Raw genomic sequence first — 144,179 nt, 5'->3', positions numbered from 1 at the left:
AATTTGCTGATACGGAGTCGAATAAATCAATATTATAAACACCTGTTGATTCTAATTGCTATCACTTTGATTAACGATGCAATAAATATGATTAAAATTATGTGTAGCACTTTCACTTTCGTTTATCAGAAGCCCATGTTTTAATAATAAAATAAAAATAATAAAGCCTTATATTTCTTACAAAATTAAATAATTTGTACATATTCCTTAAATATTAAAATATTATATACAAAATAAACTTATTTCTATAACTTTTAAATTAAAAAAAAATTATAGTAAGAACCCCTCGTTCATAAAGGTGAAGGCCTCCTCTAGAGATTTCCAACTAACCTTGTTCCTTGCAGTCTCCATCCATTGTTCACCGGCCACTTGTATGATATCATCAGACCACCGGGTTGATGGTCGACCTCTGCTTCTAGTGCCTTGTGGCCCTTTCCAACGTGATATCTTGTGACTCCATTTATTGCCTGCAGGTCTAGCTACGTGACCAGCCCATCGCCACTTAAGTTTTCTACAGTGAGACAGAGTATCAATAACGTTTGTCTTATTTCTTATAATTTTGTGAGATATTTTATGGATTCTTTTAATTTTCAAGATGCTTCCCTCCATCCTTCTTTGACATAACCAGATTTATCAGTAGCCCATCTTTTACCATATTATAATGAAGCCAAAATGATTTCGAGAAAAGTCTACTCTTAGAAAATGTAAAAGTGCAAGAAAAATATATTTTTGCATTTTTTTAGAAAACTAGGTAACTAAGCTGGTCCTTGGGGTGCTTCGCTTTACCTAAATTATCTAGCAATTTGTTTAAATGCTACCACGTGCATATATGATAATAATATTAATAAGCTATAGATTACAGATTTTAATATGTTAGTAACTTAAGAATTTATACCTTAAACTAATGTTATTCCTTAAATTATAATCTTGATCCCATCCGAGTATTTGCCTCCTCCATCTTCTTCCACAACTCCCTATTTTTTTGCTTTCTCCAGCCAGTTTTTACCTGTCACTATAAGAAGGTCATCACTCAACCTCATTTTGGGTTCACATCGGCATCTGTTACCTGAGGGAACACTCCGTCTTGTTGCTTTTAAAGTCCATCTTTGGTCTCGGATCTTAGCCGCATGTCCTACGCATTGCCATTTCATTTTTAATGCATGTACAAGGACTGATGAATACTTCTCTCCACGGAATGGTAAGTGAGTTTTTGATCCTTCTTTCTACTTCTTCTTCTTTACTGTTAGAGTAAAAAGATATTAGCTTCCAAATGTCTACAATGCAAACTTTCGTTTAAGGAGGGAGTATGCTATATACTTATTCGGGAAAACTGCAGGTGGTAATTGGTAAAGGAACTGTGTGGGGCGTGATTTCCTGTTAAGCTGAGCTGACTCAGTATCAGGCAGTTGCTGTAGTCTCAGTTACATTTATCACCAATTCGAAACCTAGAATGAAGACGGTTGAGCGTCTTGTATATTAAATACTGTGATTTAAAATTATTTATGACAATAAGGGCGAGACGAGCAGGACGTTCAGATGGTAATTGATATGCTTTGCCTATTACAATGCAGTGCCACCAGGATTCTTGAAAAACTCAAAAAATCTGGTCGGCACTGCAATTGCGCTCGTCACCTTGAGACATAAGATGTTAAGTCTCATTTGCCCAGTAATTTCACTAGCTACGGTGCACTTCAGACCTTATCACAGTATTATTACACATCACTGTAACCTCACCCATAATCTAGCCGACATCCTGTGCAAAGGAACCTCCCACTGGTAATATACCACTAATATACCGATTCGGATAATACTTATGGCGTACAATAACCGATGCAGTGGCGGACACTTTCAATGGCGGTAATATTCCCATTTATAATCTGTTGAAAACTTAAATTTCATGAAATGCTCGCACGTAACACATAATTTCCTGAGTTAGAAAATATAGCGAAGGATGTTGCTAGTAATTTTTCATGTCGCCTACGTGGTCGATTCTTGGATTGTAGACATTTTATCAAGCGACTTAAGTCTCTCCCCTTTTTGATGTTCTCACACAATTAACAACTAACACAATGCCATCAAAAACGTTACTTAATATAATAATAAATTGTTAGATCAATTAAATACCAAGTCGGTCAATTTATTCAGACCCTACTTAAGGTTCATTCTGTTATAAGTAATTACGTAATTAGCTAACTTAACAAGTGACCATATGAATTTTAGAAATCTTCTATATTTTTAAATAAATATATTAACTTGGATATTGGTTACTGAAACTTCAGGCTTTTAGCTCTACCCACAGCGTGGTTATAGCGGGTCAAAATAGTCTGAACTGCTTCGAGGAAAGGATGGTACGGCTGTGCTGCTTGTATTTACTCATTAACATAACAAACTCATAAAAGGAAGCTGAATACTATTTAATTAATAATTTAATGTTTAAGAGTCAGCTTCTTAATAATATTTTAATGTATGAGGTAATTACAAATTAAGGCCTAAACAAGCAGTTTATACGTTTCATCATTTACTAATAAATCAAACATTCCTACTGCCGGAAATATGCTTAAAGAGCAACATGCGATGAGTAGATGTACTACTAGTGCTGACTTCGCATGTTACTAAATACCCACGTAATAGCAAAACATAAATAACTACAAAACTTTTATACAAAGAGAAATAGCACTTCCTAAATCCAGAAATAGAATGAGGTGTATGGATTTCGTCATTAAGTCGGACGTCTTACTAGAAATTTCGTGCCGTATGTCTAAATTAAGTTGATCGACTTACTCGGTATGTAAGGGGTCTGATCGGGTTGTAGCATAGCTTTATTTATTTATACCACTGGAATTGAATTATTCGTTTATTTGCATCATGATGGATGGGAACTGCGTTCCGTTTCTTCATCCTGTCAAGTGTGTTTCGTCTGTTTTTTGGGCAGTAATATTTAATTTCGACGTTACTTAAGCATAGTGACAGTTATAGTTCATCTTTGATCATTTATACGTCTAGAATTTTGATAGACTGTGACAGCTGCGAAAACGTCGAAACAAATTGAGGTTGACAGCTAACCTCTATTTAAAGCCATGCACGCACACTAACACAAAGTGACATACAAATCGCAAGTGTAAGAAGTAGCTTGTCATGCACTCTAAAGCAATAAACATGGCCTGTTTTTATCAGTAGCAGCAAGAGGCTATTTCTAGACGTGTAAATTATATCAGTGCCGAAATGATAAAGACTATATTTGTATAACAGATTACATCTGGACAACCGAGTCTTGCTCGGATTTTTAAGAAGGTACAAATTCTTAAACAAAAAAAAAACTTATAGGACATCTGGATTCGAACCGGGGTCTTCTGCTCTCCGGATAACCCAATTTCCCATCTGAACTATTATAGTCTTGTATATAGTGGCGAAATTTACCTTTGTATTCTGATATTATTATAGCTGTTTCTCATTAAAACATTGATAAACTACATTTTTTAAAATTGAAACCTACCTAGTTCGATTTCTCGCCCCCGAAACTACCAGTATATAAGAATTGCTCGTTTAAAGATATAAGATAAATGTCTATGACGTGCGTATTCGGACGCTGGTCTGGTGCAGCTCAAATAAACTCTTTGTGTATTTGCCGTAGATGATATATTGTGCAACATCAATAAGTAATCTCTACCTCTAATATAAGACTTTCATTGGTATATTATAAGTGGAATACATAGTTTTAGTATTATTAAGATATGTTGAGGGGTAATTACGCCAGTGCTGACCCGGCAAACGGTGTTTTGCCATATAAATTCCGTATCCCACGCCCGCTCATTGTATCAATTGTCATAGTATGTAATGAAATGTCATTGATTGAATTATTTGTATTGTGAATGTATAGGTATTTCTATGTAAAAGAAATATGGGTTCCGCATCAGTATTCAAAAAGCATATTCATAATATACTAAAATCATCTTCGAAGCACGCAGTTTTTTTATGGAAGAGGGGGACAAACGAGCGTACCTGATGTTTATTGATTACCGCTGCATACATTGCTGCGATACCTGAATAAAGGTAAACATACTTTTTTTTAAAGTACACGTGTCGTATCGCCTCGGAAACATCGTACAAGGAAGCTCATACCATTGCTTTGTTGTACGTGGAAGTTCCTTGAAAACCGCACTGTGGAGGACCGTCACACATTCAGATGGTGTGGACGATATCCTAACTTGTTGCTTGTCGTGCGAAGGTGGAATCTGGCAGGAATCAGGTGAAAAGCTTTTCGGAACACTCCCCGTGATAAACGCGGTAGAAGACACATAATGAAGCGACGATTCTACGCAACGCCAAGGTATTCAGCCGTTCACAGAGCGCTAGGTCCACACTAGCTCCCTAATAATTTTAATTGCTCTGCGTTGCACGCGGTTAAATGGTTCGAGCTGATACTGTAGTGCGCCAGACCTGAGATGAGAGCAATACTCCATGGCCAGACCTGCGCTTTGTAGAGCGCTAGAATGTGAGCCGGCTTGAAGTATTGCCGTGCTCAATTTATGACGCCCAGTTTCTTCGTAGTCAATTTATGGTATAAATATTATTCCGATCCGTTCAGTAGTTTTTGCAGTTTAAGCGAAAGACAAGCTGGCTCATCATTCATTCATTCATTCATTATATTCTCATTGTATAGATTTTAAGTCTAGCTTACTAGTGTTCTTTTTAATGACAGTAAGGGACGAGATGAGCAGGACGTTCAGCTGATGTGATACGCCCTGCATATTACAATGCAGTACCGCTAAGGATTCTTGTGAAACCCAAAAAATACTGAGCAGCACTACAATTGCGCTCGTCACCTGGAAACATACGATGTTAAGTCTAATTTGCCCAGTAATTTCACTAGCTACGGCGCCCTTCAAGCCAAACACATAACTGCTTCACGGCAGAAATAGGTGCCGTTGTGGTACCCATAATCTAGCTGGCATCCGTGCAAAGGATCCTCCCTCTAGTGTAGAATAGCATAGTATTAATATTATTATAAACTTATTTGTTAAAAAAAAGCGGCCAACTTAGCATGGTACCCTTTATAATTACGTTTAATTTGTTTTGTCTAATCATGAATCAGAATTTTGTAAATAACAAGTAAGGTAAGTCATTGTTTTCGTCAATTTGATTTAATTAATTAGAAATAATGTCAAGATTCAAGTTGGTAGGTGGGTAGGGTCCAGCTTGTTAAAATAAATTAAACATAATATAATTTGAAAATTGAATATCTACATTATTTATAATATTTGTTAGATTAATTTCAGCCATTGTAATTTATTACAGAAAATATGTAAAGTCTGAATTAAATTTAATACGATTTTTAATTTTGAGTTTTAATGTTTGTTTTATCAACAATTTTTTTTATTATTTTATCCAAAAAAAAATTAAAACACAATTTCAACTGTAAATTAGATCCTGGAGATGAAGCCACAACCTGAGAGTTGTACAAAGCATACGAGATTTTATGACGATACATCACTCGAACGGTTAGCTCAGTTTGAAGAGCACGGAATGCGAGAGGTCGTGGGTTCGAGTCCCGCATCGTTCATAAAATTTTGTTTATAAAAAATTTTTTTGTGTAATTCTAGCAGTGAGGGTTATCACTTTAAACGAATAACAAATAATTAAACACGTTTAATTATTTTCTCTTTACTTAATACTAGCTGACCCGACAGACGGTGTTCTGTTCACAACAAAAAAAAACTCTGGTGGAATTTCGTAAAATCTGTTCTTAGTTAAACTCTACTCGGCAAAAGGAATATTCCTACCAAATTTTAAATCTCTACGCCTTTGATGAGTCAATATCTCAAACATGACGCATGGATCAGCCATCGCTTCCCACGACCGATTCTAAGGGAAATGAATGAGGTACTTCACGCTCCGCGAAGAAAAATACAAACATATTACTGTAATTATTATTGTAATATGCAAATTTTTCCAATGGGAGGTTTCGATATTAAAATTCGTAACAAAAATATGACAAGCCACTTTATAATAAAACTAATTGATACCGCGACTTTGTCCACGTTAACAAATTACTTATAAAAGTATTTCATAAAACTTTAATAACTTTATATTAAATAAAGATATCGCAATATTTTTATTATATAAGGGCCAAGTGCTTAAGACATAAAACTTAGAAGACTGAATTGAAATCTATCCAGAAGTTGTTCCGTGAAACAAAATAGCAAATGAAAATCCCTATCATTTAATTTATATAGATAAACTAGCCGTTCCCGCCCGCTTCACTGGGCAAATTATAAAAGGAAAAAGCGTTGGAATTCAAAAAATAGCCACAAACCATCTAGGATAAATTTCGCATCGAGTGGTGGTAGTTTCATGTCGATAGGATAAGTGGTTAAGGTGTGATTGAGCCTGAAACAAAGACCAATTTTCATTCTATATATTGATAAAAATACTTTTTTTGCAAATACAAATTTTAGTTATTAGAAACTTACATCTCAGTTTTGCATTTAATATTCAATTATGAACAGGAGCAGTTTATTAGTTTGTAACGTTGCGTTGAGATTAAATTTGACAATAGTGTATTGCGAAACTTTAAACTTACACCCTATCTCAGCCCAATAATTAACAGCCTGTATAAAGATATTTAATTATCGCACAAGCTCCACAAACCGCCATAAGTAGGGCCACGCTGTCCGGTATATTACAGCTCATAACTCTATATAAATCTTGATAATTAATCTACACAGAGATGCGATGACGGCTGCAGTTGGACGGGATCCAGGCTCAAATCTCCGCAATTAGGATTACCTGCATGTATACAATGTTATACAGGGTGTTCAAAGTATAAGTAAAGGTTTTTGGATAATTATTAGTATCTTAAACAATTTGTTACTGTAAAGAGATATTTCTCAATTTTGGGATTAATTATACAAATTAAATTTGTAACCAAAATTTATAAACGATGCGGGACTCCATTGAACAGTTGGCTCAGTAGGTAAGAGCGCTCGGACGGAAACTGAGAGATCGCGGGTTTGTTCCCGCATTGTTCATAAATTTTGTTAACATATTAATTTTGCAATATCATTTTGTTTAAACATTATTATTGAAATCGTTTTAATCGTCGACAAAGCTTGTCACAAAGAAAGGGTTATTAAAATTAGATTAAACATATAACATTTGAAAACAAAATTTATGACCGATACGCTACTCGAACCAGCGACCTCTCGGGTTCCGTGCGAGCACTCTTCCAACTGAGCCAACCGTTGATGTGAAATATTGTATGTCTTGTTCAAATCTCAGATTGTGGCTTCATCTACAGGATCTAATTTACAGTTGATAGCCTGCTCAACCCCAATATTTGCAATAGGAAATTGACTTGATATGTCGCTCTTTCAAATCTAAACAACATGTTATTTTTTTAAAGTGATAACTATAAATTAATCCCAGAAGTGAGGGTTATCACTTTAAAAATATAACAAATTGTTTAAAATTAGATTGATAGGACAAATTTAAAACTTTAACACTGAAAACTAATGCATGGAATTTTAAAAACACAAAATAACTTTTGTGTAAGTTACATCAGACCGCATAGAAAGAGTGAGGGCCACCCTTGTTAGAGACCTCCCATTTTTACATAATACATTAAAACCAAATGAAATATATAATTTATTCTTTAATAAGTTCTATAATTTAATAAATTCTATTTTCACTCCTAAATCGGTCCTCAAAACTGATGCAATAGTTTTTAGCGAGTGGGCAACAGTTGAATTACACAAAAACAGGCAAAAATTGTACGATTTATATGCGGAGCGACAATATAACTGTAGTGATGACTTCAAAAGATATGTTCAACAGTTCTCTAAAAATTTTAAAAAAGATTGTACTATTGCCAAGTCAAGGTATATACGAGATAAAATAATCAATAGTTCTAACGTGATAAAAACGACTTGAAAAATAATAAATGAAGAAGCCGGAAGGGTGGGGTGACCCATAAAATATCCGAGTTCAATTTAAACTTTGATAACAGGTCCGTAAAGTCGAATTGCAAAGTTGCAACAATTTTCGAAACATTCTTTACAGATATTCCTGTTACCACTACAAATTCGCTGAACTCATCACCAGATTCCGCTCTTTCACTATTGAAACACAATATTTTTGAATGTGATAAAATCTTTAATTTGATCATGTTTCTGGCTTTGATGTCATAAAAGATTTTAAATCTATTAAAAATAAGGCGACAAATGATCTTTGGGGCATATCAATTAAACTTGTCCAGTCTTTGATTGATATTATTGCGCCAGATTTAGCTATAATATTTAACAATTGTATAGAATATGGTGAATTTCCTGACCTAATGAAACATAGTAAAGTAGAACCCCTGTTTAAATCAGGTTGTACCAGTGACCCTCCTAATTATAGACCAATATCTGTACTACCCACATTTAGTAAAATTTTTTAAAAGTTAATTTTAAATCAATTGCTTCGTCTTTTTTTCATAATAATTTATTGCACTCCAAACAGTTTGGTTTCACCCAGGGTCGTTCAACTACCGACGCTGGTATTGACTTGATACATAATATATTTGAAGCCTGGGAGGAGTCTCGTGATGCACTTGGCGTCTTTTGTGACTTCTAGGATAAGTCACAAAAGACGGGAGTTCGATTGTGTTGAACACAAAACATTGGTTAGAAAACTTCACCATTACGGTATTAAAAATAAAGCATTGGACTTAATGACATCCTATTTAAATTTTTTAATGCAAAAGCTGGATATCAATGGAAAGAGGTCCTTTGGATCAACAGTTAAAATGGGGGTTCCCCAGGGCTCGATTTTAGGACCTTTTCTATTCCTTATTTATATAAACGATCTCCCTTATATTGCAAAGGATAAATTTCAAATTGTGTTGTTTGCTGATGATACATCACTCATGTTTAAAATACACCGTTGCATACCTAATTTTGATGTTATTAGCAATGATTTAACTAAAGTTGTGCATTGGTTTGAAGCTACTAACTGTTACTTAATGGTAATAAAACGAAATGCATTTAATTTACTTTACCTAATGTTAAGTAAGTGTCAATCGATATACAGCTTAAAAACGAGAAATTATATATAGTTGATACCGCTGTTTTTCTTGGAATAACGCTAGATGCCAAATTCCAATGGGCCCCTCATATAGAAAATTTATCAAGTAGACTAAGTTCTGCTGCATACGCAATAAAAAAGATTCGGTCCTTAACAGACTTTGAAACTGCAAAATTGGTTTATTTTAGTTACTTTCACAGCATTATGTCATATGTTATATTATTATGGGGTAATGTTGCTGATATTGATTCTATTTTCGTGCTGCAGAAAAGAGCTGTTTGGGCAATTTTGTGTCGCTTAGATCTAAATTTAACGATTTTAAAATTGTGACTGTTTCTAACCAATATATCTATGAAAATTTTAGTGTATGTTCGTAAAATAGGCAATACATTTCAAAAGGTATATGAAAAACATAATATTAATTCTAGAAACAAAAATAAACTGTTAATGCCCACTTCTAGGCTTAGTAAACTCGACAAGTCATTCATCGGTAATTGTGTTAGATTTTATAATAAGCTTCCTGAGAACATAATGGAAATGTCCCTCAACAAGTTCAAATCCTATATTAAACATAAACTTATGGAAAAATCATATTACAATTTACAGGATTATTTAGATGATAATGAGGCATGGGTATGAATCGCTCTAAAAGATTTGAGCTTTCGTTACCCTTAATTAAATATAATAGTATTTATAATTAAGAATAATTTTTGAAAAATTGATAATTTATACTAAAAGCAAAATGGTCAAATTATGGCTTAGTGAGTGTTGTGGAATATATTTTAGATGAACATTTTTGTTTTTTGTTATTTGGTTGAGTTCCTGTGACAGTTTTCATCATGCTCGCTTAAATGTCACTGCTTGTGGCGGCGACTTGGGACGGGTCGTTCCCTTCCCTAAAATATGGTCGAGGGAGGCGATGGCTGGCCCATGCGTCATGCTCGTGAACGGGCGCTACTTGCAGTGCCAAGATGATCCTGTAGCCGGAAACCCTACCTCATGGTTTTAAAATTAAAAAATATATATTTTTTTATAATTGCTAATAAAATGGTCGCTAAATATCTTTATTTATTTACGGTGTGTGTGAATTGATGCATCTACTGTTCCATGGGCTGATATCATTGTTGATACAGTAGTAGTCGGCCGTGAATGTACTCAATAGCTCTTGTGTGTACGTATAAATTTACATTTCTTTTTTTTGAGTATTTGTAGTTTGAGTATTATTGCTGCATCACTTTACATATATTGTAACTGAAATGATTTGTGAGTGATTGCCACAAAGAGTTTCTTGCCACTTCTTATTAAAGCTCAACCCTCAAAGGAGGTGGATATAAAAAGAAAAGTCATTTCCTTGACCTGCCTGAATAAGGTGATTTTATTGTTACCCTAAAGGATTGAGCTTTTGATTAGTGTTAGTAAAAATATAATATTAATTACAAGTTTAAGCAGAATTGTCAAATTGTAAGTAGAGGTATTTGCTGAGTATTGCATGATATGTAAGATTATATGGATGTATTAGGATTATTTTATTGTTGTTTGCTGATTTCTTGTAACCGGTTTCATCATGCTCGCTAAATGTCACTGCTTGTGGCGGCGACATGGGACGGGTCGTCCCCTTCGCTAAAATATGGTTGAGGGAGGCGATGGCTGGCTCATGCGTCATGCTCGTGGCGCTGCTTGTGGTGGCGGGATGATCCTGTTGCCGGAGACTCGGTTTCAGATTCTTAAAAGTTATTGTGTATATATATATATATGTATGGATATATACATGTTTATTTATAATCGCTTATATTTTATAAGCTCACAGAATACTTTTATTGATTTATGGTGTATGTGGATGATGCAGCTGTACTCTATAACTTTTGTATTAATTTACATTTACTTTTTTGACTTACTCGTGTAAGACATTGACTATTTGACGTTTGAGTGTGTTTGTTGCATCATTTTACATCTTACATATTATATTGTAATTGAAATGATCTGTAAATCTTGATATAAAAGAGTGGCAATAAGATTATTGCTACTTCTTCTCATCAGCTCAACCCTTTACGAAGTAGCGGTAGATTCAATAAGAAAAAAAATATTTTTTTTGACATTCATAAGTGTCATTTCCGTGACCGACTTGAATAAACTGATTTTGATTTGATTTGATACTTTTCAACCATAAAATTAAAGAGTTCCCGTGGGACAGTTAAAAACCTCTACTTATATTGCATAGTACACAACAACTTATGCACCTAATTTAGTAAAGTTTATGCTCGTACAGAGCCGGTGTTACAAAAATTACACTGAGCGTGTGCAATGCTTCATCCGTAAAGATCCTAAGCTTCTATTCTCTTATACGAAATCCCTAACAAACAAACAGTGCACAAGATTACCCCACTAAGCTTACACTAGGTAATAGTACTTACACAGATGAAACTTCAGTTTGTCTTCAGTCCATACTTAGAGAGCGTCTTTGTAAAACCAGCAAACTCGTACGATAAAACAAGTTCTCTTTACTTGAATTATAATGAAACCATTTGCAAAATTACTTTAAGTGAAGATGAGGTTCGTAAATTGCTGAAAGCTTTAGAAACTAATAAGGGAGCTGGCAGTGATGGCATCTCACCGATTTTTTTAAATAAGTGTGCTAACAGTTTATCCGTATCACTATCCATAATATTTAATCTCTCCATTAACGTTTTCAGTAGTTTCCCTGATGTATGGAAAGAAGCACTTATAGTACCGATACATAAAAGTGGATCAAGAGCCCAAATAGAGAATTTTCGACCCATATAGATTCTGAACGCAATAAATAAATTATTCGAAACAGTTGTTTATAGATACATATGCCTCATTATAACTAGATCTATTCCCTACGAGCAGCACAGATTTATGAAGAACTATTCTACCGTTACAAATTTAGCTGTTTTTACGGATTACGTATTACAGAGTATGGACGAGAAATATCAAGTGGATGTGATCTACACAGAATTCGAAAAAGCATTTGACGGGATGGGAGCTTGCTTCGGTGGTTTACTTTATACATTAAGAACCGTATTCAAGCAGTTTGACGGGAAGAGCTAGAAGTGAAGTTAAAATAATTCCCTCAAGAGTACCACAGGGATCCAACCTAGGTCCGCTTTTATATAACGCTTTCCTATTTGATATTGGAAGTTGCTTCCACCTTGCACAATATTTAATGATCGCTGACGACAAAAATATATATTTGTCAAAATAAGTTCACTTGACGATTGTCATAAACTATAACATGACCTTAATGCCTTGACAGAATACTACGCAAGGAACAGAATCATAGTTAATGTTAAAAAGTGCCATCATATTACTCTGAATACTAAAAAAAAACCAATTGAATTTAACTACAAAATTAATGGCACATGTATACCCAGAGTGAATGCGTTAGAGACCTGGGTATCCAAATCGATGCTAAGTTTTCAATGTATGAGCACATTGATAATGTAGCAAATAGAGCCTTCAGACAACTGGGTTTCATAAAACGAGTGACCTGTTCCTTCAGTAATATGGAATGTATAAAAGCACTTTACTATGCGTATGTCCGGAGTATTCTTGAATACGCATGTAATGTCTGGACACATATCGAAAGGCTTGAAACCATACAAAGACAGTTAATTAAATACTTAACTTTTAAAGGTTTTAAAGAATTCAACAGTTATGAGGAAGCGTGTTCTCACTGTGGTATTGACAGACTCATGATCAAACCTCAAAAGTCAAAAATATTTTTAAAGATATAGAAAAATATGTAGGTGCATTGGTACTGTATATTATTTACTACATCAAATCGAAACTCTCTCTCTCTCTGGATACGCAAATAAAGGTCACATACAAGATGTACGAGAAAATGGCTAATGTGCTTTAATAAATTGTTTAAAGCCACAACCTGAGAGTTGAACAAAGCATGCAAGATTTTTGACGAAACGTCACTCAAACGGTTAGCTCAGTTGGTAGATCACTTGCACGGAACGCGAGAGGTCGTGGGTTCAAGTCCAGCATCGTTCATAGCATTTTGTTTTCAATATTTGTGTATTTATCCAAGAAGTGACAGTTATCACATTAAAAACATAACAAATTGCTTAAATTTTTAAAAAATTATTTCAGTATAATATTAAGATGCCAAAACACAGCAGCCTGTATATTGGCGAGTAATATTGTCTAATCCTAGGGTCACGCTGGCCAGGTTACGTAATACATGGCGAGAGAGACCATGTGTCCAGCTTTACTGGTTGTACACACTAGTCGACCAAAGTTCGTCACCAAATTTATTGGAAATGCTAACACTGAGATACAGTTCTGTTTCTATAGTTTCTATGTCCATTTTGTACATTTATACAAAATGCAATCTTAGTTTTTGTCATGTATTACGATGTTGACAGATTTTCAATTCTATAATTTCTATAAAAAAAACAATAAAAAAATGGTTATCTGTAAAATTTTAATTGATAACGTCGTAACAAAACATCTTTGTATACGACCGCTTTTATGAGTTATAATAATTTAATAACTTTTTTCTTTATTTTAATGGTAAAAAGTCGAAAAAAATTTGTTTTTTTCAAATTTTCCTTTTCGTTATCTTGTAGGAAACTAAGTTTTCTACAAAAAAGGTCTCTTTAATTTTTTCGCTGAAACGCATAGAAAAATTTTTATTTTCTCAAAATTGATTCCTTTACAATTATTTTTGGTGTCATTTCTAATATCTAGTATATTAGAAACACTACTACGGCTTCAGAAACAAATGGCGCTCTTAGAGAGAAGAAGCGGCGCAAGAAACTTTCCCAACATTTTTTTTTGCGTTCTTTTTAATGAAATATGCAATAAAAGCTGTTGCTATAAAATAATCATTATATAGTCCCATTCTGTCTGATCACTTAGATATTCAGCTGTGGAGTAGTAGAATTTACGACACAGCCATTTTTTAATGCCTACTACTCGGCTAAATTTAGATAGTAAGTCTTTTATGGGGCGATGTTTAAGCTGTTACAATAAGATCCCAAAAAATTTCCAAAACAAATCTATTACGAAATTCAAAAGAATTAAAAAAAAAGTTTACTTTAACATAAATTACTTTCTTAATGATAACCGCCCTCAGGCTATTAAATAATAAGTTTTCTTGTACGATTATATATTATGTATTGCATTGTAACCATATTTAATGATAAAAAAAAGCCGCTGAGTTTTTTGCACCCATTCTCCACAGGTCTGAGGCATACTTTTCGAATTGATGGTAGTTTTTGACTTTCAATAAGTGATGTCACAACTTATTTTGAATAAGTTGGAAATACTCGCCGTACTGCCACCACGCCTATTTCTACCACAAAACCAAGAACAACAATCCAACCGTTAGACAAGTATAGTGGCACTTCTACTGTTGTATTGTGGTTTAAGGTGTGGTTTCCATTGTTATTATGGGAATATATTGAACCAGGGAGGCTTTGCACAGGATGCCGGCTAGAAAATGGGTACCGCAACGGCGCCTATTTCTGCCATGAAGCAGTAATGTGTAAGCATTATTGTGTTTCGATCTGAAGCCGTAGCCATTGAAATTACTGGGCAAACGAGACTTAACATCTTAAGTCCCAAGGAGTCTTGTGCAATTGTAGTGCCACTCAGAATTTTAGGATTTTTCAAGAATCCTGAGTGACACTGTATTGTAATAGGCGGGGCGTAACAAATACCAGCTGAACTTCCTGCCCAACTCTTTTTTATGACAATAAGGACCGATATGAGCAAAACATTCATCTGTTGGTTATTGATACGCCCTACCCATTACAATGAAGAAACGCTCCCAAAATTCCCGCTTGAAAATCCCAAGAATTCTGATCGACACTATAAGTGCGCTCGTATACTTGAGACATAAGATGTTAAGTCTCATTTGCCCAGTAATTTCACTAGCTACGGTGCCCTACAGAACGAAACACAATAATGCTAACACAATAGTGCTAACACAATAGTGCTTCATGGCAGAAATAGGCGCCGTTGTGTTACCCAAAATCTAGCCCGCATCTTGTGCAATGGATCCTCCGACTGGTCCTACCTGCACTCCCTCTGTCCTTATTATCATAAAAAATACTTTAATTCATTAAACTACTACAAATGTGTATATTACGTTCCCATAATACCCTATTTATTAACAATGTGTGTGAATCGATAAATTCACTATACTCAATAACATTACACAATATTAAAATCTCAAATATGATCAAACAAATTGAGTCTATATATTACCACTTGTATTATATACTTTGATACTAATAATGAAATGAGTACATCATTGTTTATGTACAGACAAAGTAAGTAATATTGAAATGCCAAAGTATTAGTTCAATAAATTCATTTACCATATCAAAGACCCAAAAAAAACATGGAATCTTATTGATTGCCTTTCCAACAACAAACTAAAATCAAGTTGTGCTCCCTCAAAACTAGTAATTAATTCAAGGGAAATCTCTGACGTCCATGAAATATGCAATACGTTTAACAATTATTTTGCTACTATAGGGTCAATATTAGCTAACCAAATTCCGGCCCAGTTCCATAATAATCATACCACTGCCCACCCAAACGATACCTCAAATAACTCAAAAAAACTCTCAGATATAAGCCCCTCCACTGTAGATGAAATTACAAGGATAATTGACAATTTGGACCCAAATTCCAGCACTGGTATTGATGGTATCAGTACTAAGGCCCTAAAATGTATAAAAAACCTTATAGCTCCAGTTCTTACCGAATGCATCAACAAAGTTTTCGAGGAAGGACGATTCCCAGACTCACTTAAGGTAGCCAAAGTCAGTCCCATTCACAAATCTGGCTCCAAAACTGATCCCGGCAACTATTTACCAATCTCTGTGCTCCCAGTACTATCTAAAGTAGTAGAAAAAATATTGCACAACCGTCTTGAATCTTATATGGAATCAATACAATACATTACAGAGCGCCAATTCGGTTTCAGACCAAAAAGTAATACTGTAGCTGCGACCGTTGACTTAGTGACAAAAGTGAGACAAAATATTGACAGTAAAAACATTGTGTTGGGCATATTTGTTGATTTAAAGAAGGCGTTTGACACAGTAAGTCATTCAATCCTTGAAACTAAACTTCAGAACATAGGAATAACCGGCAATGCATTTAAAGTTTTCCAATCGTACCTCAGTCATCGACAACAGATTGTAAAAATTGGCGACTACAAAAGTGAACCCCTTCCAGTTAGTTTTGGTGTACCACAGGGATCAATCCTGGGGCCCCTACTCTTCTCAATTTATATAAATGATATCGTTAATTTAGGTTTACATGGTCATATAACCTTGTATGCAGATGACACCTGTCTTTTCTATTTTGGGGCTTCCATCAATGACATTACCCAACATGCGCAAAAGGATCTTAATGTTCTTTCCAATTGGTTACAATCAAATCTACTTACAATTAATGGTACAAAGACTTCTTATATTATCTTTAGTGCGAAGAACAAACCAATACCTCCCTATAAACCCTTAAAAGTAAATGATGTACCCTTAACAGAAAAGCACGTTGAGAAATATTTGGGATTACTATTGGACAGTAAACTGACATGGGGCGCCCATATTGAATATGTTAAAAAGAAACTCTCTTCTCTGCTGGGTTCACTTCGTGGCATAGTTCGTTCGATACCCCGCAAAGTTAGAATACTTATCTATAATTCATTAGTTAAATCACACCTTACATATCTAATTGAAATATGGGGCAGTGCTCAAAAAACCAAGTTAGCTGAATTGCAAACAATACAAAATAGACTCATAAAAATGTTATTCCATTTCGCTTATTTAACACCTACTTCTAAAATATACAAACAAACTAAAATCATGAACATAAAACAACTTTACACATACCATACATGTATACTGATACAAAAAATTCTACATAATTCCATCCATACATCAATCTTACTCACCCAAACTAAACATGCGTCTAAACGCAGCACGAGACGAGCCAGCTACTTGATACTACCTAAGACAAGAACAAATTACGGCAAGCGTATGTTTATTTACGAGGGCGCACAACTTTTTAATAGTCTACCTTCATCTCTCAAAAAGATTAGGTCACTAAAAACATTTAAACGTGAGCTATCAGACTATATTGTTTCAAAGTTTTTATAAAACACATGTCTGAAATTGTTTGTTATGTGACAGTGCCCTGTAAAAGTGTGTAATCTTAAATTTTGTGAAGAAGAATAAGTACTATAATGTGTAACATGTGTGTACTGAACATCTAAAGAACGGCGGATAAATTATTACATCATATTTTTATGTTCTCATGTAAGTGACAATATTATGTTTTTAATGAGAAATAAATATCTTTAAACGTAACGTATTAAGACATGCTGGTGGTTGGTCAGAGCTCGAAATTAGACCACAATTCATTTGATTATTACGTTTAGACTTTATGACGGTTTGTTTGTCATAGACCTCTGTAATGTTTGTGTATACATATCGTGTGTCACTTAAGCAGTGATGAGTGTAATATTTATTTTAATTAATTTAATGTATTCAAAAGTCATTTTATATAAAAACTAGCTGACCCGACAGACGTTGTTACTATTTATTTTACTGAAAGAAGACTTTATCAAGTTAGTAATTCGGCATTTAAAGATTTTCTAAAAATAAGGTACTCGCCTCGTCTGGGACTCGAACCGACTAAAATGTAAAAAAAAAAACACCCCTAATTTTACGATGCCAATCGAAAGAATAGCCAAAAATTAATAACTCTTTTTAAGTAACATAGTATTTCAAAAGAAAGGAGCAACGTAAAATGTTTGAGTCAAGTTTCAAGAAAGTTATTAATTGCCGACGACGACGTCCGAAAAGTAGAGATATTATCATTCCATAAATAGCATTGATAATTCACAAATAAGTACCCACTTCATAATAAAAATACTTTATAGCATAGTTATTTTTTACTTTAAATGCGATACGAGAACGTGGGCGAGTTACAAACAGAATTGTGCCATATCATATCGAGTATTCACCATAAAATTATAGGAAAATCAAAAGGCAGCTCATTAAAAGATTGGCGATTTGTGTAAGACAGGAGGGATCACATTTTGAGCATTTAATTAATTAATTTACAAAAAAATAACCACTTCATTGACTACTTTCTCATATTTACATATCATAAAAGTAGGGGTGTTTTTTTTTACATTTCGTCGGTTCGATTCCCGGACGAGGCAAGTAATTTTTAGAAAATCTTTGTATGGAGAATTACTAACTTTTAAAAATAAGATAAAGTCTTCTTTCAGTAAAATACCCTATCTACGATATTTAAGGTACTTTCCCTTCATGTCCCATGGCTTTGGGACATCCTGTATATATAAAACACCCTGTATATATAAAACAATTGCTGTTCGTTAGTCTCGCTAAAACTCGATAACAGCTGGACCGATTTGGCTAATTTTGGTCTTGAATTATTTGTGGAAGTACAGGGAAGGTTTAAAATGTAAATCTATATATATGAAAATGAATTGCTGTTCGTTAGTCTCGCTAAAACTCGAGAACGGCGGAATTATTTGTGGAAGTACAGGGAAGGTTTAAAAGGTAAATAAATAGGAAAATGCTCGGAATTAAATAAAAACAAGAAATTTGTTTTTCCTTTGATGCGTACCCCGTCGAATTTATTGACGCAACGGTTTGACAGTTATGCTGTGAAACAATTTCATTACAACAACAGGTTGCATTTTTACGAAGCAATTCTTGATGTTATGAAATATTATTGGCAAATTCATAAAAAATACATTATTTTATATATTATATACAGAGTCTGTCGGGTCAGCTAGTATTAAATAAAATACTGTTTTTTATTAATATGTCAATATTTTCATAACATCAAGAATTATTTCGCAAAATATGCTCCCTGTTATTATAATGAAATTGTTTCACAGCAAAACTGTCAAACTGTGCGTCATTTCTCTCATAGAAAATATGTCCATCCAAACAAGTATTGAAAATAAATATTATTATAGGTTGTAAATCCAAATAAGCACCTATTTCTCAAGTTAGACTAAACTGCACTCCATGAAGTAATCCCCTTAAAAATCCGTTCATTAGTTTAGTTCACTGGAAACTTACATCAGGACACTGGATTTATATTTATTAAGTTTAAAGAAAATATGGGATGACACGAGCAGGACGTTCAGCTGATGATAATTGATACACCCTACCCATTACAATGCAGTGCCGCTCAGGATTCTTGAAAAACCCTAAAATTCTGAGCGGTACTACAACTGCACTCGTCACCTTGAGACATAAGATGTTAAGTCTCATTTGCCCAGTAATTTCACTAGTTATGGCGCCCTTCAGACCGAAATACAGTAATGATTACACATTACTGATTCACGGCAGCAATAGGCGCCGTTGATTTAAAACATCGGTCAAAGAAGTTGTAAAAAATAATATGAATAAAAACAATATATTAATTTCTGTAAGGCTTTGTCCACATAAAACTAATAATGGCAAACGAAAGATATCTCTTCTCTTTCTTTTTCCTCACTACGCACTCTTTCTATTTTGTTTTTAATGTTCTATTTCTTTATACATGTGGACCCAGCCTTACATGATGTAATCCACTCACAGGAAGAGTAAAAATGTATATTCTATGACGTAAAATTGAAAGTTATTTAGCCTAGATCAGCGTGCGAAGGAAAATTTAAAATAATATCGCATATCTTTCCAGTCCTCGAGAGAAAAATTTAAACTTTGTATGCATATAAGTTTATTAAGAATATCCTTGCTCAAATAAAAATAGATATTAGAATCACGAATAATAGCAGCTTTTGATGTGAAATATCTATTAGCCCACTTCAAAAAAAAGCGCGAACACCTTCCTTAGGCCGACAACGCTCTTGTCATTTCTCTGGTGTTGCAAGAAAATGGGGACGGCGGTGATCAATGTACATCAGGTGGCCCGGACGCTAGTTTGTCCTCTCTTTTCTTAAAAAAAACTATGGTAAGAAGATCAACCAGGCTACCGTCACGGTGAACATAATGCTCTCATGACGTAACGCATGTATGTTTTACAGCGCTCTACGTCCGATCCAAATCCGATCCCCATCCGTGGAATCATGGTCCGAAGAAGTCGTAGAACTATTTCTGTGGTAGATTAGGCACTAGATCCGTCTTTCATCATCCGATTTCTTTCCATCAACCGTTAGAAATAGTTCTACGACTACACTGGACCACTTTTCACGGGTACGGGTCTGATTCGGATCGGACGTAGAGCGAAAGCGCTCTAAGTCGATATTTTTTTGCAAGATTTTTGGGATTTATTAGATTTTTGAATATTTAAACATATATATACGACGCCGCCAATAATGTGAACTTATCAAAGATTGAATTTATATAGAAAAAAGCAATGCTTTGCGTTGATTGGAATAACATTTGTGGTTTTTAAATTTTTCCCAAGTAAAATCTAATCTTGATGAACATACTTCCGCTTCACAATTAAAATTGCAATACATTCAGGCCAATATAATATTATTACCCTTACCGAAACGCTTGAAAGGCTCATGTGATTGCTCAGGTTGCAAATGTAACTACGAGGAATAACCATCAGTAAGATTTCCTCAAAATCTTACTAATTCAGTTTCATGATTCGAGAAACAAAAGCTGTGGTGTAATACAAGATCATATTGCGGAACCCAAAAAAGAAAGTATCATAACACCCGTGTACCATGTATTTACATCAATTAAAAAGTGGGTGCAGTTATGCAAGAGATACACGGAATCGTATTCCGTTTGATGTTAGAATTTCAAAATAATTATTTTTTGGGTGTGTTATAAGAGATAAGTATTACTATTGCAGATAATGAAATAAAAAATACAATATTATATAAGATATACATCCTTATGCACAATGTATATGTGATATAAAATATTATGTTGATGTAATTACTATAATCGTGTGTGATTGATATTAAAAAAACAGGCAGTCATAGGGAGTGCCGAAAGAAACGAAATCTTAAAAGTATTGATTAATAATAATTATTAATATTGTCTCTTTTAGCCGACTCGAACAGATTTGTGCAAAGGAATGTTTCATAGCCGAGCGTTACAGCTCAGTCGGATTCAATACCCACAAAATATAATAACTGTTATAAAATTTATTTTGTTTATTAATAACATTTATTTGTGTATCATATGTTAATAATTGGAGTATTTAGTTTTGTTTGTCAAGCAAAATGAGTAAAACTATACTTTTTTCAAATAAAATGACGTATCGGTCGGCTCATAGTATTCACACTGTTGCATAACGCGTTCCATCTCAATTAGTAGTACGGTAGTGACAAATTAGTATGGACATTGTTTAGCGAAGGAGCGTCGTTGCGTCATCATCAAACATGTTACTACGGTACTATATACAGACAGGACAGGTTTGCTTACGAATATAACCACCTGGGAAATTATTAGATAGATTCGTTACCTACCATAATTCATAATTTCAACGATAGCTGGCTACTGCGTAATATGGAACGACAATGTTGTTTTCATAGATATTCAAGGAAGTCTTTTACCACGTACAACTAAACTATGGAATTCCATTGAATACCTACAAGAAGCGCGTATTTTATTCTGTATATTTTACAGGCGTTGGTATTCATGGGCTATTTTCTCCAATTCGATATCTACTGTTCCTATAATTCGTGGGGCCTCCTCAAGGTAATTTATCGTACCTCTAATATAACCAGTCACCTCGGGGAGAGTCCTCTGTGACTACAGTTATCTGGCCAAACCCCTGCATATCATAACGATGTATGCAACTTTCTCTTCTGCCTCCCTGCTGTACTAAGGACTTCTTTATAGGAAAATTATCTTTTAAATAATTTTTTTTATTATAACTACAAAACATTCTAAGTTTTTTTTTAATTAAAGTAAGGGACGAGACGAGCAGGACGTTCAGCTGATGGTTTTGATACGCCCTGCCGCATATTCTGAGCAGAATTACAACTGCGCTCGTCACCTTGAGACATAAATTGTAAAGTCTCATTTGTCCAGTAATTTCACTAGCTACGGAAGACTTCCACACAGTAATACTTTGTTGCATCACTTTGCATATTAATATATTGTTACTGAAATGATTTGTAAAAGGATGAAGCTGTAAATAATAATTTAAAAGAGTGGCAACGGGTTTCTCATTGAGGCTCAACCTTTTCTGAAGTGGCGGTAAATATAATAAGAATAGAAATATTTTGACATTCATAAGTGGTATTTCCTTGCCCTCATTAGTTTATGATTTTGTTTTAATTCGCAGCAATGATTTTAAATAATAGTCGTAAAATCACATTACTTCTTCACACAATTAAAATATAAATAGGAGTGGATCATAAAAACATATTTATTCAAAGTATAATTACATTAAACGTACCATGTTTTACAGCACTGTAGGCAAAGCTAAACATTAAACATAATAAAAAAAGCCATCTCAATCCACCATAACTTTTACGGTGCATCAATTATTTTATTGCGCGTAGCGTGTACTTTGTGTACTCAAACGCATTAATGTGTAGGCCAAAACGAGGCCATTAACCCAACGGTATATGGTGGTGGTGACTGTCTATCAAGAAAAAGTTGTGAGCTTAGTCCACCTAGGAATCCTTACATACTTTCTACGTATCGACGAACAATAACCAACTAGACTCAAAATCACTTTGTTATGGAACACATAATGGAACCTAACCAAACTCTCACCAAACTACATTTGAATTATATCCTTTCCAATAAAATAGAATCAGTTTGCGCGATATTGATTCGTTCATTTGTCGCACATTTTATTTATTTATTATATACAGACACTTTATTACATAATATTACATTATATTTGGTCCCTACACTAGGCGTAGCCTGTCCTGTAGGCAACCAATTTACATCCTGAGGTTAACAATATGAACCGAAAGGTCAAAACATTTGCTAATAGTAAAGTTAAGCATTTTATGGTTTTCTCGTGGATTCCATTGTCAGATCTGGATCTGAAGATGTGGACTGGATCACACGGGAAGAACCAGCTTTCAAATAAAAAAATCAACTAAATCGGTTAACCCAGTCGAAAGTTCTGAGGTAACAAACTTAAAAGAATACCGACAAATTGAGAGCCTCCTCCTTTTTTGAAGTCGGTTAAAAGCGACGAGATGAACAAGGTGTTCACTGGACGATACGCCCTGCCTAATGTGCAGTGCCGCTTAGGATTCTTGAAAAACTCCACTTTTACACTACACTCCAAAACTTTTCTCCAAATTCTTTTTCTTCTTTTTTCTTCCTTCCAGTCCTTTTCTACAAAAAAATGTGTACATATACTTCTTAAAGCTTACGTTATGTGTCAATTTCAGCCTGCAATCCGTTAATGTCTTCCTATTGAGCATTTCTCCCCGAAGGTTGTCGCAAGAATAATTGTCTTTTCACCAGGAACCTTCTCGCGACGTGAAGCCCATTGTTCCTTTAGGCTTATTTGACGGCACCTGCTTTGATTTTCTCTCTTTAGCATTTCTTTCATGGATTGTAAGGCACTAATTTTCTCATCGGAGACGAGAAAGCTACTAAAATTAAATTATTTTGTCTGTCAAGAAACATACAAAAGATATAGATCCCGTCTGAATCAAAACTATCTACTATCTCTGCTTAATATTGTCTATACGACCTAACTACATATTTTACTAGCTCGCAAGTATCAGCTATTAGCATAAAGTCATTGTAAAGTTAACTCAAGGCTGCTGTCATATTTAAATAAATATTGATTATATTCCAATATGAATTATATTACCCTTGAGTTATTTACAATGTCTAGACATGTTACGTATGAGTACATAGTACTTATACAAGGTTGACTAAATTACTTAAAGAAACATGTATTGAGGTTTCTCTCAAGAAGGTCGCAAAAAGGAGTATTCATATAACCTTGTTCAGTATTCACTGAGCTGTTCTCATATTACTTTTATGAAACCAAATGGTTGTTGAAATTTCTTACGGGATGTTTTCAAGTTTTTTTTATGGCGAAAAGAGACGAGACGTTCAGGACGGTAATTGATACGCCCTGACAATTACAATGCAGTACCGCTTGGGATTCTCTCATCACCGTGCGACATAAGATTTTAGGTCTCGTTTGCCCAGTAAATTCACTAGCTACGGCGTCCTTCAGACTGAAACACAGTAATGCTTACACATTAATGTGCCGCGACAGAAAAAGGCACCGTTGTGGTACCTACCTATAATCTAGCCGGCATCCTGTGCTTATTGGTACTATTGGTACACTGGTAAAGCTTCATTCAAGCTCACTTCAAGCATTCGATATTCTACCTTCTGTATCTTTGCTTAATAGCCATTGCTTATTGCGTGGGGGGGTATCTCTCCTAAAATATGGCCAGGGTAGCCATGCTTAAACGGTCAAACTCAGTAACAAGTCCATCTTAAGTATATTAAAACGTTCGTGTAATTATGTTACATATTTTTATTAAAACTTACATCTATATTATTGTATGCCAATACGTAACGGGATGAGCTGGACTTTCAACTGATGGTAATAGGTACGCCCTGCCCATTACAATGCAGTGCCGCTCACGATTCTTGAAAAACCCAAAATCTCTGAGCGGCACTACGATTATTGTGCTCGTCACCCTGAGACATAACATGTTAAGTCTCAATGCCTAGTAATTTCACTAGCTACAGCGCCCTTCAGAATGAAACACAGTAATGCTTACCCATTATTGCTTTACGGCAGAAATAGGTGCCGTTGTGGTACCCATAATCTAGCCGGCATTCTGTGCAAAGGAGCCTCCCAGTGGTTGGTTGTTTTTCCAATACTTAATATGATAACATGACGTAAAAACCCTCATGACAGCATCTTCATCGCGTTGGATAGCTAGGCTGATCCGTTGGCTGATATAGCTGTCAGAGTTTGTGTGGATTCTTCGCACTCCGGGGTCCCACGCGGCATGTGTCTCAAGACTAATTTGTTTCATTGCTTTTTATGGTTCCGTAGCCATATGGGAAAAAACGGAACCTTTATGGATTCGTCATGTCTGTCTGACTGTCCGTGTTGACATACACGGACAGTTGACAAGCTTGAAAACAGCCACTTTATTCCAAAACTATAAGAACTATACTGTTGAAATTTGGTAAGTAGATATTGTATTCTGTGGACCGCATTAACATTTTCACCAAAAAATTTTGGGGGTGCCCATACTTAGAATGAAGCTCAAAAAATGTTTTTCTTCAAACCCATACATACGTGTGGGGTATCAAAGGAAGTCTTTAAAAATGATATAGAGGTTTCTAATTTCTTTTTTTTTCAATGTCGTGTGGGAGCCCTTAAGTATTTATTTTATTCAGTTCTTTTATAGCGGCAACAGAAATATAATCGTCAGCTGTGAAATTTTTTAACTGTCTTACACGATTCGTGAGATACAGTCTTTTGGAGGGACAGCGTACTCTTAGTATTACTACTATTGGATCCTGTTTTGCCCTTTGGGTACGGACACTAAAAATGCAACTTTTACGCAAAAACTTAACAAAATAAAATAACAGTTACATGCATTTAAATCATTTTAAAAGTATTTTATTTAGAGAAAGTAGACTCCATTTTTTATAAATAATTGGATGAGGGTTTTTGAAAAATCCAAAATATGTAAAGTCTAAGTTCCTCATTAATTCCTCTGATCGATGATCTACGCTCTTCAAACCAAAACATTAAAATTGCTTACAAACTGCTACTTGATGGTAGAAAAAGGTGCCGGTGTGGTACCATCTAGCTGGGATCCTGTACGAAGCCTCCCACTGGAATTAAGACTATAAGAAAAAACAAAAGAGACTCTGTCGAATATTTTATTTGTCAAACAGAAGTGGATATAGCTTATTACAATCGCTTGCAAAACACTAACATGCACTACCTACATAAATATAAGTCACGTTACGGTTGATATGCGAATCTGGTCACAATACATCATTGCCTAGTCAATAATGAAAAAAGTAATGATTGTAGTTAATAGAATTACTCGTTATTTTGTAAATTCCATTGATATTTTAAATGGTATAAAAGATGAACTTTAGTTTAATTTCCATAAATTTCACTAGAGAGCACTCTCACGTAAGCTCTCGTGTAAACAGTCAACATCTCCTGAAAATGCCTCTTGTAGAGAATACACCTCATGCCGAAGTAATTTTGTAAAACTTACCGAAATTAACACTAATAATGATAATCATTTAAGAGATTTGAATAATAAGAGTATTATTAAATTTTTTTTTTTTTTCAAATAAGTTTTATAAATCATATTTACAAATTATTGTAATAATAAAAATTGTAGTACAGAAAAGTGAAAAATACATTAATTTAAGATTTACATTAATTACTCTTACAATCATTGAGTGTAAAATTAATAATATGTGTATTTTTTACAAATAATAACAGAATACTTCTTCACATAATAGTTACATTATAAGTTGCCCAAATCGCATATCCACCGTAACAAAATCATAAAAAATAATCACACAGATACTGACCACAATATTCTAAAATTTTATTTTATCACAGAACTTTTTTAGATTTTATTTTTCCAAATTTCGTTCGTTTTTTTTTTTCGATTAAAAATTCGATACTTTCGAATAATTTACAGAATCTGACCACTTTGTTTTATCCTAATGTTTTTATCAATGAAATAAAAAAGTCAAAAGAGAAATCCTATATTGAGGAAAGATATTCCGTTTTCATAACTTTGAAAATTTGCAATTGCATTTACGTGATAAATTTTTATGCTCGATATAAGCATTTATATAAATGAGATACTTTATTAAAATAATCTTTGAGCAAAGTATTTACAAACTTCTGCAGCAACTTATTATATTTCTTTGTGTATCAAAACAAAAATACGGCAGATAATTTCACAGTCAAATCTACCAAATATCAAAATAGTTATAACTGCGAGTAGAACAGGGTGTAACAAGGTAAAACCTCGAGGGCGAAAAGAAAGTTGACTTTAGAGATATAAATCATGATAATATAAATAAAATGACATGATATTAAATCAGATAAGTTTCATTTATATACGATATTCTATACACCCAATGATTTTCTAAAAAAGAACGTACTTAATAAGAGTACATATAAAACAATAAGAAAAAGAGGACTTCTAGTTAACACTAGAGTGAAGTTTGTCACTTATGCGTCAGCATACACCGTTTGTGTAATCACTGTCAAAATGTTTCCCAATTAGGACACTTTGAGGTAACGCGAATTAAATTTCTCCTCTAATATAATATCATGGTATACACTCCACTTTACCTTTTTTACATAACTTCTCAAGGGACATTTAAAGCTGAAAATGAAATGGTTATAATAACAAATATTTAAAACCATAAGTTTTAAACAAAAACTAAAAGTCTTTAAATAAATAATGGTACTTGAATCTAACCATTTCACTTTTTATATTTTCCATTTCATTTTTTTTTAAATCTAATATAATACAATCATATTCATTTATTTATAACGTAAGAATCTTTGAGCTAAATAATAATATAAAAAATAAGAATCAGATAAAAACATGCAAAATTTTTAGGGTTGCCAGCTGTAGACTTGTCTTCTAAAGATGGACTACTGGTTAAAGAATAATATAAAGTACTATTTATTTACAAATTCAATATTATTCTCTCATTGTAAAATTATTATATATAACGTCTGTAGGATAGTAACTTTCTATCTCTGTTACAGTTAGATGTATTTACAATGAGAAATACTTGTATGGCACTTATCATTTGAAATTGACACAATAGTTAATCTGATCCCTTCATCATAAATTTGAAAATCCAAAATAAAAAGAGATCATAAATTGAACTATACTATTTAACTTTCGAAATTCGTTTTTATAAGTTTATAATTTATTCACTTACAATTTTTATTTAGTATGTGTGGCAACCCTAAATAAACATCTATTAATTAACAAATTAAATGCATAAAACCCAGTTCACATCGCTAAATATTTCACTAATAAAACAGACTTTAAGTATTTTCACTATTTACATGTTATATTTACAATCAGTCAATATTCGTAGGAACATATAATACAATTATTCGTCGTAAAGACCAAACACTAATCTTGCAGCGTTCCGCTATACGTGTGTCGCATTCGAACTCTGTATATTTCCTGAAAATAACAGAAATAGTGATATATAATTAATAATTATAATTGCCAAACCTAACTGAATTAAATTCTTATATATATATAATGAAAATAGTCTTTGTTTGAGGCTCTTTCAAGCCTAAACCATTGATCGTATCCACGTGAAACTACCACCATTCCATGCAAAACTAATCCTAGATGGTTTATGGTTACTTATTTTTTTTATTGTACAAATACAATTAAAGTAAATATAAACAAATACAACAAATAATAAGATGATTAAAATTTGATATAAAATTATACCTGAAAATAAACCAAGACTATGCAAAATGTTGACTTTATCGCTTAACTGTCAATACAATGATAATTCTGAATTTTTCCTTGCTGAATTCTGAATGTCAAGCAGCCTTGCACATAAACGCGGGAAACGTTATACGTTCGAATAAACAAATCATAAGCAAAATATCTATTTTTAAGCATTTTGCATATTCTTGGTATAAAGTTATTCCTTAGAGTATTAGTTAGTTAGAGTATTACTTAGTTATTCCTTGGAATAACTTTATACCAAGTTTATTTGTAAGGCCGATAATTTATAATTCATTTTGCAGAAAAGATCCTAGAAATAAACATGCTTGGAAAATAATTATTAATTGTTAGTATGTACACAAAATCAGAACTATTTATGTTTTCATTAGTACATTGTGGTAGAGTTTAGTTAATAAATTTGAAACGGAAACGCAAAAAGTAACAATTGGTTAGAGTGAGAGAGGAGGAGTCTGCCGCTGCCGTATGCGTGAGAGAAAGGGGAGCCAGATAGACTGTCGCCGTAACGCGTTACGATACGAAACGGTTTTCCCCTCCATAAGAAGTTTTCACTTCAAAATTTGATAATAGGGGCGCAATTATTAGGCGTGTTAATAATTTACATCAGCTGAACTTCCTGCTTGTCTCGTACCATATTTTCATTTAAAAATAAATCAGAGATGAGATGAATACATAGATACACTTACATGTAGTTATATAAAAAAGAAAGTAAACAATAGAAAATTTATTAAAGTAGGCGTTATTTTGCGGAAATCCATAATTATCCAAATGTTTCAAATTTTCTTTGGTGTTAATTCCGCCAATATTCATCTTCAAACCATTCAACAAGTGTTTCGTCTCTACATGACGCATCCTCAGGAGATGTGACTCGCCAAACTCTGGCACGAGAGTTTACTTCTTGAGTCTCGGCGAAACACTTGTCGAAGTGTTTGGAGACGAATATTGGCGGAGTTAACACTGAAAACTCAAAACACTTGAAGAAAGAATACACTGTTAAGTTATAAAGAAGGCGATATTATGTATATTATAATTTGTAACATGCAGTCCAATTCGCATGCTACAAATAATTCTTGTATTTACCGATTCCTAGTCGTCTGCAATGTCGTTACCTGAGAGAGCTCGCGCCGAATACGGTGGTGGCGCTGGAGTCGATGTTGGTCGAGCGGTGTGTACTTGGTTGCCGTAACCTTTGTGAATATTATACAGATGAATGAATATGTATGAATATTTTCAATGAATGAATATAGGCTTAGATCATTTATACGTCTAGACAGACTGTGAAAGCTAAGAAAACGACAAAAAAAAAGACTTTAAAACTACCCTCTGTTTTGAGCTTTTCACGCACACTATGTATAAACATTACTGTGCTTCGGTCTGAAGGGCGCCGTAGCTAGTGAAATTACTGGGCAAATGAGACTTAACATTTTATGTCTCAAAGTGACGAATCGAAATCGAAAAGAATCCTGAGCGGCACTGCATTGAGCTGAATCTCCTGCTCAACTAGTCCATTATTGTCATAAAAAAAACTAACACAAAGTGTCATACAAATCGCGAGTGTAAGACGTAGATTGTCACGCACACTAAACAAATAATCCTGACCTGTTTTTATCAGTTGTCTAACAGCAAGATACTCTATCTAGACGTATTAAATATCTATGGATATAGGTTAGTACTACTTTCAGTCTACTGTTGTTGAAAGAACAATTGAAGAAATGTACGCATTTGGTCTTATTTATAAAAATGAATAGTGAATGGTGAAACACATTCTACCCTCAATCAAAATCATTTACTTTTTAACTTTGGTAAATTTTATTGAGTTGTTACGAGTACTTATTTAACTTAAATTTACTTTATTTTTATTGGTGTGGATTTTATTAATACATCTACTGTTATACGCTATAACTTTTGTGTTTTTGTTTTACTCTTGTTAGGAAATCACTACATATATTGTAATCAAAATAATTTGTAAAACGATGGTGGTGTAAATGTTTTTTTAAAAGAGTGACAATGAGTTTCTTGCCAGTTCTTCTAATAAAAGCTCAACCTTTTCCGAACTGTCACAATTACCTTGTCATAAATAAAATAAAGGGTGATTTTGATTTGATTTCAATGAATAAATGATTTTTGATTGATTTATTACAAAAGGAACGCAGTTTTTGCGAGTTCTGTGTAATGTATGTTATTTATGTAAGTTTACTTACCAAGCGTGCTATTCCTTAGGTACGGATTTCCGTAAGTTGCGGCGTACCGTACATCCACTACGGGTTGTTTGTTCGTTTGAGAGTATACTGGCACTTGTGGACCTAAACATTCAATTAAATCTTAATATATATAAATCCAGTGACCTGATGTTTGTTTCCAGTGAACTCCTAAACTAATGAACGGATTTTAACGGGGATTACTTCATGGAGTGCAGTCTGCTCCAACTACGGATAATTTTTATTTCGATTTGGGACCCATAATTATATTTATTTCCAATGTTTGTATGGACATATTTTCTGTGAGAGAATTGACGCACATTGATGCATATTGACGCACGGTTTGAGAGTTCTGCTGTGAGTCAATTTCATTATAACAACGGGGAGCATATTTTATAAAATTTGATTCTTATAAATACTTGATGTTATAAAATATTACTGACAAATTCATAAAAAACAATATTGTATTTGTTACGCACAGAACAAATTCTGTCGGATCAACTAGTTTCTTTTATTATCTTTACATAAGATTTAAATCAATGAATAAATGAGTAGCGAGTTTCAAATTCAACTACAATACTATAGGAAAGTATATTAGCGCATACCTAACTGTACCCTTAACCTGTACCTAACAGCCCGATAATTCGTGAACAATTTTAATTTGTCAATGTCTGCGTTAGGTTGTGGTCATCATCATCTGCTGGATCGGTAAGTCCCCCTGAAAGATCTCCACGACGATCACTCCTGCGCTGTCCTCATCCAATGTATAGAGGCGATCTTGACCAGATCGTCGGTCCATCTTGTGGGGCCTAACCACTCGGCGTTTTCCGGTACGTGATCGCCATTCAAAGACTTTAGTGCCCCAACAGCCATATGTCTGTCAAACTATGCGCACTGCCCACTGCCACTTCAGTTTCGCAACCATTTTATGTCATAGCTAGTGGTGTCATATTCAAAATAATTTGGAGCTTAATGCCAATTAGCCTGGAAGCCTTTTTACGACTTGTCAATCAAAATCAAACAGTAATAATAGATTCGCTATCTTTTTTTTTATGGAATAGGAGGACAAACGAGCGTACGGGTCACCTGGTGTTAAGTGATCACCGCCGCCCACAATCTCTTGTAACACCAGAGGAATCACAGGAGGGTTGCCGGCCTTGTCGTATCGTCGCGGAAACACCGCATAAGGAAGCTCATTCCACAGCTTTGTAGTACGTGGAAGAAAGCTCCTTAAAAAACCGCACAGTGGAGGACCGCATCCACCGCACACATCCAGATGGTGGGGATGATATCCTAACTTGTGGCGCGTCATGCGAAGGTGGAATTCGGCGGCAGGCTTTTCTATTTATTAGTAGTCATTAGTAATTTTCTATTTATCTGTATCTCCGTTAAAGATTTTCTTCTCTCTCGTAGGCTGTGTTTGTCTATTTATTTTAAGTCTATGGGAGCAGCAAGGAGTTATTCCGATAGTTTTGTAGCTAGCGATTGCATGAGCGCTACACATGAAAACTCTCACCTCTCGTAGTAGTAGTAGAATATTCCCGCTGGGAGTCTTTGAGCGATTATTTTGAGACCAGTATTGCAAAGCGAGTATTATCGGCTGTTATGCCTTGATCACACGTACCGAGCAAACGGGCGAGACAGTGCTCTCGGCCGAGTACTCGGTACGTATACATATATACGTCTGAACGTGCACTGTCTCGCATTTGGCCACATGATTTTTTGTATATTATCTTTGTATATTTTCTAATAATCTTTTTACAATCCATCGTGTCAATTTGTAGTCTCAATAGGACTGAACTGACTGTGCAAATTTCAAAACATGTATGAACTCGCTTACATCTCTGTCTCGGCCGAGAAGCATTTTTCTGTCTTTCTCGTTTATTCGATACATGTGATCAACGCATTATAGCTCTTATCGCGGTGTCAAACTTGTGGAGAGAGTCAAAAACAAAAGAATTAAATATTATAAGAGATAAACAAAACACAAAAAAATAACTGATATATTATTTTGTTACGTAACAAAATGGCCCTGACTGCTGACACTTTAATAAATATGCTGATATTTATTGATTGAAAAACCAGCGCTGGTCATCAATTGGGCCACAACCGGTATCAACTATACATATAGGTGTTTGGAAACAAAATTTATGGACGATTCGGGACTAGAAACCGCGACCTCTCGCGTTCCGTGGGAGCGCTCTTCCAACTGAGCCAACCATTCAAGTGACGTATCGTTGATAAATTTTGTATGCTTAGTTCAACTCTCAGGTTATCAGGCTTCGTCTACAGGATCTAGTTTACAGTTGATAACCTGCTCAACCCCAATCTTTACATAGTAGGAAATTGACTTGAGATGTCGCTCTTGCAAATCTAAACAATTTTATATGTGTAATTAATCCTAGAAGTGAGGGTTATCACTTTAAAACATTACAAATTATATAGGTATTCGTTTATACTCCACACGAAGTAAGATACACAAACCAATTTGAACTGTTAAATTAAAAACCGGTTGCCAGCTTCGGTCGTGCGTGCTAATGAAATTACTAAAATACATTGACACAACATCTTTTGTCTAAAGCATTATGGTAAACCTTCCGCACCCTTCCTCAGTTTTTCTGTATTCAAATGTCTGACTTATGCTGCTTTGAATTCCCAATTAGTTATACTAGTACATTTACAAATTCTGAAGCTAATTTTGAATTTTATTATTATTACACAACTAACTGACCCGACAGACGTTGTTCTGTACACAATAAATAACCCTATTTTTTATAAGTTTGTCAATAATAATTCATAACATCAACATTTGACTTATATGTAACCTCATAATAATATTGTAAGCAACATCTGTTTGTAATAATCTATTGATAACTGCGTTATTAGAGTCTGCTTTTATTTCTTGTTATCTAACACTTATATAGTAACCCGTGGACATTGTCGTTGGTTATGCACTCAGTACTACTTATGTTATTTCTTCCTCTAATGTAATCATCTAGTGTGTAATTGTTTTGTGTCCCAAATAAAAACAAGAATTATTTCGTAAAATACACTCCCTGTTGTTAAAATTAAATTGTTTCACAGCAGAACTGTCAAATCGTGCGTCAATAAATTGTCCAATAGAAAATATGGCCATATAAAACAAATATTGGAATGAAAAATAATTATGGGTCCCAAATCGAAATAAAAACTACCCTATCTCTCAAGTGGGACTAAACTGCACTCCATGATGTAATGAATGATGAGTTCAGTGGGACCAAACATCAGGACACTAGATTTATGTATGTTAAGACATAATAATCATAACAACATTCAAATAATGCACTTTTTATCAATTTACATACTAAGCTCATATTATAACTTTGTGGTTGCTTTGTTTCCGGAACGATACGATATACAAATTTAATTTTTACCATAACTTATTGTCAAACTGAGCTAAACAGATGCTTGCCGCACGATTCGTAAATCTTTCTATGTCATGTTCAACTCTCAGGTGTTAGCTTCATCTACATGATCTACTTTACAGTTGATAACCTGCTCAACCCCGATATTTTCAAATTAGGAAATGGACTTGAGATATCGCTCCTCCTAATCTAAACAATTCATATTTTTAAATTATTTAAAAATTATTAAACAGTTTTGGTACAAATTAAATTTGTATATTTAAACCCACAAGTTAGGGATATATATCACTTTAAATAATGTTTAGATACGTCATATCATCAAAAAATCTTGAACAACCACGAAAAAGGCTGACAACGCTCCCACTTGCTTAGGTATGGGCGGCGGTGATGACTAAGCATCAGATGACCCCTTCGCTAATTAGTCTTCCTCTTCCATAACGATATTTAATTAAGTAATAGGCAGAGCATTTTACAAACCATTAGAATGTTCTTTCGGACCACCGCTTTTTATTGATAAAAGAATTGCATTTAGTTTCTCACCTTCACCATTGCTTCCTAACGGTAGTCCCAAATGGTTTATGGCATCGGTTTCTTCGTGTTTGCCTCGTTTTAATGAATTGTTTTGTGACCCAGTACTGTTGAGCGGTATTGTAGATGCTGTGTCAATACTGCGCGTCAGAGATCCCTGGTGTGATCTGTGCCAAGTTTTAGTGTTATCAGTCACCATTTTACTGTTTTATTTTTATTTATTTTTGAAAAATTTATTTAATATTATCTGATGCAAAAATTTGTGGATTTTTATAAACTCATTGCGTGCACGGATTGACAACGTGTATGGGCTGCTGTGATCACTTATTTAAAGGTGATCCATACTCCTGTTCGTCTATTAATTTCATAAAAAAATAACAATATATCGCCCAGACGTGGACAAATCTAGTTGCTAGAAACCTAGACAAGTTCACCACAATACCAATAGGTTTGCCATCCCTTTCTTATCAGTGCTCTGTCGTTTTCGGTTCTATAATAATGAAAAATGATGTTGGCAGCAACACTTACCTAGATGAAGTAACATCCAAATTAGAAGGTGATTGTACCCTTAAGTGTGGAGGAGGGACATAACCTTGAGGGTAGTCGTAAACGTAAGCGGCTGGATTCTACAAATATAAAAAATCATTAGAGTAAACATATTAAAAAATCAATACAAGAAATTTAAAATAAATTAAATAAATAAAAAGAAGATGTAAATAAAACAAAATTTTGCAAAACGAAAAAGGAAAATGAAAGCAAAAAGGACTTACGTAAAGAAAAAGTACTTTCTTGATTTAAAGCATGGAAAATAACAAAAAATATGTTAAATAATGTTATTAATGTATAGAAGTTGTAAATTAATTGTAATATTACTAGTTCTATTTGAGGACATATTATCGTAATTATATTTTACATCATTGAAGAATACTTGTTAATTTAATTTGTCACTTTCAATTAAAATAATATATTCGTAGTCAATTTTTTACATTACACCTTAATATTAAATCTGGTTTTTTTCGGGTGGTATTTTAAAACTAATAAACTTTGACGGGATAATTAAAGGCCTTTCACAAAAATAAGGACCTAAATGTAGATTTGACGTTTCAGTATAGGTTTTCGTGTTGTAGCTATCCTAAGTTCTCTGATGTAAAATTTTATCGGCATTTTATTAATGCTGTGATAAGTGATGATTTAAAACCATCAGGTGAAATGCAAGCTTATCGTGTTCGTGCGTGTAATATATTTAATACTTATTTACAAAGTGGCATGTTGAAGATGATATTATAACAAATAGGAAAGATAAATATTTTCGGTAACTTATTGGTGAAAATTATAAATTAAATGAAGTTGTAAGGTATGAAATGGAGTAAGATAATCGACAAGCGGCACCCGCGATATACAGAAATATAAAGTAGATGTTAAGGTGAGAATAAGAAGACTGAAATGTGGCAGCGGAGAAGAAGACAAATAAACAGATGGGATGATGATTGCTCAAGAGATGGAGAAGAGGGTCACTGAATCGCGCAAAATGGAAAGAGTCAAAGAGGCCAATCTCTCAAGACAACCTGTCCTGGTAACTGAGTCAAGTTATTTCATCTAGTGCATTCATAAAGGCATTAATTTTCTCAAAATTCCTTTAGAATTATTTTTGATTTCATTTATAATATACTAGATACTACTACCGCTTCGGAAACAAATAGCGCTCTGAGAGAGAGAGAAAGAGAGAGATTGAAGCAATAAAACGAGATAAGAAGAAATTATCATCAATAATTTGTGAAAAATTCAGAAAAAACGGTAAAAGTTAATTCATTCCATGACATCGATGAAAACAGTGAAATTGTTGATATTCAGACTTACCTTAAAATAATGATCCGCATAGCTAGGGTCAGAGTAATCATTGCTGTATCTAAACTGCAGCATTGGATCGTCATGACGTATATTAGGCAATGGAACCGGCCCAGCCAATGGAAGACCGGCATTCTTTTTATCTGAACGATCTGAGCTTGTGTATTCCTAAAAGTATTTATAAATACAAATAAAATAAATTCTAGTACTTTGTGAGCACACTAAAAATTAACTAATTATTCAGTCATCACCCGAATTACATTCATTAATTTTCACGATTCTCTTCTTTACTAACACATTGAAATGCTGAATTATTATAGTAGACTCATGTTCATTGTTCTCCACAGAACCATCCAACCTTAACATTCTAGATCAGATTAGTTTTCACAATTTTTTAAAGAAATTCTTAACAATTGAGCCACTTACCAAATCGTAGCTACCATCTTGAGGTAAATGCAACTTTAAATCGCTTATATTGGAACTGCTATCGCTTTCTTTATAAGGATCCCCTGTGGACACAGTCACATCAGGCTTCTCGTTAATTTTAGTTTTCTGCCGTCTCTTTCTTTGGCACAAAATGACAAGAATGACAAAAGCGGCGAAGAAGATTATACCAGAGGTTGCACCACTTATAATTATAAATAGTGGTAATGTTTCTGTAAAATAAACAACTATTAGATCTAAATTTGATAATGGCGAGGCAAAAAGCAACAATCGCAAAGCGAAAATGTCCACTGCTGGACAAAAGCCGCCCCGAAAAATTTCGACGACGATCGGTTCTGCGCTGCCCGCATATTAGTAAGTTATATGACTAAATTTAATTTCATCTTACCTGACGAAGTATGCTTTTCTACCAAAAATATCCATTTTATTATTTATATTGTTATTAATAAAATTAGCTTACATCCTTTATACTCGTAGTGCATGCTTTGGTAAGTCATTAAATCTAATTTTGAAGTTATACTTCTTTAGGCGCGTTGTGAAAAAATGATGAGAGTGAAATTTTAAGATGCGCGCGCATCACTGTAACAGGTTGAACTTGGTTCCTAAAATTTTCTTTTGGTCTTTTCGTCCATTATTAGAACAGGCAAAGGGGTCATGCCCATACAGCCGTATTCATTATTTAATAACTAATTGTCAAAGCCATCTTTGCAAGATTTTTACCAAATTGTTCTATCTAAAAACGAACTAGAATAGCACGAGGAATAAATAATTTTAATGATTTTTGATTCGTTAGGCCAAAGAAGTATAACTTCTTGCGTGCATACACACACACACTTTTTTTAAGATTCCAGCAAATCAAACGTGCTTAGAGCTAAAACTTACTTAAAGGCTTTAGTAGTATTGCAGCATTAGCGTTTCCATAGTCATTAGTGACACTGCAATTGTATACTCCGTAGTGCTTTGATTGAGCTGCACGTATAACTAGACTTGATTTGACAATTCCACTTGATGAATCCTCGTCCAATTGTATCGCATAGTCCTTAAAATAGTTTAACATAGTTAGTTTAGCTAGTGTTTGAAGGTTCTCAATAAAATTCTATTGCTAAAATTTTGTTGCTGAGACCGAAAAGGCAAAGGATTTAGAGTGATCCCTAATTTACTCATTGATACCATTAAGAGATCTACTTTATGAAAAATTTCAAATGTTACATTAAAACCTACAAATACTTACTAAGATTACTTTTTTCTATAGCTTTTAGTATGAATTTTAGTGAGTAACTTTTACCGTGGCGAATCTATTATTGCAGGTAATTCATTGTGAACTTTACTGATCATTTTGCGAATGCAATAAAAGCTGTAATTACTATAAAGCTGATATTTGTGGTCAAAATGTCATAAAGAGTAAAGTGCGGTTTAAATGCCTTAATGTTTTATAAATTTAATCTGCAAATACCCATTAACTAAAGTACTTACACACAGTTACTATTAATGAACACATTTATGAAGATTATAATCTATTATATAAAATTCTCGTGTCGCGGTGTTTGTCGTTAAACTCCTCCGAAGCGGCTTGACCGATTCTCATGAAATTTTGAGTGCATATATTGGTAGGTCTGAGAATCGGCCAACATCTATTTTTCATCCCCCTAAATGTTAAGGGTGGTCCACGCCAAATTTTTTTTTTAATTTTTTTGACATTTTATTTTAAATTTGTTTGATTAAGAGTTAGCATTAAAAAATACATACAACTTCGAATATTCACCCATCTACGATCAACAGTTACTTTTGTATCGCGATTTTAATATCGGCAATACAACGTTTGCTGGGTCAGCTAGTAAGGTCTAAAATTATCCCACAAAAATTTTCAATGACTTATGATAATACTGTATATTGTATGGATGTACACACAGACAAGAACCAAGTATTAATAAAAATGCTATTCATGAATCGCTACACAATCATGACCTACACTGCAATGAGCCTCCATATATACTCCTAAGGATTTTTCTAAATGATATCTAACCCCCTTATTCATAATAGTCTGCTAACTTAAAGCATTGCTAATTCGCACGCTGTCTTCTTCTATTGACCTAAGTCAGAATAACAAAAAACACTCCTTAGTAGCTGTTTAAAGTTAGCGGACCATTATGAGTAAGAGGGTAAGTGTAGTACAATAAACGATAAACACGTTCCACAAGTTATGTCATTCTCTTATTCCATCCATAGATGTGTCTTACGCTACTAGTTGCCTAGCAAATTTTATCTACCATCAAAATAAATTGATGTGACTTTTGTAGCCACAAACGGCAGTAGAAATAGCATTGATAAATAAAAAGAAATCGTCAACATTCAACTATTTATTAAATTTTAAAACAATATAATATTTATGGATTCAATTTGTTTTTATTAGTGTTGTTACGTTTATAATAAACTTAGTAATACTGTGTGTAACAAAATCTTGATTCGTACTTACCGGATCTTGAATAATATTAATCTCTCTACCTTCAAAGTACCAGCGTATATCATCAGGCTTAGGAACAGACATTGCTTCGCACTCTACTGATACTTTGTCACCTTCAGAACCTATTTGTGTTCTGTTTGATATAATTTGAGGTGGACCTTAAAGTTATCATTAACATTAATAATCTGCTTCTTTCAAATTAAATACTAGCAAATATATCAATGATTTAAATTACAAAAAGGCGCCGTTGTGGTACCCATGAACTAACTGGCATCCTGTGCAAAGAAAGCAATTACCAACCAGAGCTTTTTGCCACTAAAACAGTTGAATAACAAGAATCAATTTGGATAAAAATATTAATTATGTATCAACATCATGATAGTAAATCAATCATTTTGAGAATATTATTTTGTTTAAGCTTCCTCAAAGACAGTTATGCTACAAATTTATATCATGTGAAAATATTGCATTCCCAATATTAAGGTAACATACCTTTGATAAATAAAGTTGCTTCAGACTCGATCTCTGGGTAGCCGTCTATACTAGCTTTACATATATACCGTCCAGCTGTCTCTTTCTCCACTTTTATCTTCAAGTTCGGAGCCTTTCCTTTGACCTGCTAAATGTATAACGTTACTTAGCAAACGTAGAAATAAAACAATTTGTTATTTTCAAAGTATATCACTTCTGGGATTAAATGTACAAATTCTTTTTTTACCAAAATTTATGAACGATGCGGGACTCGAACGTACGCCTCTCGGGTTCCGTCCGAGTGCTTTTACGATCAGCTGAACACACCTTCCGAGTGACGCGTCAACCGTAAATCTTGGTACATGTCTTGTTCAACTCTCAAAACTCAAAAACAGTGTGGAAATAAAAGTTGGATACTAAATCTAACTAAAACTATAAATTGGAGCTACTTCATTTCATGTGTCAGATTTTATATCTTTGTACAAATTTGTTATGGAATGAAGATACGTCGATTTTCAATAAGATCCCCTACCATCGTTATTAGGTACACTTTTTTTATGAAAATAAGGGACAAGACGTTCAATTCATGGTAACTGATACGCCCATCCCATTACAATGCAGAGCCACTTAGGATTCTTGAAAAACCCAAATATTCTGAGCGGCACTACAAATGCGCTCGTCACCTTGAGACATAAGATGTTAAGTCTCATTTGCTCTGTAATTTCATTAGCTACGACCTTCAGACCGAAGCATAATAATGCTTATACATTACTGCTTCACGGTAGAATTAGGCGCCGTTGTGGTACCTATAATCTAGCAGGGTGACGCCCTTTGAAAAGGAGCCGTATATAAGTCAGCGCATTTTATCTCAAACTGCCATAGTTAGATGTAAAATTGACAGAGTGTAAACCTACTTCTCTACTTAACGTCCTGTAAGCCAGTTTTTACTCATTTTGTGAGAGAGCGGTTTGTACCTTCATGAGTATTATATTTTAATATATTAAGCTGTACAATTTCTTATGTTTTAAAAAGTGATAAATCTCACTTCTGGGATTAATTACACACATAAATTTGTTTTGAATTGGTGTACGTAACGCTAGAGGTCGCGGGTTCGAGTCCCTTATCGTTCATAAATGTTGTTTTCAAATATATTTGTGTATCATCATTATCATCAGCTGGAAGACGTCCACTGTATTTCTGTATATTAAGCTGTATTTAAATGGTTTTAGCATTCGACGAAATATCGTCATTTTAGGGGAATTTATTCCTGACGTGAGCTTTCAGCATCATTAGGGTATACTCTGTAAAAATAAAGATGGTGAATTCTAAAGTTGCCGGTACGTAAATTTAAAAAAAAAAGTGTTTTTAGCGTACTGTGTTATAGGTCTTGAATCACTTAGTGTGCGCGTCCGTCTTGTACTAACAGTTTTTTTAATTTAATAGCTGACTGACAACGTCATGCAAGTCAAAAAAAAAAAAAGTTTATTACATAATTATTAAAAATAGAATAAGGGATGATGCTCGATGGCATATGTGATAATAATAGTAAAATAATAGTCTTAAAATAACATACTTTGAGAACTTTATGAAATATGACAAAGCGTGTGTGTGTGTTTGTTTGTGTGTGTGTCGTAACGCAGTATTATCATAATTTAGTGGTAGTATTGAGGCGATAAATGCAATTTTACATTCATGGGAGTTTCTATTATATCTGTATTTGTTTATTTTATTATCTTAATATATATAAATTACGTGACACGTTGCTTGTCCGCGATGGACTCCTAAACTAATGAACGGATTTTTATGGGGATTACTTAATGGAGTGCAGTTTGCTCCACCTTGAGAGATAGGATAGTTTTTATTTCGATCTGGGACCCATAATTATTTTTATTTTCAATATTTGTTTTGTATGGATATATTTTCTATGAGAGAATTTCGTGACGCACAGTTTGACAGTTCGGCTGTGAAACAATTTCATTATAACAACAAGGAGCATACGTTATGTTTTGAAATATTTTTGGCAAATTCCTATAAAACAGTATTTTTTTTATATACAGAACAGGGGTCAGCTAGTAAACTATAAATACCAATAAATAGTAGAAACTGAACCCTTCCTGAGCGATTCACACTTCAACAATTTTTTACGCTTTCGAGTCTTAAAATTACTACACAGTATAAAATAATATATATCTAACTTTATACCGACAGATATACCAAGACACCAATTCAAAAAGCAAAATTTAATTCACGTAAAACGATGCAGTAGGTAATCATTTTAAAACTTCAAATTAATGACATCACCGCGTAAAAAACAGTGAAAACCAGCTGAATCACATTAAGTATTTATTCGTCTTGTAAACAAAACTATTTATGTGTTCAACTTGTATCGCAGTAAAAATTTTATTACCTTTTTGGGGCAAGCCAATCTCTGGTCCCCAATTAAATGCGTAAAGATAAAACAGAAATCTAAAATATGTAACTCGTAAATGTTTCAAATTAATTATATTTTATAAGGTTGTTTCGTAATCTTGATAGATATAAATAACTGCTATTTAAAGTAATATTAATTAATTGTTTGAGTGCATGGGCCTTATGACTTTAAATGAACCTCTTAACAGATATATATACACATATTAAATTAATTGTCATTACTGACTGATACGTCAATTGTCACCCTATATCTCTGGGGCTACTAACCTAACATCTTGCAAAATGGTTCCTTAAATGATATAACAGGGTACCAAGAAGGGTTTTTTCTTATTTCGATCCTAAGATAATGAAACGTTTAATTGAAAAACCACAGTTTTCAAAGTAAGATACATAAGATTTCATACATTAGGTTCTGGTTACAAATTAATTTACACCAATATTGGTATTTTTCACAATTTTGCCCCTAAGGTTGTGAATTTGATTTTTTATGTGCAGTTCATCAATTTTTTTTATGGAAAAAGGAGGACAAACGAGCGTACGGGTCACCTGGTGTGAAGTGATCACCGCCGCCCAGATAATCTTGCAATAGCGTTGCCGTCCTCTAAGGAAGGTGTACGCTCTATTTTGAAATAATACATAATATATTTATTATTTCGGTTTTTTGCCAGGGTCACTACTTCAGTATAAAAAATGTTAAACACATAAAAATATTAATATTTATCTATCTTCAATATATTTTTAAAGTTAAATATAAAGATATACTTCGTATGTAAGTATTGTTTGCTCACTCGCAATTAGGTGATCACCTCACATCTTTATTAACACAATATTGTTTGAATTGTTTGGTTTTCTGTCTTTGTTAATTTATTGAGGAGAACAACAACTAATTTTAAGTTACTTACCTTACAAAGATAATCAATTTTTATTTTATTTTATTTAATGAACAAAATTATCTTAATATATATACATTACTAAGGAGATACTCGCAAAACCGCTAAGGTTTATGTGCGAGCGGTAAGTTCGCATTACAATAATTATTTTCATTACTTAAGTAAGCCTTAAGGCTTAATAACAAATAGTGGTAATATTAAAATATACTTCATAGGTTTTCCTGGTAGCATCTATTTTGTAAAGACTATGTCGTTTTTTTTTTAAGTGATAGCCCTCACTTCTAGGATTAATACATAAATAAAATTTGATAAACAAAATTTTATGAATGATGCGGGATTCGAACCCACGACCTCCGGCGTTCCGTGCCGGTGCTCTAACCAACTGAGCTAACTGTTCAAGTACCGCCTTGTTATAAAATTCTATTTGGTTTGTTCAACTCTCAGGTTGTGGCTTCAACGTTCTTCGGAGGTCATGGGTTCGAAACCCGCATCGTTCATAAAATTTTGGTTTTCAAATTTTATTTGTGTATCTATTTTGTATTTTTTTAGCTTTACTTTGAAGTTTATTCTTTTTATTACATTGCTACTTACGCTAGAAACGCGCAGAATATTAAGGGAGGGATGGTGAGAGAAAATATCGCATATATATGATTTTATTTAAAAAACTTACAGTTTGTTTAAAAAAAAAACTTACCGATGAAATATAATATATTGCTGAAACTCACAAAATCACTACTAATACTCGCTGGTGGTCCACAAGTAACCTGTGAGGTGTATGATACGTGATTTCTAAAACCTTCTAATTCAAATTCAAATATTATGATTCAAAATCACTTATTGAAAAACGTCAAAAACTACCAAAAACGTCAAAAACTACTATCCATTCAAAATAGACTACCTCAGACCTGAGAAGAACGGGGGCAAGAAACTCAGCGGGCTTTTTTTTATATATAAAAATATGGATTACAATGTGATATCGTACAATAAACATTTATAACATAAGAGCCTGAGGGTGTTCGCTTCATTCCCAGTCTGTAGTGTCATTAAGAAAATCGTTTATGCTATAGTAACCTTTCCCACACAAACGTTTTTTTAACAATTCTTTTAAATTTCGTAACACATTTGTTTTGTACATTTTCTGTGATCATATTGTAGAAGCACATACATCGCCCAATTAAAAACTTACTAACTCAACTTAACCGAGTAGTAGGCATAACAAGTTTATGTTAGTTCCTCGTGTTAACATTATGAATGTGACAGTTTCTAGCAGATTCCTCATTGTACTTATGATATTAATATTTATATGGTTAAAATTGTTTAAAACAGTCGCTTACCCCGATCCGACCAGGTTCGTGGAAGATCCATCTGATCTCTGGCTGAGGATAACCTTCAACATCGCAACTCAGGGTTGCACTGGAGCCCATCTCTGCTTCTATGTTCTGAGGTCGCGTTCGGAATGACGGTGGATCTGTAAAATTAGATTCGTTGTAATATCTTGGGATATCCTTACTTTTTTTAAATAGACTTTTACTACATGATCAACAAGAAGTTGCCTGCGACTACGCCTACTACTTATACGTTTCAATAATAAAAAAAATAGCAATAAATTTAATTATTATTATTATTAAAGGCAGGTCATCCGGTCTCTACATTTTTTTAATACTATTGACACACTTTTACACATATTATCTTGCCACAAACTAGGCATAGCCTGTACTATTGGTATAAGACAACGATATATTTAAAACATTGTACTTACCAACGCGGAAATGCTGTTAGTATTCTTAGTACGCCTCCACGTAATGATATTTTCTATTTTATGTAGTTATTTATGTAGTATTTTAAAAAATATAGTTATAAGATTTGTTTTGTTTGAATAAATACGTTGAGATTAAAACATACTTACTTAAAGCATACATAAATACAAATATTCATCATATAAATGATTGCACCTACCGGGATTAAAGCCCGGGACCTCTAGCTCAGTAGTCAGGGTCATTAACCATATGGGTCGCTACTGTCATAAATTAAAAAAGTATTTGTACTCACAAGTAACATTCAGTTGTAGCACGGCGTCGTTTTTCCCCACAGTGTTGCTAACTTCACATTTTACGGCCGCCTTATTGTGCTTACGGGACACATTGAAAATTATCTGCAAAAACATTAATATTTAAAATAAAGTTTGCAACACAACGTTGCGAATGGATGAATAAACGGAAATTTATTGCGCTCGGAGCGGGAAAAGTTAAATATTCGGCATTGATACTCCTTTGAAAATTATTGGCTTTGTAAAAATTCTCACATATTAAAATCTTTTTTCATACGGTTAATATAAATAAATTTAAAACAGTTTCCTTAAATAGAAGTAAATTAAGGAATTGTTGTAAAGTTATATTTATAAATCTCTTCTTTTATAATAGAAATGTAATTAAGTAAATTCTCATCATCATTTTTAAGTTTAATTCTTTATTTCTTTAATTTTATTATGTTTAATTGTTCAACTTTTTTATTCCTTTGGCACTATTGTAAATGTTGTTTACACTTAAAGGCATGTCGTATTATACATTGAAAATGTATAATTAATTCAATTATTCTTTAATATTCCTTTTTTTTTGTAATTTTTCCTTTTTGTGTTTCGTCTAATTAGTGTAAGTGGCACAGCCGTGCTAATTGGACAATAAATAAATAAATAAAAAAGAGACTTATTTTTTATAATGGATAAATTTATGACAACACAACTAATTTTAATTTTATTTTTCACCCAAAAGTTACATAATGACCGAGGAGCGAGGTGCATATTTAAAAAAAAAGGGCAAGGGTCTCAAGACATAACCATATCGGTACCACAGTACAAAAACACACTATGAACTTTTTAAATATCTTTGTAAAATAATGATTTTTTATATCGCCGGCTAGATTATGGGTACCACATCGGCGCCTTTTTCTGACGCGAAGCAGTAATATGTAAGCATTACTGTGTTTCGGTCTGAAGGGCGCCGTAGCTCGTGAAATTACTGGGCAAATGAGACTTCATCTTATGTCTGAAGGTGACGAGCGCAATTGTAGAGCCACTCAGAAACTTTTGACTCTTTCGTGGTAGTCGGATTAAAGTCGGAGTAATAACGGTCGAAGAAAACCGTTTCTTAGGAACGCTTTCTTAACAATGAGAAATATAGATTGTTTTGTATAATTTCATGTATAATGTGGTAATAATATGGTTACACTGGTAGGTAACGGGTAACAGCTTGTAAAATATATTTTAGATGAAAAACGTGTATTAATACGCTCAGATTAAGATTAGTGTCCACTGCGCTCCAAGTAGATACCGCACTACCTAAGAACAATAGCTTTTTTATTACGGCAACTATTAACTAGATGCTTGTGTGCGTGGCATCTTGACCCTCAACGGCATCTTTCGAATTTTGTAACATACGCTTCGTGTTATTTTACATTAAAATTTATAAAATACAAAATACTTACTGATGATATATGATTCCAGTGTCTTTCTTATATGTTATAGTATTACTTTTACAAACCTGGCATTTTAGTTTCAATTATTAGCAAAAATTACCAGAACATGTGGCACGCCACGTCACACATTGTTCGAGACAGGCTCGGGTACGCCCACATGAGCGTAGTTGCTGCACTTTACGACTACGCCTGCGGCATCTAGTTAAAGCGCAGTGGAGAACAATCCTTAATCTAGGATTAATCACTTATTATTGTATTAACAGCTATGAAACAGTTGACTCATCAATGAGAGTAAATATCACCAGAGCGAAGGAGCCAAGCAATAAACAGAGACACGATACACGACATACACCAATGGAGGCTTCATATCTTGCCAACTAAAGATGCTATAAAACAACAGGGATTAATAGAGCCTTATTGGATCAAGGGGAGTGCTATATTTACGTACGTAAAGGTTAAATGGATATATATATATAATACATTGCATGTATTCAGAAATGTAGCTAAATCTTACTACTAAACAGAATTATATCTAACATACAGCGGGAATAAACTGTGATAGCTTTGGAAACATCGAAAAATACCAGCGAACTAATAACCTCTATTATTGTACCGGAATATTTTTATTATTACCTAACGTAGCACACTGAAGACTTTCTCAATTAATATGAGCGTTTAATTCACTGTCGTTGAATACAATTTTTATTTATAAAAAATAAGATATGAATGTGTATTTTTTGTGTTTCTATCTACACATTTGATCATAATATGAATTAATTAAGTAAGTATTTTTCCCCACATTAGTATATTGTGAATAATGTCAAAATTACAATGATATAAGAATTGCACTTATGCATATTACAATTTTTTTGAAGTGTAATCTTCTTGAGCGACACTTTTCTTGGGATGGGTATAAAATGTTAAACTCCCGTCAGGACACAGTACAAAAAAAAACACTATGAACTTTTTAAATATCTTTGTAAAAGAATGATTTTTTATATAGCCGGCTAGATTATGGGTACCACAACGGCGCCTTTTTCTGCCGCGAAGCAGTAATATGTAAGCATTACTGTGTTTCGGTCTGAAGGGCGCCGTAGCTCGTGAAATTACTGGGCAAATGAGACTTAACATCTTACGTCTGAAGGTGACGAGCGCAATTGTAGTGCCACTCATAAACTTTTGACTTTTTCGTGGTAGTCGGATTAAAGTCGGAGTAATAACGGTCGAAGAAAACCGTTTCTTAGGAACGCTTTCTTAGCAATGAGAGATATATGATTGTTTTGTATAATTTCATGTTAAAATACCAACTAATATGATCATCTGATCGAAATTAGTGATGAAAGTTGATTTTTCTCAGAAATAAACTTTTTATTGTACAATAATTGTAATAGTTCTGATGTATTAAATTTTGTCTGATAAATAAATTGTCATTTTTGTGTACGATAGCGCAATAAACGAATATTGTAATTAACCACATAAATACTAGTACACTGATAGATAAAGCAATTTGTGCGAAATTATTCCCTAACCATTCGAAAATATTCAAAAATGCACAACGTTAATGTTCAAATTTTCACTTCTACCCGCACTTCCGGAATGCAATCCTTTTATTTTTTTTTAATCGTGTGGTACTCCATATACCAAACAAACCTGATTAAGTAATAATTTTATATTTGTCTGTTATATTTCTGTTTCTACACACGTGAAAAAGAGATTACCAGGTTCGCCTCTAATTTATGATACGAAAGGCTTTATCGTTCAACGGTGCGTTGGATAAAGATATTATATTTGTATCATTATTTACGAAATTATGGCTCCGGCGTGAGTTCAGGTGAATTTCTGTTATTGTAATCATTACAAATATTAGTAGCGTAGGTACTACAAATAAAAAAAAATAACAAAAAAAACAACCGATTGCAAATTTGCAAACCGACAACACTATTGCAAAACAATAGATATAATATGCACTCAATGTATAAAAATAATAGCATATTTTCAATCTAATTAATTATTAATAATCTAATTCTTGTTACGATTATTGTTACCTCCTCCTTTTTTGATGTCGGTTAATGCGGTACTTATATATAAGTAAGCAAATTTTTTTAGGAAATAAGCATGCTAACTGTTACCTCTCCATATATTTATAATAATGTTATTATGTACCTTAATTAAATATAATTCAAATAAATATAAAAAATATTACGGTCAACGTATCACCCTTGCTATCCAACGCGAAAATGCTGCCAGTATTCTTAGCTTTCACGTAATGATAGTTTTAATTTCATGTAGTCATAGTATTGTAAATAAAGATAAGTATTTTTTTGGGCGATGAATGTGCTTTAACGATATGTTCCAAGAAAATGTAGTGGATGTAATAAATAATCTTCTCATTTTAGACATCATCGACAACCAATCATGAACTATCAACTATTTATTCCTACTACCCTTCGACTGCATTTAAAATTTTATGATGACGAATGGTATATAGTGGCGTAGTACGCAATTAAAATGTTTCCCCATTATAACGATAAATACTCCTTTATAAGTAACCAAAAACTCGCTTTTAAATGACATAAATATATTTTGTTGCTTTTTCCTCGAGAATTCACGAAATAAAGCTGTTTTCCAGAATTCACCCAACTCAAGTACTAGGCTAGCAGAGCACACGAAGAGCTCTCGTGAAAAATTCACCTTGCCACAAACGAAAAGGCGGGCAACGGTTATGCGGTTAATTTGAGAGGACGGTTACACTGTGCCATTTTATTTTGTAAGAAACTCGGTATGAAAATTATTTCCTTGTCTTTGTTGCAAAAATTTAATGTGGAATACGGCGAGAGGATTATGCAAATTGTAAATTATTTGGTGCTTTATTAACTTGGGTGGGATCTGAACAGTTTATTCTCAAGTAATTATTTCTTGAGTTTTCTGCGTCTCTTGACATAAAAAGTAATTTAGCTTTCAGATGGTACCGCTCTTAATGTTGTGCGTTCAGCACTTAAAAAAATCCATTTAACTTTATCTCGTTACGCATCTTTAGGCGCGTAAGATGGAGAGTAAATTTTTACGTAGTGCACACATGAAACACGAAGAATTTTTACCTTCAACCTATTCAGTGAGAAAACAATTGAAAATCCAATTATCCCCATTTCTTTTAAGATATATTCCATTCCAGATATATTTTTAGATAAAACCACGCACGCGTTCTGTTAACGAGAAAATAAAAGCAATCAAATAAGGTGATATGCTATGCTTACGCGTGATAAATTACGTGGAATACGATCTCATTTGAAAAATCCCTGTGAAAATTGCTTTAGGCTTCGTTTCGATTTTATATTTAACTCAGAGCCTGTATATAACTTTGCTAGGGTTGACGAAGTCGATGTTGAAATTCACATGTAAAAGTTTAGATATTTAATACGTTTAGATAGTTTCTTGCTGCTAGACAACCAATTAAAACAGGCCAGGAATATTAGTTTAGTGTGCGTGAGTCGCGATTTGACACGTTGTGTTAGTGTGCGTGAATTTCTCAAAATGGTTAGTTCTAAACACAAATTTTTATCGACGTTTTCACGGCTGTCATAGTCTGTCTAGATTCTAGACCTATAAATTCTCTAAGTGTAAAATTGTCCAGTGATAACAAATGAAGAACGAGTGACAAAAAGATTTTCAGATAAGTTTTCCTTCTAAGCGATGTTAGTAATGTATTATAACAAATTTTTTTTTCAAGCACTTGCATTCCAGTGCTTGTCATACGATAGCGCTTTCCGAGAAGATAAATATCGCTGGATTTACTTCCACAAAATATTTTTTAAAAATTTAAAAGAGGAAGGAGCTAATCGCATTACCTATGTCCTTAAGAATCACTGCGAGCAAAATTGAAAGAAATAAACATTTTGACTTTTGCTGAAAAGATTTTGATTTTTGATAAGCACATTAAGAAATTTACTAGATACTCATAATGTTAACACGAGGAACAAATATAAACTTTTTATACCTACAACTCGGTTAAGTCGAGTTAGTAAGTCTTTTATAAGCTCTTACAACATGATCCTAGAAAATGTACATAACACGAAATTTAAAAGAATTGTTAAACAACGTTTGTGGGGTAAAGGCTGTTATAACATAAATGATTTTCTTAATGATATCACAGACTGCGAATGGAGCGAACACCCTGAGAATATTAAATAATACATTATTATTCTACGATATTACATTGTTATCCATATTTTTATAAAAGCCCGCGTGAGGCATACTATTTGGAATGGATAGAAGTTTTGACGTTCATAAGTGATTTTAAATCTTATTCTCAATATTCAAGTGTAGGTATCTAGAGACCAATAATAGATTTGTTTTTGTTGGTCCATCGCTTGGGTGAGCTTCTGCACGGTCTTTTGCCTTCCACTTAATTAACCTAATTAACTTATTAATTAACGTAACTCTAATGACAAGACGGACTAGTTACCTCGCTTCGTTTTTCTTAAGTACATAGTGTTTTTTATCTAGTACGGAACCCGGTTTATTTCCAAAACTTTACAGCGATATCATATCACTTCTAGCAAAGTTAGAACTCAAGACTTTCACTTACCATTTCCTCAGCGTAGTCACCAACCACTGGGGCACCATTGATATACCATCGATAGACCTGGGCTCTAGGGTTTGCATCTACGTTGCATTGGAATCTGACCTCACTTCCTTCTGGCATCCAGTCATTGTCAGCACCAGATATCACACTAATGTTTATACTCGGTGCGTATTTAACCTGGCGATATTAAGAACATTATGAATATCAATATTAATAATACAACAATCAGTATTATATTATATTATTCTCTACACAACACTCAATTTGATTTTCACTTCTACATTATTACTCATGTATGGATTGGTGACTCTTAACTCTATAATAACACTGTCCATCGTATGACTCTTACATCTTAAATGTACAGTGTCCATCCAACGACTCATACATCCAAAATGTACAGTGTCCATCCAACGACTCATACATCCAAAATGTAAAGTGTCCATCCAACGACTCATACATCTAAAATGTACAGTGTCCATCCAACGACTCATACATCTAAAATGTACAGCGGCCATTCTATGACTCTTACCTCTAAAATGTACAGTGACCAATCTATCACTCATGCCAATTTAATTTACAGTGTTCATCCTATAATGTACAATGTCGAGCCTATGAATCATACAATACAATCTATATCGTATAGACCATCCTATACCCTATACCTCATACCTCTACACTGTACAGAAGCCATCCTATTACTCATACCTCTATAATGTACAGTGTCCATTCTATGACACTTACCTCTATATGTACAGTGGCCATTCTATACGCTCGGTCTGCTGTATTCTGTGCTTGACATGTGATTGTCTGGTTATGGTGAGACTTTTTGGGAGATAGCCGCAACACCGATCTGTTATTTAAGATAAATATATTTTACATTCTTATAAGATATTTAATCATATATGATTAAATATAATTTTATATCCCTATATTTTACCAAATTGATTAAAATTCAATGCTTATTTCGTGTTGAGTAAAAAGAAACAAACTGGTTAAATATTACCAAATAAGAAAGCAAAAAATTAATTAGGTTAAAAAAATTATAAAAGCATGATATTTACCTCGTCCTATACCTTTGTTCGTCGGACATCAGTTCAACTTTGTTGGTAACTTGATCCTTAATTACGTTCTGGTATCCGTCAACCCACGTTATCTATATTCGAAAACATTCATTACAAAAATATTTAAATAAAAATAAATAAGATTTATTAATGATTTGGGTCCAAGCAAGTGGGAGGAGCCAGGAAACATATCAGCGCAGGATCGATCGTCGTGGAAATCTTTGGGGGAGGCCTTTGTCCAGCAGTGGACTTCTTCCGGCTGATGATGATGATGATGATGATGATGTCAGTACGTCATGTCACCACAGTGATCTTTAATTGTAATGAAAGTTTTGTATGTAAACAGTCTTACATGTAGTATTTTCTTTGAATAACGCGAGTGTAAACCAAACTAAACCGCGAGTGTAAACCAAAATAAATCGACGTTAAATTAAGTATTTCACAAATCCCGCGAGAATCACGTATAATCAAAAGCTGGACAAAGGCCGCTCATAAAGATTTCCACGACGATCGGTCATGCACTGCCCTCATTCAACGTATTCCGGCTACCTTGACCAGATCGTCGGTCCACCTTGTAGGGACCAACACTGCGTCTTCCGGCACATGGTCGTCATTCGAGGACTTTACTATCCCAACGGCCATCTGTCCGTCGAACTATGCGCCCTGCCCACTGCCACTTCAGGTTCGCTATCATTTGGGCTATGTCAATAACATTGTTTTCCTACGGATCTTCTCATTTCTGATTCGATCTTGCAGGGAAACTCCGAGCATAGCCCTCTCCATTAGCCTCTGAGCGACCATGAGCTTTCTCATAAGGCCCATAGTTAGCGACCACGTCTGCGTACCGTAAGTCATCAGATGACATCATACGGAAAGCTAATTAATTTACTGCCGAATGGCGTTAATAGATGTTTCACATTAAAAAATCGTTCAAACATTGTATTCAGGTAACTTACTTCAGCAGCAGGTTTTCCACCTTCCGAGACGCATTCAATATCTATGGGTTCACCTTCAGTGGCATCTATGAAGGCACCCTGGATTATCCGTGGTGGCTCCGGTGCTACCAGTACTGAGAGGTGTGCATATCTTGAACGAATTGCTGGTTCACCTGCGAACAATTCAATGTTGAACTCCAAATATTCATTATTGAAGCTATAATTATTTTGGCGTGTTAGGGAACAATTTTCAGAGTGAATTTTACGATGCACGCGCACACCGTCACGCAAATTTGAAACGTTAGCTGGTCAACTAGACCATTTGTATCATACTTCAGCAACCAAGCCTCTGGTAACTCATATGTCTACTGCACCACAACCAATGTGGACAAGAATTAAATAAATTTCAATGTATAATTTCAATTTATATACAAGCATATATCACGGGGAGTGTTCCGAAGAGCTGTTTCACCTGATTCCTGCCGCCCAATTCCACCTTCGCACGACACGCCACAAATAAGGATATCATCCCCACCATCTGGATGTGTGGCGGTCCTCCACAGTGCGGTTTTTAAAGGAGTTTTCTTCCACGTACTACAAAGCTCTGGAATGAGCTTCCTTATGCGGTGTTTGTGGGACGATACGACATGGATACCGTCAAAGAAAGCGCGTACGCCTTCCTTAAAGGCCGGAAACGCTCCTGTAGTTTCTTTGGTGTTGCAAGAGAATATGGGCAGCAGTGATCACTTAACACTAGGTGACGCGTATACTCGTTTGTCCTCCTTTTCGATTTGTAGCGTGTCATGCGAAGTTGGGATTTGCTGGCAAGTATCAGGTAAAACAGCTGTTCGAAATACTCCCCGTGATAATGCGGTAGGAAACACACAATGAAGCTAATTGTTTTTATTACTTTTTTAAAGATTAATCTTTGTCGTTTATCCAAAATGGGGATTTCGCAAGAAATTCCCTTTCATAATCTTTTACAATCAATTTAGGGTATTGAACTTTTATGCCATTTTCGCTTACAAAATCTTACAAAAGTGCCCGTTACGTTTTTGTAAATACTCCGGCGTTTTTAAAAAACATACGCCATAATTATCACTTAACTTCTTATTTCTTCTCAACTTTTATAAGAAGTTCAAAGAGGAAAGGGAGGTCAATAAATATAAAAATAGAGACTGTAGTAAATAACAGCAGAACACACCATTAAGTCCGGAGCTAACTTGGCACTGGTAGATTCCGTCGTCTTCTAGAGACAGATCCCTTATGTCTAAAGAGTAGTCTCCTGCGAACAAATAACAAATTTAAAAATAAACTTGAAAAAAAAAAGAGTCTCGGCTCCCAGAAGTGGTCCCAATTTAAACTATTATGGTGAAAATACGGCTTCGGGCATTCTGACAATAACAATTATTAAAACATGAAATATAAGTTAAGAAATGTAAAAATTCTCGCAACTCGGCTTGTTAATAAAAAATATTCCGCCAGCAAAAAAATTTATATAAATAATCTGTTTTAAATTACTTATGGCCGTTCCGAATATACTATCTACAGATAGAGATAAATTACTACCTTCTACTGTCAGTAATTAGCTGTCAATAATCTAAAGCTGTCCCAATATACCCGATAAGTCATTCTTATCGCCTTATATTGGGACGCGTGAATTGCAATTTCCATACAAACTTCTATCGCAAGTAAGCAATACTTCGTCCCATCGACACACAGCGTGTACTGATAAGGTGAGTTACAGATAAGTTTATTGGGACAGAAAAGTCAACGATAGTTACGATTTTTATCTCAAGTAAGAGATAGACTGAATATTGGGAACGGCCGTTAACCAACAATATCTATCTTGGATTGTGGGGGAGAAAAGTGTTATGCTATGAATGCATCTTCCTATCTTATTTCCTATATAACATAAAAAAAACATTTAAAATGCTACTTACACGTTCAAAAAGAGTTTAAGCAAATAAACAAAAAAACTTTTCAGATACCTAATATTTATTATAGGTATAAAATAAATAATTTTAAGCAACATATTATTATGCCAAAACACAGATTAAAGCCCAAATCACTGAGGATATAATCGAATTCAAATATTTATATTAAATAGAAATGACATTAAAAATAATCAAAGGAATCAATTTTGAGAAAAAAAATGCCTTTTAACTGCAAACTGTATTGGCGCAATAGGACGAACGCGAGGGGGTGAAAGGGAAACGGGAGGGGGAATTACGTTCCAGCAAGGTCCTGTGATAATGTGTTCGTATAGTAACATTGAAAGCGGTAGAAATTTTTGCATATTGTTGCATAACTAGTATAAAATATTTAATAAATATCGTAAATATTTCATTACACAAAAGAATTCACTTTGAAGATAGCAAACAGATTGTATTACATATTGTGTGCTGAAACAAACTTCACATCCACAGCGCGGTATCGCAGACATTTCAACCTTGTTGCGGGGAATTTGTAAATTAACTTTGGCGATAGTGAAATTAATTTATGTCGCGTTTAGTATAAATTTGGCATCGTTGTATTTCCAACATTGGGCGTTAATATGAATAAGTTTACTTATTCAAGCTGTCTCAGTTACTCACTTTAACACTTGCATGCGGTACATCCAGTTGGATGAAGTGAAGAAGTTGTTTGAAGTTTCAAAAGAATTGTTAAAAATCGTTCGGGGTTACTAAGGTTATTATTATGAAAGGTTACTATAAAATAAACGATTTTCTTTTTGATACCATAGACTGGGAATGAAGTAAACGCCCTCAGGCTATTGAATTATAAATTTTATTGAATTATAAATTTTATTGTACGATATTAAGAAAAAAAAAGGCGGCTGAGTTTCTCGCACAAGTTCTCATGTCCGAGTCAAACTATTTCGGGGATTTTTCGACGTTACTTGACGTGACGTGATACAATTATCACAGTTGGCTTCGCACCCACATTCGTGTTTTAATAATAATTTAATATTACGCCACAGTTGCATAAATAACTGCTTACCATTGCACAAGCCAGCTGTAAATAACCTAGGTATCCATATACTTCAGACATTTTATTCCCAACATTCAGAATGTGTCCGTATTCGTAAAATATTTAGGTAAATTGCCCGACGAGCACCGTTTATTTTTGTGTTTGTGGGCTTTCTGTTTATACATGTCAACACTCTATTTAAGTGCTTCGGAGATGTAATAGATTTTATGTAATATTGTTGGGATATTTCTGACACGATGTCTATGGGCAGTATGACTAAACGTATAACAACAAAATTACACCTTTGCGACAAGCCACAATTTAGGATTTCACCATCTGGATGTGTGGCGTTCATCCACAGTAGGTTTTCAATGGACCTTTTTTCCACATTCCACAAAGCTGTGGAAACAGCTTCATTGTGCGGTGTTCCCAAGACGATACGTCACGGGTACTTTAAAAAAAAGCACGTACACCTTCGTTCAAAGTCGGCAACGCCCCTGTGATTCCTCTGGTATTGCATTAGAGTATGAGCTTCATATCAGATGACCCGTTTGTCCTTCTTTTCCGTAAATAAAAAAAACAGTATATCTTCTCAGTGAAGACGAAAAATGCATAAGCCAAATGCAATACATACTTGTCTATAGAAAACTGTATATAACAAGTTTTTTCGTATTTTAATACATGCTATGCGATAGTCAAGTGTTCATAATAACACATCGTTTTCAACTGTTACTGGCTTGTGGACTCTTTATTAGGCTTCTAAAGGTTATACAGTCGATGCAAAAAAACCTTCAATTTGATACCCGTGTGATGTCACAGGAGAGCATAAAAATTACTAATATGGCATTCTTGGTAGTCATATTGTATTTTGATACGTTACTTAGCAAACTATGCATTATCATCCCAACTAAATGTTTACAAAGTTTGGTGGTAACATTAAATAGATTTTTAATATTAATTAGATTGAATCGAAATATAGCCACTTCAATAAGGTAAGAAAACCGGTACCGAAAATTTCAGTCAATAGATAAGGTGGAGATAGAGGCGCTGGGCGAAGATGGCAATCCTGGCTATGGAACATCCGGAATGGACCCATGAACGCCTCCATAGAACCACTGACTTGTCTTGCGAAAGGTCAGATCCAAAAAATCGCACCTTTACATTAATGTAGCCGATCACTACAGATACGTGCTGGACAAAGTACAAGAATGGAAAAGCGTTAATGAAGGTTTCGAAAATTTATGTATTATTATTCAAAATTAGATTTAGAAATTACATTTAGAAAGTTGGAAGTCGTACCAATATGTATGTGAATTTCTAATTGCAATAACTAATTAAATTTTGTTTGGAATAATTTGATCTATCATTATTATTTAATATAATGTAGTAAACGTAGTTTTTTTTTACTTTTTAGTGTCTGTTAATAATAATAATATATAATCCACCTGAATGAAAACTCCTAAAAAGCCGTAACAAAAAACAACTATTTCATCCAGGCAAACAAAAATTTACTTAAAAAATGTTCATAAAATGAAACTACTGGGCAAAACTATGTAAATTTTTTAAGAATTCCGTAAATCGGATCATAAATCTCAGAGAATCGAATTGAGAACCTCCTCCTTTTTAAATTCGGTTAAAAATTGTATTATTCGCAACGTAGGCCAAAACTGGGAGTCTTTAAATACAATCTCTTCATATTATCTATGCAGAAATTAATCAAGTGCAATAAATAATTCACGAATTCTCCCGACGTTCTCAAACGGAATATAATATTAGAATCAACGTAACAGTTCAACGCCCTGGATTTGGCCGAAGAAGAAATGACGCATAATTGAAGGCCGGAATTTTACAGTGTTTTGTTTATTGTGAGAGTCTACGAGTAGTAACGCAACAGCTGAATTTTTCAAGTCAATGTCGTTGACAGCGCATTCTTTTTCATAGCTGATTAGGAAACCATTCACATCACATCTTTTTGAAGTTATACTTCTTTAGGCGCGTTATGAAAAAACGATGAGAATGAAATTTTAAGATGCGCGCATCACTGTAACACAAAAGTAACAGGGTGAAGTTGGTTCCTAAAATTTACGCCCACATATTCTTTGAATAACAGAGGAATCACATGTACGCGCTATTTTTAAAGGTACCCATGTTGTATCGTCCTGGAAACATCGAACATTTGTTTTGTTTTTGTACACAGACTTAGTTTACCTCGCTTCGCTCAAATATACGCCGCAGCGAAGCGGTACGACGAGCGATTTCGGCATCCTAATTTATGGAGTGTCGTACGAGGTTATTACCAAGGTAAGTCTTATAGTTTATCAATCTTTTTCATATTGTTAGTACCAAAGGATTCAAAACACTTAAATCTTTTTTCGGTCTAGATAGACTGTGACAACTGTGAAAAAAATTGAGGTTGACAGTTAAACTCTAATTTGAGCAACGCATGCACACTAACACAAAATGTCATACAAATCACAAGTGTAAGATGTAGCTTGTCACGCACACTTATGTAATAATCCTAAGGCATAGCAGCAAGAGGCTCTATCTAGACGTATAAATTATCTAAGAAAAAACTATAGAATAGATTTAAAAGTACAAAAACTATGTACGTAGTGTGGTAAAGGTTACTATAACATAAATGACTATGATACCACAGATTGGGAGTGGAGCGACCGCCCTCAGGCTATTAAATAATAAGTTTAATTGTATAATATTACTTTGTAAGCATATTTTTCTATGAAAAAGCCCTTTGAGTTTGTTGCGCCTGTTCTTCTCAGGTCTGAAGCATACGTTTTGGATGGATGGATGGTAGTTTTTGACTTTCAATAAGTGATGTCACATCCTATTTTGAGTAAAAATATTTGAATTTAAATTTTAATTATGTGATTGGGGACCCCGTCCCAGATTTAATTTCTCAATCACGCCTTCTCACATGGGTATAATACCCATTATTTATATATTAGGCTCCCCACTCTCCCCCCTCTCACAATCTCTCTATGTCTGTTATCTAGAATTAATATTTCCTTTCCATCTCTTTTGTATCATGTACTATGTTCTCCTCGACAGAGCGAGTCTTCCATGTAGGTAAAAGTGTGGTGGGGAATTAGCTTTCGATGTTTTCAGATGCGATGCTTCCTGGATATTACGACATGGGTCTGGGAACCTTTGAAAAATCGTGTAAAAAGGCATACGTCTCACTCGGAACTTTTGTCGCAAGAATCGCATAATGTAAACAATTTAATTATTATAATTAAATTTGTCACCAGAACAAGACACACCAAGATTTACGTATCATCCGTCACTCGAACGGTTGGCTCAGTTGGAAAGAGCGCTCGGATGGAACTCGAGAGGTCTCGGGTTCGAGTCCCGCATCGTTCATAAATTTTAGGTACAAATTTAATTTACATAATCGAAAAAAGTTACCAGCTCTAGGTATATTGTAGTCGGCAGGGTCATCAAGAGGTGATATCAAAATATGTCCTATGAAGATACAGAAAAATTACTAATAGTGTTAAAATAAATATTATCTATATTTTATTTGTATTAGTTAATAATCATTACATTGAAGATATTGTTTACTTATATATTTAAGGTGTAGATTTTTTTAAGTTTCTCTTTTTTGTGATTATTTAGTTTTTATATGAGCTCTTTACGCCAAAAACACAGGTTTACCTAGTTCAGACACAGTGTTAATTAGCTTTTAAGTAAGACTTGTATTATTATTATATTTTGTAATTTAAAAATCTTTTATTAATAAAATTGAAATTGAATCTCGTGTCTCAATTCTTATCATAAATCTTACCTTCTTCGTCACTGCCGATCATGGAGTAACGATCATAGCCACTCAGGTTTCTATGAGTCCCTAATCCGAAGTCATCTTTGGTCCACTGCAGTGTCCCGACTTTGTGTTCTACTCGACATGGTAATGTCACTCGAGATCCAACAATCGCACTCTGAAAATAAACCTTATTTTAATACTAATAAGCATTATGTATTATTAATATGTTGTACAAGCTCCTAGTAACATTGACGGAATTATAAATAAACTTGGTATAATGTTATACCTGAGAATAAACCAAGAATATGTAAAACATTGACAATGTCGTTGAAACACTGTCAATACGATGATACTACTGAAGTTTTCCGATTGTCAAGCAGCCTTGTAAATAAACACGGGAAACGATATACGTCCGAATAAACCATAAACTTAGAATACTACCGTAATAGACAAACACTCTCCTCATTAGCGCGAGACTAAATTTAAATTTAAAATTACCTAATTGATATGTATAAGGCTTATACAGTAAATCCTATCCAGATAATAATTCCAATTTCATAAAACTTTGCATGAAAATATTTCACAATATTTTCACAAATTTGCGAAAATTTTCAATTTTCTAAGAGGGAAGTTAAATATAACAAATTGCTCAACGATTTAAACTAAAATGTTGAGGTGATTGAGATAATCATGGGGTCAAGCCACACATACACAGTTTCAATATACTTTGAAGGTATTTCCTTAAAGCAACAAAACGACTCATTTATAACGTAAAATCGAACTTAACCAGCCAGGTCTAAAAGTATTTATTTGTGAAATTATCGCGGAGTTCCATTTTGAACTTTTAACAAACAATATAATTAACATGACCACTTTCTAAAACTGGATCTAGTCACGACTGTCGCGTTAAAATTAAGCATACTATCACGATATTTGTGCTAATTAAATAATGCTATAATAATATCCACTTCTTATGAGGGTTCCGCACACGAAGTCGAAAGAAAACGAACAGCGGGCTGCATGTCATAAGCAAATGTTGTCGCTACAGTGACAGATAATAAAAACAAGATGGCGGATTTCAAAATGGCCACTATACTAATTTTTTTCAACAAAGTTTGTACCTAACTGCAAACTACATAGTTTAGATATGATATATATATAATAAGATTGACAGTTTACATAGCCTTGCGAAACTATCTAAGAAAACAGCGATTCACTCGATTGATTAAAACGTACAGTCAGTCATTGATAGATTGACGGATGACGGCAATAATCTTTTAAAACGGAGATAGCCGAAATCCACTACGTTATTATATTTCATCGCCAATCGCCTTAATGGTATAACTACTATTTCAATCATATGTCAAATCACTGCACTTTTAATACTAAACTAAATTTAAATTTTCACTTAAGCAGCATAAACAAAGCATTTTCTATTTAACTGGGTAATACTTTTTTGTATCAACAAAGAGGATTTGTTGAAAATCTCGTTAAGACGGAAAGAAAACATTTATTTTTATCAAATTATTTATTTTTTTACTATTTTATCACTAAAAACCTTAAAAAATTGTGAAATACATTTAATTTCTTATATTGTTTTTTTTTCTTTGTTTTTCTAAAGGCGTAATGCTATTCATTGCACAATATACTCTCTTTATATTGTGTGTAATTCAAATCTCTTAAAACTTTTATAATATAAGTAAAGTTCAGCTACACTGTATTGCCTTCAAGAGCTTAACCACATACATGACTTCTACCTCGAAACATTCGTATAATCTATTAATACTTATTTATTCAAAAAACAACTCAAATATTACTGTAAACATATTAAACATGTAATAAAACAGCTAGATGCTATCACAGCCTTTCAAGTTATAATTTTTATGCAAAAGTTTAATTATACTGGGCCCTGGCAGGCGTGTAAATAAAATTACTAAATACCTATGTAAATGAACTGAATAATTAAAAGATTAATAGTTCTGGGTGATGGTGCAAGCGACAGCATAGCGCGATTTGAGAACAATAACTTTTTAACCCACATACGTACAATAGTGACTGACTACTTGATGCCAACTTCAGCCTTGTTGGAAATGTTCATGTATCATCCCACGTCGTTAACTATATTTTTCATATAATCCGTATTGAATGTGTGAGTTTTAATGTCTGGATTTAACCGAAAGTAGAGGATTATCGATAAATAGCGAAAGTATCTGTTATTCTTTTATGGAAAAGGAGGACAAACGAGCGCACGGGTCACCTGGTGTTAAGTGATCACTGCCTACCACATTCTCTTGTAAAATCAAAGGAATCACAGGAGCGTTGCCAGCCAGGAAGGTGTACGCGGTTTTTTTGAAGGTAACCATGTCGTATCGCCCCGGAAACACCGCACAATCAGGTGAAACAGCTCTTCGGAACACATGTAATAAATGCGGTAGATGACACACAGTTAGTTTTGTTGATGGTTAAAATGGCAATTATAAAAAATTAATGATACTTTGACAGGATCGATATCAAGGCTGCAACTTCAATTCCCGGGAAGGAAACAAAGGCTTACCACCCGGCAGCAGTTGCAGTGGTATAAATAAATAAAAAACAATTTAAACACAATATTGTACCCATGCAACCTTAAAACGTATTTATGTAAAAAGCAGTTTCTTTATAATTGTCTGTTTTCGGTCTGTCTGTGGCTAATATAAAAAAAATGGCTTAGATTGCTAATGATTTGAATGCGGTTTTCACTGTTTATATTGTTACTCTCCGTTATATTTAGTGTTTGTTTCATTTCATGTGGTTAAAAGCTAAAAGAGATAAATTAATTAAAGAACGCCGATAATATCTACAAGGGCAGTGACGGGGTCTACCGCTGGCCGCTTGTTATAGATAAAATTATAAAAATCAACATGTTAAGTTTATAGGAATCACTAATTATACTAATTAGTCAACTGAACTTATCGTTAATTCCAATCATTGAAAATCATACTAAAATATTTTATGTATTTACACAAATATTTTGAGTGGTGCATAGTTAAGCAGTCAACTCGATTATCCTAAGCATATAGTATGCCTCTTATTTGAAATATGCCTCTCACGCAGAAAGAACATGCAAATTATGTCTTGAGGACGATGAAACGCCTCTTTATGTCCTCTGCGATTGCAGCCCATTAATGTATAAGCATAACACCATCCTTGGCGACTACACCCTGCTCCCAGCTGGGAGCTGCTCTTTAGTGGGAGGCTCCTTTGCAATAATATAATTACAAAATAAAAAATTCTTTAGATTTGAAAGTGCGACATCTAAAGTCAATTTCCAAAATGCAAAATTAGGGTTGACCAGATTATTAACTGCAAAGTAGATCCTGTAGATGAAGCCACAACCTGAGAGTTGAACAAGACATATCAAGATTTATATACGTTACGTCACTCGAACGGTTGGCTCAATGCAAGAACGCTCCCATCTCGTGTTCGAGTCCCGCACTGTTCGTAATATTCTACATGAAAAAAAAACGGTTTTATTCGATATTAAAAATAGAGACCACATTCTTTTGTAATTGAATTAATTCGAATCCGGTAGCCCAGTTACGATTGACCGTTATCTCTTATAACTTGTACCACAGTTCGCAGAAATTATTCACAAGGCTGTTTGATTTTATTTTGGTTACAAAATTTATAACTCCATAAGCGTATTTCATCTATTTAATTTCTTTGCTTTCGTTAAGATTGAATATTTTTACCCCACGTATCAGCAACCAATAAATACTATGGACTTTCATAACATGCAGTATATAACAAAGGAATTTATTAAATACTAGCTAAATCTGGCCTCACTTCAATGAGGCAACTATAATTTACTTTCGCAACTTCTCCAACAAAACTTCACAGGATCACTCGCTGGGCCAATTATAAGTTTGGGTAAAAATTTGATCAAAACCAGTGAAACTGTTTTGGATTCCATACACACACAGACATATAAATGCATTTTGTATCAAACATTTCTTTAAATTTACGATTTTTGAGATTTGTGTCGAACTCCCAAGGGTACCATACCATCGTTTAAGATATGTCACTGTGTAGTTTTTAGGGTTCCGTAGCCAAATGGCAAAAAATGGAACCCTTATAGATTCGTCATGTATGTCTGTTTGTCCATCCGTATGTCATAGCCACTTTGTTCAGAAACTATAAGAACTATACCGTTGAAACTTGTAAAGTAGATGTATTCTGTGAACCGCATTAATATTTTCACACAAAAATAGTAATAAAAAATAATTAATTAGGGGGTTCTCCATATTTAAAACTGAAACTCAAAAATGTTTTTTCATCAAACTCAAATCTATGGATAGGTCTTCTTTTGAGGTTTCTAATATATATTTTTTTCTAAACTGAATAGTTTGCACGAGAGACACTTCCAAAGTGGTAAAATGTGTATCCCCCCTCTGTAACTTCTAAACTAGAGAATGATGCAAATTTCACCGAAAATTGGTTTGAATTAGATCTAGAGAATAGTTTTTTTTAAAACGTCTATAAGAACTTTTATATTATGTTGCTGCTACGAACCCCTTCATGGGTATTTGAGTATTGCCTAATATTATGTAAATGAACATTCTTTTTTGCTATTTGGTTGAGTTCTCGTGACAGGCTTCGTCATGCTCGCTTAAATGTCACTACTTGTGGCGGCGACATGGGACGGGTCGATCCCTTCTCCAAATAAGATCGAGGGAGCTACTTGTAGTGGCTGGATGATCCTGTTACCTCAAACTCTGCTACATGTTTTAAAATTAAGGTTATTTTATTTTTATAATCGCTATTGAAATGCTCACAGATGAGAGTTTTTTATTTATGGTATGTGTATAATGCACTACTGTACTCAAAAACATATTTTTGTGTTGATAATGTAGTCAAAAACTTTTTTTTTTATAATAGTTTACTTTTTTGACGGACTCGTAAAAGGATTGACATTTGAGTATTATTGTTGCATCATTTTACATACTAAATTGTACTTTAAATGATTTTTAAAATGATGAAGGTGTAAATTTTGTTTGAAAAGAGTGGCACTGTGTATCTTGCCACTTCAAGTGACGATAAATGTAAAGTAAACTTTTGACATTCAAAAATGTCATTTCCATGACTGATTATAAATTAATATATGTATGCGAAATATATATATATTTTTATTTGTATTGCAGTACAAATCTAATACTATGCGCCGCCCTAAAAGTAATACCTATCTATTCTTCACAAACACTTTTAACAAATGGCTGTTTTTTTTTTTAATATTGACACACTTTTTACACAAATTATCTTGCCCCAAATTAAGCATATATAGCCTGTGCTATGGGTTGCAAGACAACGATATATTTAATACAATATACTTACTTAAACATACATAAATACATTTAAACATCCATTACTCGGACACAAACATCCGTATTCATCATATAAATGCTTGCACCTACCGGGATTCGAACCCGGGACCTTTAGCTTAGTACGTAGGATCGCTAACCACTCGGCTATACAGTTCGTCAACAGGTGTTGTAAGAACAAAACTATCAAAATTAAATTAAATTCGAAATACCGTTAACATCGAAACGAGTTCACCATTCTACCGAACGAACAGTTCCAATTTAGAAGTGTGTTAATAAATTTCTTTACCTGTTTTTAATTAAAACGAGATCGATACAATTTGAATGATATTATATTAGGTTTAATGAATATTCATAAGCATTTGATTGTTAACCTCAACGGTATTGGTATAGAAATATTGTAGTTTTACCCAACTGCGCAAGACAAAGGGGGGTTATATATGTTATAAGATACATAATAGCTTAAAGGGTAAATGTATACACTTCTATAATAAAGTCCCAGCCATTGTTCAGGCATTATCTATAAATAAATTTAAATGTTTTATAAAAAAATGGCTCTGTCGTAAATCTTATTACTCCACTGCTGAATATCTAAATGATCGGACAGCCTGAGACTAAATTGTTATTATTTTATAGCGATAGAAATTACTGTACAATATTGTATATTTTTATTGTAAAGAGCGAAAAAAAAGAGTGCTGGGAGAGTTTCTTGCGCCGCTTCTTCTCTCTCAGAGCGCCATTTTTTTTTCCGAAGCGTTATTAGTATCTAGTAGTTATTAGAAATAACATCAAAAAGAATTCTAACGGAATCAATTTTGAGAAAATAAATGCCTTTATGCCTATATATTTTTCAGTGAAGTTAATGGTATTTTTTTTATAGAGTTGCACACCATGACTAAATATCAAACAAATTATTATTTTATTTTTTTATGGAAAAGAGCGTACGGGTCACCTGGTGTTAATTAATCACCGCCGCCCACATTCTCTTGCAACACCAAAGAAATCACAGGAGCGTTGCCGGCCTTTAAGGATGGTGTACGCGCTTTTTTTAAAGGTTCCCATGTCGTACTGTCCCGGAAACACCGCACAAGGAAGCTCATACCAGGATTGTAGTACGAGGAAGAAAGCTCCTTGAAAACCGCACTATGGAGGACCGCCACACATCCAGATGATGGGGATGATATCCTAACTTGTGGCGTGTCGTACGAATTACAACAAATAGAAAAGCAAAATATTGTTTCATTTTATTTTTGAAAATACGGGACGCCCATTACAATGCAGTGCCGCTCAGAATTCTTGAAAAGCCCGAAAATTCTGAGTAGCAGTACAATTATTGCGCTCGTCACCTTGAGACATAAGATGATAAGTCTCATTTGCCCAGTAATTTCACTAGCTACTGCGCCCTTCAGACCGAAACGTAATAATGCTTACACATTACTGCTTCACGGCAGAAATAGACGCCGTTGTGGTACCTATAATCTAGCCGACATCCTGTGCAAACGAGCCTCCCACTGGGAGTATAAAGTATTTAAAAAGAAACAGATATAAAGAAATTCTATATATCAATATACTCAAGTTAGGACAACACACATTCCGCCGATATTAATACATTTAAACAAAATCGCAGACGGCAGTAAAAATACGTTTTAATAACAGGATTTGCTGAGCGCCGATAAATTAAATTTGGTCATTCACCCCGATTATTAGTTCTACGAAGTGATCTTGAGATAATATCTTTTCGGGACAAATTTCTGACATGACTTCGCTGTGCGGCAATTGCATAGACTTTTATTTGTTTATTTAAACACAAATAAAATTTGAAAACAAAATTTTATGAACGATGTGGTACTCGAAATCACCACCTCTCGCGTTCAGACTGAGCCAACCGTTCGAGTCACGTATCTTTGATAAAATCTTGTAAGCTTTGTTCAACACTCAGGTTATGGCTTCATCTACAGGATCTACTTTACAGTTGATAACCTGCTAAACCCCAATATTTGCATATTAGGAAATTGAATTTAGATGTCGCTCTTGCAAATCCAAGCATTTTATAATGTTTTTAAAGTTATAACCCTCAACTCTGGGATAGTGGGTTCGAGTCCCGCGTCGTTCATAAAATTTTGTTTTCAAATATTATTTGTGTATTAATTCCAGGATTATCACTTTAAAAACATAACGAAATATTTATTTATTTAGATTCACCAGAGCTTATTACAATAATATAACATTTATAATTATGCTAAGTTACAAAATTCTTATTACTAAATGCATTACCTTTTAAGGTGAATACCGCATGCGAAAATATGTGTGAAATAGATATATAAAATTAGTATAAATTATAAAACAACCATTTTATGACCTAACAAACAAATCAAGATGTACTAAACAAATCAAGAATACAATATATTAATTATTTATTTATATTATTATTTTTTTACATTTTTGCGAAACCTTGGCAACGAATCTCTGAATAGGTCTAGGCATTTATAATCGTTTATAATTATTCAGCATAATCGCGACACAGTTGTTTAGAATATATTCTCTCGTAAATACTAATTAATGCCCTTAATACACGAGTACTTCAAAGAAAAGTAATTAATGTATGTTAATATGTTAATATTATCTCACTAATGTCACTAGGTACAAAATAACACACAGTATTGCCTCATATTAAGGCACTGCTCTATCCATTTAGCCTTCCTGTGCTTCGTAGTACTTCGAAGCCTCTTCCTGGTAAACTTTTGTCTACGGTAAATCGCATTTAAATTTTTTTTTTATTGTACGTTTTCTGGGAACCTATTGTTGAATCATATACTGTACCCAACGAAAGACTTACGAACAGGCCGAGTAGTAGACATGCCAAACAGATGAGAGTTATTCATAAAACTAACTAGGTAAGTGCCTTTTCGCTTGAGGTCACAAAGGAGGGTGCAAGCGGAAAAATATTGAACAAAAGATGTGCAGGAAAAACTACTGAACAGATTGTGAACTGAAACTTTGCATTAAGACAGTGTTCCCCGACGTGGGGCCCACGCCTCTCACGGGAGCAATTTGATAGTTAAGGGGGGCAATTTAAAAATGGACTCGACACGACTATAACACTACCGCTTTGGTTTTTTTAAATGCAATGGTCGGTGGCAAATTTAACAAAAAAAAGGCATTTTCCAAATGTGTAAGAAAACTTTTACTACTGTTTCCATCTTCATATTAAGCTGAATGTGGACTTAGTGCTGTAAAATAATTTACTGATAAAAAACATCGACTTGGTATAACACAACGCGGAGACTTGAGATTAAAGTTTAATAATTTGAAACTTCATATAAAATCTGTGTGCAGCAAGCATCAAGCGAAAGGATCGCGCAAAAGAATTTAGACAAATAAATATTAAAACTATTTTAATTTTCATGTTTTCATTATAATATGTTTTGATAACAATTTTAATATAGTGATTTCTTCCTAAAACTTATCATTTATATTTCATATAGGAACTGCATTAAGATATCTGGAGATCGGGATGGCATTTTATTATATATTAATTTATTATGTGTTTGCCTTGAGCCAACTCCCTTTTTTCAGTCTACTTCTCCGTATTTCAAGCTTAATATATTTTTCTCGACATCTATTCTATTACATACTGTTGCCAACAAGATATTTGTAAAGAAAATTTATTGCATTACGCGTTACTTTGCGGAAATCCATAATTTTCCAAGTGTTGTGAGTTTTCTTGAATCACTCTGATGCCAAAGTCTGGCACGAGACTGACGAGTCAACATCTCCCGAAGATGCATTTAGAGGCGAAACACGAGTCGAATTGATTCAAGATAAATGTTAGCGGATCTTACACTTAATTAAACTCACACATGACATAAAATAAGTAGCAGATGCAACCTGGTCGAGAACAGCGAGAGACCGGTCACTATGGAAAAGTTTGGGGGAGGCCTATATCGAAAAGCAAGACATCCATTAATTATCGGTGTAAATAGTAATTACCTACAAATGAAAATAAAAATAATAAAAGATGTGGTGTCGTGAGACACCAGGTAAGAACAAAGTTCCTTCGGCTAATGTAGAATCGACACAATTTGTAAAAAAAAAATCGTGTTCAATTTTATGTAGGTTTTCTTGATTTTTCTCTTAAATTTTGCAGATTAGTTTTTATTTAAGTACAGGAAAGTATTTAGTATATTCAGTATTTTAGGAAATAATAAATTACGTAAAATCAAAAAGAATCGTAATCCAAATTATCAATTAAAATAACAAAATATGTCTCTTTATTTTTGTTTGACAACATAAAATTACATAGAAATAGAAATAATTACAAAAAAGTTTATAATTATTATTATAAGTAATTCTTATTAATCAGTCTCGTGATTAAATTCTATTGCTGAAACTATTATTATTATACACATAATAAAGTCCATTAGAAAGAGAAAGGTATTATACACTACTCGCTTGTGTATACGATGTCGATGTCGCTCCTGCGCACGTCTCATTTAACGGTTTTTTTTCCACGGACTTTTTCTTACGGTTTTACTATCACATTCTTTTCAGTTCGGTCCCGCAGCAAAATCCCTATCTCCTCCAAGCCTGCCGTAAGGAACTTCGTTCCAATAAATTATTAGATAAGTTAGGTAAGGAATCATTGTATATAATTAACGATTGAAAATAAATGCTTTCATAATTATTATTATATTATAAACTCACAAAATGTGGAAGATATTGTTAAAGAATCACTGATTTCTGAATTTCCAAATATGCTAGAGTAGTTGCAAGCGCATGACAGCGTTTAAATGTACAAGTACCTGATCCTGTGGTTCCATCGCGAATCTCTGTTCCTGGTAACCATGGCAACCGACAACAAAGCACCACAGGAACCAGACATCCGTCCACCCCCGCTTCCGGTCCCACACACTCGATCTATTTCTGCGTCTCAACTCGTCCATATGCACGCGCTTTTTCTGAATCACCGCCATTTTGTTTTGTTGCATCTCATGTTGACATTATACCGTGGCCTGACATTTGTTTCGTTTGTCTTTCATTATCTGTAACAAAAATAATATTTAAAGTTTACTAGCTGACCCAGCAAACGTTGTATTAACCATATAAAGTAGATAATAAAAAAATGTACATATATGTATGCACGCAACAAGTTATACGGCCTAACGAAGCAAAATCATTAAAATGATTTATTCCTCGTGCTATTCTACGTTTTTAGATAGAACAATATTGTAAAAATCTTGCATAGATGGCTTTGACAATTAATAATTGACAATAATACGGCTGTATGGGCTTGAACCCTTTGCCTGTCCTAATAATGAATGAAGAAACCAAAAAAAAGTAACGAATGGTGCAAACGTCATAAAATTTTAGGAACCAACTTCAACCGAGGGCGCACAACTTTTAAATAGTCTACCTTTATTTCTCAAAGAGATAGTTATCAGACTAAGTACATTATTTCAAAGTTTTTATAAAAAAAACATGTCTGAAATAGTTTGTTATGTGACAGTGACCTGTAAAAGTGTGTAATTATAAATTTTGTGAAGAAGAATAAATACTAAGTACCTAAATGTATGAACTGAATATGTAAAGAACGGCGGATAAATTATTACATCATGTTAAGTTCTCATGTAAGTGAAAATATTATGTTTTTAATGAGAAATAAATATGTTTATACCTCACCGGTTACTTTTATGTTACAGTGATGCGCGCGCATCTTAAAATTTCACCCTCGTAATTTTTTCATAACGTGCCTAAAGAAGTATAACTTCGAAAAATTCAATAATTAAATTTTTTAGGATATAAAAAATAGATGACGATCGATTCTCAGACGTACCAAATAGATCGTAGATAAAGTTTATCGTATTACAATATTCATTATTTTCGATTGCTATTTTGCAACTCTATCTGTGTGTGGAATAGAATAATATTAAAATCACAATACAAAAATAGGTGCTAATCGTAGACGGGTGAAAATTTGAAGTTGTACGTAGTTTTTAATGCTCAATAATAATAAAATATAAATTTTAAAAAAATGTCAAAAAAATAACAAATATATATTCAGGGTTTGGTGACCCTTATCATGTTTCTCAGACCTACCCCATGTACACACAAATCTTATTAAAACCATGCGTGGCTGACTGTTTATGACTTGCCAATAATTATCGGTTACAATAGCAATATTTTCGCTGTCCCTTTCGATCTTGTTGTATCTCCATTACAGTGTATAATATATAAATTATACACACTCAAAATTAAAGCTGTTTACTCGTTTTACTTGTTTACGGGATGCAGACCGTTGACACACAAAATGGAAGTACATACGATATTTTCATGTTAGTTACAAGTTCCTTTGAATACGACCATAAATGAAGTATACTAGCGTAATAGACAAACACTCTCCTCATTACGACGAGTCTAAATAATGTTCATGTGTGCGAGTTTTACAGATGTCTTAGTGAGTTGGTGAAGTGTGTAGTATTTTGCTTTTAGACAATCTCTATGACTATAATTGATACACGGCGTCATATTCACGTATACAATATTTAATTTTCTGACACACATCTTTTTAAATTAATAAAATTCAAATTCAAATTCAAATATTTTTATTCAAAATAGTATGTGACATCACTTATTGAAAGTCAAAAACCTACCACCTATTCCAAAATGAATGCCTCAGACCTGAGAAGAATTGGCGCACCAAACTCAGCGGGCTTTTTTTTTTATGTGTTTACAAAGTAATATTAAGTAGTACAATTAAACTTATTATTTAATAGCCTGAGGGCGGTCACTCCATTCCCAATCTGTGGTATCATTAAGAAAGTCATTTATGTTATATTAACCTTTACCACACAAACGTTTTTTAACAATTCTTTTGAATAACGTAATATTTTTGTTTTGAACATTTTCTGGGATATTGTGGTAAAAGCATATACATCGCCCCACAAAAAACTTACTAACTCGACTTAGCCGAGTAGTAGGCATCATCAGTTTACGTCTGTTCCTGGTGTTAGCATTATGATTATGGCAGTTTCTGGCAAATTCACTTATGTGCCTATGTAATGTATGTTACATTACATTATCAAGAATATATTGAGAAGCAACAGTCAAGATGTTAATTTCTTTGAATTTTGCTCTCAATGATTCTTTAGGACCTAGGTTATAAATAGCGCGAATAGCCCTCTTCTGCAGCACAAATATTGTATTAATATCGGCAGCGTTGCCCCATAGCAATATACCATAGGACATAATACTATGGAAATAACTATCTTTAGTTTTTTTTTTATAATATTTATCTTTACAAAATATTTTAAATACTGTTGAAGATTCAGTATTTACCTGTGAAATGTATCTTTAGTAGGATTGTTGCTGTATGTAACAACATAATCTTATTAAGATAACGACACCATTATATATAATACAGAACACTGTCCAATTTGACAGGAGACTAATGGACACTAAATTGTTTCAAAACGGTTTCATAGTCTTCGTCTATTCCGTCTCTTTCTCACACCTAGGTTTTTATGTAAGGGTAGTTATCTCATTTTCACACAGGGTCTTATTACGGTGGTATACTAAGTTTATGAATACGACACGGAACCCTAAAAACGTTCAATGAATAAGACTTATGTGTCAATGTTAAGCGGAAACGAAATCGTTTGTTAATTTAACCCGATAGTAACGGTAATACGCGTTTAAATTGAATTAGCAGTACGATGTGTCACGCATCTGGGCAGACATCTGGAACTGAAGCTATCAATGAAACATGGATATAAAATATTGATAGTACTGGATATGGCTACTATTCTATTTAAAATAATGCAAATATTCTTATGCAAATAACTTCGACACTTGTTTTTTTTAAACAATATTTAAAATAAGTTTACTTAAAATTAAATAAAAATACACAGCTATAACTCCGCTGCGCTCCAACTACATACCGCACTACCTAAGAACAATAACTTTTTATTACGGCAACTATATATTGTAGTGTGTATTAGCTATTTGTAAAGATGTTTGTGTGCGTGGCATCTTGACAATCAATGACATCTTTAAAATTTTGAAACTTATATACGCTTCGTGTTATTTTACATTAAAATTATTCATTAAGCCTAGTCCAGAAGGTTTAGGCGCGTTAGGTAATTTAAGGTAGTTTCACCAAAATGTCCTAGTAGCTATGAAAAGTTTTTCAGGAAATTCATAAAATAATGTGAAAGCATTCATTCCACACTTCGATAGGCTTTTACCAGTGAATTGTAGTATATTTCCCTGTTGGAATTTATTAACAAAATAACAATACAAAATAATAATATAAATTAAGTGAGCGAAATCACGGGAGGCTTCTTGTATGTATAAAAATATAGAAAAAGTAATCCTTTTATGCTTATAGTAAAGTCCGTGTGGTGTTAAAAGTTTTATAAGTAACTTTAAAACCACTGTGCCAATAAAGTAAATGAGAAAAACTCTGATAATTATGTATGTAGTTGTCGCAAAGCGAGCTCGGTTGAATTTAATTATCAGGAGAGTGATGTGTGTCGCACATGGTCAGCCATCTGGAGACATGGTTATCAATGAAACACGGATATATTTTGAAACTACTAGATGTGACAACTTTACGAAGAAAAACTTTTAATTTATGACTGAATTTTAACATTTACTGGTGCGATAATTATTTTTATTTAATCCACACGTGTGCTCTATACTTTAGAGCCAACTTGATCACTAGCGACTCAAGTTAAAAGTATTCAAGGTAGCAATTGCCCAAGATGCTGGTAGTTTACATATTTCTTCTTCTTTTTAAGTATATTAATTATGATATCTTGTGTTGTGGTATTAAATAACGGAAATATCTCATCAATTTTTTTTTCTAACTAAAGCAAAACGAGCTTATAAAATTCTGTAATTTATAGTTGTAAGAATCGTGCAATAAAAAGTGCCAACATACCAAAAAACTTCAATTAAATTCATCATGTCTATAGGAAAATATAATTACATAATACGACCACGAATTAGTAACTAAATTCGTATAAAATATTATTACTCTATTTGGAAAGATAAAATGCTACAAAATTTTGACTTATTAAACACTACCTATATGTACCTACAGATAAAAACGTATGATTAGTTCAAAGGTGCAACACCATATTAAAAATTGTATTTTAAACATTTTAACTTCTCCCACAACTACTCCTACAAACTTTCTCTAATTTTGATACCTGAGAACTGCGTTTATAAACCAATGGATACTTATTACTTTTTAAAAGTAATTTTCTTACCTCTGTAGTTGCGTATCAGAGGCTGAAGAAGATTACTTCACAGATTTCCAAATCTTTGCACGGCTTCGACCCGTATGATGGAATCTGACACTGAGAGTTAAGTTCAAAAAAACCAGTCTGACATAAAGAACATATCGATTTATAGGTGCGACCCATGGAAGGCCACCATTCGAACTGATAATACAATGCAAATGGAGTTGGAGAGGCCACACTCTAAAGAGATTCCAACTATAAATACCAACGCAAGCCTTGGAAACTGGAAACCTCGAGGAAGACACAAAAGCTGTCACACCAAGCCAACTTGATGATCTAATGTAATTTACAAAGCAATAGACATCAGAAAGATAAATATAGAGAAATTTTTAGGACCGAACGCAATGGAGATTCCATGTGTATATACTCTGCCTTAGCTTCAGGGATTTAAAAAAAATATTTGTTTAATGAAGTAAGACAATTGACATATTGCGCCTTCTAGTCATTTATATCCAAATAGACCACATGGCCGCGACACAATATTATTTTAACGCGTCCTTTTCTAACGACCCGCGTCCCGCACTTTAGCCAATCATATGCGGTAAAGATGTCGGTGTTTCTCACCGTATCTGGTTTGTTTTATGAGCTGTGGTGGCCATTAGCGGTAATTAGTTCACTTTGATGTATAGTAGACTATTATTGAATCTTTTGCTTTTTATAAATCGGTTTTTGTTGGGTTAAGTTGCTCAAAAGCAAATAAGAATTCCGATTTATCGATGTGAAAACTTTTTTTGGCACTTTAAGCGAGTTTAAGTAAGAATAAACTTATGTTAAGAGGGGGGCAGATGAGCAGGAGAGCTCACGTGATGAGCAACCGCCTATAGACATGCATTTCCGACGTTTTGATGAGATGTTAAGTCACTTAGTAACCTAACTAGCTACCGATACCTTCAAATCAACACATAAACAATAGCTGCATATGACTGATTAACAGTAACAAAAATACGGTTTGCACTCCGGGGAATCATTTATGTGGTTAAATACAATATTCATTTATTGCGCTATCATACACACATATAACAATTTATATTTAAAGAAAACACTTCAGAACTATTACAATTATTTCAAATCTCTCAGAAAAATCCATTTTCATCCATAATGTCAACGATTGTCTTACGATTTTCGATTAGGTCACAAGTCCTGACGCGAGTTTCATATTTTATACCAATGGGACGCCGCTACAGAAATTATCAATTCAAAAAGGTGCCGTCATGGTACACACCAACCAGTTAATAAATAAAACACTGTTACTATAGAAATAAATCTAGATTACTCCTCTCCTCAAGTACTCATATATGATATTATAGCAATGCATAGATACCGTGGAACTTAGAAAGTATGGAAACCGCGACACGTTGCTGATAAAGCACTCGTATACCAATTCGAATCGTTCAGTGTCGAAATATGGGGAAAACCAATTATCTTAGTGTTAAAGAATTTAGTTTGAAATGTGTAATATTGCTTTTAAAATATCTAAAACATATGGTATACCAAGAATGATTAGTTGATTCGGGTTGACATTCGATACGATACGACCACACGCGGTCAATGTGGGCGGAACAAACTGTCGATCCGCGAAATGACATTTTATCGAACGGTGACGAAATATGTACCTACCTATAGCTAATGAGATAGCTGGATTTATATCAATAAAACTAGCTGACCCGACAGACGTTATTCTGTACATAAAATTAAAATACTGTTCTTTATGAATATGTCAATAATATTTCATAACATCAAGAATTATTTCGTAAAAGATGCTCCCTGTTGTTGTAATGAAATTGTTTCAAAACTGTGAACCGTGCGTCAGTAAATTATTATAGAAAATATTATGTCCATACTAAACAAATATTGAGAAATAAAAATAATTATGGGTACCAAATCGAAATAAAAACTATCCTATCTCTCAAGTTGGACTTATGTGCACTCCATGAAGTTATCCCATTAAAATCTGTTCATTAGTTTAGGAGTTCACTGGAAACAAAAATCAAACTGGATTTAAATAGATTAAAATTCAATAATTAATGGAATGATTTAATTATTTTATTTACAATACTTCTTAAGGTATGTCGAGACTCGAAAATGAAATATATGGACTCAATCGGGTAAAGTCGACTCCTGTCGACTAATTTTATGCTATCAATCAGAGTTTAGATCTTTTATACGTCTAGATAGACCGAGACATCTGTGAAACATGCACACACACTAACACAAAGTGAAATATAAATTGCGAGTGTAAGACTAATAAAGCTGGTCTGTTTTCATGCGTTGCCTAAAATCAAGAGACTCTATCTATCGTAGCCGTATAAAGGCCTATAAACTATCTGATGTAATATTCTTATTGGTAATGTTATTAAATTATGAATAAAATATTTCGTTAGTCACCTCGCATTGAAAATGTTTTCACTATTATCGCCCGTTTTCTAGAAAAACAACATTTAGGATTTATTTTAGATAATATAATTTAGTATCTTAATAGTTCGACTTTCCGGAATCATCGTAATATTATTAGATAAGTACGTAGAACACCAGAGGTGTCCATATTTTTTGCCATCTTACAATTGACACACTGGTATAAGACACCCTGATAATTTTTTGCCACTTCGAGCGTTAGTCATTTGTCACTTTTAAGTTTTATGATTTTTAAAGTGGTTTTTATCTTTTCAAAGTGACATCGAGATACATCGGGAGAGGTGTCGAAATAAGTAACTTGGTTTTGTGGTGAGATTTTTTTCTAAACCTTGTCGATAAGTATTAGAGTTTCTCAGAAAGTGTTACGGCTCTTTCAAATTTTTAGTTTTTATGTTGCCATACGGCACTTTTTTACATACCTACTAATATTATAAATGTGAATGTAAGTTTGCTACGCTTTTACGCCGGAGCTATTGAACCGATTTTGAAGAAATTTGGTACAGCGATAGACTAGAGCTTGAGAAAGAAAACATTTTATACCGGAAAAATCCATATCTCCCGCGGAAAAATTTAATTTCACGTCGATGAGCTATACCAATAGTAGGTTTAGTTTTCCATAGCAATCGTCCTCGAAATAAGATTCATATAATATCATGGGAATGGGAGCGAAAACGCGAAACTTAAATTATCTTCAATACCAAACTTACTTATTATTTTTAAAACCCTTTATCTACGCGGACGAAGTCGCGGGAATCAGATAGTCAGCTATGAACATACATGCGTCTAACTCATTTTATATGAATCAATTGTAAATTTAGTGGTACTTGTAAAGAAATTTATCAAAAAAAACCTAACCTAAGTTCTGTAAATCGCCATCTTGCCTGATCTATGACATGGTAGCTGAATTTATGGAGATCTCTTAAAAAATAATTAAAAAGTTATCAAGCCAAGCCAAAGGATGAATAAGTAAAGGATTTTTTTAATAATAGAAGAGGAAGATAAACGAGCGTTCAAGTCACCTGATGTTAAGTGATTACCTCACCCACATTCTCTTGCAACACCAGAGGAATCACAAATGCACTGCAGGCCTTTTAGAAAGGTGTACGAAAGGTGCCTGCTTTCTTGAATGTACCCATGTCGTATCGTCCTGGAAACACCACACAAGGAAGCTCATTCCACAGCTTGGTTGTACGCCAGGTGTATGGAACTCTGCCGTTCATCACCTGTTGCACCACCAAACTATTCACTGGAGCGTTGCCTTTTCAAGTATTCTCTCAAGGGAAAAGGGCATACTCCCGTCTTAAAGGCCAGCAACGTATCTCTTGATGTCCATGGGCGGTTGATCACTACTCCCCATCCCGTGAGATTCATACCTTATAACTCATATATAAAAAAAACAACAAAAAAAAGTTGCCGCGTCGTATCAATCTGTATACACGACGCGAGGAGCAGTGGGCTAGGAAGCCGGCTAGAGTATGGGTACCACAACGGCGCCTATTTCTGCCGTGAAGCAGTAATGTGTAAACATTACAGTGTTTCGGTCTGAAGGGCGCGGTAGCTAGTGAAATTACTGTGTAAATCAGACTTAACATCTTATGTCTCAAGGTGACCAGCGCAATTGTAGTGCCGCTCAGAATTTTTGGGTTTTTCAACAATCCTCAGCGGCACTGCATTGTAACAGATAGGGCGTTTCAATTACCATCAGCTGACACTCATTGCAACTATGGTTAGATTAAAATGTATAAAAAATTAATAGTAATAAATAACTGTTAAAAAATATATTAGATTTACTTACAACAAAGTTCATTGAAAATCGAACTGTTTAAGTAACCCGCATATCTAAATAATACCCATGATATTACTCATGCATGAGGTGAATTGGCAGGATCGACGTAGCGGTAGGAATCAGGTCAAACAGAATTTGTCAATCTGAAATTTCATTAATAAAGGCTTGACACAAAAACGATGCAACCAAATAATAACATCAATTGAGTAATAACAACTGTTGTTTTATAAAACCAAGCCCTTATTAATAAATTAATTATTGCATGTGACAGCAAAGATAAGCATTAATTAAGTTTCGAAAACGTAAACATTTTTCGTCGGTAACCGGTACTGCATATTAATTAAATTGCTTTTGTTCTACAAAAGGCCTTAATGGAGAAAATTATTTTTGGATTGAACAAATTGGTGGGTTTAAATATAATTTATTTATAGCTATTTCGAAAGCAGTATGAGACTCAACCAATGGTAAAAGTTCACCGGTATATATTTTTGTAATCAGAGTAGGAGATCTGACTATATATCGTGCAGTGTTCGTCCGGGGTAGTACTGCCACCTATTACTATAGTAGTAGTAGAAGTGCATTATGGTAGTAGGAATATACTGCTTAATTAATTGAATATGCAGGGCTCGTCCAGGGCAGTACCTTTTTACTGTAGTATTAGTAAAACTGCATTACTGTAGTAACAGTACATTACTTTATTAATTGTGTGTGCAGTGTTCGGCCCGGAGTTACTACTACTCTGCCACCACAAGAGACCGGATTATATGTTACAAAAATGCAAGTAAAATAACTAAAATATGTACGAAAATCCATAAAAAGGGCCAAAATATGAATACAATAAAACAGGAAAAAATAAAAAGTCATATTGTTAAATATTTATATATTATGTACTGACAATCGTATTTGTGAAAAAAACTATTACAATATATACCTACTTAGGTAACAATTAAATTTAAGATTTACTTTTAAAAATATGTACCTACTAATAATTAGTAGGTACTGTTCTAAATGTTCTGTAGACAAATTTTGTCTACGATCGCTTAATAAATTTTTGTAAGCGGAAAAAGAACGTTCTACGTCTACTGTGATTCTCGGTCTGAAAAAATATCGGTTTATGCTTTCAGTCTCGCGTACAGCTCATAATGGATTATTACGTCACTGTATAATGAATTTTTCTAGATTCTGTTATGCTCACCTAACAAATAACCAATATAATTATCTGTATTTATAATTGCACCGTCGGAATTAATGTCAAACTATTTTCATCGTCTTAAAACAATTCTTTAGCCACTCCCCAGTAAGAGCCTATAAGTAACTTATGTTAATAATTTCGTCTTTATTATCCTTTTACATTAACATGCTGACATATTTTAGGGAAGAATGCTCTTTGAGGCATTCGATCTCCTCAAGGGTTCGTCGTACGGTTATATTTAGAGAATGAGAAACAAAAGTAAAATAAACCTTGAAATGTGGTGTTCTATTCTAGATGCATTCGACTAATGTCTCCTATCTTTTGAGAGGACAGTCAAGTAATTTGTAATTGTTTTTTGAAGATATACTTCTTTAGGCGCGTTATGAAAAGATGGTGAGAGTGATTTTTAAGAGGCGCGCGCATCACAAAAGTAACAGGTTGAAGTTGGTCCCTAAAAAATTTCTGACGTTTGCGTCATTCGTTTTTTTTTTTGGTTTCTTCTTCCAATATAAGAACAGGCAAAGGGTTCAAGCCCATACAGCCTTATTCACTATTTAAGAAATAATTGTCAAAGCCATTTTTTCAAGATTTTTACAACATAATTGTTCAATCTAAAAACGTAGAATAGCACGAGGAATTTAATGATTTTTGCTTCGTTAGGCCAAGGAAGTACTCGTATAACTTCTTGCGTGCATTTTTAATTTTAATATAAGTACAATCACATTTTTTTATGATAGATCGCAGATGTCAACTTTGATTTAATTTTTTTTAATATTTTGTAGATTCAAACTGGAATTTATTGCAGTTTAATATGATGTACTGAAGAGTGACTATGTTAATAGTACTAGTAGTTAAATAGGTAATTTATTCACAAGTCAATGCGAACGTACCTATTGAAAATTAAAATTAGGCGAATCGTGCAAGATTTTTTAATACATTTGGGTAAAAATTAAAACAACGCAAGGTGTAAAAAGTGAGGATAAAATTAGAAAACACCAAATTTAATAAAGAAGTAGCTGTAGCGGGGAAAAGAGTAACTTTTCACAAACTAATAACACATTGTCTACTTTTTACGCGTATATTTAAATAAAATACTGGTTGCACTCGGGAAGTGCCGACAGAAATGAAAACTTGAACATTAACGTTGTGCGTCTTTGAATGTTTTGGTATGGTTAGGGAATAATTTCGTACAATTTTATTTATCAGGACAAAAGTACAGGCATTTATGTGGTTAAATACAATATATTTATTGAGCTAAAAAAATTAACACTTCAAAACTATAACAATTATTTCACATGAAAAAGTTTATCTATCAGAAAAATCAACTTTCATCATAATAAACTGTGAAAATATGTCACAGCTGAGATAAGAGACCACGCGGTGTTCGGCTTCGCAATCACAATGATTGAACCATTGGTCCAATGATCGTATGATGAATACGTTGAAATAGCCGAACTATAATTAGTTAGAAGTATAATTATTTCATCCATAATTTCAAATATGTCTTACGCATTTTCGATCAGGCCACGTGTCCTGACGCGAGTTTAACATTTTATACCCTTCCCAAGAAAAGTTCTCAACGCCGCTAAAGAATTTTTACTTTAAGAAGGTTTAAAACTCTTATTCAATTAAACAAAAGGTCTAGTGCTAATAGAATAACTTTTCGCACTTTAGAGTGCTACTGAGCACTCAGGGAATAGTCAAATTTTTGACTAAATGTATTTACATGAGTCTATTTGCCCTTTACGTGTATTGTTGCATCGCTATTACGCTCATAATCAAATATATGTGGATCCTTTTTATTTAAATGTTGCAGCACAGCACATGTATGTATGAGAAATTATAAATGTATCCGGTTAATTCAGTTAATTTTGGTAATCCAAGGAGTTAGTCACCAGTGGGAGGCTCCATTGCAATGCCGGCTAGACTATGGGTACCACAACGGCGCCTATTACTGCCGTGAAGCAGTAATATGTAAGCATTACAGTGTTGCGGTCTGAAGGGCGCCGTAGCTAGTGAAATTACTGGCAAAATGAGGTGACGAGCGCAGTGGTAGTGCCGCTCAAAATTTTTGGGTGTTTCAATAATCTTCAGCGGCATTGCATTGGGATGGGCAGGGCGTATCAATTACCATCAGCTGAACGTCCTACTCGTCTCATCCCAAAAAGAGACAGTAGAACGACAAAGAAGACATCAAAAGCTTATTACAATTTTCGATGCTTTTTTGAGATTTAATAAGAAAATAGTTTTAAAAGACACGCTTTTATATCAAGGCAAACTAAAAAGTAGAAAATAGTTATTTATTATAATGACTATGAAGTTGTTCTAGTTCGCAACATATTTCGAATAAGCCTTAGTTAACTAATTCGCCGGTTTATCGTTAGACCCGTAGCGTATTGACGTAAGATTTATTTATGAGGATGATAAAAACGCCAATTTGGTTTATGGCTGTTGGCACGTTATTCTTAAGAATGTTTATGTAGTGAGTAAAACGCTTGTGTAGGAGATAGGTATTTACTCATACTGGATCTTGTAATATCATAGAAACCATCCTTTATTTGAATAAGAGGGGGAAAATAGGCTTTTAGGTTAGGGCAGAAAAGAAAAGATAATTATAAGATTAATATTAATTTATTCTAATAGAAGATAGTCGATAAAAACATGACGTACAGCAGCATAGCGAAATTCTCTAACGGCCGTTCCAAATATACTATCTACAGATAGATAAATTAAAACCTTCTGCTGTCAGTAATTAGCTGTCAATAATCTGAAGCTGTCCTAATATACAGGATAAGTCATTCTTATCGCCTAATATTGGGACGCGTGAATTGCAATTTACATACAAACTTATATCGCTGGTAAGCTATATGTCCTCCCATTGACAGACAGCGTGTACGGATAAGGTGAGTTACCGTCGATAAGTTTATTGGAACAGGAAAGTCAACGATAGTTACGATTTTTATCTCAAGTAGGCCTCAACCGGAGATAGACTGACTATTGGATACGGCCGTAAGAAAAAGCGGATAACTCGATTGTATTAAACGTGCAGTTATTGATAGTTTTACAGATGACGGCAATAATCTTGTAAAAAACGGAGATAGCCGAAATACAAAACGTTTTAAGCAACTGTTCGCTTTCAAAATTGGCCGGATTATACTTCGTCACCAATCGCCATACTGTAATTACTACTTTTTCAAATTTATGTCAAAATACTTCACGTTTCATACTAAACTAAATTTCAATTTCTACTTAGGCAGTCCCGTCTCTTATTATGTAGTATTTACATCCTCTGTGATGTTCAGTACGTATTTTATTGTAGTTAGAACAGAGAGAGCAAGACCATACTATTAGAGTAGTTAGCATTGACATTGACGCAACAAGACAATGAGTACAGGAGGTCTACTACCAAAATCTAAAGCCACAGTTTCGGTCCGAAACGAAAGAACGACAGATTTCGAATTAAAACCTTTTACCAAAGTACTTCGGCTCCGCAAAAGTGCGGACGGATTTCGTAACGGAACTATAGACATAACGTACATTGTCAGTACATTAATGAAAATTTAATATTTGTTCACAAAAATCGTCACCTTTTTGCTCTTAATAGTGATATTCATTATTATAACACTAGAAATAAGGGATTGCTTGTAACTAATTCTAGTAGGCCTCATAAGATACATAATAGCTTTAAGGGTAAATGTATACACTTCTTTAATAAAGTCCCAGCCACTGTTCAGGCATTATCTATAAATAAATTTAAATGTTTTATAAAAAAATGGCTCTGTCGTCCTATTACTACACTACTGAATATCTAAATGATCGGACAGCCTGGGACTAGATTGTGATTATTTTTTAAGCGATAGAAATGACTATACAATATTGTATATTTTTATTGAAAAGAGCGCAAAAAAATAATGCTGGGAGAGTTTCTTGCGCCGCTTCTTCTCTCTAAGAGCGCCATTTGTTTCCGAAGCGGTAGTAGCATCTAGTAGTTATTAGAAATGACATCAAAAAGAATTCGAAAGGAATCAATTTTGAGAAAATAAAAAAAATAAATAATAAGAACTCTGCAGCCAGCAGTCTTATGACTTTAATTTGAAATCTTAGTTTATGGATTGGTTTTCGCCGCTCTCCAACTAGATACCACAGGCGTAGTCACAAAGTGCAATAACAAATATTACGACTAACTGAGCTTACTCGATGCAGTCTCGAACAATGTGTGACGCTAACATACATGTTCTGTTAACCTTTGCTAATAATTGAAACTAAATTCCGAGTTGCGTAGTAAAACATTGTAAAAATAATACAACTACAAGAAATAAAAAAGACACTGGGATTTTATTTATTTAAATGTAAAATAACACGAAGCGTATATTAGTTACAAAATTTAAAAGATGCCATTGAGTGTGAAGATGCCACGCACACAAGCATCCAATAGTTGCCGTGATAAAAAGCTATTGTTCTTAGGTAATGCAGTATCTAGTTGGAGCGCAACGGAGACCAATCCTTTATCTATACGACGACCTGTATAGCCGAGCGGTTAGCGATCCTACCTACTAAGCTCGAGGTCCCGGGTTCGAATCCCGGTAGGTGCAAGCATTTATATGATGAATATGGATGTTTGTTTCCAAGTCATGGATGTTTAAATGTATTTATGTATGTTTATGTGAATTTATGTCTGTTTAAGTAAGTATATTGTATTAAATATATCATTGTCTTGTAACCCATAACACAGGCCATATATGCTTAACTTAGGGCAAGATAATTTGTGTAAAAAGTGTGTCAATATTATATTTTATTTTATTATATATCTAAGTATAGAAGGTTGCTTTCTTTCATTTTTTGGTTACCGTGAGCAGTTCAAGTTGTTGATGCTGACTACATTAATGAGATGATATTAATGGAATCATTATCATTTATTTTTCAAATAAAACAGCACAGTAAGTTACATCTGCTTAGCAAAGTATTAAATAAATACGTTGAGTAATTTTCAATAAAAACACTTTCTAAAAATATTTCTTTCGCAACTCCATAAAAGAATTATTTCATGTTTGTGAAGCTGAGAAGTTTTCACTTTTGTTGGTCTTCACTTACAACAGACTTTCTTTAAGAATTTTTATTTATAGATATACAAGCTTTTACTTGCTACTTCGTCCGCGATGAATAGGCTTTAGAATTTGGGCAATTTTTTATTTTTTTGGATACATTTCAAACAAGACTGCTCTTTATGCCGCTCGCAGCGCTCTTCTATGATACAGCGGATATCCCTTGTCATTGTGGACAGTCTCTTTAATAGTATTTCCCTTTAATCTCCTGTTTCATCCCCATGTCGGTCAAAGTTTCAAAAATGTCCGAACAAATGTTTATAAATTATTTCTTATCAAGTGCTTAAATACAAAGTTTCATGGTTTTATGTCCGATAATGACGTATTTCCATAAAACTGCAATCCCCTATTTCAACCCCTCCATTATTTTTTTTGCAATAGAAAGTAGTTATTACCTTTTACTAAATTTTTATCAAAATCGGTTCGTCGTTTAGGCGTGAAATCGTAACTAAGGAACATACATTCACATTTATAATATTAGTAGAGATATTGTAATAGATAATTCTACATAAAAATTTCCCTATAACTGAAATATTCATTCAATTTAAAAATATCTTAGTCGTTTGCAAAATATTTTGAAGATATTTCATTAATTATTCAGATGTTCAAATTAATATGAATCTGCTTAGTATGTAGTTTCTATTTTCAGTAGGATTAAGATTTAGTTTGCAGGGAAATTAAAGCAAGTTTTACTATTTTTTTTATAATAAATTGCTTTAGGGTCACTGCTTGTGGCGACGACATGGGACGGGTCGTCCCCTTCCCTAAAATGTAGTTGAGGGAGGCGATGGCTGGCTTATGCGTCATGCTCGTGAACGGGCGGTGCTTGTGGTGACAGAATGATCCTGTTGCCGGAGGCTCGGCTGCAGATTCTTAAAATATAATGTATATACACAATACCTTTATTTATTTCGGTGTGTGTGGATGATGCAGCTACTGTACTCAAAAACTTTTGTTTTGTATTAATTTACATTTATTTTTTTGACTTACTCGTGTAAGGCATTGACTATTTGACGTTTGCATGATTTGCAAAACAATGAAAATGTAAATCTTGATATAAAAGAGTTGCAATGAGTTTCTTTCTACTGTTTTTTTTTTATGGAATAGGAGGTCAAACGAGCGTACGGGTCACCTGGTGTTAAGTGATCACCGCCGCCCACATTCTCTTGCAACACCAGAGGAATCACAAGAGCGTTGCCGGCCTTTAAGGAAGGTGTACGCGCTACTTCTTCTCATTAGCTCAACACTAGACAAAGTAGCGGTAGATTCCATGAGAAAAATATTTTATTTTGACACTCATAAGTGTCATTTCCGTGACTTACATGAATAAAGTGATTTTGAATTTGAATATATTGCTAAGGCATGATGATACTATCCATGAGGGCTAGGAGTTTTTACTGACCCATCCCATTTAACCGTTGATTCTATTTCTCTTTTCTTGGTACTATCTTTCTGGCTTTTGATTGCCGTCCCCTTTTTTTAGCAATACTTTCATAACACATAGTCATCTTATTTATATGACAAAAAATCACCTTAACCCTATAACCTTAACTTATTAATACATTATTTAGTCTTTGTAGTTCATCTTAATATATATATAAATCTAATATAAATATATAAATTTAAATAAACTTTCTAATAACAAACAAAATATATTTTGATTGCTATCTGAATAGCATTAAAATATGAAAAAGAGACAAAAATAGTTACCTAATGGTAAGGAATCGCCGCTGTCTAAAATACAGAAGAATACTTAAAGAAATTTCCGCAAAAACTGACATGACAGGATATTTTGATTGGGAAAATACTAAAGCAAAATTAATAAGTGTTATTTACATATCATTTGTTGCAGCATAAAAGGGTCTACCGGACTAGAGTTTCTAAAACCTGACTTCTATAGATCTGACTATACAAAACCAATTTTATCTAAATTGGCAATATTCTAACTCTAAAGTTGAGGATCATAGAAGGCGAAAACTACCAAAATGTCACGGATATTTAATAGAAATTATATATTCACCTGGTCAAATTCGTTTCACTAATCACTGAACAGTCATTTCGGAGTCGCAACGCGGTGGAGTATTACTGGCCGCGTCATCCAACCAACTGGGATCGCAGTCGAATCGTTCTGTGTCGAGTATTTTTAGATAACGCCCCCTGAATGTTTCACTGTAGCCAACACGTGGTCCATTTCCGTTGTTAGGGTGAAAGAACTAAAATACCTTCCCTTAGCCCTGAAAATTGTTATATACTGTCTCCCAGAAGCGTAGGCAGAGTTTCTTTTTCTCGGTCAATACGGTCTTTACGGAGCTGTCATAATTGTCAAGAAGATTGAGGAGCAGATGTAATGCCCCTCACAATTTCTCGCCATCTCTCACTGTTAGAGATCAGTCGAGTAAACTCATGTACGGGGCAGCCCACAGCAGACTTGATCTGATTAGTCCATCGCATAGGTGACTTTCCTAAGGGTTTATTGCCTTCTACTTGGACAATAAGGCGCTCTATTGACTGGCTGCTTAACCTCCATGCGTGTCCAAAGAAAGCAAGTATGCCGAATTGCACTTTGGAAGAACGATACGAAAAGGCAGAGATTACGGAGTACCATTTGCTACGGTCCTCCAGGATACATGCCTGGCTTCAGAAAGATGGGCTGGGACTTATTCTATCAGTTCTTATCCCCATGTCAAAGCCCCTTTCTGTTCTAGCTTCGTTTTGCAAGGTTTGTTGAAATATATTATCTTGATGTCAATTTCAATGGTAAATAAATATAATTCCATTACTAGCCTCAATCATTTCTTCATCTTTCTCAACTTGACCTATTTTCAATACAATCGGACCTATTCCTTTCACATTAACCGTACAAATGTTTGCAGTCAATTTAATTTCATCGATACTCTGTACATGACTAAAGTATTAAGATATTTTCTTATCAATAACTCTAACTAGTTCATCTTTTACTACATATCACTCTCTTATGTCACTGTTTTTAATCTCTCTCTCAAAAATATAACGATCAACGAGTCAAGGTCTTTTTAAAAAGCATCTGTTTGACATGATAGGTGTCACCCGTTTGCAGGGCTTGTATGGAGGCAGAAGAAATGAAGATGAAGAGCCCACACACATCATTCTGGCGAGTGGAGTATGGCCACAAACCAGTCCAAGCACGTGTAACCATCGAAAACCGTGGAAAATCAGAGGTTTGATATACTGCCCTGACAAAAAATGTTATACATATAAACAAAATACTTTCTTAAGAATTGAAACGAGTGCAATTATAACTGTATTTTTACATTAGTTTTATGCGTATAACGTTTTACATTTTTATTATTATTTTATTTAACCCGACGTTTCGCGACCTTTGCAGAACGTGCTTCTCTGATTTTATTTCAAAAATTAGACGACGGCGCCATGACGAACCCATATAGCCGAATGGATAGTGACCCTGACTACTAAGCTAGAGGTCCCGGGTTCGAATCGATAGGTAAAATCATTTATATGATGAATATGGATGTTTGTTTCCGAGTCATTGAGGTTTATATTATATTTATGTATGTTTAAGTAAGTATATTGTATTAAATATTTCGTTGTATTGTATCCATAGTACAGGCCTAGTTTGAGGCAAGATAATTTGTGTAAAATTGTGTCTATATTATATTATTACTAGCTGACCCAGCAAACGTTGTATTGCCGATATTAAAATCGCGATACAAAAGTTACTGTTGATCGTAGATGGGTGAAAATTTGAAGTTGTATGTATTTTTAATGCTGACTCATAATCAAACAAATTAAAAAAAAATAGTCAAAAAAATTAAAAATAAAAATCTGTGGACCACCCTTAACATTTAGGGGATAAAAAATAGATGTTGTCCGATTCTCAGACCAACCCAATATGCACTCAAAATTTCATGAGAATCGGTCAAGCCGTTTCGGAGGAGTTCAATGTTTAACACCATGACAAGAGAAGTTTATATATTAGATATTATATTATTTACCTACACCTTAGATAAGTTCAAACAAATGAATAATAAAAAAAAACAGAAGAGTAAGGGAGTACAGTGAGTACATCAATCTTCTCACACATTAATAAAGGTAATATGCGAATTCTGATATCATGTGAAGAAATTAAAAATATATATTACTTTGAATTTAACAACAAAAGTAGAGTTCTCAATGACATGATTGTCAAACAGCTGCCTTTAAGGCATTTCTTCCCTCACAATATTTTAGTCTTTACCTCCCTGGAAGGTGAAGCCTCCCCTCCCGTTCCGCTTTCATACCCTCGCGTGCATCTTGTTGCGTCAGTGCGGTTTGCAGTTTCATTGCCGTTATGTACATGTCGTGATATTTTCGTTCTATCACTGCTCTGATTGTGAAGTTTTCATTGTCAAGCTTTGACTATTGTTGTTAATAGTTCTGTAGTTTCTGTTCTTCTGTGCCGCGCAGAAAAATAAATACTTTTTTTTACCTTGACCCAGATTCTTTAATTGATTTTTCATTATTATAATAATATTAATCTTATATCTTTAAATGAGCAATTCTTGTATATATATATATATATATATATAATTGGAATCTCGGAATCGACTCCAACGATTTTCATAAAATTTAGTATATAGGGGGTTTCGGGGGCGATAAATCGATCTAGCTAGGTTTCTATTTAAAAAAAATTTAGTTTTATCCGTTTTAATGAGAAACAGCTACAATAACTTTAGAATACAAAGGTAAATTTCGACACTATATACAAGACTATAGTAGCTCAGATGGGACATTGAGTGATCCGGAAAGCAGAGACCCGGTTCGAATCCAGATGTCCTATTAGTATTTATTTTAAATTCAAGTTTGTACATTCTTAAAAATCCGAGCAAGGCTCGGTTGTCCGGATATTCTATTATAATACTGAAAACTTAAATTGTTTATTAATTAATAATAATGTCTTGGTGATGCTTGTTTTGCATATTATAACAAAGCGACGATGCGACGTCATCGACGTCAGATCCAGCAACGACCCTTTCTACGACATTGGCACAAGAACTATCTGTTTCACTTTTTTTTATGAAAATAAGGGATGAGACGAGCAGGACGTTCAGTTGATGGTAATTGATACGACCTGCCCATTACAATGCAGTTCCAACCCAAAAATTCTGAGCGGCACCACAACTGCGCTCGTCACCTTGAGACATAAGTTGTCAAGTCTCATTTGCCCAATAATTTCACTAGCTACGGCGCCCTTCAGACCGAAACACAGTAATTCTTACACATTACTACTTCACGGCAGAAATAGGCGCCGTTGTGGTATCCATAATCAAGCCTGCATCCGGTGCAAAGGAGCCATTCACTGGTCAGTTAATATTGTGTAATCTGAAATATGAACTAGATTCTCTCATAGTTGCACCATGTCCTCTAATTATTCAATGTCAGGAAGGCCATAACACCCAAAGCGACGACAGTTTAATAAAACAAATTAACAATCGCGCCACATGTTAAATTATCACACGGGATGTTTGAGAATCAAACGTGAATCATTCTATGGCTGATGTAATATTCAAAAATTCCTCAGTAAAAAACGAATATATGAGACAAGTATGTTCTATTATAATATTACAATTACTTTAAAGAAATCACATTATGTTAAAAATGTAACAGATTTTCTGTAAGTCAATTTTAATCGGTGCCTTAAAAATTAAGCCTGTAAGTTAGTTTCTTTTATTTATTTATTAGGCACTTCAACTTAAATAAAACTGAATATGTATTAATACACTAGCGGACCCCAACAAACTTTGTTCTGTACATCATAAATAAAACCCTTGTTTTTTATGATTTTGTTAATAATATTTCGTAACATCAAGAATTATTTCGTAAGATATGCACCCTGTTGTTATTATGAAATTGTTTAACAGAAAAATAGTGCGTCAATAAATTCTCTCATAGAAAATATTTGTATGGACACAAAACAAATATTGGAAATAAAAATAATTATGGGTCCCATTTCAAAATAAAAACTATCCTATCTCTCAAATTGGACTAAACTGTATATAAATTCAGGGTTTCACTGGAAACAAACATCAGGTCACTGGATTTAAATATTAATATGAAACTTAACAATATTTACAATAATTGTAATATGTACTTACGTTTTACTCAGTAATTAAACACTTGCTGTAAATTATTATTAGTCAATGCTGTGCATTTCTCTATTTCATATTAGAATTGTAAATAGTTGACCATTTGAGATAATGTAGGTACATACGTGTTTCACCTATGTTTGATTTATGTATGTTTAATGTGAATAAATAATTTATATTTAATTTAACCAGTGGGAGGATCCTTTAAACCGGAAGTCGGCGGATTAAGGGGAACACAACGGCGCCTATTTCTGCCGTGAAGCAGTACTGTGTTATCATTACTGTGTTTCGGTCTGAAGGGCGCTGTAGCTAGTGAAATTACAGGGCAAACGAGACTTAACATCTGATGTCTCAAGGTGACAAGCGCGGTTGTAGTGTCACTCAGTTTTCTTGAATAATCCTGAGCGGCACTGCATTGTAATGGGCAAGGCGTATCAATCACCATCAGCTGAATGTCCTTCTCGTCTCGTCCCTTATTTTCATAAAAAAATACCTTGCTAAATATGATTTTAATGCGTCATATGAATTGATATTTATTGTTATATCAAAAAACTTTTATAAAACGCCTGTATTTATTTTTAGGCTCCATAGAGAATGTTGTCTATGGTTATGTGCTTATTGTTGTAGCTTGGTGTTCTTTGGGATAAAATAGTGACAAGCATATCTAACTTCATCTTCACTAACTCATTCGGCATCTATAGTCATATGATAACTCTCCAAACTATAGAAGTAAATTCTATAATTAAAATATTGTTCATAAAGGGTAATTCGACTAGTCAGATGTATCATCTTCGATTTCCACTCATACCTACTAATTGCAGCGTTATTACGAACATTAGAATATATCTAATCACTAGCGGTTCGCGAATTTTAAAAGAAAGGAACGTTGGAATTCGAAAAATGAGTAGCCATAAACCATCAAGGATAAATTTCGCGTCGAATGGTGGTAGTTTCATGTCGATACGATCCGAATACCTCAAAGTTTTACATAGTAAGATGTGGATAGCGTATCTGACTACAATTTTATTAGACTTATATGTTATTTCTTTATGTACCTACTTTGTAAGTAGTAGTTGTTTGCTTTTTCTAATAAAAAAAAATTGCTTAACTATTTTTCGAAATACAGGACGTCCAGCTGATGGTAATTATCAGAGCCGCTCAGGATTCTTGAGAAAACTTAAAATTCTAAGCAGTACTACAATTGCGATCGTTACCATGAGACATACGATGTCTAGTCTTATTTGCCGGTAATTTCCCTAGCTACGATGCCCTTATGACCGAAACACAATAATGCTTACATATTACTGCTACACGGCAGAAATAGGCGCCATTGTGGTATACACCTATAATCCAGCCGGCATTCTGTGCAAAGGGGCCGCATACTATTCAACACAACCCGACCATATTTTTTTTTGGAAACAATAACTAGTATTCTTCTAGCGAAAATTTTTTTAGTATTTTTATAATAACTCGGATAAGTCATTGAGTATTCGAAATTTGACTTTTTTGTTGTATTTTTTTACATAAATTGTAACTAAAATAATTAGGTAAAGGATGAAGCTGCAAATATTTACATAAGAGAAGAAGCAATGAGCTTATCGCAACTCATTTTCATTAAGGACTAACTTTTGCAAAGTGGCAGTTAATGGAAAAACCTTCTAAAAAAACCGTCTAGATAGACTATGCGACATATACGACACAGCTGTGAAAATTTCGAAAAAAATTGAATTTAAAACTATGCTATATTTTGAGCAATTCACGCACACTATCACAAAGTGTAATACAAACCGCGAGTGCAACACGTAGCTTGTCACGCACACTAAACGAATATTCCTGGCCTGTTTTTATCGGTTGTTAAGACAACCGCTAGAGACTCATAAATTATATAAGGTTAAAATGAGAACAAACTAACTGAAATAACTTTTGACATCCATAAATGTCACTGACCAGAATAAATAAAGCAATTTTGATTTAACTTGAAACCTCTTTACAAAGTTTAGCATACAAAACTGAGCTAAGCTTATGAATAACTTAAATAGTTGCTTAAAAAAGAAGTGCCAACCGTCTGGACAAATCCAGCGTCTGCTAAATTTGCCTGCAATATACTTAGCAATCGTCTGCAGTATCTATATATAAACAAAATTTAACCTTCCGACACGGCAATAGCATTCAATTTAGCTTATTTGCACATTCGTAATGAAAATATACTATTATGCTTAAAGTTTTAAGTGTCAATTTCGTTTGTGGGGTTTAGTTAGATGAAAATAACTTGTGTTTTAGTTATCCCTTTGGGCACAGTTCTGTCAAGCTGCAAGTTAGACCATTATATTTGGATATGAATGTCACGGAGATTTTTGAAGTGAAATCTTTTTAAGTGTGCTGATCATTTATATTTATGAGAGCGGAGAAAAATCATGTCACCGCGACCCATACCCTCTAGTAACACCAGAGGAATCAGAAGAGCGTTGTCGGATATCTTATGGAGACATGTGTCGGAATACTGGGTCTCGAATCTCGAGCGACTGCCAATTCCACGGTCATCTGGAAAGCAAAGCCGAATTGGCTTCGAAGAACCTGGGCGTCATAAATAGAGCTCAGCAATACTTCAAGCTCGCCAACATTCTAGCGCTCTACAAAGTGCAGGTACGGTCACATATGGAGTATTGCTGTCATCTCTGGTTTGGCGCACCCCAGTATCAGCTCGATCCATATGACCGCGTGCAACACAGAGTAGCTGCGTAGAGACGTCGCTTCGTTGTGTGTCTTTTACCGCTTTTATAGGTGTTCCAAAGAGCTGTTTTATCTGATTCCTGCCGCCGAACTCGACCTTCGCACGACACGCCACAAATTAGGATACCATCCCCACCATCTGAATGAATGGCGGTCCTCCACAGTGCGGTTTTCAAGGAGCTTTCTTCCACGTACTACTAAGCTTCCTTGTGCGGTGTTTCCGGGACGATACGACATGGGTACATTCAAAAAAAGCGCGAAAAGATATCGTGAATATTATACCACTAGCTAACGCACATATTGCCAAATCCAACCTGTCATAATCTCTTAACTCAGCAGGCTTCCTTTCATAGGATACCAGCTGGAAGGGTTCAGAGGCGCCGTAGATAGTGAAATCACTAGGCTAATCATGCTTAACCTCTTATGCATCGTATCACTTGCTCAAATCAGCGCTATACCATCGTACTATACCATCAGGTGAACGCATTGCTCACATCATTACTTTTTTTCTCATAAGAAAAAAACCAGAAAACCTCTCAGAATAAAAACACACACAACACATTCACACACACGCGCGAATATCCGGAATACCCTACGAGCGAACTGATGTAAGAGGTGATTTTTTAGTTGGTATAAGTCAAAAGACCGAGTCTACATACGTGGTTCCTGGCCTCCTGACACCACGATAGTAGCTTTCCCCTCAGTGAAAACACACACACAGGCAAACATACAAACACATACACACAATATAAAAATATATTGACGATTCCATATCTGTACTATACTTCTACTAGAATAAATATTATTTCAGTTTGAAAATGACTTCAAGTGTACCAGTCAAGTATTGGTAACTGCCCGAGTTTCTCCCGACACTAATTTGACGAGATTGTCAGAAACGCTATCTCTCTGCCTATTAAGTTCAGAGTAAGTCTCATAATTTTAATTTGTATTTTATTTTATTATATAATATTATGACACCTAATGATTTTGTTTAGAACTAGCTGAGCCGGCAAACGTTGTTTTGCCATACAAATTATTTTTAGAGTTAGATCGTTTCTTGGACATTGCAACATTACTTTATTTTTCTAAAATAAATCAATTTTTTTAAAACTTCTAAGTTACTCCTGGCAGGTAGCGCTAATAAATAAAAGTCTCGTCAAAATCGGTCCAGGCAGTTCAGAGATTAGCCGGAACAAACAGACAGACAGATAGACAAAAATTGTAAAAATTGTTATTTTGGTGTATGTTAACCGGGTAGGGTATATATAGTAAAAAATGGTTATTTCAATATTACAAACAGACACTCCAATTTTATTTAAATGTATGTATAGACTAGATTCCCGGACAGTCACGGTTCTGTTTAAAGTTAATAGTAAAAATTAAATAAATATAATGTATTTCCGAGTGATCCCCTTATTTCATATAATAAATAATAAGCGATGATAACATACAAAAATTTCATAGACTGCAATCCCTACTAATATTATAAATCTAAATGTAAGTTTGTTTGTTACGCTTTTACGCCGGAGCTACTGAACCAATTTAGATGAAATTTGGTATACAGTAAAGCGATAGACTAGAGCTTGGGATAGGTCATAGGCTACATTTCATCCCGAAGAAATCCATGTTTCCCTCGGGATTAGTGACAAACTGAAATTCACATCGATGAGCTATAACTATACCAATAGAAGGTTTACTTTGCCATATGAATCTTCCTCGAAATAAGATTCATATAATATGCTGGGAACGGGAGCGAAAACGGTAACCGGAACTGGAATAGTACATGAGATTATTTTCAATTCCAAACTTGCTTATTATTATAAAAAAACCCTTTATCTACACGGGCGAAGGCGCAGGCATTAGCTAGAACTTTATAAACTTAACACTACTCTTTCTATCTATAAAAAAATGCATTGAAATCCGTTCCGTAGTTTTAAAGTTCTAAACAATCATAGAGAGAACGGGAAGCGAATTTGTTTTATACTATGTAGTGATATTGATACAGTAATATTTTGCCTCTTTCCCACTTTAATTCTTAAATGTAATAAAATACAAAAAAATATATAAACATTGACGGCCCTAAAAATAAACGTGGTATTGAGTTATGTTGACAATCGCCGTTCCCATTATTCAGTCTATCTCTTACTTGAGATAAAAATGGTAACTGTCATTGACTTTTCTGTCCCAATAAACTTATCGACATTTGCTCACCTTATTCGTACACACTGTCTGTCAATGGGATCATGTATAGCTTACCAGCGATAGAAGTTTGTATGGAAATTGCAATTCACGCGTATAAGGCGATAAGAATGACTTATCGGGTATATTAGGACAGCTTCAGATTATTGACAGCTAATTACTGACAGTAGATGGCTGTAATTTATCTCTATCTGTAGATCGTATATTGGGAAAGGACGTATATCGATGACAACACTGTCAGTACAATGATAATTCTGAAGTTATCTGAATTTCAAGTATCCTTGTAAACAAACGCGCGATACGTTATACCTCGAAATAAATCATTCATAGGCAAATGTCTATTTGTAAACATATTGCATATTCTTGGATTATACTCAGGTATAACTTTATGCCAATTTTATTTATAAGGCTGTTAAAGTTTTGCATTAATATAATTGGGAACTCTACAAAATTTCGGGATAAATTATATAGCTTATGGTCACAAAATGACCCAATGGTAGACCAGCGCTGGTTTTCAATCCAGCTTTCTATTCCGTATCTTTCTTATATAATATTTAAGTATGTTGTATTTACGTATATTTTACGTTACAATTTTTTATTTGAACTACTATTTAAGAGTGTTTTTTATCTGCACGGAGGTGTAAATTACAAGAGGGAATCGAAGTAGCGTTTTAATATTTTCATGATGGACAAGCGAGGGTTCAACTGGTGTTAAGTGATCAGCACTCTCCCCATTCTACCGCAACACTAGAGCAATCACAATGCCAGTTTGGAAAATTTTCACCCATGTCGTGTCCTCCTGAAAACACCGCACTAGGAAACTCATTTCGCAGCTTGGTTGTAAGTGGAAGAATGTTCCTTGAAAGTGGTTGTTGGTAGTGGTGGTCGGTCCTTCAAAGTTCACCAGTGGGAGGCTCCTTTGCACAGGATGCCATATGGCTATTTTACGGCGCCTATTTCTGCCGTAAAACAGTAGTGTGTAAACATTACCGTGTTTCGATCTGAAAGGTGCCGCAGCTAGTGAAATTACTGCGCAAATAAGACTCAACATCTTATGTCTCAAGGAGACGAGCGCAATTGTAGTGCTGCTTAGAATTTTTGGGTTTTTCAAGAATCCTGAGCGGTACCTAATGGGCAGGGCGTATCAATTTCCATTAGCTGAACGTCCTGTTCGTCTCGTCCCTTATTTTCATTAAAAAAAACGGCACTGTGGAGGAACGAAAAACATCCAGATAGTGGGCATGATATCCTAGTTTGTGACGTCATGTCGTCAAAACAATAATAAAGTTTAAGGGACATCCTGTATTAGTTTCAGTCCCTACATTGTTTTCAAAGATCCCTTCAAACATCTATTTCCGATGGCATACTGAGAACAGCTGTTAGATATAAACTTCCGTCAAATCCAGAGTTACTAAGATTAGAGCTAATTGAAACTTAACTATACAATTACGGTCTTAAAAATAAAATTGATATTAAATTATACCTGAAAAAAATACAAGAACATGCAAAAGTTTAACATATAAGCATTTTGCTTATGATTGGTATATTTGGACGTATAACGTTTCCCGCGTTTATTTGCAAGGCTGCTTGACATTCGGAAAACTTGAGAATTATCATTGTATTGACAGTGTTGTCAACGATATAGTCAACATTTTGCATATTCTTGGTTTATTATCTGGTTTTTCAAATTCAAATATTTTTATTCAAAATAGGACGTGACATCACTTACTTAAAGTCAAAAACTACCACCCATTCCAAAACGAATGCCTCAGACCTGAGAAGAATGGGCGCAACAAACTCAGTGGGCTTTTTTTAAGTAATATTGTACAATTAAACTTATTATTTAATAGCCTGAGGGCGGTCACTCCATTCCCAATCTATGGTATCATTAAGAAAGTGATTTATGTTATAGTAACCTTTACCACACAAACGTTTTTTAACAATTCTTTTGAATAACGTAATACTTTTGTTTAGAACATTGTGCAATATTGTTTATTTTTTAATAAACTCACTTTCTAAATAATACACGTAGAAACTGCCGTGGTTAATACATTTTTATAAGCTACAAACTATAGAACTTTGACCTCCCTTTTTCATCCCCATAAGGGGGTAAATTTTAAGAATGTTAGAACCAATATTTATTTATTTTTTATCAAGTCCCTAAATATAAAGTTTCATGGTGTAATCTTCGATAATGACGAACTTTCATACAAACTTCCACCCTTATTTCAACCCCGCCAAGCCTTTTATTTGCAATAAAAGTTAGCCTGCGTCCTTTCCCAAGCTCTCTACTAAATTTCATTAAAACTCAAAACTGGTTCAGTGGTTTAGGCGTAAAAGCGTTACGCTTTTTAAACAAACTTACATTCATATTTATTATATTAGTAGGGATGACTATTGTTAAAATTCAGTATTTATTTATTTTATTAAATGAAGTATCTTAAAATTAAAGTTATTAAATATTTCATTTAATAGAATGCTCGCATAATGCCTTTATTTATTTACGGTATGTGTGTGATTGATGCATCTACTGTACTCAATAACTCTTATGTTTATAATTATTAATTGACTTCTTTTTTTGACTTACTCGTGTAAAACTTCACGTTTGAGGAGTTGCGTCACTTTGCATATATTGTAATTGAAATGTTTTTCTTGTAAATTGCATTAAAAATAAAAACTTGTAACACCTAATCTGTTTTGTAAAGAGCAACCTTAGAGTTTCTTGCCATCCACCCTAGTGAGAGAGTTTCTTGCCATCCACCCTAGTGAGAGAGTTTCTTGCCATCCACCCTAGTGAGCAGGCGGTCCGAGGTTCGAGTCTCCTTCCGAGACGCCCCGCGCCTGTGAGCTACATTGCCGGCCTCCAAGGCCCCCGCCCGGCTTCGCTGTAAAAGCCTTCAGGGCTATCAGCACAGAGGAGGTTTATAGTCTGTAGGGGGTGTTTACACCCGAACCCGACATATGGGCCCCGTTTCGGGGTCTTCAATACGTAAATGTATTTTACTCCTCTCGAAAAAAAAATGAGTTTCTTGCTCATTCTTCTCTGAGGAAATCTGCCTTCCGAATGAGCTGTATGAAAAAAAATACATATTTCAAGTGTAACATTATTTACCTATGAAATAAAAATATTTTTGATTTTGATTTGATTTCTAACCAATCGACCAAAGCGATTTCCTTTAAATAATATTTCCTACAATATTAGTAATCACAAGTTATCACACGAACATACTTAGCACACAATTTAAATAAAGTTTCCCATTTATATTTAATTATTAAATGTCCATTTCCGTACTTACTTAGCACGCAATCATCCTTTAAGCCACACCAACTCTTACCACTACGGATGTAAGTCCAAAATCGTTAATCAAATCTCAAAACTGCCATTTCAAAGTTTGCAACGACGCGTCAGTAATAATAGTGTTGGTGACTTTCGAAGTAATTTGATGGAAAACTGCTTTACGAAAATAAACGGAATTATCGAGAATATTACGAAAGTTCTTTGTGTTTAAAGTAATTTAAACTGACACGGATGTCTTTTTCAATAATTGTTTTGCATTTCGGACTGATTTATTCATTTACTTTGTTTTTCCGTAAAATGTTAAGCACAATACCTCACTTATTAGCTAGGTAATATAAAACAAAATATTGGCCAAAAGAGATTTTATATTGCATAGGCATAACAACATTCTTAATAACCTACTTGATGTAAAAACAGATATATCAAAGAGAGAAAATAATACGCATTTTAAAGTTATTTTAAATTTAAAACTTTTTCCCCTTCTCTTTAACTTTAGAAGCGATTCATGTATTGGATACAGTACCTTACATTATAAACGAATATTTAATATAATTATCTTTAAATCTGTTATTTATTTTTATTGACAGTATATCTCAAGGGTAGATCGTTGATTATTATAATGTAAGAATACAAGAGTTGGAAAATAGAGGAAGAATTTTCATACAGACATCTCGAAATAGTCGTAATGGGTCTGGGGTTTAAATTCCTAAAGTAATATAAACTCACCAAAGACATAGTAGACATACAATTTAATACAAAATACAGTAGATTACTTTAAAGAGACATTTTATTTTAATTATGTATAAATTCCACTTGCGGGCAAAACCGGCTTCAATAGACGTTTACAATTACAGTGACCATAAATATGCCTGGAGGGGGTCTAGCAATCTATATTAGGACTTCATGAGACAACTACTGGTTTTATAAATATTAAGATTATTTCAACGTTTGAAGACGTTGTCTAGAAATAATGACATTTTGCGTGAAACAAACTATCACAAATATAAATAATATATCATCGCAAATTTTGGACCTTATGAGAAAGCTCACAATCGCTCAGAGGGCAATGGAGAGGTTAGTCCTCTCAAGTAAATCAAGAGTCAATCAATCAAGTAAATCACCTGGCTTAGACAATAGTAAAGTCCTCGAATGGCGACCACGTAGCGGAACATGCAGTACCGACCGACAGTGCAGACCGACGATCTGGTCAAGATTGCCGACGCTGGATGTGAGGGAAGCGCACGACTGATCTTTGGGAGAGGCCTTTGTCCAGCAGTAGGTGTCTTCCGGATGATGATGATATAATTGTTAATTAAATAACAAAAGCAGAGTTCTTGATGACTAAAGATCATCTAACGACCTCAACTAGCGCCCGTTCAAGGTATCAAACATTGATCAGCCGTCGCTTCCCTCGAGCATATTTTAGGGAAGATCGTCAAAATTTGGAATATATTTACTGGCGGTAACTTTGCTTGCTGATTTGTAGTCTATAGTAGAGTCAACCTAGAATATATATTTATTCGAGATCACTTTTATTGATAGTTTGTGATTTGTAGTAGAATCAACCTAGAATACATTTATTCGCAATTACTTTTATTGATAGTTTGTGAGTTGTAGTAGAATCAACCTAGAATATATTTATTCGCAATTACTTTATTTGATAGTTTGTGAGTTGTAGTACAATCAACCTAGAATATATTTATTCGCAATTACTTTTATTGATAGTTTGTGAGTTGTAGTAGAATCAACCTAGAATATATTTATTCGCGATCACTTTGTTTGATCGTTTGTGAGTTGTAGTAGAATCAACCTAGAATATATTTATTCGCAATTACTTTTATTGATAGTTTGTGAGTTGTAGTAGAATCAACCTAGAATATATTTATTCGCGATCACTTTGTTTGATCGTTTGTGAGTTGTAGTAGAATCAACCTAGAATATATTTATTCGCAATTACTTTGTTTGATAGTTTGTGAGTTGTAGTACAATCAACCTAGAATATATTTATTCGCAATTACTTTTATTGATAGTTTGTGAGTTGTAGTAGAATCAACCTAGAATATATTTATTCGCGATCACTTTGTTTGATAGTTTGTGAGTTGTAGTAGAATCAACCTAGAATATATTTATTCGCGATCACTTTGTTTGATAGTTTGTGAGTTGTAGTAGAATCAACCTAGAATATATTTATTCGCGATCACTTTGTTTGATAGTTTGTGAGTTGTAGTAGAATCAACCTAGAATATATTTAATAACGATCATTTTGTTTGATAGTTCGTGATTTGTAGTTGAGTCAAATATAATAACCTAGAATATATTATACATGCACAGAAGGACTTAAATCGGAAAAAAATCTCTCACATTTTCTATTAAGCGTAACTAATAACTCACACGATACAGCGTAGTGTTTATGTGTGTCACTTATTTATACCCGGTTAGATAAAAATAAATCTTAATTCACACAATATTTATACATATAAAACCGAGAATTCAACTAAATACTATAAAAATGAAATATCAGAGCCCTCAGGTAAAACAAAACTTAAAAATAAATCCCAACATCCGGCCTGGAGCGAGAAATGTGTTTTCGGAAGCGCGGCGTCCTAAAACTACCAAAACAAGATACATTATGACGCCAGTTCCAATTCGTCTTCTGTATTAATATCAATTGACAAAACAAATGAAGATATATCATATTTATGTTTAGAACGACGGCCATCTTGTTTTAATTCCCATATTTTAACCCTCTCGCTCATATTCTTGTTTCACGTTACAAGCAAACTCCGTTTGCTCCGCTATAGCCAGACCCGGTCAATTTTAGTTTTTTTCAATTAAAACAAAAATTATTTGTACCTTGTATTATCTTATTACTTACTTAAGTAGGTAAAAAAAAATACGGGTACACTCCAAAAGTGCCGGCAGGAGTGAAAACTTGAATAAAAATACTAGCATTTATGTGGTTAAATACAATACTCTTTTATTGCGCTATCGTGCACAAAAATGACAAATTAACACTTTAGAACTATCACAATTATTATACATTAAAAAGTTTATCTCTCTTTCATCCATAATACTTTATGGATAACAATATTTTACTGTAAAAAAAATTACGGCTGAGACTCGATCCCTCGACCTCGCGGTGTTTCGGCTTCGCAATCACAATGATTCAACCACTGGTCCAATGACCATATTATCATTAAGTTGAAATAGCCGAACTATAATTAGAAGTATAAATTTAACATCCATAATTTCAATGACCGTCTTGCGAGCTTGTCACAACATCTTGTTTCAGACCACAGCGCGCTCATAGTACCGCATTCAGAATTCTATAAATCAGTCTTATCCCATTTATAAAATACTAGCTGACCCAGCAAACGCTGTATTGCCAATATTAAAATCGCGATAGAAAAGTAACTGTTGATGGTAGTTGGGTGAAAATTTGACGTCATATGTATTTTTAAAATATGACTCATAATCAAATATAAAAAAAAATGTCAAAAAAATTAAAAAAAAAATTGGCGTGGACCACCCCTAACATTTAGGGGGATGAAAAATAGATATTGTCCGATTCTCAGACCTACCCAATATGTACTCAAAATTTCATGAGAATCGGTCAAGACGTTTCGAAGGAGTTTAACTACAAACACCGCGATATAAAATGAATTATATTAACGGATAGATACGGAAAGCTAACGATCTTATTAAATGTATAGATTAACTTATAGACAGGCAGTCATTATCTAGAAGCTATTTTATAATGAAACACGTTTGAGCGACTCGATCAAGCTGTATATGAACTAGATCGAATGAGAAACTTACTTAGTATTAACATTCTTCGCAAAATAGAAATTTATTCTCTTTTATCTTATCTAAATTGGCCGTTTTGGTCGGCAAGTGGCACATTTGTCCTAGTTATCTAGCAACAGGTGGTAGGATTGTTTAATTATAAAAATTTCATTGAATTACGGAATTATGAAAAAAATAGAGAGAATCGCATTGAAGAGAGGCTTATTGCTTCTTACCTATAACTTTCAGTATTTTTATGTATATAGGTATGATGCGTAATTTTATATTAGTGAGAATTTTTTTTTGCCGCAGCAAATGAATTTAGAAGTATGTCCCGTGTTTTAAAGGTTACTTTTTTTAAATGTTAATAAGGGACGAGACGAGCAGGACGTTCAGCTGATGGTAATTGATACGCCGTGCCCATTACAATGCAGTGCCACTCAGGATTATTGAAAATCCCAAAAACTCTGAGCGGCACTACAATTGCGCTCGTCACATTGAGACATAAGATGTGAAGTCTCATTTGCATAAGTAAATTCAATAGCTATTGAGGGATTTGTATTGGCAACTATTAGATGCTGGTGTGCGTTGCATCTTGACACTCAATGGCATCTTTCAAATTTTGTAGCTTATATACGCTTCGTGTTATTTTGCATTGAAATTAATATAAAATAAAATACTTACAGTTGATATGTAATCCCAGTGTCTTTCTTATTTCTTGTAGTATTATTTTTACACGGTTTTACCATGCAACCCAGTGGCATTGTAGTTTTAATTATCAGCAAAGTTAAACAGAACATGTGGCATGTCAACGTCACAGACTGTTAAGGCTTGAGTACGCCCACTTGGGCGTAGTATTCGTTGCCGCACTATGCGACTACGCCTGCGCTATCTAATCGCTTAGCTTATCCTCAATCTAAGGTGAATATATTATTCAGGTTACGGGAGTTTAATATCGCGTGTTAGAATATTTCGTATGACATTTAAACATTCGGAAACCCGGTAATGGAAACTGAATACGAAAAATCGAATTGGAAAACGTAGTTATTTGCTGCCGCTTAACAATCGTAACATAACTGTACCAATAGGTTTCACCTCCAATGAACCAGGCGGCACTTCAAAATAATTTTGAACAATGATTATACATTCGATATGGATAAACGATACAAATTATGTTTAAAAGTGACACACATAAATGACCCTTGCTTCCATATTCATAAGAGTCATGTAAACGTCATATCAAATACAGCATAATTGTGGGACATTTGTGATATTTCCGCATTTTGAGTTCATTATAATGGAAATGTACTAATATTAATGGAATATACGTGCCTTATTGTGTCAATCCTGAGTGAGTAGTTTTAAGGGTTACGTACCTGAAGAGTGAACGACTGGGACCCTATTAGTTGTCCAACCGACTATTTATTAGCTAGCTGTATCAACCGCGATAGTCAAAATATATTTGCGTATAATAAAAAAAAAAATATTCATGTCGGTATAAATCATGACACAACAGAATGTGCAAATTTAAATGGATTTCACCATTTACCCCATGGAAAAGTTGACCTTAAAATAGGAAGTGGCAAGAAACTCGTTGCCACTTTTTTAATCAACATTTATAGCTACATTGTTTTACAATTTTTTAAAATACCTATAGTATTTATCAAACCCTCTATTATCATCAGTTTTCATAACCCCTCTGAAGACAATACTAGTCAACTTTTCGTTCACAAATAAGCAAGCATAAGCTGTTGCTACAGCCAAACTACGAAACGACATGTTACAAAAATAAAAAAAAACTCATGCATTTATTTACATATATATAGCAGAGGAGGAGAAACTAGCGTACACTTCAGGACTTCTGCACCGCCGCCCACATTTTCTTGCAACACCAGACAGAATCCTGGAGTCCTACCCAGGTGTTTGCTTTCCCGGCTCTCAAGTGTGCTGTTAAGAGTGTAATTTAATAAATAAATATTCTTGCTCTACAAATTATGCCCCGTATGTTTTCATCCGTTTTACACGCTTGTATCTATGCAAATAGCATTACAAAGCCAGGTCCGTTTTTACACCGCGACCGTCTACAACAAGAAATTATGCTGTTATCATGAATACTGTATTCCTTATTATCGTTGAAGGAATAACATTCGGTCTAGTTATATTTTTGTTATGCGTTACTTCACGATGCTCAGTTTAGACGTAAAGAATTTTTAGACGTTTCGAACGAGTTTTCGTTAGATATACTTTTTTATGACAATAAGGGACGAGACGAGCAGGACGTTCAGCTGATGAAAACCCCATAAATTCTGAGCGGCACTACAACTGCGCTCGTCACCTTGAGACATAAGATGTTAATTTTTATTTGCCCAGTAATTACACTAGCTACACTGTCTGACCGAAACCCACAAATTTTTACAGATTACTGATTCACGACAGAAATAGGCGGCGTTGTATAACCCATAATCTAGCCGGCATCCGGTGCAAAGGAGCCTCCCTCTGGTAAATATACTGTCAGCAAAAGATAAAAACAAAACAAGTAAAGATAAAAATAATAATTTTACCATTAATATTTTGGATTTAGTCCTAAATAATAATTAAGACAGTGTAATCCTCAAAATTAGTCCAATTTCGCGAAAGAGGTCACTCGTCAAGTCCAACTCGGATGGGCAGCGTTCGGGAAGCTCCGCAAAATCTTCTCGTCCCAAATAACACACAGTATTAAGACGAAGGTTTTCAACCAGTGTGTATTGCCAGTGATGACTAATGGTACGCAACGTGGTCGCTAACTATAAGCCTTATGAGAAAGCTCATGGTTGCTTAGAGGGCAATGGAGAGGGCTATGCTCTGAGTTTCCCAGCAAGATCGAATTAGAAAGCAGAGGGGATCCGCAGGAGAACCAAAGTTACCGACATAGCTCAAATGATTGCGAATCTGAAGTGGCAGTGGCCAGGGCACATATTTCGACGGACAGAATGGCAGATAAATTGCCGAATTGCGCCAACGTATGCGATGAGGACAGCGCAGGACCGGTCGTCGTGGAAATCTTTGGGGGAGGCCTTTGTCCGGGTGTAGACGTCTTCCGGCTGATGATGATGATGACATACTCAACTCCCATAAAAGCTATTATAATCTCTTGTTCTGGATAGTCTTGACCACGCCACTTTCAATAAATTTGCCGGGGTAATAACAGGAATATAATACGGGCGCAATATGATGTGATTGAATGCTATCGAATTACACTACGCCTTAGCTGACTTCGAAATTTATCAAAGTATCCTGCTGTATCGTGAAAACAGATTTTGTGATGTTTTCTTAAGTATCCATAATACAATGTATCTAAGATGTTTGTGTCGTGTCACGGTCACCTCACGCACAGTGTAAGAACAAAAACTTTAAGCGGGACGGTTACGTGACGGTCACTGAGCCGTGACGTCATTCGCTTTGGTTTCAAACGACACGGCCGATTGCCGTATTTTTGTACATTTGTTTTATTGATTTCAATGTTTTTTTTTAATAATATAAGCTAAGATCATTAATTATACGATTGTTGCGCAGTCATGACGTTACTTGTGCATAGTAAGAGTTACGGTTCATCTTCGATCATTTGTACGTCTAGAATCTAGTTAAACTATGAGAGCTGTCAAAACGTCGAAATAAATTGAGGTTGACAGTTATCCTCTATTTTGAGCAATGCACGCACACAAGCACAAAGTGGCATACAGGCCGCGAGTGTAAGCGCGCTTGTCACGCACACTAAACTAATAAATCTAGTCTGTTTTGTTCGGTTTTCTACAGATATATCTAGACGTATAAATTATTTAATAATATAATATAAGTAGTAATAAAAATATATAGTCATAAGGTTTCTCTTGATTATGTTTAATACAATCAATTTGAATTTGAATCTAGTATCGTTCATCTTGTACAATGACCGAACCGCCTTAAATGTATTTCATTAATAATAACAATTGAAATACACAAACAATGAAAAAAAATCGTTTCTTGAGTAAAATTATTAAAATTGACACGAAGTCTCAAAGAAGCCATACGATAAAATCTTATTACCACAAGATATGAAACCATACAACTTACTTTCGACTTCAACTTACTTGCGAATTCGTTCGCGTAGATTAAGGGTTTTTTAAAATAATAAGCATGTTTGGAACTGAAGGTTATCTCATGTCCTATTCCAGTTCCAGTTCCCGTTTTCGCTCGCGTTCCCAACATATTTTATGAATATTATTTCGAGGAAGATTGCTATAACAAACTAAACCTACTCTTGGTATAGTTATTGCTCATCGGCGTCAATTTTAGTTTTTCACAAATCCCGCAAAATTACAATTACACAATTTAATTTGAAAACAAAATTGATGAACGATGCGGGATTCAATCCCGCGACTTCTCACGTTCCGTGCGAGCGCTCTTCCACTGAGCCAACCTTTACATTGACGTAAGTTCATTAATATTATTATCTCTTTGTTCAACTCTCAGGTTGCTAGCTAACGTACACATTGACAAACCCAGCCCAGATGGTTGCTAAACTGAAGTGGCAGTGTGCAGAGCACATAGCTCAACGGACAGATGACCATTGGGGCAGTAAAGTCCTCGAATGGCGACCACGTACCGGAAGTCGTAGTGTTGGTCAGATCCCCACAAGATGGACCGACGATCTGGTCAAGATCGCCGGAATACGTTGGATGAGGGCAGCGCAATCTCCCTCCAAAGCCATCGTCATGGAGATCTTTGGGGGAGGTATCTGAGCAGTGGACGTCTTCCGGCTGAAATGGATGGAATGCTCTAAGAATACGCTATATCCATAATTTACCTACTTTTTTTTAATATTAAGTATTATTTATTCATTTATTTTGCATTTTTTTTAATTTTTTACATTTAATTACCTTTAATAAGTTGTACATCTAATAATGTGTAATTGTATTCATATAAGTGTTTTTTGATGTAACAATTTTTGCAAGTACTAATAAAATATAAATTAATAAATATACTTAATAGATAGTAGGTATATCGCTTACCATATTACATAAATCACATCAAAAGATAGTCGCGTGGCAACGAGTAAATCTTGAACCTTACACCAAGTTATTTGTTTGGTTGCCATCACGCATCTGTGTGCCTAATGACCGATGATGCGGTAGTTTAGCGGGTGAGGCGCGGTGCGCGTTGTAAGACAACAATACCTAATCGATTTGAACACCGCGACGTGGGAACGACTCTGTCTGTTAAGGTGAGAGCACACTAGCCCAATCCAACAATGGTGAAGCACTTGTGGCTTAAGACATTTATTGTTCCATAAAGGAATTTCCACTTAAATGGAACTTACAGGCTATTTTATAAAACGTGGGTTACAAAATTGCATCTTAAAGCGTAAAGTAAAAATAAAGTAATCACTTATGCACAGGATTCCAGCTAGATTATGGGTAGGACAACAGTGTACTGAGGGAGCGCGATCAGTCTTTTTTTTATCTTTTTATGAAAATAAGGGAATAGACGAGCAGCACCTTCAGCTGATAGTAATTGATACGCCCTGCCCATTACAATGCAGTGTCGCTCAAGATTATTATAAAACCTAAAAATTCTGAACGGCATTACAATTGCGCTCGTCACCTTGCAGTATAAGATGATAAGTCCCATTTGCCTTGTAATAATTTCACTAGCTACGGCGCCCTTCAGACCGAAACACAATAATGCTTACACATTCTGCTTCTGCGCTGCTTCACGGCACAAATAGGCGCCGTTGTGGTACCCAGTCAGAGCAGTTAAATTTTTTAACAAAGTAATATATATATACAATTATGATAATAATTTATTTCATATTATTAACCATGCCTTGTTGAATACGGACAATAAGGTTTGTTCGCAATATTTCTAAGGAAACAACCCAATCGACGCACACCTTAACAACAAAGCGCGCGAGTATCGAACACGACAAGGCAATTATTGTTGATTAGCTTAGAATTAATCACGGCTATATCATGGGATTGTTTGGGATATATGATTGCGGATCGATTACGAACTAGTTTTTGTTCCGGGACTTCGCCTGTATATATTTCATCACTTTATCTACCCTCATCCAATGGTTGGAAGATGGCAGCGCAGGACCGATCATCGTCGAGATCTTTGGAGGGAGGCCTTTGTCCAGCAGTGGACATCTTTTGGCTGAGATAACAATGAATGTGACCCACGTTGGGCGCTACTTATAACCAAATTAACCTTTAGGATTATAAATTATGTATTATCATTTTTATATAGGTAGCTAACCTATAAAAAAATGATAACATTTTCAAATAAGTATTAACGAGAAAACTGTTTCGTCCTTTATATAAAAACACCAGTTGATGCCCGCAACTTCGTCCGCATAAATAAAGGGTTTTTAAAAAGAATAAACAAGTTTGGAATTAAAGATTATCTCATGTCCTATTCCCGTTCCGGTTGACGTTTTCGTTCCTGTTTTCAACATTTTATATGAATCCTACGTCGACGAAGATTGCTACGGCAAACTAAACCTACTATTGGTATAGTTATAGCTCATCGACGTGAATTTTAGTGTTTCATTAATCCCGCGGAAACCATGGATTTATCCGAGATTAAATTTCATCAAAATCGGTTCATTAGCTCCGTCATAAAAGCGTAACAAACAAACTAACATTCACATTTATGATATTAGTAGGGATTTATTGATGTGAGTTTTAATAGTTTACTAGAGATGTTCGTTGAGAAAAAATACGAAATTCAGAATATGATAAAACAGTAGGAATCTATAAGTTGTTTAATACCATAGCAACACATACATGCCTATTAGATAAAACATATATTTTGTGAAATGTTATATTTAATAGGCATCCAATTGTACTTGATATATATCTGAAGTCGCAATAATACCAGTTTTATCTAAATTATATTTAAAAGAACCGGAAATCCTTGTTCTACGGCAATTGGTCTCGATAGCAATTCGCATGCAAATGTATCGAGATAAGAATATACGGAGGAATTTATTTATCTTTAACGTTTAACATTATAAATGAATGAAACTTAAGATTGAACTTTGACCTCAGTATAATTTCATTATCATTGAAGCACGTGCCGAGCTTTGCTTATGTTATCTCTCCAGATGCTTCTCCGATAACCGTCTACTTGGTCATAAGCTCAAAAAAATTCGTCCTGCTTGTGTCAAGCGAAACATGTCTTCCACTGGGTAAATATCGGTCCATTCATGGATGTTTCGCAGTAATGACTGAGCTATTTGCCCATCATTATAAGTTTCTCTCGTGATAATGTCAATTATTAAATTTACAACGTTTAAAACATCGCCTAGTATCTGAATTCTGGGTTTCAAAATCGAGTGATTGTCGATTCCGCGGTCACTTGGAAGGTAAAGCCAAACTGGATTTGAAATGCTTCTTCGGGCGTCAGTAAAAGAGTAGGTAGGGTCATACTTCAAGCTAGCCCCACATTCAAGCGCTCTACAAAGCGCAGGTCCGGCCTCATATGGAGTACTGCTGTCATCTCTGGTCTGGTACACCCCAGTATCAGCTCGAACCATTTGACCGAGTGCAACGCAGAGCTGCTCGAATTATCTGCTGAACGGCTAGATCACTTGGCATTGCGTAGTGACGTCGCTTCATTGTGTGTCTTCTACCGCATTTATCACGGGGAGTGTTCCGAAGAGATGTTTGACTTGATTGATAATAGAATATCATCCCTACCATCTCGATGTGTGGCGATTTTCAAGGAACTTTCTTCCCCGTACTATCAAGCTGACTGAGCTTCCTTGTGCGGTATTTCTAGGACTTTAAGACATTGGTACCTTCAAAATAAGTGCGTATACTTTCCTTAAAGGTCGGCAATGCTTTTGTTATTACTCTGGTCTGCTGGAGTTTCGCTCGTTTGCCCTCCTCTGCCATTAATAAAATCAGCAAAACTATTTAGTCATAATAATATCTATATATCTCACAATAATACTAATATGTGAGTTACTATTTAATTTTCTCTTAATAATTATTATTATATCCTATTATAATTATATTTATATCTTATATATATATAAATTACGTGACACGTTGTTTGTCCGCGATGGACTCCTTAACTAATGAACGGATTTTAATGGGGATTACTTCATGGAGTGCAGTTTAGTCCAACTTGAGAGATAGGATGCTTTTTATTTCGATTTGGGACCCATAATTATTTTTATTTTCAATATTTGTTTTGTATGCAATTTTTTTGTATGAGAGAATCTGGTGACGCACGGTTTGACAGTTCCGCTGTGAAACAATTTCATTATAAGAACAGGGAGCATTTTTTACGAAATAATTCTTGATGTTTAAAATATTATTGGGAAATACCTATAAAACAGTATTTTTTTATTATCTACAGAACAACGTCTGTCGAGTCAGCTAGTATTCCTATAAAAATAACTAAGGTAAGCTAGAACAGCTGTGTTTTGTGTCAGATAATTTGTATTATCTTTTAAGCCGCGCATGTTGCAAAATAGAGTATCATCAATGTACTTTAGAATCAACAACATAATAACAAATTGCTTACTAGCCAAAAGAGAGATAGTATTAAAAATGATTACAGCTTCGTTTTTGTATAAACATAGATAAGTATCTGCTCTGTATTTTTATTATAACAAAAAAACGTATAAATGTGAATCCAGAAAACATACATCAATAATAAACAGATAGAGGTTTGGTCACTGTTTGGTACCAACACATTTACCTAGGTAACACTGAAAATGTTTAGAAATTGAAAAACGGCTTAATGTAGAAAGTTGCCAATGCTTTTATTGTTTTTCGAAGTAATCTCCATTCCTCTTTACACATCGTCGCTTTCGATGGAACCACTGAGAAAAGCAGTGGGCCCATTCTTCCTTAGGGGTCTCTTCTATGGCATTTTCGTACGCTTTTACCGCATCTTCAGGGCTCGTAAAGCGAATACCTCAAATTTTATCTTTAGTTCTTGGGAATAAATAGAAGTCGCAGGGCGCCCGGTCAGGATTGTATGGCGGATGACTCATTATCTCGACACCTACCATAGTCAAATATTCAACAGTTCGTTTGCGGAGTGCGCTGAAGCATTGTCATGGTGAAGAAGGATCCTGCTTCGAGGGCGTAGCTTTCGAAGACAACAGGTAAACGTACGCCATTGACATACCAGTCAACAGTAACTGTCCTTCTATCTTCTAGCACAACTGTCACAAAATGAATTTTCTGACCAAAGAATCAGGCAATCGTCTTTTTTCCTTGACTTCTTCCTTTCTTTACCTTAGTTAGCCGATCCTCGAAAGGAAACACCCACTGAGCTGATTGTCTTCAGGTTTCGGGTTCGTAACAATGTATCCAGCTTTCATCTCCTGTGACCATGTCAAATACAGCATTTGAGTCACCGCCGTTGAACTTATCTAACATTTGGCGACACCAGTCCATGCGAAGGTGTTTCTGGTCGTCGGTCACTCTCTTATCTTCCTCTATCATGCATCGCACAGCACTGATGTTATCTCGAGTAGTCGCTGTTAAAGGACGACCCTCGCTCGGATCATCATTGAGATTGCTACGTCCACGCTTAAACTCATTAAACCAATTGTAAATAGTGGCACGAGATGGGACTTCATTAAGAAATGCTAATCGCAGCCTATCATTGCTTTGATGTTGATTAAGCCCACAACGAAAGTCATAATAAATCATTGACCGTAAATTTTCTTGCGTTAGGTTTATTTTCACGTGTAACAAGAGATTTAGATTTGCCGTCAATTCACAAAAACAAATGACAAATGAATACAATATACGACATTAGGTTACCAAAAAATTCTAAAATTGAAATTCAAAAAAGTTTTCCTAAGCAATGATTCTAACTGGCCATTTATAAACATTTTCAGTGTTACCCACGTATATAGGTTAAAAATTTATCCTTGCAAGAAAGCAACTATTGTTAAAATGTTAACAAATTAAAAAAAACAGTTCTACTTGAAGAATACGTCATAAGCAGTGTAATTTTACGATGACAAGTCACCATTCCCGCCAATTACCCGCCATGTTGAAAGCAAACAATGTTAATTTACAATTAAAACGTAGACAACCGAATGTTGTGTGAATCATTTAATGAAGCTTTCCGTTTTCAGCGGACGTCCGGTTGTTCCGGGAATATTGGAGGATATTTCATGTTTGTTTAATATGCCAGCGAGTTGTGGACATATGCCTCACTCGCTAGTGTGCAACGGTTTCTTAGTAACTGTGAGCACGACGAGGCAACAATTCACAATTTGGTTTAAGAATCAAAGGCATTATTTAGTTTCAATATCACAACACACACCCGCAGCTAAGATATCATCCTCACGATCTAAGTGCTTGCAGTTCTTCCACACTACAGTATCCAGTATTTTTTCCACATACAAGCAAACTTTTTTTTATGACAATAAGGGATGAGACCAGCAGGATGATTCAGCTGATGTTTAAAACACATTACAATTGCCATTGCCGCTCAAGATTTTTGAAAAACCCAAAAATTCTGAGCGGCACTACAGTTACTGCGCTCGTCACCTCGAGACATAAGATGTTAAGTCTTGTTTACCCTGTAATTTCACTAGCAACGGCACCCTTCAGACCGAAACACAATAATGCTTACACATTACTGCTTCACGGTGGAAATAGGCGCCGTTTTCGTACCCAAAATCTAGCAGGCATCCTGTGCAAAGGTGTCTCTCAACTATGGAATTAGCTTCCATGCACTGTGTTTCTCGAGTAACGAGTTTCTCCAAAAAAAAGGACGTTTACACCTAATTAAAAGACGGGCAACGCTTCTGTGATTCATTCGGTCCTGCAGGAGAGCGTGGGAGGGGGAAACCTACCATCAGATGACCCTTAAAAAAATTTGTCCTAGAGTTCAAAGTATAATTTAAATTGATTCCTTTATGCGATCGGAGACGGTTGCCATATCTCAAAAACTGGTTCACACGATATATGAATAGTGTCTTTTGACCATCATCATACTATCTTGATTATCTCTCAGAGGTTACAGACCTACAGAACATATCAAGAAATGACTTTTTTTCAGCTGATGTATACGAACTGCAAAACAGTGCCGATCACTTTTCTTGAATAATTGAACATTCACGATCTAATGAAATTAGGCCTTTTATTGGTCATTTTTTCCGGGGTATGCATGTCTCGATCAATCTATTTTAGTATAAGATAGCATGAAATTGGAAGATCAAGATTATTCCACAGCTTTTGAACAGAAAAGGATCAACCTATGGTGAGATATAGTGTTAAATCGTGCATCTCCGTATCCTAAATCAACTGCCAATAATTCTATCCATATACCACATTAAATTTAATATTGTAAATTACAAACCGTAGTGCTTTAAGTTCATTTTTATTTGTGGACTGGCTTCTACAACAAGGGCCCACTTCTCAGAACGAATATTATAAATAGCTCGGAATTAAATAATAAAACATAGTTCTACTAATTTCAACGTCTTGTTAACTCCATTATTGAGTTTCAAAATCAATACGCGTATTTTTGTTCACAATACAAGTCCAATTACCAACAAAAAGATCTCTATTGTTCAACCAGTACACAGAAATTGACAGCGAGTCGGAGGTCAACATAAATTGGTTATCAAATGCATGTATCTGTAGGGATGTGATTGTTAAACTATTGTATCGATATTTTTTGAAGTGATATGCCTTTACTACAATTCTGTGTCGTTTTGGTTTTTGTAAGACTAAGATTCTGAGCTGGGTGCCGATGATTGAGTTTCAAGCGATCTAATGCATTACTGGCCGTGAATAATTGCTATATACGATAATTTATAACTATAATTATTTTTTCATAAGCCCATTAAAAAGTGTATATTGTAATATTATAATCAACCTAAATGCCTTAAAAAACAAACCTAAACTTCTAGAAAGCCGTACACAAACTATAATAATTATATCCACGAAAACAAAAGTATTCATAAAAAATGTTCAAATCAATCAAACTACAGATAAATCATTTTAATCGGATCATAAATATCTACGTAATCGGTGTACATACTTATATATAAATTACCGATCGAATTGAGAACCTCCTTCTTTTTGAAGTCGGTTAAAAATAGTGGATGTGTTTTACTTACTGGATAGGCCCTAACTATGCAAGTGAGAACTTGAACGTCTATCAAATCCCTCTATTTCCACACTTGGCTTAAGACACGTTGTTAAATTAACCTTCCTTAGTGATGCCAAAAAAAATTTTAGCTTAGAAAAATGATTAATCTGATGTATTTTCGGGAATGTACGGATATAAAACTTTGTCTCTTTTTCTATTTCTATTAAAAAAAATGAAGCATACTTAATATAATATAAATTTCTGTAGAATAAAAGTTATCTTCTCACCGTTATCTCAAAATGCTATTCATGGTAATGGTATAATGACGAACGACTTGAAGTTCGTCGTATTCCTCTATAGATGCTGGGTAGATGGTCGCGGAACGTTGCTAACTGACAGGATTTAAACTTTAGTTTCCACAAGGGCTAGCTTGGTGTCGTCTTTGTTTTAAACTTCAACGCAATTTACAAGTTTATTACGAGGAGGACTTGAACACTAATGAAAATCACAGCAGCTTTACGATGCAACGTATCAAGTCACTCTATGGAATCTGAAGTTGTTAATAATAAATAACTAACACAAAATCCTACAAATAATATAATATATTAATTTCTGCTGTAGCAAAGTTAGCATACGAACTCACTTCATATTAGATGACTTGATGAAAGCAATAATCGAATAACTCTTTTAAACAGCTGCATTAGAGAAAGCTTATATTATGAGTTATTAATAACGTAAAATTAACGACTAAATTTATATAATTTAATAACAATAGAATGTAATTGTGAATGTTTAAATTTTCGAGATGGTTATCGATATTCGATATTTGTAAGCCGGTATTACACTATCGATATTGAAATCACTTTGCATCACCAATAACAGCGCATTCTTTTGTTATTGGCACGAATTTGCGTTGGCGAATTATTTTGATATCCATCAATTAAATTACAACGATTTTACTTCGTATTGTGTGTGTTATAAAGGTGTTTTTGTCAAAATGTGGAAGCAATTAGGAGTGGTTTTTACAATTGATTGCTGAATATTGAATGTTTTTATGTTATGAAGTAGCGTAACATGTAGATACACAAATTACATGTGTATTACATTTTCTTATGTTACGATAGTGAATTTTCATTAAAAATAAATATGGTGGTTCTTAAAAATAAATAGCACTGTTTTAGGGTTCCTATCCAAACATTAACGTCTATTCGTCGACCTGTTTATCAACGGACTATCTTATAATCTGTCAAAGCTAAGCCACAACCTGATGGTTGAACAAGATATTTTGGTCGATGCATCACTCGGATGGTTGGCGCAGTTGGTAAGAGCGCTCGGACAGAAACCGACAGGCGCGAGTTTGAGTCCCGCATCGTCCATGAATTTTGATTACAAATTAAATTTGTTGAATTTACTCCCAGAAGTGAGACAGAAATAACAAACTGTATAGCCTGAAATAAGTTATAGTCTACAGTATGTCTTAATATTATAGCAATAAATATTAATTATTATCATTTATTAATTAAGATTAATTATTTTCTTGAAAAGAACTAGAATTGTTAAGAAAAAACGTTTGTGTGGTAAAGATAGGAAACAACAGTTTGCGACTTACCTCAGGCCATTTAATATTAAATTTTATTGTACAGTATTAGACAGTGAAGAAATATTATTAAAATATAATAGCGTCAATTCTTCTCAGGTCTGAGTACACATTTATAGTTTTTGATGTTCAAAAAGTGATTTTAAATAGCGGTGTAATAGTATTTACTTTAATCGCATAGCAAGCATAAAAAACAAGATGGCAGATTCCAAAATGGCCGCTAACCATTAAAAATAAATAAATATATTATGTTTGCTTATTTTGCAATTTTAGAATTGTTAAGTAAGTTACATCATGCTCTCAGAAGTGCATCAAACCTTCAACTGGTTGCTGTCACGATAAACTAATAGAACAGTACTTTTAATTCATAGCGTCCAAATTTACGCACGCACACATACATACGATTTACACAGCCGCTAAGCAATCTTGGGAAGACAAAACTATTGAGTGCACGCCGTACGCCGCCGATACTGGTCGCTGTAAAAATTAAATTAGCTACACCCCACCGACCGCGTTTGCAATCTTTTTTATGTATCAACCCTAGCGCTTCGCCCAGATGTAGGTATAAATTTCAAGGAGACCGCTGAGTTACGCTGCTAGGTAGATAGGTCAACTAAAAATACCCTATCAATTCTGATCCCCATCATCATTTTTATGACATTAACGGCCGTATCTTTTTTACGTTTAACTTAGAAGTTTAATTCATAGCTTCAAGGGGTTCTAGACTTGTAGAATCGTTTACCTTCAATTCACACGTTCCCGAGATCGTGGTTCTTGACAGACGGATATACGACCGGACTGGGATACAACAAAGTGATACTATTAAAAGAATCCCGATTTTTTCCTTTTTGAAGTTATACTTCTTTAGGCTAGGGTTACTATGGATGCGAGTTCTGACGGATTCGTCAGAAGAAACAAACGCCTGGTATCCAATGACAGTGTTACACTGGCAACGACTAACGCGTCAGAACATGCATCACGTCCGCGTCGTCAGAACATGCATGACGTCCGCGTCGTCAGAACCACTCGAAGGTTCAAACGAATTTGATTTTTTCACACGACCTGCGTCTGCGAATTTCGAGTGATTTGGTTTCCACCATGGATAACGATAAATTGATCAGTCTCGTGTACGAGAACCACCTGTTTGTGGGATATGAGAGACAAAAATTATCACAACAGATATATTTCTCGGCAAAAGTGGGAGAAAGTTACTACAGAACTCAATACTCTACATTTGGAACTTTGTCGTCTCTTATAGAAAATAACTCGTAGACATTCTCTGTATTTCCACCATTTAACAATAATAATTTAAATAATGGACTTTCAAGAAAATCAAATTCATCAAATTCGTCCATCTTCGCTGGACGGCAGAAACGAACTGACTCTCAGAAGTCTCAGAATAACAGAAAACGCGCACAGTGTAAACGCCTTGTTCTGACGAGGTTTTCGTACAAACGTAGAATAGCACGAGGAGTAAATAATTTTAAGGATTTTTGCTTTATTAGGCCAAAGAAGTATAACTTCTTGCGTGCATACATAACTTTTTTAGAGTGATCAAAGTAGTGTTTATTCTTCTTAATTGAAATCAAATAAAACAATCAGTTATTAAATTGTTATATTCAAATACGATGATACGATCTATTCAATAAAATATAAATGAAATTGATTAAAGTCAGCACAAAGAGCTAATTGTATTTATGTTACGCATCAAACGTTGAATAACAGGGATCAATTATTGTAGGTATTCATAATATGATGCCGAAATGTATATGATCTATTAGTGTTCTTGTAATAAATGATTAATATAATATTATTATTGTTGTGTAGGTATACAAAGCCTAAATTTAATAGGTTTTTGGTTCGATTTCCACTTTGTTTCTTGCTAAACACGTACCAATGAGTTCGCTAACTTTATTAGTGGTATCATTAAGAAAGTCTTTTTTTATGAAAATAGGGGACGAGGCGAGGACAACGTTCAGCTGATGGTAATTGATACGCCCTACCCATTACATTGCAATGCCGCTCAGGTTTCTTGAATAACCAAAAACTCTGAGTGGCACTACAATTATTATTGTTCTCATCACCTTGAGACATAACATGTTAAGTCTCATTTGCCTACTGATTTCTCTAGCTACGGCGCCCTTCAGACCGACACACAGTAATGTTTACACATTACTGCTACACGGCAGAAATAGATGTCGTTGTGGTACCCATAATCTAGTCGGCTTCCTATGCAAAGAAATCTTCATTAATGTTAAAGAAGGTACCTTTACCACATGAACATCTTTTAAAAGTTCTTTTGAATTTCGTAATACATTATTTTGTTCTGAACATTCTCTGATGTTGTATAACATATATCGCCCCACAGAAGACCGTCTATAAAATACGAACAATGAATAAAAATATTTCAATATATACTATATTTTTATACATATTATTTGCTTTGAAACATTTCTGTGTAACAGTAAAACCAATATTGTCTCGTATCTCGATGGTATGCGTTCTTGTTTGTAGTAAAAACTCGCCGGCAATTTTTCGGTATCTCTTATTGACTCATTGATTCTACTTTTATGAATATGATACGTCATATAACGAAACTGTAACAAAGTAAGAATCTGTGGTAAAAATCATAAACTTAGAATTTAGTAACTAACTGATTGCTGATGACCTGTGACAGTCCCAAAATTTAAAAGTAAATTTGACTTGGCCATTGCACTAAACAATATCTAATTATAAATAATACTTGACGTGTTCGCTTCTCTGGGCGAATTTTCAAATGACGGAACGTTGGAATTCGAAAAATAAAAAAAATAACAAAATAATTCGAATGGTGGTAGTTTCATGTCGATACGATCAGTGGTTTAGGCTTGAAAAGCCTCAAACAAAGGCCATTTTCATTATTCACTAAAAAATATTTTATAGGAATTCGCCAATAATATTTCAAAACATCAAGAATTATTTCGTAAAAAATGCTCCCTGTATGAAATTGTTAAGTGTTGTAATTGTTATCATTTGCCGGGTCAGCTAGTCTATATCTTAATATATATAAATCACGTGACACGTTGTTTGTCCGCAATAGACTCTTAAACTAATGAACGGATTTTAACGGGGATTACTTCATGGAGTGCAGTTTAGTCCAACTTGAGAGATACGATAGTTTTTATTTCGATTTGGGACCCATAATTATTTTTAATTTTAATATTTGTTTTGTATGGACATGATATCTTCTATGAGAGAATTTATTGACGCACGGTGTGACAGTTCCGCTGTGAAATAATTTCATTGTAACAGGGAGCATTTTTTACGATATAATTCTGATGTTTCGAAATATTATTGGCAAATTCCTATAAAACAGTAATTTGTTTATTAAATACAGAACAACGGCTGTCGGGTCAGTTAGTCTTAATATATATAAATTACGTGACATGTTGTTTGTCCGCGATGGACTCCTAAACTAATGAACGGATTTTAATGGGGATTACTTCATCGAGTGCAGTTTAGTCCAACTTGAGAGATAATATAGTTTTTATTTCGGGTCCCATAATTATTTTTAATTTCAATATCTGTTTTGTATGGACATATTTTCTATGAGAGAATTTAATGACGCACGGTTTGACAGTTCCGCTGTGAAACAATTTCATTATAACAACAGGGAGAATATTTTACAAAATAATTCTTAAAATTTTGATATATTAGTAGCAAATTCCTATAAACAGTATTTTTTTATTATTTACAGAACAATGTCTGTCGAGAAAGCTAGTAACATATAAAACTATTTCCAACCGACTTCAACAAAAAGACCAGGCTCTGAATTCAACATTTGTACCTAAATTGGTTGAAGGGCTTTCCCCTGTTAGTCCTATTGTAAAAAATATTTTATATGTGCCATACAAAGTGACAATAACATAACATAATATTGCAACAGGACTTCTTATACGTCATGAAGCTACATCAGTTCGTAAAAGGGCTTAGGGAAAAGAAGTGATAAGAAACTGCAAGTCCATCTTTTAAATCATATAACAAGTAAGTCTACTTTAATATTACACATCTTTAGGTGGGTTACAGAAAAAATCAAGAACCATTGTAAAATTTGAAGACCTATGAAAGAGCCCTTAACCCTATTACTACACGGCACGTATTCTTTCTCCTTGAATTGAATAATATCAAATCAGTTTTTTTCTTGAATTCAGTAATATTTTTTCTTACATACATCATATTTATATATAGACCTGCTGATATACGGCCGTTTTCAATAACATATCTATCCTTAGTTTAACTTACTAGACGTCGACAAATCTATCCTTTTACGCTTACTTACATTTCAATAACCTATTGACAAATAGCATTGGACTATAATCCCAATATACTATCTACAGGTAGAGATAAATTACTACCTTCTACTATCAGTAATTAGCTGCCAATAATCTGAAGCTGTCCCAATATACCCGATAAGTCATGCAATTTCCATACACACTTCTATCGCTGATAAGCTATACGTTGTTCCTTTGACAGACGGCGTGTACGGATAAGGTGACTTACCGGCGATAAGTTTATTGAGACAGAAAAGTCAACGATAGTTACAATTTTTATCTCAAGTAAGAGATAGACTGAATATTGGGAACGGCTGTAACTATATTGGACATGACTATGGATAGATAAGATCGTGTCATTAAACGCTGACAGCAATGTATCCGTAAGTTAAACTAAGGGTTGATAGGTTATTGAAAACGGCTGATAGTCTATGAGTTACAACAAAACTGGCATTTGTACTCAAAAGAAAGATCACAAATGATCACCAAATTATCTTTATTCTGTAAAAATAAAAGTGTTTAACGCAAAAAAAATCATAGCACTTTTTTATAAACTGGCCTTACAACCGCTTTCGACAACATTCCTGTGCGAATAATTACAAAAACAAAAAACGTTTTGAAATTTAATTCGATCGATACATAATATTGGTGCTCATAAAGTGACCGAACAAAAAATCTCCAAACCACATCTAAGATCTGGTTTCCAGAGAACACCTGCTACCATAATTACAGACGCCTGATTATAAATCTATACGGCCTTATTACAACCGTAATACAGCCTACATTTGATTATAAGAAGCCCTAGCTTGCTTACAAACAAAAAACTGTTTTATACAAATATAAATAGAGTTGTTTTTCCAATTGACTTACTGTGTTAGTTTTTGCTAGTGTAGCTATTTGATTGCTTTTATTGCATTATCTTTACTACAACATGGAGTCGTATTTTTTTCTAAGCTTCCAACATTTATAGGGCTCACTTCATGGTTGGTTCAACCACGAATTCGCAGAAATCCTTTGCATAGAATGGAACAGCGCAGCTAAATAACTGCCCTACTGAGACTTGTGGCTATGAGAAACGAAATGAATTGAAATTTATTGCGTCGACAACAGAATACAATCTAGATATTATATTTATTGTAGTATCTTTTATTAGACTAATTAAAATCAGCATGCAAAAAAATTTAAATTAATAAAAATCCATAAGACTATAAATATTATACCAATTTAAATTGGAGTCCAGGGAATCGTTTCAGGGTTAAGTTTTTTTAAATCTAGCGGTAGATGATTATATAGTTGAATACACATAGCATAGCTAATATTTAAGCACAATGTTGGGACTGTGGCCATAAATTAGTCTATCCGTTAATCGGATGGAAAATGGTTTTAATTGAATGGCATTTTTAAATAAATGATTATTTTGTTTTACAAAACTTCAAATACACATACGTACAGGACAGTTTTTAAGATATCTATATTTTTTTTGACTGTACTCAAACGATTTTTGCATAATTTGAAAGATCAACTATTTGGGTATTCACCACCAAAATATCATAAATGTATATTTAATACTTACAAGTGTTTTAATAATAAAACGAAAAAAGGGATATATGGCCAAGGTACAACATTCCCTATGTACCTACGCCAGTACTATAGTGTACCTAGAAATTGGGGGTAATTTATGGAAAATATGACTATTCTTAACTAAAACTGTTTTATTTTTTTTAGTAACATATTTAAAAAAAATAGCTCATAAATTCTGAACAAAATCAGAATGATATTCATAGTTTCTTTTTTCTAATGAGACAAAGCTTTTTATATTTTATTAGGAATATTATATTACGTGAATCTGAAATAATTAAAAGAAATATTCTCCTGGCCAAAGATCAACATCTAAATGTACCTTGGCCACTGACCAAGGTACAATTGATTGACAGTGACCGAGGTACAACACTACTCTAATTTCAACAAAACGGTGGATTTCAAATAATTTGGGGTTAATTATCTTGTACATACTTACTTACTTAAATACTGGGCTCTGAAGGACATATTCAAAAGCAGCATGCCGATCAAAATTAAAACCAAAGTACTAAACACGTGCCTAATACCGTGCCTCACGTATGCTTGCCAAACATGGAAATTCAACAAAAAAACAAAGGACAAAATAATTGCATGTCAGCGGGGTACAGAACGCAGTATGCTAAATATTAGAAAAATGCAAAAAATAAGGCACACCAAAATTAGAAACATAACCAAGGCAAGAGATGGATTAGAACACGCGCGGTCACTAAAATGGAGGTGGGCCGGACATGTAGCGCGTCTACGTGACAAGAGATGGACGAAAACGGTGACCACATGGGCGGGCCACAGGGAAAAAGAAAGAGAGGTAGACCTGTAGCTAGTTGGGAAGATGACATCAAAAAAACAGCTGGTCCCAACTGGATTCAAGTAGCCCAATCTAGAGAGGACTGGCTATCTTTGGAGGAGGCCTTCACCTACAGAGGAGTTCTTACAGAATGAAGAATAATAATATAGGATTAAGGAAAAACTAACACAAGTAAATTTTAGGAACCAAAGTTAATTACTAACAAAACTAATTATCGTATGTAGGTAAACTAACTTAATGTAATATAACTTCATGTTTTAGAAGCTGTAAGAAATAAAAGGCTTTTTTATTTTTTATTATCTCATAACTTTATGATTGTTTTAATACTAGTTAAAGAAAAGAACTAATGGCATGGCATATTAAAGTTCAGTGACTATTATAAAACGTAACGTAAATGACTAATTTCAAATTTAATAGTCAGTAGTGACGTACAGAATACACTAGAAAATAGAATTTAACATCGCGTGTATTTTTGAAACCAGCCCATAATGGCCTAGGTACACATAGTGCCAAGTTACAACAGGTATCCCCCACAAAGTTATAATATCTTAAAATTAATTATCTAATGCATACTGGAATAATTCGAACAAAACCGCTGAATACGCCAGTCAGCTAAACTTGAAAAGTAAATATAAATCTTATTAAAATATGTACACGTTTCTAACTAGGTAATTAATTTAATTATGATTTTAATCGGATTAAATTAAGTATTCAGCAAGCTATGTTGGTCTCATCTAGCGGTTTGCTTTACGCCTCGAATTTGAGAGAAAAATCAAATTTTACTTTATACTTTGTTTTACACATTAAATATTATTATTGAACGACATCTTGGATTTACTGTGAACAATATTCCAATCTTAGATTTTAACGTCTAGATAAACTATGACAGATGTGAAAACGTCGAAAAATCTCTATTTTGAGCAATGCAAGCACACTAATACAAAGTGAAATACAAATCGCGAGTGTAAGACATAGCTTGTCACGCATACTAAAGTAATAAACCTGGCCTGTTTTCATGGTTTGTCTAGCAGCAAGAGACTCTATCTAAACGTATAAAACATCTAAGGTTCGCAAGATCCAATTGGTCAATTTTATGCCGATTAGGATTCTTGGAAAACCCAAAAAATTTGGCACTGCAATAATTGAGCTCAACATATATATTACATATGTTAATCTTTATATATATATTTCTTGTGTGCGTGTGTATGTCACTGAACTCCTCCTAGACGGCGGGACCGATTTCAATGAAACTTTCTGTGTGTCTTCGGGTGGATTCGACAATGGTTTAGATTCACAATTGAACTACCTCCTAAACGGCTGGACCGATTTTGATGTTATTTTTGTGTGTTCCAGTGAATTTGAGATTGGTGTGTGTCTTCAGGTGGATTCGAGAATGGTTTAGGTTCACAATTAAACTACCTCCTAAACGGCTGGACCGATTTTGATGACTTTTTGTTTGTTTCAGTGAATTTGAGATTGGTTTAGATTCTCAATTACGTCCATATAATATAATTCTCCTGCTCATGTGTATGTTACTGAACTCCTCCTAACGGCTGGACATATTTTTCAAATTTAAGACGTGTGTACAGGACAACGTCTGTTGGGTCCACTAGTATATTATATATTTCTTTTGTGCGTCTGTTGTAACTGAACTCCTCCTTAACGGCTGGACTGATTTTAATGAAACTTTCTGTGTGTCTTCAGTTGGATTTGAGGATGGTTTAGATTCACAATTGAACTACCTCCTAAACGGCTGGACCCATTTTGATGATTTTTTGTGTGTTTCAGTGAATTTGTTTAGATTCTTAATTCCGTCCATATAATATAATTCTCCTGCTAATGTGTATGTTAGTGAACTCCTCCTAACGGTTAGCCGATTTTACAAATTCTAGACGTGTGTACTGGACGTCTGTCGGGTCCACTAGTATATATGTTTATATATTTATTTGATCTCAAGTGTTCATTGTACAAAGAGTTGTTTTAAATAAGAGCGTAAACTCGCCATCAGCAGTTTGGTGAGAACAATATATTTAGTTCTAACTTTGTATACTGTTTTATAAATAAACTAGCTGACCCAGAAAACGTAGTATTGTAAAGTAATTAAAAAAATTTTAGGCATGCAACCGATTTCCAGACCTACCAAATATATCGACAACTATAAATATTGTATTCGATTGCCATCTTGCAACCCTATTGCGGATGTGTGGGTGGAATAGAATGTTATAAAAATCGCGATAAAAATATAGGTGATAATCGTAGAGGGTTGAAAATTTAGGGTTGTAAGTATTTTTTTATGTTGTGTCATAAAAAAAAAATTGTCCTTAAAAAATAACTTAGGGGTGGACCGGACCTCCCTTAACATTTAGGGCGATGAAAAATAGTTGTTGTCCGATTCTACATCCTAGCGTGCACGCTAAGATTCACGAAAATCGGTCTAGCTGTTTCGGAGGAGTTCAATTACGTACACCGTGACATGAGAATTTTATACTGGGTGGGCGAGAAGTTGACGTCCAAAGCTAAAATTTGATTTAGGCATAAGCCCCATTTTTTTTGATACCTTGAACATTTTCATGAATTTAGCTGGAGCAGTTATCTTGAACTTACGACTCAATTCTAAACTAGTTCCGCATTGTCTAAACAATTCATAGTTTCTTATGTGGTTATTGCAGCTGTAGTTAATAATTATCGACCATAAAATTAACTAAAAGTGTTCAAAAAAAATAGAAAAAAGTCTTAAACCTCAATTAGGTGAAAAAAGCGGATAAAAGGGGGAAAAAAATTATTATCTCCCAAACTACGCAAAATCGTATAACAACATAGGGGTGATTCGGAAACTCATCACTATGAGGCTTTCAAATTTTAGCTTTGGACGTCAACTTCTCGGCCACCCTGTATATAAAATTAATTAAAAAAACATAAAATTTTATGTCTCATTAGCCCAGTCATTTTATAAGATACGACGCTCTATAAACTGAAAACAATAATACTTGCACATTACTAGTTGACGTCAGAAGATGGCGCCAATGTGGCCTATCACTGTCTGACCACCTAGCCGGAATCCTGGACTTTTATGGACAGACCAAGTTACTTATAGGTATACAGGTTTCCTAGGTACCTTTCGTGATTTGTGTTTATGTAACGGATTATTTCAAAGTAATTTTTTAAATGCACTGAAAATTTGAAATGAAATTAGATTCTATAAGATTTAATAAAGCTTACCAGTAAAATTCTCATGTTTTATTAAATTCCCTACATAGATACATACAATTTCCTCCTTAATAGGTCAATTTAATGATCTACTAAGATTAACAACGAAGAAAATAATATTTTGAACTTGTTTTTTTTTAAAGTTTTCTAAAGTAAGCCTTACAAATACGCTAGCAACTTGCTAAAACGTATAAAAGGCATTTATTTTTTCAAAATTGATTCCTTTAGAATTATTTTTGATGTCATTTCTAATATACTAAATACTACCACATCATAAACCTGCCACTTCGGAAACAAACGGCGCTCTGACAAGCGGCGCAAGAAACTCTCCAAGCATTCTTTTTTTGCACTCTGAAGGTATACCTGATAATAATATGCAAAATGTTGACTATATCGCTGACAACACTGTCAATACAATGATAATTCTCAAGTTTTCCGAATGTCAAGTAGCCTTGCAAATAAACTCGGGAAACGTTATGCGTCCGAATAAACCAATCATAAGCAAAAGGCCTATTTGTAAACATTTTGCATTTTCTTGGTTTATTCTCTTTTATAACTTTATACCAAGTATATTTGTAAGTTCATAAGTATTTAATTATAGTGATAAATGATTTGTCATCCTGAGGTGCAAGATGTTAAGTTGCTTCTTTGCACCGGATGTCGGGTAGATGGGTAGGTACTTCAGCAGCCCCTTTTCTTGGCCTCAAGTAATAGTGTGCGAGCAGTGTATTGTATTTCGGTTTTAAGGGCGCCGTAGATTACTGCGCTAATGAGAGGAGACTTAACATATTATGTCTCAAAGTGACGAGCGTAATGGCCTTTACACATGGTCGAATTTGATACGGTTGGACCATCGGACGGTACGGTCAAAGAGGATGTATATACTACGTAATTAGAGGCTGGACTGCCTTATTAAAAATTGATATTTAGTTTACTATGAAACGTGCAGTGATTGATGACATATGTTATAATTAATAGGAATATCGACGTAAAAGAACCAAAATGGTGTCTAGCCAGAGTATTATGTTGGGAATTTTTCTTCTCGATGCTGGTATTCTCTAGACACCGAGACACAGACTTTGAGAATTAACTATTCAGTAATTGAAATAGATATCTAATTCCCCAAGTCTACTGTTACCATAAACATTGGCAGTGAAATATATATATATATATATATATATATATAAGTATGTAAAAATTATACAGTGTCGTGATTGGCCACGAAGTATAATCCGGCTCAGTTTGAAAGCGAAAAGTTGCTTAAAACGTAGTGGATCTCCGTTTTTTTACAAGATTACAGCCGTCATCTGTCAATCTATCAATGACTGCACGTTTCATACAATCGAGTGAATCGCTTTTTGCTTAGAGAGTTTCGCTACCTCTTTCGGGTTGTACACAGTACTGTCCGGACGATAATAATATTAATTGTTTGCGATGGACAATGTCACAAAACATATAATAAAGTCCGCTACCAGACCGCGTTCGATAGTTCGGCCGTACCAAATCCGATCATGTGTTTAGGGTATAATTGCGGTGCTTAGAATATTGGGCTTTTTTCAAGAATCCTGTGTGGAATAGTAGTCGGCAGGGCGTATTACTTACATTCCGCTGAGCATTTTGCTTGCTTAGCTTAATAATAATGATTTATTGAAAACGAAGGACATATCCTATCTTGTTTGTGTGGTAAAGGTTACTATAAAATAAATGACTTTCTTAATGATACCACAGATTGGGAATAGAGCGACCGCCCTCAGGCTATTAAATAATAAGTTTAATTGTACAATGTTACTTTGTTTCTTTGTAAATGTTACTTTAATTGTAAAACATATTTTTGATGAAAAAAAAAGCCCGCTGAGTTTGTTGCGGCCATTCTTGGCCTGAGGCATTCATTTTGGAATGGGTGGTAGTTTTTTGATTTTCAATAAGTGATTTCACATCCTATTTTGAATAATAATATTTGAATTTGAAATTGAACTTGTGTGAAAGGACGTAGACAAACTGATCTAAATATTAATTATAATAGAAATTGACAATGTTGATATTACAATACTTTAAGGTTTGGTAAGGTATTATCTTTGATAGGGATGTTCATTTCTCTGGACACATTGTTAAGTTATGCTCTAGAATTGGTAGATTTATGTATGTACTTAGCAGACTGAGGCGAATTGCTTATAATACTTATGTTACCTTTAATGGCGATTTTCTTTGTTTAATGTTTACTATAGTGGACACGTTGTAAATTATTACTAATATATAATATGGTATAATATGATTTAATGATTTCTTCAAAAAAAAAATTTTTTTTAAAAGAAATTTCACACTATAATGTTTCCGATCTATGCTAAACAAAAATCGCAGCCGCCAGCTAAAGCCAAATAAATAAATACTAATAAATAACTTATTATAAATAGAATACTGTTTTTTATGAATTTGTATCCGAATTTGTCAATAATATTTCATAACATCAAGAATTATTCCGTAAAATATGCTACCTCTTGAAATGAAATTGAATTTGTTTCACAGCAGAACTGTCACAACGTGCCTCAATAAAATCTCTCATAGAAAATCCATACAAAACAAATATTTGAAATAAAAATAAAATTAAGGTTCTCAAATCGAAATAAAAACTATCCTATCTCTCAAGTTGGACTAAACTGCACTCCATGAAGTAATCCCCATTAAAATCCGTTCATTAGTTTTGGAGTTCACTGGAAACAAACATCAGGACACTTGATTTAAATAGGTATATTTTTATATTAAAATAAGGGACGGGACGAGCATGACGTTCAGCTGATGATAATTGATACGCCCTACCCATTATAATGTAGTGCCACTCAGGATTTTTGAAAAACCCGGAAAAAAATTCAGAGCGGCACTACAATTGCGCTCGTCACCTGAGACATAAGATGTTAAGTTTCATTTGCCTAGTAGTTTCACTAGCTCCGTCGCCCTCCAGACCGAAATACAATAATGAAATAGGCGTCGTTGTGGTACCCATAATCTAGCCGGCTTCCTGTGCAAAGGAGCCTCCCACTGGTAAATATACTGGTAAGTATTAAGATAAATATTAATGTATTTTACTTTAAATCCTTTTCAGTGATTAAAACACGTGTGTAATTTTCTTAACCCGATGTTTCGAGATCTTTCCAGAGCAACGTCTCCATGGGGACTCTGAGGTTGAGAGGTATAAAAAATAAATGTAACAGTTGTTGCTTAGATAATTTATACATCTAGATAGAGCCTTGCTAGACAACCGATGAAAACAGGCCAGGTTTATTACTTCAGTGTGCGTGATAAGCTACGTCTTACTCGCGATTTGTATGACACTTTGTGTTAGTGTGCGTGCATTGCTTAAAAAAGCGTTTAACTGTCAACCGCATTTATTTATACGTTTTCATAGTTGTCACAGTCTATCTAAACGTACGTATAAATATAAGAGTTGTTGATTGGTAGTTTAGCACCCAGGTATATTTGCTATACCTAAATGGACCATGGATGGGTTTTGTTTAAAGTTACTGATAGCATCTTCTTCTTTTCTATATAGCTAGTTATTATACCACGTGTTGTAATCTTTAAATATTGGGGCAACGAACTACCCTACACAAATGTAAGGATGAAGTGATGTTCCATTTTTGGATCCGATTTTGTGTTGCATTTGTGAAACTTTGTACAGTGCAAAGATACTTAAAATAAAAACTCAAGTGGCAGCACATTATCAATGGAAGTGATCACCTATTATCCAGTAAATACTATGTAAATCCTTTACTCCATATAAAATATTGTTATACAGATCAAAACAGACTCCGTTTTCCTTTTCGTAGGTAGACTAGTTTTCTATCTAACTTTGGAAACTTTTTATATTTGTGCAAAACAGAACCCAAAATTGGTTTATTTATAAATTATTTAATATCAAAACAAACAAACTGATAGCATGATAGTGGCATTCATGTTTTCATGAGACAAGCGTCAGTCGACGATTATGGAACAACTAACGCCATCTCTTGAGAATACAAGGTAAACTTCGCAAATAGCAATAAAATTAATTGATTGACTGAAAATATTGTATATGTACCTAAATAGGTAGGTATACATACAAATATTTTGCTTGTATTACTATAATAAGGTTATTAGTAATACAAGCATTTCAGAATCGCTTTGTGCACTATTTTTGTATTACCACCCTTTCAGATAGTTTCTCAGCCTTCTGTAGGGCTGCTACCTGTACTCCAAAATAGAGTATTCTACTCTTTTATATATATAAAAGAGTACGCTAAAACACTATTTTTTGTAAAAAATGAATTAAGCGCATGCCTGTTAACATCAAAAAATACTTCCTATTTGTTGAAACAAATAAACTTGTTGGTACCCATAGCCAAAACGTTAATGTCATAAATGTAGTAACTAAGTACTTTATGTAAAAAATAATCGTGGATGTGACAAATTATTGGAGGAAACACAAGTGTTGCCAACCCTAGCATTCTGGTGAACAGAATTGGCAAGAAATTTACCAATAAGTTTATTTCAATTCAACACAATTTTTAACAAATAATATTTTTCGCAATCGCTCGTTATTTCAATTAAAAAATCTACTACCAAATTTTTAGAATATTTACCCGAATGGTACAAAAATAGCGGATAAATAAATCCCGCCAAATTACCTAAAACTCAATAATGATATATTATAATTTAATAATTTATAAAAAGATTTCAAAGATTAATTTAACGTAATATTATTTAAGATACTACAAAAAAAATAACCCAAAAAAAACAACTAATTTTAACAATCTAAACATAAAATAATCACTGTATTATCATCAGAAATAAATCAATTTTATCAACTTTTAAAGAAAAAAATAAAATTAAATCCACAAACCTTCACGTAAAACAGCAACTTTTCAAAGAAGTTTTAAATCCACAAAATAAACAAATAAAAAGTTTTTTCTCACTCTAAACTCACGTCAATACAGAAAATGTCAAAAAACAAAATTGTACAATTCACAAACTGTCACAGTGTAGCGTATCATCAATACACAAACACGAAACAAATATTACAAGCAAACTTCGCAAGATGGCGACCAAAGCACGCGACCATTCGTCACACGGTGTGACAATAGACTGACGTTTATAAGAAACTGCAGTTACGACGGCTTGAGGTGCATTTCACTGTATACTTTTTCTGTTATATGAAATGTAATATTTCCTTGGTAATTTGCATTCCAGGTATGATTAATATGAGCCTATTTGTTATGTAGTTCCGTAGTGTGTGGCTTTGTAAACTAAACCAATGTAAATAGATATTGAGGTACTTAGGTATATTTCTAAGTGAACTTTATAACGTTTTAGTTGCTATATGTTAATTTAACATATTTTTTGTAGGAATGGAGATTACGATTTATTTAATGTTGGAGCTTTTTTTTAAAGTTAACCATGTGCTTCCCTGTTTATCCCTGCCCTGTCAGGTCCAAGGCCCAAGGGTGTCGTAACAGGCGACTTAGGGCATTTACCAGTGGGAAGCTCACACAGGATGCCGGCTAGATTATGGGTACCACAATGGCGCCTTTTTGTGTCGTGAAGCAGTAATGTGTAAGCATTTCTGTTTCGGTCTGATGGGCCTAGCACACCCGAGGTTCGAGTCTCCTTACGAGACGCCCCGCGACTGTTGTTGCGTAGTCTTTGCGGCCTCCACGGCCCACGTCCTATGTCGCTGTAAAAGCTTTCAGGGCTAACAGCATAGAGGAGGTTTTTAGTCAGTATAGGTTATCCTCTGCGGAGACACTCGAGTTCGACATATTAAGCCCCGCTCCGGGGCGTAAATACGTGACTGTATTTTCCTCCTCCCAAAAAAAAAAGTCTGAAGGGCGCCGCAGCTAGTGAAATTACTGGGCAATTGCGTTCGTCAAGACGACGAGCACAATTGTAGTGCCGCTCAGAATTTTTGGGTTTTTAAAGAGCTCTGAGCGCACTGCTCATTGATACGCCCTGCACATTATAATGGGCAGGACGTATCAATTACCGGCAGCCAATATTGTTAATGCTGCTTGTTATCAGCCGAACACCCTGCTCGTCTTGCCCTTAATTGTCATAAACAAAAAGAATAAAAAAAGAAAATATGGTATTGACATTCCATAAAATTTGGTTATACTTGTAAGAAAGTTCCTTCAAAAGTACATAATGGGAGAAACCAATTAAAGCCATATATATCCAGAAGATGACATTTCAGTATTAACAGTTTTTTTATAAAAATTAAAACACGAGAATAATCTCATCCAAATTATTGTCAGTGCGTGAAATAAATTATTGCTTACAACTTTGCATTGATCGGCTATTGTAATGTTTGACAAGATACCCCTACAGGTACAAAGAACAATACTACGAGAGATTTTTGCCGTTTCTTCTCTCCTGTTATAAGAAATAAAATTTAAGAAAAAAAAACAATTTTTAGAGCAAGTTGACTTTTTATTCATAAGCCTTGGATTTGAATAATATTCATTCGCAATCCTAAATTGGCCATGGTATTAATAATTTTAGAGCTTCCCTTGTCAGCTCTCAATATTTTTGTTTTTCTTTATTAAATTGTAAATTATTCATCTGACATACACATCATCACTGAAGTGTGGGTCGCTAGAATATTTCAACTAGTAATGGGGTCGCGAAATAAATAAGATTGAAAAACACTGAATCCAAATCTATAGATTAGTAAAGCTGCGAAAATATCGATTGTAGATATTTTGTTCGTGGTTGTTATGAACCTCAACGTCTCTCTCACTAAATCTGCGTATTGATAAGGGCATTCAACAGTAGCTATGCGATTGAAGCCCTATCTTTGAACAGGAAAAATCTATGCATACTCACTAGGATGCTAACCGGGCACACAACATAATAGCTGTGTAACATTATAGCTGTGTTTATCTTATTTGTGAAATAAAATGGATTTAGTGAAAAGTTCAGTGTGTATACGGTGCACGGGTTTTTCGAGAATCCTGAGCGGCACTGCGTTGTAATGGGAAGGGCGTATCAATTATCGTCAGCTGAACGTCCTTCTCGTCTCATCCCTTATTTTAATATAAAAAAATATTGCTATCACCGTTTAATGACAAGATCTTATCTAACCATAGTTATGTGCAATATACTATAACTATATTGGTTAGTTTTAGTTATAGTCAAATGCTATCTGTCGTTAGGTTATTGAAATGTTAGTCAGCGTAAAAGGATAGATTTGTCTACCACTAGTAAGTTAAACTAAGGCTAGTTAGGTTATTGAAATCGGCAGTTAGTAAGGTTACTCTTCGTTCCCTTAAAACAAACTCTTCACAATTATCACCGTGTTTAATTCTGTCGCCGTCATTAATTATTATGACCTGATTTAATACAATACAGGGGAAAATGGCGGGCCTGTGAGTCGTTACGAGTGTTTGCTCTTATCATCAACCTGTCTGTGGTTGAACTTTAGATTAAACATCTTTCATATTGTGCCCCGAGGTTTTGCCGCGCCTAATAAATGTTTGCCATAAAATACCTATTTTCGCTTATGTTCAAGAAACAGCCATATTACGGTATATAAGTGTAGTTATTGTAATAATTATATTTGTAACAGCTGCCCTTCATTGAGCTGCAAAATTTAACTACGAAAACCATTTATTATAGAGTAAAGGATTAGCTTTTAAAGAAATCGTGTGGTGTCGTGGGATACCGGATAGGAACGAATTACCTTATCATAAAAATATTATTTTTACTGATTTACTAAAAACATGGGAAGTTTCCACTGAATTCCACTGTCTAAAAAAATAAAAAAATTGTGTGTATACTTATGTATGCACGCAAGAAGTATACTTCTTTGGCATAACAAAACAAATCCTTAAAATTATTTATTCGTCGTGCTATTCTACGTTTGTAGAAAGAACTATATTGTAAAAATCGTGAAATAAATTATTGAATATTAACGAATACGGCTGTATTGGCTTGAATCCTTTGCCTGTCCTAATAATGGACGAAGAAACCAAAAAAAAATTGAGGTCGCAAACGTCAGACAATTTCTGAAAACTTTCATTTTTAGATGTCGTTGTGCGCGCGCAACGTAATAGTCAAAGAAGTTTATCTTCAATAACTTGAAAGAGGTACAAACGTCATTATATTTTATGTCCATGTTATTTTACAGTTATAAACCTATTTAAATATGATTACTATGTTCTTTTATTATATTTTGGTATGGTTTGGTCTTGATACCAATGCTCTAAATAAATAAAAGAAACAATCAATGTTATTTGTCAGAAATGTGTCAAATGTTAATAATTGTTAATCGTTAATGTTTAAAACACGTATTTTAATAACCAACTTTAAGCTGTTACTTTTGTGTTACAGTGATGCGCGCGCATTTCACTCTCATCATTTTTTCATAACGCGCCTAAAGAAGTATAACTTCAAAAACTTTAAACTAACATTTCGTTTAATTAAGTAGTTTCGTAATCAGTAAAATGGCATCAGTAACTTTTTTCAAAATCAAACGAAAAGTGTATAAAATTATCATCACTATACCGCAACTCACAAATTAAGATATCACCGTCACTATGTGATGCGTTTCTTCACAGTGCAGTTTTCAAGGAATTTTCCGCCGCGAACAACCAATCTATGGAAATGAGCTTTGCGCTGTGTTTCCAGGATGCGACGTCATATTCCTTAAATACTGGAAAAGCTCGTGTGATTTTCTCTGTTGTGAGAATAAATAATGTAAAAGAGTGCAAAAAAATATAGGTAAGGATGATCATATACCACGAGAACTGAACAATCTTACTGACTAAAAAAAAGGTGAATTGAACTTTCTTCAATTTTATCAAATTAATTACTTACAAACTCAAATATTTTTATTCAAAGTAGTATGTGACATCACTTATTGAAAGTCTAAAACTACCACCAATTCCAAAAATAATGTCTCAGGCCTGAGAAGAGCGGGTGCAAGAATTCAGCGGGCTTCCTTTTTTTTCTGTGGGCGGTCACTCCTTTCCCAATCTGTAGTATCATTAAGAAAGTAATTAATGGTATAGTAACCTTTACCACACAAAATCTTTATTATAAATCTTTCATACATTACTTAGTTCACTTAATTCTACTTAATATTATTATACTATAATAACAATACAAGTAATGGAACATACACGACATTTTTCTGGACAAACAACACCAAATACATCAAAATAATTTTCAAATACTCACAATGCTTTTGAAAATAATCGCACCACTAATCCCGTAGGATAAGTAGTGTTTAGTAGTAGGACAAAAGTTTCTTAACAACTCTTTTGAATTTCGTAAAACATTTCTTTGTTATATTATATCAATTACATTGAAATTAATATATATTTAAATTCAAGATTTGATCTAGCGACTGGATGATATGGAAACACGATATCGTACAATTACCTCAACAGAAAAAAAACCACAAATTCGACTACAAATCATTTTGTTGTATTATTTAAGGTTTGTACGTTTGTTTACGTGTCATCTTATATTTGTATCTATCAAAAATCGGGGATATTTGCAGTTGTCTAATTTAAGAAATACAGTACACCCCGCTCTATACAATCATGCTTATGGCGCGGCCTGACTAGGATTGTAAACGCTACAACCAACCCTACAATATTTGTGTTGATCATGTGGCTAAGCTGCAAATGGGCATTTATTTCACTGATTTTCTTTTGTTTACTCAAAATTTACATATTAAATTGAAATTTTTTTCGGTTTAAGTTTTAGAAAATTTTTTATTCTATAAAATTCTTATAAAAAGAATGTTGTTATAGCTGTTAATTCAGAGATTTTTGACTCCAAAGTTTATTTTTGGTAAGCAACTTCCAAATGTTTTATTGGATATTTCTTTTATTTATATATATTAAAATTTTCTTTAAGTCCTTCTTTGTGTACTGAATTTTTTTCGTCGGAATATTTTCATTGCGTTATGTTGTAATCGACTCTCTAAGAAACTATCTTTTGTGGATATTGAGGTATGACCGCGCCTTAATATGGTTTCTCGCATAAAACGCCATTTTACGACAGTCACTGCAACTTTTAGACTTCATCATCATCATCAGCTGGAATACCTCTCCTGCTGGACAAAGGCCTCCCCTAAAGATTTATTATAGAGTTATAGACTTTTTTTCATACATTTCTTAACGCTTCATACGATTCGTCTTCCCATTTAATATGCCAACAACAGAAGAACAAGAACTCCTGATACTGCAGGGTTTTCCTGGATATTATTCCATTGATGACAATGTGGCACCCTACAGACTTCAATGAATTGAAGATCTTATTGAGAATGTGAATAACACATAAAAAAGTGTATGTTTTTACTTATGTATACACGCAAGAAGTTATACTTCTTTGGCCTAGCGAGGCAAAAATCATTAAAATGATTTAATTCTATTCCTATAAATGTGTTATTCTACGTTTTTAGAAAGAACCATTTTGCAAAAATCTTGGAAAGATATCTTTGACAGTAATTAATTAGTTAGTGAGTCCCCCTGAAAACGAGATCTGGAAAGGTCTTGAAAAGTCGGGTTAACTTAAATAAAAATGTAACTTTTATGCAAAAATCTAATGTAAAAACATTTACATTTACACGCGTTTTAATCCTTTAAAAGTGTTTTATTTAAATGTGTAACACTCGCGTTAAACAAACAAAATACTTAAATAACGTAATTAAAATTCCACTATGTATGTATGTAAGACGTGTTTTTGGTTGGGTCCCCGTGAAATCGACTTATGCGGGTTTTAGTGTATAATAAAATATTGACACAGCGTCATAAAGACACAGTATTCGTATACATGAGATCGCTCTTATAACGGTGTTCGGCCACTTTTTGCCCACAACGGGTTGGGTGACCTAATTATAATGTACAAGTTCTTTCGAATACATTGTCTCTATAATGTTATTCGAATGATATCGCTTGTTTCCAATTCCATTATTTAACGGAATATAAATTTATTGAGATTGAATGTGTTCTGTTTGCAAAATTTGATTTGTATTCATTATAATAGTATCTTAATTTTGCTGGAAAATAAAATTGATAAGATATATTTTAAATTTTGATGATGATTTAAACAGCCTGGTCAGATATTTGTAATCGACATTAATTATTCTATTTACCAATTTTAGATGTCTTTCGTTCTATAGTTTTTTACTTTTGATAGTTCTGTGAATCGCTAAAATTCGTATCACGAAGTGCCTTTTACTCAATGGCGTTTGGATCGCTTATGAAGAATGAACGAAATAAATTTATCTGTGGTCCGCGGTGTGAGAAACAAATGACGCTCTACAGTCTCCACAACCTGAGAGTTTAAAAAGCATACAAGATTTTATGACGATACGTCACTCGAACGGTTAGCTCAGTTGGAAGAGCACTCGCACGGAACGCGAGAGGTCCTGGTTTGTAGTCCCACATCATTCATAAAATTTTGTTTTTCAAAAATTTATTTATTTATTAATCTTAGAAGTTAAGTGAATCGTTTAAAAACATAACAAAATGCTTAAATTTCCAAAAGCGACATCTCAAGTCTATTTCCTGTATATATGCAAATATTGGGTTTGAGCAGGTTATCAACTGTAAAGTAGATTCTGTAGATGAACCTGAGAGATGAACAAAGCATACAAAATTTTGTGACAATACGTCACTCGAACGGTGAGCTCAGTTGGAGAGGTCGTGGGTTCGAGACCCGCATCCTTCAAAAAGTTTTATTTGAGTAAGTAACATTTTTTAAAAAGTATGTGTATTTCTTCGTAAGTATTTGATGTGATGCCATACCTTTGCCACATTTGCTACTTGGCGTAGGACGTTTTCTCAATTTTAGTAATACTTTAACATATTATCATTAAGGTTGTACTGGGAAATATATAAGGTTATAATTGCGTATATTTTGTTTAAGTTTTAATTATTGGAATTTTTATAGTTATTCTCTAAGTAAATTAAATCAGGGCCGTTCAACAATGCACAAGTAAAGTGGCAAATTGCCCGAAAGTAAGTGGCGCCTTTTACAGTGTGAAGGGCGTCGTTGCTAGTGAAATGACTGGGCAAATGAGACTTAAGGTCTTATGTCTGAAGGTGACGAGCGCAATTGTAGTGCCGCTCAGAATTTTTGGGTTTTTAAGAATCCTGAGTGGCACTGCATTGTAATGGGCATGAGGTATCAATTACCATCAGCTGAACGTCCTGCTCGTCTCATCCCTTATTTTCATAAAAAAAATCATAAATAATATTTTGATTTAAGAAAATAAATGACTTTTCTTTATTCCTCACACACTCTCGACAAAAGTTTCGGATTTAAATAAAATAAGTGCTGGGTGCTCGTTCGAAAACTCCAGATAATTCTATAAACATACTTTAATAATACAAAGCTTAAAATAAGATAATTATACAACTGTGGAGATGATCGTGCAAGTAAAACAAACTGTTATAATTGACTACAAAAACGAGATACTCCTTCTTGGAAGCCGTATGTTGAAGCTTGAGAATCATTCGATACTGCCGATGCTATTGTCTCGAGTAACCCAGTTCACTTGTACAGAACCATATATGAGCGATTACTGTATTAATAGCGTACCTTTTGTAATTACTTTTCTCAATTACAGAACTGGGATACAGTTATTCCTTTTAAAATTGACTTACTTCGCGTATAATTTTTCAAACACTTATTTCCCTAGATTATGAGGGATTAGAGGGACATATTTTTTTTTGAGATTTTTTTTAATAATAATAAATTTGTTTATTTCTTTACCTAAAAGTACTTAAAAACTAGGGGCTGGTGTGTCCCGTTAAGCTTATCGCCTGTGTTGGGAGTAACCGCTCTGTTACCTTTATTTATAACAAACGAAATTATATTATATTATATTATTACTAAAACATTTACTCTTTATTCAGAAATGCAAGGAGTTTAGTCTATAAACTTAGGTGAGAAGGCAGAGTGCTGCATGCTCATTGGTGAGGAAATAAACATGAATCAAATAGGTTTTAAATAATTACAACGTATCGTTAACAATCACTATCGGCTTTTGTGTAATTATAGTAATAATTACAGTATTCCGATTGGCCACGAAGTATAATCCGGCTTAGTTTGAAAGCGAGCAGTTGCATAAAACCTTCGTAAAACGTAGTGGATCTCCTTTTTTTGGCGAGATTATAGCTGTCAATCTGTCAACGACTGCACGTTTCATACAATTGAGTGAATCGCTTTTTTCTTTTCTAGGCTGTCCATTTCAATCAACGAAAATTTAACAACCTGAACACGAAAGGACGTTCATTTGGATCGACTTAAATTCGAACATCGCAGTAAAGTTAAATTAAAATATAACTAATTCAAAGACTCACGAGAATATTAATGTTGGTTTCTATATCATTCTACTTTGTAAACCAGTGAGTGAGCCTTCGCCAGAGTGAACCGTCTGATTACAACTTTACCGGTTCTAGTTTAAAGCCTCTGAAGTTAGAAATAGTTAGTTTTTCTTTTCTATTATTTTTCTACAGGCTTAACAATATTTTATAGAATTCGTTTAATTTTATATTAGCGAGTATTTATCTATATATATTCGATGCGAAATTTATCCTATATGGTTTATGGCTACTTATTTTTGGAATTCCAGCGTTCCTTCATTTATTTATTTCCTACTTAAATTCGCCCAGCTACTCGGGTGGGAATGGCTAGTAATTTATACGAAGAAGATTATATTATACTAGTTGACCCGACAGACGTTGTTCTGTGCATAATAAAAAGAACTTGGAATTTCGTATAATCCGTTCTTAGCTGACCTCTACTCGGTGATAAGAATATTTCTACCATATTTCAAGTCTTTATATATATAATATGTGAAAATCTTCTATATATATAAAAATGAATTGCTGTTCGTTAGTCTCGCTAAAACTCGAGAACGGCAGGACCGATTTGGTTAATTTTGGTCTTGAATTATTTGTGGAAGTCCAGGGAAGGTTTAAAAGGTTTGAATAAACATGAAAATCCGAGGATTTAAATAAAAACAACAATTTTCATTTTCCTTTGACGTGTCCCCCATCAAATAAAAATAATAGTTTAAAATTAATGACTACTTAGAATTTTTATATTTTTCTAACTTTCTAAGGAGGTAAAAAATAAACTTCCTTAAAACACGGGTAACACTTAAAAAAAGGAGTCCTTTTGTTTGTTTTAAGTTTATTTTATCTTAGGTCTTATCTTTTAGGTCTTTTATTTATCGATTAAGGTAGTATGAAGTCTGCCGGGTCAACTAGTCTCTTATATATATATATATATAGATTAAAAAGAGTAGTTTAATTAATGATTAGGCTCTGCGTTTATAATTCAGTTTTTTTCGTCATAAAATGTAATTATGTAGATAACTTCTGCTCAATTGATGCTTTTTTATGGAAGAGGAGGATATCACAGGAGCATTGCCGACTTTATAAAGCGTCAATTCATGTTCAATTCGACATAAAATCCCTTATTGAACATCAATAACTGCGTAATAAATGTAACTTTATACTCTTATCTAACTTCAAAAGAATAGGGTTCAGTTGCTAATCTTTGGGGTACGGAACACTAAAAAGCTTAATTAAGCGGTCCATAAATTGGAGACATAATTACGTAACGAGTTGAAAGTAAAACAATTGTCTCAAGATTTTAGCCGCCGGTTAGAGAAAACTAACGAACAATGGAATTATCTCAGGATCTAACATAATAATTAGAAAAGGGAAAGTTAAGTATTAAAATATTATAATTTTATGAAGTTACACATTGTTTTTGTTGTTGCATTCGTTGAAAAAAATATTATAAACACACGCGTATCAGACGTTTATTAAAGTCTTTTTCTCCTCTACTTTTATCTGTCCTCTAATTTTTTCTGTTATTTACACAGCCACGACAGATCAGTTATATAAGTACATACTTTATTCAGCACTGACCTGTATAAACACCACGGGACAGGCTGTTCCATATTATGTTTAACAGCAGATTTTTTGTGCCTATTTGAAGCGCCACTCACGAGCGTCCAGAGAACTAATTTTGACGTATAATGCAAATGGCTGCGAAGGAATGTAATATACTCTGAAGTATGTTTGCATTGTCAATTAATTTCGTTTAGTTTCCGTGTGTAGAATCAACGTATTAAAGTACACATTTTTTATTGTAAATAGTTTCCCACCGTCTATTGATGTTTGCTGAGGTTGTTATCACTAGTTAAAACTTAGTTTTAAGTTGTATGTATTTTTTAATGCTGATTACTAAAAAACAATTAAAAAACCCTTGGGGTGGGTCACAGACTAGTAATTAAGAAGGACTCCGCGCCTTGATATTAGCAAGTGTAGCACCCATTATGCTAGTGTTTGTGCGGTTACGGGGTATACTAGTTACACAATTTTTTCTCCCTTAAATAATCATATATCCACAAATACTTTTATATTATTATATTTACACTTTTTCACAACCCACGACAGCTTTTTAAAATATTTTATAGCGACGCACACTGATCTGTCACAGACGATGTCAAATTTCTTAATGGCCGCCGATCGGCTTGTATTAGTGTAAGTGTATGCGTGGGGCTATGTATTTACACGTTTACCGGCTTGTTTTGGTGCCTCACTGTTATGTAAGGTGCCACGCAGTCCTTATTTTTTTACTCGTCCGTGGTGTGGGTGACCCTTATCATTTAGGGGTATGAAAAATAGATGTTGGTCGATCCTCAGACCTACCTGAAATGCACACACAAATATCATACAAATCGTTTCAGCCGTTTCGGAGGAGTTTGATAACAAACACCGGGACACGAGAATTTTATATATGAGATAATAATCTTGTTAATATCAATATTTAATCCCAATTGAGTAATTTTTTCATTACATTATAATCTACTGCAAACAGCAATGCGTCGTTTAGTATTTCGTTGTCATATTGTTTATTTTCTATACTTACGCGTTAAAAAGTAGTGGCTTTCCTCTGAGCTGATAGATTAATTGTATTTACTCTTACATACTTACAAAATGTTACAAATTGAAGCCCTTTACCTTATTCATGAGATGAAAAGTTCAGCTACTTTGGGAGTTTCGGGTCCCAAGTTGCTGAATGAAGTTTCGTTCCTAACTCTAAGTAATGTTATTTATTTCCAAAATTTACAGATGTAAGTATAAATGTAAAGTCAGGTCAGTCAAGTGTAAGTAAGACTCACACACGAAGGTTTTGTTCTGTACCTTTGTAGATACTTATTACCAGATTGTATGTACTCGGTGTCGATATATCGAGCGACGTTTCGTGGTCACTTGGAAAGTTGGAAGAGAAGGCTAAATACTCAGCTGTGCAACTCAAGTCAGTAAGGCGACATAGAACTTCGCTGGGCAGGTACTCCCCAGTACCAGCTTCTTCCAAATGAACGCATACAACAAAGAGCGTCTCGAATCACCAAGTCATCTCTATTCGGCTTGATTCTTTGGCGTTGCCTAGAGATGTTGCTTCTCTTTGCATCTTCTTCTTCCAAATTTATCACGGGAACTGCTCAAAAGGGTTTTTCAGGATAGAGAAAAGTTAATTATCAGCTATATATATAAAAATGAATTGCTGTTCGTTAGTCTCGCTAAAACTCGAGAAGGCCTGGACCGATTTGGCTAATTTTGGTCTTGAATTATTTGTGGAGGTCCAGGGAAGGTTTAAAAGTTGAATAAATAGGAAAATGCTGCTAAATTAAATAAAAACAACAAATTTGTTTTTCCTTTGATATGTCCATACACAATTTCTATGAGAGAATTTATTGACGTCGGTTTGATAGTTCTGCTGTGAAACAATTTCATTACGACAGCAGGGTGCATATTTTACGAAGTAATTTTTGATGTTATTATAAATTAACAAATTCATATAAAAACATTATTTTATTTGTTATATACAGAACAACGTCTGTCGGGTCAGCTAGTATTCAATATTTATTTAATATGAATATTATTTAAAAAAATATTTTCAACTTAGATTTTTTCGTAGGTAAATAAAATACCATCAAAGTGTTTTTTTATGGAATAGGAGGACAAACGAGCGTACGGGTCACCTGGTGTTAAGTGATCACCACCGCCCACAATCTCTTGCAACACCAGAGGGATCACAGGACCGTTGCCGGCCTTTAAGGAAGGTGTACGCGCTTTTTTGAAGGTACCCATGTCGTACCGTCCCGGAAACACCGCACAAGGAAGCTCATTCCAAAGCTTTGTAGCACGTGGAAGAAAGCTCCTTGAAAACCGCATTGTGGAGGATCGCCAAACATCCAGATGGTGGGGATGATATCCTAAC

General features: G+C 34.1%; 1 protein-coding gene across 4 annotated transcripts; it reads right to left on the bottom strand.

Annotated features, from left to right (window-relative positions):
- Nucleotides 1-25,902: 25,902 nt before the first annotated feature.
- On the bottom strand, nt 25,903-131,986 carry LOC126975646 (irregular chiasm C-roughest protein-like). 4 transcript variants are annotated; one of them, XM_050823663.1, is made up of 20 exons: nt 131,761-131,986; nt 70,159-70,398; nt 60,024-60,174; nt 54,453-54,533; nt 53,270-53,421; nt 52,314-52,405; nt 51,994-52,102; nt 51,256-51,429; nt 45,249-45,351; nt 44,534-44,667; nt 39,901-40,027; nt 39,421-39,566; nt 37,830-37,986; nt 36,930-37,159; nt 36,516-36,671; nt 35,187-35,284; nt 34,671-34,825; nt 30,730-30,831; nt 29,609-29,715; nt 25,903-28,228 (listed from the first exon to the last, which is right to left on the bottom strand). In XM_050823663.1, the coding sequence occupies exons 2-19, from the start codon at nt 70,342-70,344 to the stop codon at nt 29,615-29,617; spliced, it is 2,454 nt and encodes an 817-aa protein (XP_050679620.1). In that variant the 5' UTR covers nt 70,345-70,398; nt 131,761-131,986; the 3' UTR covers nt 25,903-28,228; nt 29,609-29,614. The 4 variants fall into 4 exon arrangements, with proteins under 4 accessions (XP_050679620.1, XP_050679611.1, XP_050679616.1 ...); XM_050823654.1 differs by having other exon boundaries at nt 29,638-29,715; XM_050823659.1 differs by having other exon boundaries at nt 29,638-29,715; nt 39,901-40,024.
- Between the last annotated feature and the right edge of the window lie 12,193 nt (nt 131,987-144,179).

This window comes from Leptidea sinapis, chromosome 2 (genome assembly GCF_905404315.1).
Source record: "Leptidea sinapis chromosome 2, ilLepSina1.1, whole genome shotgun sequence".
In the NCBI taxonomy this organism is placed as follows: domain Eukaryota; kingdom Metazoa; phylum Arthropoda; class Insecta; order Lepidoptera; family Pieridae; genus Leptidea; species Leptidea sinapis.
This window is presented reverse-complemented; position numbering and strand designations above follow the sequence as displayed.

Coding starts and splice junctions, on each gene's coding strand:
- LOC126975646 (XM_050823654.1), bottom strand. CDS start 70,344: ATGCAACAAAACAAAATGGCGGTGATTCAGAAAAAGCGCGTGCATATG. Junction 40,028..44,533: donor ACGAACCTGGTCGGATCGGG/GTAAGCGACTGT, acceptor TTATACATTTAG/CAGGTCAAAGGAAAGGCTCC. Junction 34,826..35,186: donor TTGGATGTTACTTCATCTAG/GTAAGTGTTGCT, acceptor AACTTGGCACAG/ATCACACCAGGGATCTCTGA.